This window comes from Artibeus jamaicensis, unplaced genomic scaffold (assembly GCF_021234435.1).
Source record: "Artibeus jamaicensis isolate MK-2021 breed Jamaican fruit bat unplaced genomic scaffold, CSHL_Jam_final scaffold_474, whole genome shotgun sequence".
Classification (NCBI taxonomy): domain Eukaryota; kingdom Metazoa; phylum Chordata; class Mammalia; order Chiroptera; family Phyllostomidae; genus Artibeus; species Artibeus jamaicensis.
Genome location: NW_026522046.1, coordinates 7,354,134 through 7,498,312, shown reverse-complemented (window position 1 = coordinate 7,498,312; position 144,179 = coordinate 7,354,134). Strand labels below are relative to the sequence as shown.

Below are 144,179 nucleotides of genomic sequence, written 5' to 3'. Positions count from 1 at the left end.
AGGTTGACTGATGCTGAGTTAAAATACAATACCCTAAATAACCAATTGTAAGATTTTAATGACTGTTTAGTAAATCATGTTCTCCCAAACAATAAATACCTATATTGGCATGAAAAGTTAGCATTTTATTTCAGAAACATATATTTCTTGTTGGTATATTTCTTGTTGCCTCAGACATTGAGGCAAACAGTCCCTTTTGCTATGCACGTGTGAGAGTGTAGATGAGGATGTAGGCATTGTTTTGGGGGTGGGTATGTATCAGAGGGTCTCATGGCAGAATTCCGTGAGATTTTATGATTAGATTTTTCCAGAACAATGATTCAGCTCACACTTACTCGCTCTTTAAGACAGGCACATTTGATAACACAGTGAATTTTTTGAAGCTTCATTAGTATAAGAAGTAAATATGTCAAATATATCATATAGATTACTTTTTAACAAAAGAATAAGTAACAGTTATCCATAATTAATTGGTGGGATGAATTATATACTATGATCATTTACAGTGGTGCCTCACTCTATAAAAAATTACTAATAGCTAATATTTCCTAAGTACTAAATATGTGTCAGACAGAGTTCTAACATCTGCAGAGTCAGGCAGAGTGCTTTACATCTATTTTTCATGTCATCTTCATTTATTATTACTATCCTCATTTTATGGATGCTCTGGGAGATAAGTGATTTGTTCAGCCTCATGCAGAAATCATGAAGGCAGGATTCCAGACCATGCCGTGCTGTTTCTGAGCCCTGTTATTAACCATCACCTCATGGTGTCGAGATAAACGGTCAGTCAGCTCCTCACTTTCCAAAAAACATTTCCAAAAAGAATTTTGTCAGCATAACATAATACTTTTAAAATGACATAATTCATAAAATTCTGTATCACACACATTTCAGGAGAATATCATTTTCATAAGAGTGTTTATTATTAGTTCACTCTGGAAAAATGGCATATTCTCCTTTTAAAATTATTTTCACCTTTGGGTTATGTAATTAAGTATCTTTAAACAACCTATACATGGATATTTGCTTAATATACCTGAAATGTAAATGTAAAATACACAAACCCCAAAATATGATTATTTATTTATATATATATATATATATATATATATATATATATATATATATATATATATCATAGTTTCCTGTACTCGAGAATACTGCAGGGTACAAAAACAATTTCAAAAACTATGAGCAGTACCTTCAAAGAAGAAAGATAAAATATTGAATCCATAACATGAAAATTATTGATATATAAAATATATACCTCATATGTCAGATATATCATCGATATATAATGTATATCATGTGTATCACATATATAATGATATATGTCATATACATACACAATACATATATAGAGCAGGAAGAATGTTTAATGATATTATAAAGGAAATGCTTTGGAAATATGTTTTCTCTTGGGCACCAAGTAAAGAATATCTTTTTAAAAAATATATATTTTATTGATTATGCTATTACAGTTGTCCCATTTACCCCCCTTCACTCCCCTCCACCCTGCATGGCCCATCCCACCCACATTCCCCTGCTTTAGTTCATGTCCATGGGTCATACATATAAGTTCTTTAGCTTCTACATTTCCTTTACTATGCTTACCCTCCCCTTTTCTATTTTCTACCTACTGTCTATGCTATTTATTCTTTGTACCTTTTCCCCTTCTCCCCCCCTGTTGATATCCCACTTCCCTGTTGATAACCCTCCATGCGATCTCCATTTCTGTGGTTCTGTTTCTGTTCTAGTTGTTTGCTTAGTTTGCTTTTGTTTTTGTTTTAGGTATGGTTGTTAATGATTGTGAGTTTGCTGTCCTTTCATGTTGGAGCCCAAGAGGCCTGTGAGGGGTCGAGGATAGGGTCTAGCACTGCGGGTGTGGTGACTGGGCCTGGTTTCCGGCCTCAGGGCTATCTTGGGTTGTAACAGTTCTCTGACCCCTTGAGAAACTAGCCGCCTCTCCCATCAACTCATATCTTTGGCCTGTGCATCATGTACCAAGAAAGTATCTTAGCTTGGGAACGTCCGGACTCTAAGGGAAGAGATAAACTTTGTAGGTCAAGGAAGTAAGCTACGTGCCAGAAGGCTTCTCCTTTGTTCTCCTTTGTATCCAAGATTGTATATAAGCCAGAAGACTGCGCAATAAACTTGCCTTATGCCAGCAGAGCATTTGGTCCTCTCCTTTATTTCAGTCCCTCGCTCAGCCTCACGACCACCCTTGCCGCAGTGGGCTGCGGCACTTTCACTGTTCATATTTTTTATCTTCTTTTTTTTATATAAATCCCTTTACCATTTCATATAATAAGGGCTTGGTGATAATGAACTCCTTGAACTTGACCTTATCCGAGAAGCAGTTTATCTGCCTTTCCATTCTAAATGAAAGCTTTGCTGGATAGAGCAATCTTGGATGTAAGTATTCATGACTGAATTCTTCTTTCCAGCCCCTTCTTGCCTGCAAGGTTTCTTTTGAGAAATCAGCTGACAGTCTACGTGAACTCCTTTGTAAGTAACTATCTCCTTTTCTCTCTTTTAAGATTCTCTCTTTATCTCTAATCTTGGGTAATGTAATTATGATGTGCCTTGGTGTGTTTCTCCTTGGGTTCAACTTCTTTGGGACTCTCTGAGCTTCCTGGATTTTCTGGAAGTCTATTTCCTTTGCCAGATGGGGGAAGTTCTCCTTTATTATTTGTTCAAATAAGTTTTCCACACGTTGGTCTTCTTCTTCCCCTTCTGGTACCCCTATAATTTGGACATTGGAATGTTTAAAGATGTCCTGGAGGTTCCAAGCCTTTCCTCATTTTTTTGAATTCTTGTTTCTTTATTCTCCTCTGTTTGGTTGTTTCTTTCTTCCTTCTGGTCCATACTGTTGATTTGAATCCCAGTTTCCTTCCCATCACTATTGGTTCCCTGTGCATTTTCCTATATTTCACTTAGCATAGACTTCATTTGTTCATCTGATTTGCGATCAAATTCAACCAATTCTATGAGCATTGCAACCTGATTACCAGTGTTTTGAACTGTGCATCTGATAGGTTGCATAGTTCAAAACACTGCTAATCTCTTCATTGCTAAGTTGTATTTTTTTCTGGAGCTTTGATCTGTTCTTTTGTTTGTTTGTTTGTTTTGATGCACCTGTTAAGCAGTGAGGGGTGGAGCCTTAAGTGTTCACCAGGGCAGGGCAACCCATGTGACTGGGTTGTGATGCTGTATGTGAGGGAGGGGTCCAAGAGGGAACAAGAGTGCTTGCTCTGCTCTCTGGCAGATTTCAGTCACTTCCCCCGCTTCCCCCAAGCAAATTAGACCCTTCTGATACTGATTCCAGATGGGCGGGCTTGTGTACATTCTAGGACCCTGTAGGTCTCTTCAACAAACTCTCCTGTGAGGCTGGGTGTTTTTCCCACTGCCTCAACCCCCTCAGGTGTTTTCAATCAGTGGTTTGAGACTTTATCTCCCCGAGCTGGGACCCTGGGCTGTGGGGTCTGTCCTGATCCCTAGTTGTTTTTCCCAGTTTATCTGTGCAGGAATGTGAGACCACCCACTACACAATCCATTTCCTCACTAGGTGTGCGCGCTGCTGCCTCGCCAGCCAGCTGCAGCCTTGTGCACCCAACTCCACAATTCACCGCCTCACTGGGTTTGCCAGCTGCCCCCTTGCCTACCCCAGTCCTCCAGCCACCGCTTTGCCGCAAATATCTGCCCAGCTGCCTGTCTCCACCTCTCCCATCAGTCTGGATGGATGTTTCTTCCTTAACTCCTTGGTTGTCACTTTCTTTTTTAATATTTTATTTATTTATTTTAGAGAGAGGGGAAGGGAAGGAGAAAGAGTGGGAGAGAAACATCAATGTGTGGTTGCCTCCCACGTGGCCCCCACTGGGGACCTGGCCCGCAACCCAGGCATGTGCCCTGACTGGGAATTGAACCGGCGACCCTTTGCTTCACAGGCCCGCGCTCAATCCACTGCCAGGGCAGTAGTCAGACTTTCATACAGTTCAATTTTCTGTTGGTTCTTGTTGTTTTTTGTTTTTAAATTGCTGTTGACCTTCTTTTGGTTGTGCAAGGAGGCATAGTGTGTCTATCTGCACCTCCATCTTGGTCAAAAGTCTGAATATCTCTTCTTAACATGAAATTTAACACACCTCCATAAGCTGAAGTTAAGAGAGGAAATGCCACAAGGGAACATGGATCAGATCTAAACCTGGGCCTCAAGTTCTTCCCAGTTTCAAGAAATACTGGAAGTTTACATCCGAATCATATACATATTTATCTTTAATGTAGTTCATAGTAAAGAGTATATATAGAACTCTTATTCTAGAGTAGAGTTACTCAAACATAAATGCCTTTATTGTCTTCATGAAATCCCAAAATAAAAACCTCTTTGAGGAACCTGTGTCAGTATATTTTTATAAAACTTTAATTTACCCAATTCTCCCCCTCCAGTCTCAAGCAAAAAGAAAAGTCCTTTGTAATGTCTTACCTTAGGAATTTTTACAGAGTTAAACATATGAATTCAGAGGCACTCTGGTCTTTTGAAAAATCTAGATCTGTAGAAGACATAGCCCTGGGTGTGATGGAGCAGAAAAGACAGAAAAGCATTTTAAATATCAGTAAAGAGGGAGAGCTGAGATTCTGGGAGACTGGACAGCGGGCAGAAGGTGGTGAGTTCTGTGGAGTCCCTGCTGCTCAGCGAGACAGTAGTAGTGTCAGCCTATAGCGCTCTCTAGGAGGACAGACAGACCCCAGGCACAGGTGCCAGAGGCTCCTCCAGGACATTCCTTCCCAAGGAACAGTCTGGAAGAAGCTAAGCCCTCACACCACGCTGATGAGACACAGGCATGTCAGCAGAAACCAGAATGGGCCATTGGTCACTGACCAGAGCAGTCAGTATCTCCCCAAAATCTGAGCACAGACCTGTGGCCAGAGCCAATCCAGACAGTGTGAGATTCTCTGCCTGCTCTGCAGGATGGGGGCTTGGAGTCAGATTTCAGTAGATTTAGGGAAAATGAAGAAATGTGCTACTTCTTGCACAGCAGCTTGTGAACTGAAATTCATTCCCACAACAGCTAAGTGTCTGGAAAGGACGCATACCACGACCTTCCAAAGGCACGGTTTTGGTTCCCTCCCATGTTCATCCCCTCCTGCAGAATGATGTCTTAACAAGTTTAAGCAAATAAGTGGAATGGAGAGCCTCTTAAGTATTACTTACTGGAGGCAGTTATTGGGGAATATTGCCTGATGAATTAAGTTTCGAAGTATGGAAAACTTGTAAATTGGTATAGTTTATTAATTTTGACAGTTTAAATATGGAATGCATCTGTATCCACAGTATATATCATGGGTTCTTCAAAAGACTTAAGAATCTTAAAAAGTTAAAATATTTTCTTCTAAGAAAGATCCTCCCAAAAGATTAAAAATCAGTTCTTGGATCCAGCTTACCTCTTATCACTTAATAATGTTACAAAAGAATATAAAGTATATTCTACATTGGTTAATTATTAGATTTTATTTATTTTGATTTACATGGAATCACTGATATAATTATTTATATCTACTTTGGAAACAAATACTTCGGTTAATGTTTTCATGCCTCTTTTTATTTCAAAAATGATAGGGAGTTTATTAACATAGCAAGAAATTTAAGCCATCGTGATTAGTGCAAAAGACAAGATCTGAGATATAGTCTTGATCTGAGATGGAATGGATTCCTTGCTCAAATCAAGAGAAGCATTACTAATAAAACATAACCTGTGCCCTGCAGATGAACTGAAATTATTATTTTTTGTCTCAGGTCAAGTTTAATAGAAACTGCAGAAGATAAAAGGTGATGCCCCACTACTGAACACCTCCTCTGGCCTGCCCCTCCACAAAAAAGAAAGGCGGGCCTCCCCAAGCTGGGCAGGAAAGGCCCTAAACCTGAGATCTCGTGTTTTAAGCATGACAATAGTAAAATAGAGGATTTGTTCTCATGGCTCTACACTGCCGCCTTGACCCTACAATGGCCTGGTGCTCACTTCTGCTTAGAGAAATATTCTTTGCTCTTCTGGACACCAGGCTTGATGGTGTATCACTGCCAGGTTTCCAGCCAGCTGGGCGCACTTCCCTGTGTTTGTCAGTGAACTGGAAAGCCTGAACTAGTCTCAGAGTCTCGTCCACAGAGTGGCCAACAAGAAGGTGGTTTACAGTGATCTGGCTGGCGAATGATATCTTTATCATCCACGATAAAGAGGCCCCTGAATGAGATGCCTTCATCAGCCTTGAAGACATCATAGTCCTGAGCAACAGTGCACTTAGGGTGTGACACCAAGGGAATGTTCATGGGTCCCAGTCCTCCTTGTGTCCTGGGCGTGTTGATCCATGCGGCGTGACAGAAGTGAGAATCCACAGAAACACCAATCACTTGGCAGTTGGGTTTCTTAAATTCTTCTGTCCTTTCACTGAAAGCAATGATCTCCATGGGGCACAAAAAGGTAAAGTCAAGAGGGTAGAAGAAGAACACCACATATTTTCCTCTGCAGTCTGATAGGCTGTTATCTTTGAACTGACCATCTGGCATAGCGGCCGTGGCTTTTTAAAATTGGACAGGGTGCCCAATTTTAGCATTTCCTGAAGACATCTCGCTATCTGCGGCTCTGAGACACAAATACCAAGACCAGCTGGTCAGGAAGAAGACCCGCCAAACTAAACTTATTAAATAACCCAAAGTTAAATTCATTTCCCTTTCCAGAAACATAAATACTACAGGTATTTTTCACTTTGCCATTAGGAAGTTAGGAAGGATAGAAGGAGGGAGAGGCTGTCTTTTCCTAACAATCTTAGAATCTATAATAGTTGAGAGAAGAAACATACCTGAAAAAAAATTCATGAACAAAGCAATGCGATCACATACTGGGTTCAATGCCACAATAAGCCAGTATATCATTTCACTAAACAGGCTGAAAGCTAAATAACCACTTTGTGTTTGTAGAACATTTTATCATTGTTTATTAGGTGCCAAGATGTATGTCAATATTCAAATAAAGGGCAAGGAACCCGGACAAGAATTGAGGACAGCTGGAATTGGTCAGCAAGGAGGTTGTTCTCAACTGACTTCTTCGAAACTCAAGGTTACCTTTAATGTTTTCATGTCTCACATTTGTTCAGTTTTGTTTTCATTTTCTATATATATTTTTTTCACTTTCATTCTCTCCTCCAGAAATAAAAGGCTGTAAGTCCATAAGGTGTTGAAGGAGTGAAAAGTGTTCAGGGAAAAAGACTTCAATGTAAGTCTCCCCTGTGTCATTCCTACGTGTTCTTGGGCTGGGGAGTTAAATTCCCTTGTCTCTGTTTCTTCACAGGTAAAAGGAGATGATGGGGCCACCCTCACAGAGTGAGGACGAGAGAAGTGGCAGTCGAAACCAGCACTGGTACTTACAGAGCAGTCACTGCTTAGAAAGTACAGCATAGTCAGCCATGTTGCAATGACTGTGTGTGGTGTCAGATGGGTGTGCAATTTATTGGGTCATCACTTACTAAGCTATATAATGCCTAATCACTGGGTTGTACCACTGAAACTAATGTAATTATGTGTGCCAACTACAATTGAAAAGTAAAAAGTTATTTAAAGTAAAAAAAAAGCACCTGGTACAAAGTAGGCAATCGGTGATGTCCATTATTCTTTCCCTTTTGGAAAAAGGGAAAAAAAAGAGAAAGAATCTAAAATTTGTTTAAAAGCGGTGCTTCTTCAATTTTAGCATATATATGAAACATCTGAGGGTGTTGTTTAAATGTAGACTCTGATTCAGTTGGTCCAGGAGAAGAGCCGAGATTTGACATTTCCAAAGCGTCTGGTCCTTAGACCACATTTTGAATAGCAAAAGTTTTAAAGGCAAAAGGAACATGGAAATGGTCAGAGGAGAAAGAGTAATAAACCAGTGTTTATAGAATGCTCACTGTCTGCCTAGAAATGTATTCATAATACATCTTTTTTTAATCCTCAAAATAGCTCTAAGAAGCAGGTTTTATTATCACTTTACAGAGCAGAAAATTGAGGACCAGGTGCACTAGCTCATAGGAATCTTCGTATTTCCAACGCTCACATTTGCTGTTCACCTTGAGGGAGGACCCAGAGTCAGATCAACAGGTGAGGATGGAGTCTAAGCAGAAGGGAGTGATCAAGTAGGGTGGGCGTTAACGACCTCTAGAGGGAAAAGTGAAGGGGCTCAGGGGGTCGAAAAGTACATGCAATGGGAGAGCGAGATAAGAACACAAAGGCGTAACCTCTTCACCCTCTCTCCGTCTCCGATATTCCTTCAGAAGCTAGAACAGCTACTGTTCAAGGTTCAACCCTCCACGTTTGCTGTCAAATCATCATTGACATAGCACTAGGGCAACTGTTGCTTTCCAGCCAATAAAGGAGTGGATCTGGGCCAACTTTATCTCTCCTAATTGTGTCTACAGTTTCCAAATTAAGAAAGAAAATGCAAGGAGAAAGTCAAAAAGAGGACAACCAAGCACTGCACTTTTGAAGGGATTTTATCAACCACTGACTTTGGCAGTGTTCATATCTAATCTAAGTCCAACACTACCTTAGCAAACAAGAGCTGGAGCCAAAGGTACGCGTCTCTGAGTATAATGAATTCTAGCAGGTGACAGTCATATGACAAGAAGAAATGTCTTACCACTGTAAGGCAGGAGTTATTGCAGTGTTAAGGTTCCACAAGCTGTGGGCTTCACTTAGGGCAGACTCAAAAAACAGAACTATTTTTAATACACTCTGACCTTAGCTTTGTCGTCAGGATGACACACTTAACTGTTTTTAAGGCACCATTCAGGACCCAAATTAGTAAGTTTCTTCAAAGATTTTCATAAAAACTGTAATTCTTAAATGCCAGTAATTCATATAATATGTTTTATTACACTACTAACTCCTTTACTTGAAGGTATAGGACCGGAGCAGAATTGCACTGGATGAGTCCCCTTCCTTATCTTCATGGATAAGATCTGGTGAAAATGAATCCCATGGGGTCATCTTGATCAAGGAATCAGAATAACATCAGGAAAATGGTAAAGAAAAAAAGCAGAACAAGCTTTCTAACAATGGGAACCAATGTGTATTTAGTATCTAACTGTATTTCATTTTTCACAAACCTGTGGAGTAGGTAGTGATATGACCATTTTGTAGATGCTAAAACTGAGATTCAGATAAATTCATTAACTTGCTCTTGGTCATTCTACTGGCAAATGGCAGGGACAGGATTAAAAAAGAAAAAGCCAATGCTCTTTTATAGAGGGTGTGAAGATTGTGGTAGAAAGTGGTTATTGCCTTTCTTTACCAATTCTCTTCTTCCTTAACAGAATCCCAGGTTGTATCTGGGAGCACTTTCACTTGGAATAAAAGACTTTCCCGGCCCTTTGCAGTAGCTGTGGCAATGTTGCCTACATTCTGGGAAATGAGATGTAGGCAGAATGTTACATGGGACTTTGGGAAGTAATAATAACCTCTCCTGTCTGTGGTCAGCCCGCCTCCTTGTTCTCCCTTCTGAGTCTCCAGTTCTTCATTCTCAGGCCGCTCCCAGTAGGACTGGATTCCAATTGTGAACTCCATCACAATTGGCTGAAACCTTCACTCTTCCCCTGTCCCAGCTTATTTCCTACCTGCCCTTCCCATGAGTTCCCCATGATGGAAAGTGAATCTCAGATGCCACATGGTCACCAGGGAGCCAGTATTCCTATCTAGGCTCACTAAAACTAACCAGGGTTCACAGCTGGTCTTTGGTGCCTGGTTGCAACTCTCTTGGGAATGTCTACAAGATTGGAGCCCAGCTCTGAACCCCAGCAAGCTGGCTGGGACTGCTGCTGGCCCCATTGCCTAGGCTGGCCCATGGGTGCCTCACCTCATCACAAACATATCTGTCCGCTTCACAGTCTCAGGCCCCAGAACATCCAAAACTAGTCCTGACTTCTCTGACCCTTCAAACCAGATACCTTTTGGCCACTGATGCCTGCGTGAAACAAGCTGAAGTTGGTCACCTACCACTCTTCCATCCTCAAAATAGTGTCAAGAAGTCTGTTATGCCTTTCCAATGAGCAAAATGCCAGCCACATGTACATCTCAGTTAGTATATCCCTGGCCAGTAAATTGCAAGTCTGTCTCAGCTGAAAAGGTTTTCTCCTTTCTTAGTGTTACTGTTCAGAACACCATTCTGTGTGGGAAGGAGAGAGAGCAAGGGGCAGTAACCCTTTTATTATAATGTTATATACCTAACCAAACCTCTCTTGATTTGATATACATGTGTGTGTATGTGTGTATAATTAGACCAGTTTTAAATTATGGAAGTATGCCTAAAATCTGATCATTGTTTCCTACTTTCTTGTTAATAGGTATGAAAAAGTGTTCTAATGCAAAGATTCTAATCAGATCAAGAAAACTACTAAAAGACACAAGTTGGCAAAGAGTCTGACCTGAGAGATTTGTTAAAACCACAGTATGACCAAGTCTGGTTTTGATTGAGCAAATAGACATAAAGGGGCTGCTTGTAAGACATTAGTTTCATTAATGTCAGAGAAAATCAAGCTCTTTGGTATGAGTTCCCAGGGATGGCTCACAAGGAAAACTAATCCAGAAAAGAGAGAGAAGTAGGAGAGCTTATCGTTTACTATTTTAAACAATTTCAAAACCCTTACTTGCCTTTGAGTGTGGAAAACCAAGGCGGAAATGAAGCATTCTTTCTGCAGGTCTGCTACTGGAATCGCAGAGTGCCCCTGTCGATCTGGAGGTGACGGGGAAGGGATCAAGTCCATTTGGGTGTGCGTGATCTCACCCAGCATTGCGCGGCTCTGAAACCCGCCTTCCTGGACTCCCAAAGACAGAGAGAGGAAACAGGGACTTTCACTTGGGAAACGTGAATTCCTTGTGAGTATTAAGGTAGACTTTTTATGAACTGTAGAACTAAGTATAGGAGGCTAATCAGGAAGAAAAAAGTATAATCATGACTTCTTTTGTGTTGATATAATGTGAGGCTTGCCTGAAGTGAAGGTCTGAAAGGAAAAATCAGACCTATATGTGAAGACCTAAAAAACTACATTTGTTTAGTATGAAAATGATTATTCTGAGATGTCTTCCTGATCCTCTTGTAGATTTCCATACCACTCTTTTGTACCCATTGCTGTTGGGGACAATGGCAGCTGGGGACATGCCTCCAATACAACATGTATCATCATTGTATTATAAGGGTTTGGGGCTGACCTGGCTCCTAGCTACGATGATAAGTTATAAGATTATATATACTCGGGGTCAAGTGCTATTTTATCTGTGGATTTTCAGCAGGCTTGGGCCTGCCAATATATATTGAATTAATTAATAATTTTATTTCATAAAATGCCAATATAAGATCAACATTTCTACCAATGGAATGATTTGGAAACAATATTGATGATAAAGCTATAATTGGTTTCTTTTAGTCTTTTCTCTAAGGTGGAATTAAACAAAGCAGTCAGAACATCTTTTCACGATTTTTAGAACATTTTTTCAGGAATACGATTCATTGGAAGAAAAGGCTACTTTCATGTGAAATTACTACATCTGTTGCAAAATTTGGTAGTAATTTAAACACTGCTTCTTTCTATTCTGGTTTCTAAAATGCATTTGTATTAGTCAAGTGCACATTATACATAGGATTATTATATCCATTATTACACTCATGGTATGTAGTCATTGTACCCACATATAATGTGCATCCTTATTTTTCCCTCAAAAATTTGGGCAAAAAAGTATGCATTATACACAGCAAAAAATGCTATATGCATCTCTGGATATATATATATATGTATATATAAATGCACAGACATACATATATATACATACACATGTTCTCTATATATGTATATATTATGTATGTGTATGAGGTATATTAGAGAAAAGGTTTATTATAAGGAATTGGCTCATGTGATTATAGAAACTGGCAGTCTAAATCTGCAGTGTGGGCCAGCAGGTGGAGACCCAGGAGTGTTGACTGTGCAAATGAAGTCCGAAGCCAGTCTCCTGGAGAATTCCTTCTTATAAGGGAGAGAGTCAGTCTTTTTGCTCTATTTAAGTCTCCAACTGATTGGATGAGGCCCACCCATATTATAGAGCTGAATTTGCTTTCTGATTAACATGTTAATCTCACCCCCAAAAACACTCTTACAGAAACTCCCAGAGTAACATTTGACCAAATAGCTGGTCATCCTGTGCCCAGGTCAGGTTGACACATGTGTTGCCATCCTTCAAGGCCAGGCAGGTTCATGGTATGCATGCAGATGGAGAAATATTCACGGAGCTGTTGGGATGTCTGGCATGCTTTTATTCATGGGTGGGGGAGCCACGCACACTGCAAGCTGCGTGTCTATCTGCATGGCACATGTCATGTCCCTTGTTCCCCAGCATGGCACCTGTCGTGGCACCTGTCCTCCTACGTGTCTCTCATCATCATCGCCCCCAACAGGGAGTCCCTACCTGTTTAAGTACCAAAGGAGAACAAAGCCAGAAAATGGCCAGAACGTTATATAACATAACATAATTCTGCCCATGCGAGCTCACTTCATGTAATGGGACCAGTTTATCAGAACCAGCCTCAAGGCTATGAGAACACTAGTTATCAGGCCCCTCCAAGGCTGTGGGAACACTGATCCCCTTAGTTACCCAGATGCGTGGGTGAGGAAGCCAGACTGCCTCCACCTACCCTGCAACATGTAAAATTAACATTTATGTGGCAGGGTTTATATAGGCCCCATTCACTATATATTGGTCTGCATAGTGAAGGTTCAGGTAAATCTCAACTGAATAGACTCCTGTTAATTTCGTACAATTGTGCATAGCATGGGCCTTTGCTTCACAAAGACCTGGGCTCCTGGACCTTCTACACTGATCCTGTCTGTGTGTCACTAAGCCAATGATCTCAAGTTTGCACACTTCAGAATCCTCATTTGTATTTTAGGACTAATAATAATACTATCTATTTTGTGAAGGCATTATGAGGATTAAAATTAAATGCATGTAAAAAGCACTTATCTTGGTACTGGGCACATAGTAAGAGGTCAATAAATGTTAACTATTGTTACAATTATTTCCACATGATTTTCTCCCCTAATTGAATGATCAGTTCCTCAAGGCAGAGAATTTATTTTTAACCTCTCTCAGTCACAACCCATGCTTAACCCATCGTGTGCATCTGATAACTATTTATGGGTTTCATTGACTTCAGATTCTATGACTTTCCTTTCATGATGAGAATGCCAGGGACAGAACTACATTTTAGCAGCAGAATCTGTGCTCATGTTTTTTTTAAGAAACATAAGTGGAAAATAGTTCATGTGCTATTGAAGTAGTAGGAAAAGCTAGACAAAATCCCATGGGAGCAGAAATAAACTCTAAATAGACTCTGGTGAAAAGAAATAATGTCCTTCAAATGAATAAATAAATTTGTAAATGGAAAGGTCTGGAGCACATGTGCAGCATTCTACAGATTTTAGTCGCTTTACAAAATTGATGTGAGTTCTATTCGAAGAAACTCCAGATTATTTTGAAGCAAATCCAAGATGTCATATCACTTCTTACATATATATCTCAATATGCACCGTTTTTATTTAAAAAGAACTTCCCTTTTCCCTTTTTCTTCTTTTATTCATTTATTTTTAGAGAGAGGGGAAGGGAAAGAGAAATAGTGGGAGAGAAACATCAATGTGTGGTTGCCTCTCATGTGTCCCCTACTGGGGACCTACCCCACAACCCAGGCATGTGCCCTGACTCGGAATGGAACCGGTGACCATTTGGTTCACAGGCTGGCACTCAGTCCACTGAGCCACACCAGCCAGGGCAGGACTTCCCTTTTTAATAGACACAATACTATCACTTCCACCTCCAAAAGAAATCAGGAGAAATTCCTTAATATTATTAATACACAGTGCTCATTCCTTATTTTAATTATAAAACCTTCTAAAAGTAGTTTGTTCAAATCTAGATATAAGATCCATATATTATTATTGGTTGATATATATCTTGAGGGCTTTTTTTTTAATCTGTAAGTTTTCAAGCCTATGTATTTTCTATAAACTAAAATCTGAAACCTGATTATTTTTAGCCTTTTCTTTTCTAGAGAACAAAAGTACCTTGTAGGTGTTTATATACTTCCATCAAAAGGCAAATGTCTGGTTATCCTCCTGGGATGTAAGCAGCCATTCCTAAGCAATGCCCATACAGTAATTTTTACTTATTAATTTGAGAGAGAGAGATGTTTGTTGTTCCACTTATTTATGTATTCATCTGTTGCTTATTGTATGTGCCCTGACCAGGGATCAAACCCATGACCTTGGCTTATGGGGATGATGCTCTAACCCAATGAGCTTTCCCAGCCAGGGCCTACAGTGATATTCTAATTCTATTATTTCTTTCTCATTTATGGGCTATAAAAAAAACTTTACCTCATCACTATTAGATTCTTCTCAGGTGAAGGTCATAATAGGATCATCAACAATTGAAACTATGCTTTCATTAAAATTTTAGTAATTAAATTTTATGTTTGACATCATATTATACAATCAATGATTTCTTACCACTGTCAGCTGCTAGATCGTGTCTGTAGTCTCTTTGCTACACATTTACATCATGAAACAGATGCTCATGTTCAATTACAGTCAATGAAGGAATATGACACATAGTTCCAAAGGTGACCAACCAAAATTTTATCTATACCCTTAATATTGATTATTTATTCGATACCAATGTCTTCTTACTGAGAATAAAGAGATAATGAGTGAATTCATGTATGAGTATATTCTTTTTATTTCTTTCGAATTATTTTCTTGGGACGAATTCCTCAAAGTTCAAGAAAATTTCAAGAATAAAACAAAAGACTTATATGTATGTCTAGATTATATTTATGTTCTTTATTGCCATATTTCTTTACAAAAGGATTATATTAATTTACAGTACCATCAAAAATGAGTACATAATTTTATTTCAACATTGATAGCTGTTATATGTTGCTATTTCAGTCAATAGCTATTGACTGGAATAGCATTTAAATAGCATTTAAAAATGCTATTTTAAAGTTGCTTTCACTTGCATTCCTTTTATTACTATCAGGAAAGAACTTTTTTCATGTTTTTGTTTACTAATTATTTTTACTCTTGGAAGGAAGAGACATTTTTCTTGCAGTATGAAAAGTGGGAGGAGGAGAAGGGGGGAGGAGGTACAGAAAATAAGTAGCATAGACAGTAGATAGAAAATAGAAGGGGGGGCAAGAATAGCATGGGAAATATAGAATCTAAAGGACTTGAGACACATGGTCATAAACTAAAGGGGGGGTAATGGTGGGGATGGGGGGTAGGGTGGAGGGGAACGAAAGGGGGAATAGAACAACTGTAACAGCATAATCAATAAAAAATTAAAATAAAAAAAATAACACAGTTCTTAATATATACTAGGTACTTAATAAATGTTTAATGAATAAAAAAAGAAAAAGCATTTCTGGGCAACATAACTATATAATGGGAGCAGGGAATTTTAGGGTCTGGTGACTTCTCAGTTTTCACTAATTCGCTTACTAGGAGTGAGTATGAATATTTCTGGCTTTAATTTCCTTTCTATAAACTTGGGCTGATTGTACTTTAATCACAATAGAAGGCTTTTTGAGTTTACATATTTTAAATTCTTATGAAAAAGAGTATATCCAATTATATTTTAAGTATTTTAGAGTATGACATTAAAATATGACCTTAGTATTACAAAAAATAAAGTTAATTCAAGATCAACCTTTAATTTTTCTCACATTCAATTATAACCCTGAATTTGGGGTCAGGAATTTATTCTGAACAACAAAACTATTTACCTCTGTATGTTTCTATTTAGGAAAAAAATGGAGTAGATACAAGTTAAAAGCTTTTTAAAAAACATTTCTTTTGGAAAAATGTATTTACAAATATTAATTAACACATTGGTTTCTTGAGGATGAGAGCAGGGGGTACTGTTTAGGGAAGGAAACTCCCCGAGGGTTTGATTGTATGATGACATTCTCTCCCATCGCCTCCCTCCACCCCATTAGAAACCCAGCGGATTTAACAACCAATCCTGTGGCCATCCAGATATAAGTTAATGTATTGCCTGCTCCCTTGGGAAGGTGGCTTTCCAAGCCAAACCTTGGCTCTTGCGTAATCCAGAGAAGCAAGCAAGGAGAGAAGAAAGCCAAAGAAAGCAGGCACAGAGTAGCTAGATGGACCTGGCTCTAGGCTGGACTTTGTGTACTCGTCAGGGTTTTCAGTGTCAAGCAACCAAACTGACTTAAACTGATTTACAACTGGCAAGGACTTTTGTGTAACAATTTACTTGGCCTTCGCAATGATTTTGATCTATACAGACATGATCACAGTGAGAGGATGCCAAGTTGACAATGATTTTACAGAATATTTTATATTTTCCATGAATTTTACTTCTAGGAAATTTAGTCAATTGTTTCCCCTAGTATACATAGACTTTTCTTCTTTTCATTGCCAGCTTAGTGCCCAATTAAACAATATGCATGCTAATTAAAATAGCAATAACAACATATAAATAACCTTTGAAAACCAGTACATTTATCAAAGGGTTAGTCACTAGGAAACCCCAATTATAAACTTAGCTGGTTAATGACAAAGTCTATTTCCATGCTCTTCATTTCTTCCATTCTGGAACTAATGTAAAATTGTTAATGATGCCAAAGTGATTTATAGCTAACAATTTAGTAATCACTCTTATAACTGGTGCGTGAGATGAGGAGATACTCTGGAAGAATGGGAAATATGATTGCCCTTTGAGTGTTAAGCCAAAATCAACACTGAGATGCACCTTAAAGAAACAAAATAGCCTGTCACCTAATTGATAAAGTAAAGGTAAGCATGGTAGAGAGACCTGGTCTGCCACAAAAATATAGGAAAAGGAAATTCACAGGGTAGACACTGGCAGAGCCCCAGTTAATTTGTGTCTTGAGAAAATGGATCACAGCCAGCTCCTACTAAGTATCTGGTCTGCCTGGAAGGTATTTCCTTAGAGCAGAAATGTGGTTTCGGGCTATTTTAATACAATGCCATTAAATCTCCCATAAATACCTCCTCCTCTAAACCTATGCTGCTCAGGGTATCTTCTGATGATGGGGTTTCTTATGGGGTTTCTGTTCAAAGAATGACAGGAAGAAACATGAAACAATGGGCTCCCCAATCCCTGAAGGTTTTTATTTCTCCTTGTAAACGAATAAACTGCCTTTCTGGTTCCGTATGTCAGTCCTCTGGGGAGGTTTGCTGAATTGAACATCCCTAGTGTGATCAACTTTAAAATATTCACGAAACGTTTTTCTAATCTGCAGTGTTCTCAGCAGACTCTACGGAACGGTGACTTCGAGTTTTCCCCCAGGCAATCCCCTCTGCATGGATGAGTGTCAAGCACGGCTTTTCCTTTCTGGGATGTTCACACCCTTACTGGAGAGCCCGGAGCCTCAAGGTCACACTTCAGCTCCAGAATGTAAGCATAGTGAGCACAGGGATCGAATTCAAAACAACCTTACTGTCTCAGATGAAACAGACCTCACTTCTCCCACCTCCCTTGAGCTACAGAGGGGCAAATAAGCTCCTAGCATATTGTAGGACCTCAGTAATAATGCATTGAAATGACAGGGGCTCTTGTGCACGTTTGATTGTCAGTCACAAAGGATAGGAGATAGCTCACCATTCTGAGTATTTTCATGACGACATGTGAGTAGACCATGTTTATTAAACACACTGAAGTCAACACTTCCCACAACTTGGATGACTTTTTTTTTTAACAAATAAATACTCCTCAGGTTCCCAAGGGAAAAAACAATGCAAAAAAAAAGGAGTGGAGGGGACTGGGCAAATACAGATTTTCTCTCCCTCTCTCCTTCCCTTCCCCTCTAAAGATAAATAAATAAAATATTTAAAAAAAAAAAAAAAAAAAAGGAGTGTGACACAGCCATCGCCAGCTCAGACCCTCTGCAGGGTACTGGCTAGAGATTCAGCCCTCCCCTTTCAGGTCCCTACTGTCTCCCATCTGTCCCAGAGGAATCCAACACTCTCCTTGCTCCAGTCTTCAGCAACCACAATAGCTTTGATTTTGGCTTCTCTCCACCAAATATGATCTCTGTGGGTAGAAAAGTAAAGAATAACTCCAGCCTAGGTGTGTGCCTACAACCCTCTGGGCTCAGGGACTGCCTGCAGCCACTTGCACCTATGGAAAGGCAATCATGGGGCAAGATGCATCACTTCCTAAATGCTTCAGACAGTCCCAGGATTGACCATCACCAGTGAGCCATGTGGCCACAGCCTTAAGGCCTCAGGTGTGGCTCAGGGCCCAGGAGAGATAACAGGTGGGTACCTCATTCCTGCTGCTGCTTTGATGGGAGGTTGCCCGGTGCTGCTGCAGGCTGACTCCTCCACCTGTCCCAGGGGTTTCAGACACATCCAAAAGCCCCACCTTGAACTGGAATGGGTCAGCAAGAGATAGGAACAGAAACCTTCTTGGCCCTGGCCAGGTACTCAGGTGGTTAGGACATCGTACAAATGTGCCAAGGTTGTGGGCTCAATACTTCATTATGGCACATACAAGAATCAGTCAATGAATGCCTGAGTAAGTGGAACAGCAAACTGATGTTTCTCTCTCTCTCTTTCTTCCTCCTTCCTCTCTTCCCCCCTCTCTAAAATCAATGAATTTTAAAAAACAAAACCAGAAAAATCCTCCTTGGCCCTGCCTCTGATGCCAGACAGATCTTCAAAGATTTTCTGCTCATTCTTTCTCCAAATGCCATAGATGGATAAAATGTTCTTCTTTCACCACATCCAGGGTATTTTGCTTTTCCCCTGGTAAATTTTCCTGCTTTCGTACATGGATGTGTGTGTGTTTAATATTGGGAGACCTACTGTATTTTGTTAAATAAAAGTGAAATTTGTAGCTGGCAGATTTGTTGATTCCTGGGTCAGTGCTAAGTAACTGCCTTTTGAGGGCTAAGTGGTGGCAGACAAAGGCAGGCGGAAATGGGGCCTCCATAATAGTGCCCACCACGAAAAAAAGAAACACAGCCCTGTAGTAACGGCGTTCAGGTTCCCTTTAATAGTAAAGATGGAGTTGTGTGCGCGACCCGGACATTTATGTAGCTGAATTGGAGGTTGCTTTTTTTTATCAGACATGGAAAGACATGATGGATGAGACATGGAAGTAGAGAAACAAAACACGATGCCAAGGGTTTTCAGCCACTGGTATTTACATTTTGGACACTAAAATTATATGAAAGAAAATATAGTTTAAATCTATCTATCTATCTATCTATATGTTACTTCTGTAACTTACAATTCTTGGTTAGGCTTAATATCAATGTTGCTATTTTGGGGACCCAGTGATAAAATAAATATGAATGAATATCTATAGAGAGATTATCCCAAAATACAACATTGGCCAAATCAGTGACTATAGGCTTGCTGGCAGAATAATACAAAGCAGTATCTATCATCTTAGTACTTAAATGCATGTTATTATGTCTAGGAACCAGTTAGAAGAACAATATTCTCACAGTTTTAAGATAAATATTGAAAACATTATGAAATGTAAAATTCACTGTACAAGATAGTCAGACACAGGGTACAGAGTCCAAAGCCATTCATGTTGGGCCTGGGAAGTCCACATCAAAAGTCGGCTGACTCTTTTTTCTCTTTTTTAGTACACTGTAGTAGCTAAGAACAGGCATTTTAACCTGAGAGGAACCTGGGGTTGAATACTGGTTCTGATACTTTGCAGGTGGGTGATCTTGGGCAAGTTGCTTAACCGTTTATGGTCTTATTTGAATTTCCCCACCTGCAAAATGGAAATGATGAAACTATATCCCTGTTAACAGTCAAAATTTTAACACCTGGTACAACTCGGGCGCCAACAATTCTGAAAAAGCTCTGGCCTTGGCCCTGGAGCAAGGTCCTGGAGGGCTGTTCCTGGGACCAGTGCTAACTCTTAGTGTGTCGACTTGAGAACAAGGTCAAGGGGTCTGCTGACTAAGAGCTGGGCAACCAGAGACAGGGAGGGGAGGGAGGGCACTTGGGGAATTTAGGGCAGCAACTCTTCACTGCCCGCTACGGAAGTATTTCAGTGTTTTACCAACCAGTTGGGCTGTGTGCCTTGTTACGCAGAGTTGATGTGACGATGAAATGCAAAAATACCGGTAAAGCATTCGACATATATGAAACTCAATAAATAGCAATTATACTACTACTAATAATAGTTTCATGGTAGGAACAAAATAATACCGACTTCAAGATTATAGTGAGGATTAAATAAGAAATGTGTTATTGTCCTGGCTGGGTGGCTCAGTTGATTGGAGCATTATCTTGTGCACCAACAGGTTGAGGGTTCAGTCTCAACTCAGGTCACATACCTAGGTTGCAGGTTTGATCCCCTGTTGGGGAGTGTATGAGAGGCAACCAATCAATGTTTCTCTCTTTCTCTCTCTCTCTCCCTCTCACCCTCCCTTCCTCTCTCTCTTAAATCAATAAACATGTCCTCAGTGAGGATTATTTTTTAAAAACCCTTTAAGATTTCAATGGTATATTTTTTCGCTTCTGAGAGTTTATGTTAGAGATAAACCATATTTTTGGCTCAATTACCAAACAGGTAATGACTTTTCCTTGATGAAATATCTCAGCTCAAATCGGAGTCTTCTGAAGACTTTCTTAGACTAGGCAATTTAACAGTTCCTCAGACTGTGGTTATTCAAAATGAAAGAACAAGTTTAAATTACCTCCTTATCTTTCTTAAAGTAGACATTCAAAACAGGGTAATTTAATGGATTTGGGGTTTGTGGGTTTTGAGGCTCAATTGTGTCTGGGCACTCAATATTAAATCAATTAATGACTAAATTGCTCTCTCATTTTACAATGAGCTTAAAGTCTCCAGTGTACAGTTAGTGGACTAGTGGTTTGAAAAATGTGGGTGAGACCAAGTAAAACTCCATTGAACTTTCCTACAACTAAAATTGACAGTAGTTTCCTCCTAGAGGTTTTATTTCAGATATGATAGTAAAGGTCAACAGATTCTTTTTTAACTCCACGAAATAACAGTCTTCCCCATTGTTATGAGGGAGGTGTGACTGAGGGCATCACCACCTCACGAAGCCCAGAGTCAGAACTGTGGGTCTCACTTTCAATTTTGATTCAAACAAAAATTTTCCACATTGTGAGGGCAAGCTCAAAGCTAATTTGCATTACCAATTAATCAATATTATACCACCTTAAAAGGGATTTTTCCACTCAAGTAATCCTGAGAGAACAGAAACTGCTGTCACATGAACTCTGTTTAAACAGAAAAAATTTTTAAATGGTTCTCACAGTAATCAGATGCACACCATTATTAAACATACAGTGTGCATGTGTAATTTTCTGGCTTCCATTGATTCACTAGCTTTCAAAAGGCTTACTCTGTCTGAATGATGAAATGAAGACAACTGCTTGCAGAGAAGGGAGCGGAAACCAATGGGGATATGGAAAAGAAAGATAGATAGGAGCAAGACGCTGAAGACCTATTCCCCAAAGAGATGATATTGTTGGAGATATACAAAGACGCACCACAGAGTGTGAGCCCCTCCGGGCACTGTACACTCACAAAAGGTGTCTTTTACTCCACAGTTACTTCCTCCAAGCACTATATTGAGGAGACCTCACCTCTTACTAGTAATAAGATCTGTCAGAGAGAAAATCTCTGGATTAGTTGCAAGAAGGTATAATGTTTAATAGTATCGCGATTGCATCACAGTTAAACTGTATCTTTCTACAAGTAGTCAAATTTAATTAAATTAAGCATGCTGCTTTTACTCTTAGTCTAACATGTAATCAGTAAAAATTTGAGCCAGGTAAACAAAGAGGAATTCAATAGCCAGCTATATTTGCTCACCCCTGATATTATTAATAATATTATATCAAATTTAATATTCAAATCAAGAAAGCATTAAAGTTATATTAAAACAGATTATCAATAGCACTAAATATCCTGCGTTGAAGAATAAAAATATAGTACTTTCTGTCATTCTCCCAGATTAAATGCAGGATGTAACTCCTTGGACTCTGAGCCAAGGACCAAGGAGGGGCTGGGATTGGGGAACTCTGGGAAAGGGCAGGGGGGCAAGAGGAAGGGAAGTACAGGAAGAAGAGACTTCTGGGTTTCAGCTGGAAACGAATTCCAGTTACTGTTCTACGAAGAGCTCCAATGAGACCTGTTAAGACTCTGAGACGCTCACTCCTCTCTAAATGACCTGGTGTCAAATAGGATTAGGTTCTCGCTGGCATCGGACCAGTACGTGATGTACTGGTGCTGTGATGCTGAGAAGCGTATGTGCAGGGGTTAGTAACGGAGTATTCGTTTTATGGAAGCTAATGGAGACGACGTTGAAACCTGTCTAAACTATCAAGAGTTTAAACAGCAACTTGATAAAACATAACCGATGGAGCTAAAATTGACAGATACGACCTAAAAACTGGCCTCTCTCCCAATAATTAACACAGGAGAAAAGATGCATTTTCTTGTCTGACATATCAAAACAATTCAATACAGTAAAAACAAGATGCTACTTAGAATTCTAATGTAACCTTGTAGAACTTGCACATTCACTGAAGTTGTCATTAATTACTAGGTTGGACTAAGGCCTGTTAGACTTCACACACATTATTATATTATTCAAGGTTAAATTCTGTGCACATCTTTCTATATAGGTACATAAATAAAAACAACAGGTAGAAAATAATACGGAGGAAAACATATACAAGGTGTGTGTTTAAAGAGTTGTTTAGCTTTCCCATTGATTGAACAGGTTTTTCCCCTCTTTTTTCCATAGTACAGTGGAAAGTAACAGTAATCTCTTCCCTTCAATTTACAGTGATAATATCAATCCACCATTATGTGATTGAAGTGAATTTCTCATCATGCTTGTGATTCCAGGTACCTGCTCTCTTGTCCTATTCTGGGACTGGAAGTGCAAGCTATGGCATGGCACAGAGTGCCCTTCTGTGTGAAGCTAACAACCATCTCTAAGGATTGAGCCTGCAATTTTACACGCATTGATACCTCTGGATAAAATCAAGTGCGCTAAGGAGTAAAACATGCACGTATCATCTCCCCATATCTTCCACTCTAGGCACACACACACACACATGCATGCATAAATACACACACTGACAACACCATCACCCCTGCTTTGTGAAGACAAAGTGCAGTATCCTTTCTGCACACACAATGTTTCTTCAAGCAAGGTCACTGAAGATCTATATGCTGACTGGCAGGAAATATTGCCCTACCTACAAAGGTTGTCTCAGATGAATCATTGAGAATCTGGTCAGTGAACAAGCAGGTCTTAAGTTGGGGGGTGACAACACTAAGAAATTTCTGTATTTTATCTTCTTATGGACCTTCTTTATTCTATCTACCTTCAATTTCCTACATAGGTACAGTTAGTGCATTTCTGAATACTTTCACAGATAATACTTTTATTATATTCAAGATGACAGACATAAAAGCGTGTTGCTGTTAAGAGCATAATTATAAGACAGTGCCCAGGCCTTGAACTATGAGTGAACCCTTTGGGGGTTGGGTCTATGGGACTATTAGCCCAGGCACCTAGCACAATAACTCGCTTTGCTGAAGAGGAACTAAACAGTGGCAGAAGAGGTGAGGGTGAAGAGAGCGAGCCAGAATCTAGCATCTGGACCGGAATAGGACAACTTTTAGTATGATTTTATGCATGGGTCTTATAAAGCTGTCAAAAATAAATTAATTATAGTGACAGATTTATGATGTATGTGATAAGAATTATGTAGAGGAAATCCATTTATCTCTCCAGAAATAGCAACATTAAATAGGCTATAAATTTTTTGATTAAATCAATATTTTGCAGGAGCATACCTGTTATTTCATTTGTCCCTACCCAGTACATCATCATCTTATTTTATCCCCTATTTATTCATAAAAGTCCAATTTGCCACTCTATAAGATTCTTAACTGATTTCCTAACTGGTTACTTAAAAGCTGTTTACATTTTATAGGGTAGCTGGTAAAGTGAAGAAATATTGTAGCTCTTGAATGTCACAAACTGAGTTCCTGCCCTACAGAAGAATACAGTGTCATGGGGAAGACAGACATTAAACAGTTTACAAGAAACAATTGCTAGATTACCAGTGTGCAAAGTACTTGGAGAGGTGTGAGACACTATGGGAATGCTGAATGCGGAGAGTGCCAAATCACCTGGACAGCTGACTCAGCACTTGCTGGGATACCAGAAGAAGCTAAAGGAGGGAGGGTGGGAGGGAGGGAGGGAGAGAGAGAGAGAGAAAGAATATGTATGTGAGAGAGAGTCAGAGGTAGATAAGTAACTTGAGTCAGAGGAAAATCTATAAAGAAGTTATTCAGGATATGTCTACATTTTGATGCATGTCATTTTTAGAAAGTAAACATTTGTTTCACTTTTATTTTGTGTTTGAATTCATATTTAGGCCAGGGGTTGGGGGACAGCCAATAGAATCTTTTAGGTGCTTAGGGTTTACAAATGTTTTAACCCAGCTCTACAAGGGGACCTAACCTTCTCTGAATGGTAACATTTAAGCTGAGACTTAAAAAATGAAAAGGAATTAGCTGAGTAAGGAGGTAGAGGACATCAGAAGAGACTTCCAGACAGAGGGTATATGCAGCAGGTGAACTGATTCAACGGCGGCTAAGATCACAGTCTCGGTCCCATTCTATTTCCTGTCCTCTGTGGGGAGTCATTCCCAAGGGCAGAGGCATTCAGAGCCTGTCACATATGCACAAGGAAAGGCCTTCTTGCCATGAGAGCCGTGGAGGGACATTAACCACAGGCAAGTAGGCAATCACAAGAACAAGGATACAGAGTTCAATATGGTCCAGCTTTATTTATATGAAAAAAAAGGAACACATACAGTGGGTCAGGCCATAGGTTGAGTGCTGGGGGAACCCCAAAATTTATACTGCTCAGGGTTCTTGTAGGTGCATTGCCAGATCTCAGTTCTCTCCAACTGAGACCTTCCTCTCACCGGACTCCCTGAGAAGTGTGGCTTCTCCTCCTGGTTACATTCTGTTTCTGCTCCAGCATCCTATCTCCCCTACTCCAAACCCAACCCAGCCTCTGTCTTCAGTCAATCCCAGAGCCCTTCTTCTCAGCCAACCTGAGCATGAAGGAAGCCACAGGCTTTTTGCCTGTTATCCAGGAATGCCTAGGATTTTGCCCCACTACACCCTCACCTGCTCTCTGGTGTTCCTTTGCTGCTATTACTGGGACACTCCCATACCCTTCCTTAGTTGTAAGCTATTACTAAAACCAGATGTTCAGGCTAACCCCCTGAACAGGTCACCACTTTCTTCCGGTTTTCTTGACAGAAGTCTCTTTGAACTACTATTTCTCAATACTCACCTTCCAGCCCACTCTACTTCTTGCAGCCTTAATGAAGGCTTAACCTATGGCCTGTCCCACTGTATGTGTTCCTTTTTTTAAATATAGATAAAGCTGGACCATCTTGAACTCTGTATCCACAGTTCTTGATCTCTTTCTTTGACTCAGCTTGTCTTCTTGCTTATGTTTCTTCCTCCTTTCATATTCCACCTCACCTGTCTTCAGCCTTTACTCACCGTTTTGTTTTCTTCTAATCATTCATACAAGTGATTTTATAGTCATTCTAAGGTAGGGAAAATACATATGTGATTGTGGAAGAGGTAAAAGAAATCACATAACCTTCAGATTAGATTACTTGGGGCTCATTGTTATGTCACCTTAAAACTCATCTTTATGACTTGCAGTAATGAATTGTTATGTCTTATTCTTTCTGTTCAAAAAGATTGAAGATGGCTTATAAAATACACACAATAAAAACATATTAAGGAAGTGGAGTAAACAGCTAAAGATAAACTAAGAGTAGACAAAATAAAAAGTCAGGATAAAAGTATTTCACAAAGTATATGCCGGAGTGTTACCTGCTGTAAGTAAGCCTCTGAGTTTTTAAACTACCATATATGATGGAAGAAAGCACATTCAGTTACACAATTAAAAATGCTCAGAGTATTATAAAACATTCTAGTTGCTCAGGAAAGGCAGAGTCATTGTGGCGGTGGATTTCTGCAGGCACTCTTTAGGAAATTGTAAGGCGCTCCTTACTCCTTACAATGAGTAAGCGGTGTTCTCAGCTACACCTCCACAATGAAAACAGTCATGGGGGTTTCTGAGGCTGCTTGTCCTGCTGTTAGATAGGACGAGGGTCTCAAGGTCTGGACTATATACTTCCTAAATAGTATTCTTGCTAAATGTCAAAACTAGCATAGTATTTTGCCCGTCAGCTGTAAACAGGATGAGCTTGACAGAAACTCAACCTAAATATGGCCAACTGAAAAGAAGAAATCAATATGTAATTGACCGAATAGCGTATATCAGCAATGGTGAAGGCTCCCTTTGGGGAGGCAGAGCTTCCAGTATGAATCTCTTCTTCTTTACTTGCTGCAAGTAAATAAAAGTGCCTTGCAACAACCAGGTCTTGTTCCATAGACTATCTCAAGTGCAATTCCCCTGAGCAAGGTAACACTACCATCCCTCAACTTCAGATATTGTTAATGTGATCCTAAATGTGATCCTAAACAGTTCAGTAAAAGTAATCATAGGAAGGCCCAAAGAAGACTATGCAAAGACAGACTTCTCATCAGTTTTCTCTAATCTAAAGATAACATTTAGGTAGCGTGCACAGTCTCCAGGAAGTCCTCCCTTCACATTGCTTTTCCCAACTGTTCCATTGCGTGTTGGCAATTTCTGGCAGACCCATTTCCTTTAGTACTCAGCAGAACCGAGGATAGAATTAATGTTTTATAAAAGTTAAGGAAACAGAGGGGATCTGGGGACATCTGTGTGGGCTAAGCCAAGATTCTCCTCAGAGATCAATTTTGGATCTGTTCTAATACAGATGAAAGGGCAAATGCGAAACGTTGCCATTGAACACGACTGTGATGGTTAAGCCTAGAAAACCTATGAAGTAGCTGTCAGCAAATACCTACCTATGCACTTTTCCCCATTCTTCTACTGTGCTAAAATACAATTAAAATTTATTATATTAACTGTTTTTAATTGTACTGTTCAGTAGTATTAAATATACTAATATAGTCGCCCTGGCTGATGTGGCTCAGTTGGTTGGAGCATTGCCCTGTAAACCAAACGACTGAGGGTTCGATTCCTAATCAGGAATACCTAGGTTGCAGGTTTGCTCCCATCCTGGGTTTGTACAGGAGGCAGCCGATCAATGTTTCTCTCTCTTTCCCCCTTCCCCTCTCTCTAAAAAGCAATGAAAAAAATGTCCTCAGGTGTGGATTAAAACAAACCCCTCCAAAATATATATGTATATATATATTAATATATCCATAACGTTGTTCACCCCTCACCACCATCCATCTCTATTCGTCTTGTAAAACTGAAACCCTACACCCATCAAACAGTGACTCCTGACTCCCCCTCTCTTCAGGCCCCTGTACCGTCATTTTACTTTGTGTCTCTAAGACTAAGACTGTCTCTAAGACCTAATGCAGTTGTTGTTTTTTTTTGATAGGTTTCCTTTTTTTAAAAGATTTTATTTCTTTATCTTTAGAGGGTAAAGGAAGGAGAGAGGGAGAGAAACATCAATGTATGGTTGCCTCTCATGGGTCCCCTGCTGGGAACTGGCCTGCAACCCAGGCATGTGCCCTGACTGGGAATCGAACTGTGATCCTTTGGTTCACAGGCCCGCGCTCAATCCACTAAGCTACACCAGCCAGGGCCTAATGCAATTGTTTTAACCAGGAAAAAAAAGTCATAAAATACAGAGTCAGCAGAAATAACTGCCGACTTTTGAGTGTTGTTGGGAGTGTAATAATATGGGTGTAGTAATTTATAGTTTTAGCTTGAACACTTCACCTAAAATGTCTATGGAGTGTTTGAGTGTGATACTGTTATGTTACAAAATTACATGCTTATGATTTTGTGATGAAATATTTTGTAATAAAAGGGGGCATTATTTGTGCCAAACCCTATATTTAACTTCAAGCAACAAAACTTCCTCATGATGTCCATCAGATAAAGTATTACAAAACTAATGCCTCTAGATGGCTAAATGATTAGACTTATTGTGTAGCAGAAGTAACCCAAAGTTGGTTGTGTTACAGACTATTAAAAGCAGCTTTGGTTTTGCCGTAGCTGCTCTGAGGCCATAGGTCTTTCTGTCAGTAATTCAGTCACAGGCTACTTACTTGTCTGTTTAAGCTCCTCCTCTCTAATGACAAGTAAAACTTAAGTCAAATAAGTATACACGTTCATTTTTCTGTTTTTTACAAGAGAAGTGATAGAATGCTGTATCTAATTCATGTAAAAAGTAGTATCAAGTTATTAAAGGGCAACTTAAAAATAAGGGAACAGGAAAGGAACAGGAAAGTGCAGAACTTATTTATGGTTTACATACATTGCTCGTTAAAGGAGACTTTTTATGAATCCTAACCCTCACTGTGTTTTCGAGTTTCAGTTCTGTATAAGCATAAATAGCCAAAAATTAAAACTGCATTCATGTAACTTAGTTCACAACTAGTAACTGTTTGAGAAACTTTCAAGAAATCTTCAGAAATGTAATGTGATATTGTTCCTAATGAATTTCTTCACAAGATGATAAAATACCTAATCCTGGGCAATACTAGAAAGCTTGCCTGAAGTCTGTTTTTTCTTTGCCTTAAGTCTGTTCTGGAAATTCTGGAAGGATAATTAATCAGAAGGAAACTGCTTTTTAAAGTGGAGTAACTTTTTAAAAATTTTTTGATTTAGTTATTTTTCAAGTACAGTTTTCTGTCTATTTCTCCCATCCCAGCCCACACCTCCTCCATGCACCCCACCTCCCTCCCATTTCCACCCCCCTTAGTTATTGTCCCTGTGTCCTTTATACTTGTTCCTCTAAATCCCTCCTATTTTTTCCCCTTAAATTACCTCCCCTCTCCCCTCTGGTCTCTGTCCCCCTTGTAATCTACTAGATTTATGATTTTGAGAAAGTGGGAATTTGCCCTTTTAAAAAATTAGAGCAGATTCTAGTGCCCTTCTGATGGCTCCATCACTATAGAAATAATTAAGGCAACAAATCGGCAAGGTTCAGTGTCCTGCAATCAGACTAGGCCCTGGAGAGTTGTGCCCTGCGTCTGAAGAATGGTGAGCAGCGGTCTTATTGCACAGCTTAGGATCTATGGAAACCAGTACACTTTGCTTCATATCACTCTGGTATTCCTGAACTAGATATTTCCCCCCTAACTATTCAGTTATCAACATTACATTATTAATTCATTTAACAAGTATTGATTACCTTTTAGACACTATGGGTACCATAATAAATGAGCCAGGAATCTCAACTTTTAACAGTCTCACAGTTTATGCTTTCTATTAATGGTCCAAGTTGTTCTGATTAAGAAATATATCCCTCCTTGTTCTATCTTTGTTATACCAGAGAATCTCTATTACACTAAACCAAGAGATGTTCCCCCCACCCCCACCCTGGGAATGAACACATCTCACAAGTATAACTAGCACAATTTGAGTAGAAAGAGCCATAGTTACCATTAAATCAGTGCTGTTATGTGATACCAGTAAACTTACTCTCTCAAAAGCTCTGTAATCTCTCTCACTTGGAATGCTTTAAATTTCAGTTTCCTGGTTTATCATGAGTACTACTTTTTAGAACATGCTTTACTCCTGGCTCTCTGCCAGTCCAGCGCTTGTGAACTCACTGCTTCACTCTAGCAATAATCTCCTATCTGACTTTTCTTCTCTATCCAACCCAGCACATAGAATGTCTACGGGATAACATTCTCATTTCATCCTGTCATTTCTTTGCTCAGAAAATTCCAGAGATTGCCCATGTTTTGTAAATTCTTGTGACTAGCTAGAAACTCTCCCCATACTACACCTTGCCTTACTTAACCAACCCCACCTCTTATTATTCCAAATTAGTCATTGTACCTCAAACACCCTGAACATTCTTCACTCCGAAGTTCTTGTTCCTGCAGTTCTTCTGCTGGGAAGCACTCCCCTTCCTCCTCCCACTGTAAGTTCAGTTTAAATTCAGCACATTTCTTCAAAACTCTCCCCAATTGCCTCAATTTTCTGAAATCAGTGATTATTATTGAAACAGTTTTTTAGGACATAATCCCATACTGACTTGGATTGTTATTTAACTGATTCCTCTCTGCAACTTCTTTTTCCAACTAGATATTCAACCCGGCTCAGGGTAAAGGGACTCACCTTAAAAGATGCATTTGTGTCTCCTAGTGTTAGGTGTTTGTTATGCGTGCATTTGGTGCTCAGTACATTTAAGGAATGAATGACTGCTGCCTCCAAGTACATTTTTCTCCTTTCTTTTACAGCTGGTGCCTGCCTCAAATCTTGTGTATTCCCAAATCAATGCTTTCAAACATTTCCAACCACAACCAACAGAAAGAAATTCCTTTTATATTGTGACAAAACAATACATAGTACTTACACCGTGCAATATATCCTGATTTTTATCTTATTTTTTAAATACCCATCACGACACACTAAGTTGATTTGCTCATCACTAAAGGGTTATACTTTATAGTATAAAAATAGTTCATGCTCCTTGAATTAATATGAGGTGTATAACATTGTTCTTGAAAAATGCTTTGAACAAAATAGGTCTTTGAATTTTCATTCTGTTCCTGACAGTTTGAGTTACAATTTTTGTTTTTATAACTGTCTTGAGATCACTTCTTACCATATTCCACCATAGCATTTAGAATCAGTTCCTCCTCCCACTTCTCCTTTTTGAGATTTGGGCTACACTTAAATAATAATGCACAATGTGTTCTCCAGGTTTCTATTTCTTATGTTGTCCTGACAAAATGTAGTGGCATATAAACAAACATTTTCAGGCCTAATTTTAATCAGACCACTTGCAGATAAGTAAGAGTGGGTATGGTCATATCTTTATTTCTTTACATGTCTTAGGAACTTGCATGAGGCTTGTTGCCTGATCATCCAGAATCTGAATCCCAGCTTTGCCACATTACTTAACCTGAGCAACTTAACCTAAGCCTGTATTTCCACATCTGTATGAAAGGAATAATAACATCAACTTCAAAGGACTGAGGGGTCTTAAGTTAGATCATGCAAGTACAGCGTTTAGTCCAGGGCCTGGAACACCAAGAATGATTACCACAATAACAAATAAGTAAATGTATCTCAAACTTCTTTTTAGTTTCATAAAGCAAGGTTCAGTCACAAAAACAAAAGTAAGATTATTTTTCTCTTTAAATATTTAGCTCAGGGGTTTTCAACCTTTTTCACCTCATGCTACATATAAGCTAATTACTAAAGTTCTGCAGCACAAAAAAAAAAGAGATATTTTTTGTCAAGCTGACAAAAAAAACTGGAATAGGAATAATTTTGATTCATTTACACCAGATGGCTACTGCTGCGTTGGCTATTATCATTTTCTTATTTGACGATCTAATGGAAGAGAAGTCAGTGCCCCTGACTAAATAGGCATTGCGTGTTTTAGAAATTCCTGTGGCACACTGGTTGAAAATTGCTGATCTAGCTAATTTTTGGGATTGGCTTATTTATAATATAAAATTCCACTGCTAATTTTATAGATCATAAATATCCCAAAGGAAAGGCTCTACTTTTGGTGCAAGACAACCATTGCATAAAAAGAAATGTCTGTTGAAACTAAAAGATTATTCAGGGGTATCCAACCCCCGGCCCATGGGCCACATGTGGCCCATAATGGCTATGAATGCAGCCTAACACAAAATTGTAAATTCACTTAAAACACTATGGGATTTTTTTTCCATTAATATTTGTGTATTTAATGCCTGGTCCAGAGACACCAAAAGGTTGGACACCCCTGATAGTCTGTCCAGAAAGTATCCAGCCATGTAATGTGAAAAATAGAGACATTTATTGAGGGAAATACGAGAAACATTGTACACAGGATGTACAGTCCCCTTCAAAGTAGGCACCTTGTGATGTCACACAGTTCTCCCACTCTCCATCAGCTTCTCCATTGTATTTTTCTGAATCCTATCAATGGTCTGAAATCTTTTTCATTTCAAAGGTGATTTCAGTTATGGGAAAAGCCAGAAGTCACAGGGCTCCAACTCTTCCAAAAAACTGTACATGAGATATGATACATGGGTGGGCACACTGTTGTGATGAAGTTGACAGTCACCAGTTGTCCATAACTGTGGCCTTCTGAATCATCCCAAATTTCCACGGATTCCATACTGATTCATTTCTCTACTTACTCAGCCATTTTGAACGCAATGGCCACACAGTACACATGTTCACTCAATGGAGGCATCTACTGCCCCCACTGACTAGTACGGGGAAGTCATCATTGTTCACAAATGCATATTCCAGTCCACCTTCCTTGGCTGCCAGATTACATCCATGACCTGCAAACCCATCTCATTATATTAACAATGGATAGACTCTTCCAGGATTACCTATATATATGTAATAATTTGCCTATTCATGCTCATCTCATTTAGATTTTATTTCACTTTATAAAGGTTTTTATTTTTAAATTTAAAAACCACAAACTCCTGTGTGTTGAATGAAGTGTGCTTTAATTCAGCAAAATTACTGCACACAATACATAGTGTTACCGAACAACAAGAGGTCTGAGGGAGGGGCAATACAATATTTGGCCCACCTAGGGATGCCCAAAACTGCTATAAACAGGGGCCCCTCCGAAAACCAAAATACTAAAATCTACTGGGCCCTTCTGTCCGCCGCCAATGGGAAAGACATCTCTTAAAGCCAGAGATTTGTGAAAAGGAAACAAAATGTTTATTTAATGCTATTCAGGCCTAATGCCACCACTAAAATATCAAAGTCCTTTAGGTTGTACACCTACACCCACACAGCGCTCCCTTCTCCCACTGTCCCAACTCCGGGTACCGTAAATCAGGAAAAGAGCACACGTCTGTATTGCAGGCCGCTGGCGCCGTCAGCTGTGTCACTGTGCAGGATCTCGAGTTAATCCAAAGTACCGTGGTACCCTCTCATGGTCCACTGGCAAGAGTCCTTTGTACCCAGTTCCAGTCGAAGTCTCTCTTGCTTTTTCAGGCCCTGCGGCCAAAGGGGGCACCCCAAAGCCGCGTGGGCCTCTTCTGCCAAAGCTGCAGGAGTCCACACTCCACCAAAAGCATGTGGCTTTCTTCTTCACCTGGCTGCAGGGATCTCCATTCTGGCAAAGCTGCGTGGTTTTCCCTTTCACCTGGGAAAGAGGGGGTCTGCACCCTGCCAAAACACTGGCTCCCTTTCACCTCACCAAGAGGGGGTCCTCACTCTGCTGAAACCGCGTGGCTCTCCCTTCATCTGGCCAAGTGGGGACCCTTCATGTCCTGGAGCCAGTCTTTTCCAAGCTCCCACACAGCGGCCCTTCCACTCAGGGGCGCAGCCCTTAGTTACATCCTGAGTCCAAGCCCTCCTCACTCAGGACAGCAGCCTCTCAGTTCCCATCTTGAGTCCTAGCTACTCCCTTCTCTCTCCTCCTTGGCTCCAAACTTGGCCACTGCTATTTAACATATCTATGAAACCAGTTAAAGGTTATAGATATGTTAAATAACCATTCCTCCAGAGGTTAGCTCCAAAACTGTTGCTATGCAAAATAGCTCTCAATGGCCTGGCTCCATTCATCCCTTCCCCCTGGCGGGGGGGGGGGGGGGGGGGGCGGTAAGGACATCTTATATGTCTCTCCAATATTTCTATACACTTTGAATTCTGGACACCATTCCAAATCTGTTTTTTGGGGGGCCCCCCTGGCTGCACCCTGTATCAATAGTATGTTACAGTAAAGATGTACATGTGGCTGCTTTTGCACAAAGCCAGACCTGGCACTTCATTTCAGCTTTCCAAATCAAAGCCCTGCTCCAATTGTTTTCACATTCCTCTTACTTCCGTTTATCCACTCTTATCCGATCTATGTCTTGCTGCGTCTGGGTGTTTTTGATTGCAGGAGTTTGGCAGTGGGAAAGTAAACCACTACTTTCCCATAAAGTGTTTTTCACTCTAACCTTTCAATTTAGCACTGCAAAACACAGCATCTCGTCCATTCTCCTGGAAACACTGGACCACAGTGGACTAGGCACCAAGGAGCTGCAGTCCCTCTCAAAATTACTTAAGGGGAGTGATCAAGAGTCCTTCAGCTCCAACTCAGTCGTTTGCTAGAGGGCTGGCGTTGTAACAGCGCTGAGGCTAAAGCTTGAACAAAAGCAGAGACCTTTGGGGATTAACCTAGTACTCTCGAGATTGCTGCGTTAGCCTGTTGAGGGACTGGGGTAGGGGTGGTGGAACCAAAGGAAGCACAGAGGCAGACACAAACCTGCATGCAATAGGAGGTACAGATGGAGCAGTTAGCACAAAGCCCCAGACTCCACAGACTGACCTACGGACAAGACTTAATCCTACCCCTGAAAAGGGCATGGGTTACAGGATGAGAACTTCTTGCGAGAATGCCCCACCTTTCCACGCCCACTCCCGGCACCGCCCACACGGCTGAGCCCAGCACCAGCTGAGACCAACAGCGACAGGTGCCCCGGTCCGCACAGACCCTGTCGTCACGTCCGGGGGCGGGCCAAGGCGCCAGGGGCGGGCCCAGGTTAGGCTGGGCAGGGAGGGGGTGAGGTTGTGGCAGTGATTCGGGTGACAACGGTCAATAATGAAAGTGGCTGCGGCGAGGCGGCAGGTTCAGCTGTGCCGGGCGGGGGCGGCGCCCGGCTCGCGCCAGTAGGACCTCGGGGCAGCGTGCGAGATGGGGACCGGGCGCAGGGAGTGAAGTGGCGGTGGCAGCAGCGGCGAACGGAACTTCAGCCAGAGGGGCTCCCGCGCTTCCCCCTCTGGCTCGTCGGCCTCCACCAGCAGGTCCTCGGTCCCCGCGTCCCGCGGGACCTGGACGGCGACGGCGGGGGCATGTGGCGCTGGGTCCGGCAGCAGTTGGTAGGTACCTCCGTCCTGCTACCTCCCTGTCGCCCCCGCGCGGCCTCTGGAGCCCTGGTGGCGGGGAAGGAGTCGCGAGGCCGGGGCGCGGGCGGCAGGCTAGGCCTCGGCTGAGGCGGGCGCGGGGGCCGGAGCCGGCGAAAACCTGAGCCGCCCCGGCGCGCGTCTCGCCTCCCAGCCCCCGCTTCTCAGTTCCTCGCGCCTCCTCGAAGGTCCTCCGCGGCCTCGGCCAGAGTGTCGTTCCCCCTGAGCGAACAGGGCACGGAAAGGGAAAGAGGCTAGCGTTTCCTGTCTCTAGCAATTCGGGACACGTCTGGGTGAAGGGGAGGGGGAGGGTTTGCGTTTAGGCCCCTTCTCGTCCCTGTTTGCGTTACTGCTGCTGCTCCGTGTGGCGTTGCTTATCGAGAAGGAGGGTTCCCTGTCTAGTCTAACTCCTCGCAACCGAAGAAGTGTTACCCAAGGCCTGGGTTAGGGACAGAAAATATTCCAACGCCCCGTTTGGTTTCGGAAAAGATAAGTAGGGTAGTTAGGTCGAACTGTGTGTCCTCACCCCAGCCCAAGTGAAACTTTTGGAATGTAGGCCTTACTTTCCGCCCCCTTTCTCCTGAAGGCAGTTGGCGTGAGACAGGTTTGGGACCAGTGGGATACTTCTGGGCCGGGGGTGAAGGGAGGGGGGAGAAATCTTAGAAGAAGGTGATTAAGGCATATAAAAACCACCACCTTTCTTAGAATTCAGAGAGGAAAAAGTCTTTCCTACCTCCTGGCTACTTCAACACTAAAGCAACAGTGACAAATTAGGACAAAAATTGCTCCTGGCTGAAGCCTTAACCTTGTCTCGATAATGAGGTCTGTTCCTGGTTGCTGCTTAATTTCTAAATCCTGGTAGTTAAATGCTTCTACAATTAAGTGGTTTCATTTATTCATTCAAAAGGCAGTGAAACGAAAGCGATTTTTATGAGACCAAAGCATTGGTTACTCTCCCTGCGCTAGAACAGCATTTTAACGCTTAGACTGAGAAGTGGGCTGTTGCAGAGCTAGCCTTCTTGTGAAGTCGTTTTGCATGGGCCATTATTCTAAAAAAATTATAAATAAAGCTAGAACTACCCGTCACTCCCTCAAACAAATGTTGGCTTTCTATTTTTAGCTAATTGTGAATTCAGATATTCCAGATATACGCCTTGTTAGGAAACCAAGCTAATGATATCATTATAATACCATACTGTGGTAAGATGGACTTTGTTGCAGGAAGCTGTAGCACAGTAACTTGGAGTTAATTATTACAGGTGTGATCTCACGCTTTTGACCTGCCAGTCTTCGGTATAGAAGGATTATTTACCTGATGGTGTTTTTGTCTGGTAGGCAGATCATTTTAAAGTGGTTCTCTTAAATGCTTTTCCTAGATCAAGACACCACTTCTCAGTGTTAACTGTTTTTGTTAACCTGAATTCAATCTTACTTGTTGTGTAAACCACTCATCTTCAAGACAGGCAGTCTGGCAGTGTTTTTTTTTTTAATGATTTCAAGTGAATGCAACTGAAAGGAAGGGTGGGGAGTTGTATGGTTAATTTATAAGACAACTACCTTACTGTGTGGTTAACAAGTTGAACAAGTTGGTGTGCATAAAAAATGCTATCTCTGGCATTTAGTTGCTCACCTCACTGGTTTTGTTTTTAAGTTATCAGATCTTCTAAGTATGTAATTAGACCTGTGCCAAGGTAGGACTTTGTACCTCTGACTAACTTTGTACAGTCACTTAAATTATACATTAGCGATAATGGATATGCAGAGTAATGAAAGTACATTTTACTATCCCAGTCATAAGCAGCTATTCCAGTTACTCCACCAGGAATTACTCAAAGTCTAGTTCAGATTATACTTCTATTTGCTCAATGGATTGAGCCATCCATGTCTTTTAGTAAGAGGTTCATTAAAAAATTGCGATAAATGGGACAGAATTGGTAAGATTAATATGCAAATCACAAGGATAGGTTTTTGGAATTCTAAAACACACTTTATTCATTATATGAATCCTGCTTTTCAACATTTTACGCTGTCATGCCCTCCAAATTTATAGTCTTTTTATTACAGAAATAATTGATATGCCCTAGTAATTTCTCCCCAATTACAGAAAATGCTTGACTCCTTATCTCCACAAACTGTTTTTACTAATCAGACTCAATGAGGAAAATCAGGGGGTTGTCAGAAGGTTAATTCCCCACCCACCTCTTGGGGAAATGGAGTGGAAAGAGAAGATTGGAATATCCTTTTTTTTCTCTTTAGTTCTTTTTTCTTTTTTGGCTCACAATGCTGAAATTACACTAAGAAAATTTTCTTAATGCCTTTTTGGTGCAATTTGCAAATTATTCACAATGTACTCATTTCTAGCACCGTATTATGTGTGTTAACTCATATGACAGCACCTTCATTATATTAGTGCAAATGTCATTAGCTACTCACTGTATTCTAATATTTAGTTGTGTATGATAGTTATTAACCATATTTACTATTAAAATGAGAATTCTAATTAAATTAAAAATTCATGGGACTATTAGCTATACCATATTGGGCTGCTCAGAGTGGAACATTTTCATTATCACAGGAAACTCTACTGGACAGCACTACTTTAGAGTTTTAAAGGAAAGTCTTTCCCAATGCATATTTTAGTTGATATATAATATTCATAAGGCAGTGTAATGCTGCTTTTAAAGCACTTCCTGTGTGCAAACATTATAATATGCTAAATACTGAGGATATAAATGTGGGTCAGTGAGTACCAAACGTTGGTTGAATAAATGAATGAGTCAGATTTATTTCAGCATCAGTTTGGAAGTACCTGCATTCTTTGCCTTTCTGTTTGCCTTCCTCTCAATGAATGAAGAGTAGGAAAAGGAAGCAGAGGCCTGTGGTGGTGATATTATTTTGCTGTGGCTAAAAAGTTTTACCCAAAGCAGTTAACATTTAAGAACCTAGATCTTAGGATATTTGCTTCTTTTATCTCCATGTTCAGACATGTATTCTTAGACACCTAATTTTTCATTTGATTAGGGAGGGTCAAGCAGTAGAGGAATCCCAAGTGTCCCAGCAGCACTGAAGTACGGAGCTTGACCAGATCTTTAAAGAACCTTATGACTGCCATTATTGTTATTAAATATCCCTTCTATCCCTTTAGCCTGTTTCAGCATAGCCAGAGTGATCTTATTAAATCACAGGTTAGATCATGGAATTCCTGTATTTACAACCTAAGGACTTGTCTTCTTGCTCAGAGTGAAAACCAAAGGCTCTGTTTGATCTGTATACTTTCTTCCCCAAATCACTTCTCATTCCCCATCACTCTTCACTCACTTTGCTTTATCCATACTGGCCCTCCTGTAATTCATTGGAAATGTCAGACCTATAGTACTTAAATCTCAGGATCTTTGCCCTGGCCGTTACTTCTGCCTAGAGTGTTCTTCCTCCAGTTATCTGCTGGCTCCTTTACTCCCCTTCATGTCTTTATTCAGTTGTTATAGGGGAGGCCTTTTATGAACATTCAGTATAAAATCGAACCCTCCCCAAGACTTTCCTATTCTCCTTCCCTGATTTTTATTTATCTTAGCACTTATAACTATTTAATATATTCTATAATTTTCTTATTTATCTCATCCCATGAAGATTGTGATTTTGATCCATTTGTTTTAGTTCTCCATATAACAAAAGCTGTTTCTCAGTTCTGCATCCACTTTTAGGTGACACCATTTCTTTCTCATTTATTTATTCATTCATTTACTCAAACATTTGCTAAGCACTTACTCTGTGATAGCATGTTGCTTAGGCACTGGAATTACCAAAATGAGTTACTATCCTAGCCAGTCTACTAGAAATCTCTTCTCTAATAGATATTTGCATTGTTGTCATTTTTTCCTATTGCAAAAATATTGCAGTGACTGTTCTTATTTATGTTTATGGCTTTTTAAAATTGAAATACTTAGAAGTAAAATTGCTGGGTCATGGTGTATACACATGCTGACTGTTACTAGATGTTGCCAAATTATTTTCCAAAACACAATAGTTCCTCTTTCTCTACATGTTGGTCAAAACTTTGTACTGTCAGACTTGAAAAAATTTACCGATCTGATCAGGGTGTAATTTGTATCTCATTTTTTCTAATTTGCATCTTTCTGATTGCTGCTGAGATTCAGGTGTCCTGTATTTCATTCCTGTGAATAAGAATACCTGTTTTTCTATTGGGTATTTGTCTTTCCCTTTTAGTTCCTTCTGTAGTCAAGATGTTAATTGTTGTATTTGTTATAAATTCATATCTTCTTCCAGTCTGTCCCTCGTATTTAACTTTGTTGATAGTATCTTTTTGATACAGAAGTTTAAAACTTATCTATAAGTAAATTTATTAGGCAAATGATTACCGCTTTTTATTACTTGTTTAGAAATTCCTATGCCAGGATCAGAAGGCTGTTTTCTTAATGTTTTCTGAGAATTGTCTTAAAATTTAATTTTCCAGCATTTAGGTTCTTAATGTATTTGAAATGGATTTTTGTGTATGGGATAAAGTAGGTAATTTATTTTCTTCAAAATGAAAAGTTATTTTTCCTGGTGGTTTTTAAAAAAATATATATTTTTATTTTATTGATTATGCCATTCCATTTGTTCTATTCCCCCCCCCCCCGTCATTCCCCTCCACCCTGCATACCCCTCCCCCACCATTCCCCCCTTTAGTTCATGAACACGTGTCTCAAGTTCTTTAGATTCTATATTTCCCCTACTATTCTTACCCTCCCCCCTATCTATTTTCTTTTTTTTTTTATGTGGTTAGTCCCTTTTATTTATTATTTTTTTATTTACTTATTTTTCAAGTACAGTTTTCTATTTCTCCCATCCCAGCCCAACCTGCCCTGTGCTCCCCACCTCCCTCCCATTTCCACCCCCCTTAGTTCTTGTCCTTGTGTCCTTCATATTTGTTCCTCCAAATACCTCCCCTTTTTTCCCCTTAGATTCCCTCCCCTCTCCCCTTTGGTCACTGTCCCCCTATTCTCTATTTCAGTGTCTTTTGTTTTTATTCTGCTTGCTTGTTTGTTTTGTTGTTTAGCTTCCTGTTAAAGGTGAGATCATATGGTATTTGTCTTTCAACACCTGGCCTATTTCACTCAGCATAATGCTTTCCAGTTCCATCCATGTTGTTGCAAAGGGTAGTAGCTCCTTCTTTCTCTCTGCTGCATAGAATTCCATTGTGTAAATGTACCACAATTTTTTGATCCATTCATTTACTGACGGGCACCTAGGTTGCTTCCAACTCTTGGCTATCGTAAATTGTGCTGCTATGAACATTGTGGTGCATAGGTTCTTTGAAATTGATGTTTTAGGATTCTTAGGATATAATCCCAGCAGTGGAATTGCTGGGTCAAAAGGCAGGTCGATTTTTATTTTTCTGAGAAAATTCCATACTGTTTTCCATAATGGTTGTACCAGTCTGCAATCCCACCAACAGTGAACTAGGGTCCCCTTTTCCCCACACCCTCGCCAACATTTGTTGTTTGTTGCTTTGTTTATGATAGCCATCCTGACCGGTGTAAGTGGTTTTAATTTGCATCTCTCTGATGGCTAGCAATATTGATCATCTTTTCATGTGTCTCTGGATATTCTGTATGTCCTCCTTGGAGAAGTGTGTGTTCAAGTCCTTTTCCCATTTTTTAATTGGGTTAGTTGTCTTCTTAGAGTGCAGTCATGTGAGTTCTTTGTATATTTTGGAGATTAAACCTTTGTCTGAGGTATCATTGGCAAATATATTTTCCCATAGAGTTGGTTGTCTTTTTAATTTAATACTGTTTTCTTTAGTCACACAGAAGCTTTTTATTTTGATGAGATCCCATTTGTTTATTTTTTCCTTTATATTCCTTGCTCTAGGGGACATATCAGTAAATATGCTGCTGCGTGAAATATCTGAGATTTTCCTGCCTATGTTCTCCTCTAGGACTTTAATGGTTTCATGACTTATATTTAAATCTTTTATCCATCTTGAATCTATTTTGGTGTATGGTGTAAGTTTGTGCTCAAGTTTCATTTTTTTGCACGTAGCTGTCCAGTTCTCCCAACACCATTTGTTAGAGAGGCTATCTTTACTCCATTTTATGTTACTGCCCCCCTTTGTTGAATATTAATTGACTGTAGAGGGTTGGGTTGATTTCTTGGCTCTCTGTTCTGTTCCATTGGTCTATGTGCCTGTTTTTATGCCAGTACCAGGCTGTTTTGATTACAGTGGCCTTGTAATACAGTTTGGTATCAGGTATTGTGATCCCTCCTACTTTGTTCTTGTTTCTCAAAAGTGCAGCTGCTATTCGGGGTCATTTATGGTTCCATATAAATTTTTGAAGTGTTTGTTCTATGTCTGTGAGATATGCCATTGATACTTTACTAGGTATTGCATTGAATCTGTAAATTGCTTTGGGTAGTATGGACATTTTAATGATGTTAATTCTTCTGGTACGTGAACACAGTATATGTTTCCATTTGTTTGTTTCTTCCTTGATTTCTTTCTTCAATGTTGTATAGTTTTCTGCATACAGGTCTTTTACCTCCTTGGTTAGGTTTATTCCTAGGTTTTGGGGTTTTTTTTTTTTTTTTTTTTGCTAAATCGAATGGGATTTTTTCCTTGATTTCTGCTTCTGCTGTTTCGTTGTTGGTGTACAAAAATGCCTTTGATTTCTGGATATTGACTTTGTAACCCTCTGTTTTGCCAAATTCATTAATTAGTAAGAGCAGTTTTTTGGTAGAGTCTATAGGGTTTTCCATGTACACTATCATGTCGTCTGCAAACACTGACAATTTTGTTTCCTCCTTTCCAGTTTGGATGCCTTTTATTTCTTTTTCTTGCCTGATCGCTGTGGCTAAAACTTCCAATACTATATTGAATAGAAGTGGTGAGAGTGGACATCCTTGTCTTGTTCCTGATCTTAGTGGAAAAGCTTTTAGTTTTTGCCCATTGAGTATGATGTTGGCTGTAGGTCTTTCATATACGGCCTTTATTATGTTGAGGAATGCTCCCTCTGTTCCCATTTTGCTGAGTGTTTTTATCATAAATTGGTGTTGTACCTTATCAAAAGCTTTTTCCGCGTCTGTTGATATGATCATGTGTTTTTTGCCTTTGCTTTTATGTGATATATTACATTTCCCCCTATTTTCTATCTACTGTCTATGCTACTTATTTTCTGTACCTTCTCTCCCCTTCTCCTTCTCGCACTCCCCTGTTGCTAACCCTCCACGTGATCTTCATTTCTATGGTTCACTCCTGATCTAGCTGTCCTCTTAATTTGCTTTTGTTTTAGGTGTGGTTGTTAATAACTGTGAGTTTGCTGTCCTTTCATTGTTCATCTTTTTTCTCTAGATGCCATCTCTTCTCTCTAGATTTACTTTTTTTTTTTAAAGCAAGGAGTATTAATGGGTGGTAAATGTTCTTAGGTTTTGTGACTTAAAATGTCTTTATTTTACAATTATAATTGGATACTAATTTAGGTGGATGCAGAATTTTAGATTAACAATTACTTTCAGTCAGCATTTGAAGATACTACTTACTACATTGTTTTCTAGAATTTAAGTACCACTGGTGTAAAAATACACTTTAAATCTAATTGTCATTACTTTGTTGATAATCTCTTTGACATTGTTTTTTTAAGATTCTCTGTCCATGTTTTTCAACTTTACTGTGTTGTATCATCATTTTTTAAATATTACTTTTGTTTTTTCTGCTCTGCAATTGTGCTTTTAATCTGAAGGCTCTTATTTCTACAGTTCAGAAGATTTTCAGCCCCTTTTTTCCCTTTACATATTACTTCTCAGCCTTTAATTTTTCTCACCTGGAACACTTCTTCACATTAATTGGTCCTTGATGGCTGTTAATTTCTTTTCCATATTTTCCATCTGTTTTTATTATGTGCTGCTTCCAGTGTGAATTTCTTAGTCCTAACTTCCAGTCTGCTAACTCTCTCACCTCGCCTCCAGTCTAGAGCTTATCCTGTCTTCTGTATTTTTGATATAAGTGACTGTTCTCATTTCCAGGATTTATTATTGGACCTCTTTCATTTCTATCTGTTATTGATGTATATTTGCCTGATTTGTCTCACTATGTTCTTTTAAAAATAACATTTTATTATCTCTTAGATTTTATGTATATTTAAAGGTACACAACTTTTTTCCAGCCTCCTTTCAACTGAACCTAACTCTAAGACCCAGATACAAAGGGGGTGCTACTTATTAATCCTTATAATGCCATGGGACTTGAACTTCAGGCGGCCTGTTTGCAGACCCAGAGTCCCAAAGGGGAAGAGAAGAGCCTTTGGGACTCTGGTCTGGAATGATTATCAGAAATGATTATCTTAAGCTAGCTAAGTCTTCTTATTGAAGGAAAAAAAGAGAGATTTTTATCCATCTCTGCTTTTGTGAAGTAAAGGAAGAGTTCCAAGTATGGACTTTTCTAAGATCAATGACTACTTAATGCCCCAGACAGGGCTTGAATCCAGAGAGTTTTTTTCAGGGAGTTTAGCAGTCGCAGCAGTTTTCCCTGTATGTCTCTCTTTCCCAGTCCTGCCACTGAATGTGCCTGAGAGTGAGGCGAGACTGTAGGAGAGGTCAGGGGAAGACATTTCTAGGCAGCAGTGGTACTCTGGAGATGGGGGTGACAGGTATGTAGAGGAAAAGGAGAAAGGCGATTAAGAGTTCTTTGGCCATTTTCAAGTTGACATAATATTTTAGGTACCATAAGAAGTTAGGTCTTGCTTACACCTTAATGTATATCACATCTGAAAAATGTTACCTAACATAAAATGCAATACATTTGAGTTCATTTTGAGCTGCATGGCAAATTTTTTGGAAGTTTTTGAAAGTTTCCATTTTTTCTTCATCTCGAACCTTAGGAGCCACCAAATTATTTTAGAGTTTGAGAAGTTTGTGATGAAATAGAAATGCTTAAAAGAGATAGGATAGTTGTGTGTGTGTGTGTGTGTGTGTGTGTGTGTATATATATATATATACACATATGTATTTTAGAACATCTGTACAGTAATGAAATTATGCCATTAATTTGATTAACTGTATAAAGAGTACATAACTCTGAATAAAGAGTAGATAACCTCAACTTTTTATTCAGAAGAATGTGTTTGATAATTTGTCGGTAGGAAAATGAGTGAGTTATCTAATGACTTGTTTCAGTCAAAATTTTACTCATTTTACTTGATAGTTTCATTGTGTACTTAGTAAGAGACCGTACTTTTTAAAAATGAGGTTTTAGTCAGAGAAGGCCCCTGAGGTCCCATTTTGGTATTTTCACAGTATCAAGCATATTACCTAGCACATAATCAGTGCCTACTGGCATTTATATACTGAATTAAAAAATTAAATTATAGGATAATGTAACAAATGACATATTAAGTGCCATAATATTTCAGAATAGTCAGATATTTTTACTTAAACTTGGTACAGTGCATAGTATTGAGTCCATTTTTATTAACAGATGCTTGTGTTGCATGTTGATATTCTGAGATTTCACTTTGAAGAGTCCTTTGCGATGAGTGCAACTGGCAGATAAAGCTTGAGTTCAGGATTTAATCATGTTACCTAGGAAATTATTTTTCACTCTTGCTAGGAAGAGAAAGTAGATACGCTTGCTCATCTGAGTTCTCCACTATACTCTTTAATGTAAAAGTTCCCCAAAACTCTAACAAAGATGTGAGGAGGTTCTTGATTCTTTGCTATTAAAAGACAGGGAGGTAGTTCTCTAATTGTGTTTTCCTGTTGAAATTTAAATGTTGTGAAGGAACTTGCCTCTCAACTTACATATGCAGGTGACCCTTAGATTTTGTGGATCCAACTCTGTAGACCCCATTAAAGGGCATTGATGCAGTGCTGACCTGTCAGTGTTGATCTGTCCAACATATATTTGCAGAATTAAAAAAACAAAGAAAGTTAGAAATTCATTAGGAGCTAGTGGAAGTTCAAATTCTTAAATAATCAGAAACCCTTTTAAGAATCTTTACAGTTTGTAGTCTCTTTAGACCAGCAATTTTAACTGGCATGCTGCAAGAAGTTTTAAAACATGCAATACCTGACGACTAGGGGCACTGACCTCCTTTGTCCCTTAGATTATTAAATTAAAAAATGACAACAGCCAACACAACAGTAGCCATTCTGTGTGAATGAATCAAAACTATACCTGTTTTTTTTTTCAGATCGGCAAAAACTATATATAATGTATTTTTTTGGGTGCTGCAGAATTGTGTTAGTTTGTGTGTGCCAGGAGATGAAGGGGTTGAAAATCGCTGTCGTAGACCGTGGGCTTCCTAATGATGATGTTTTCTGTAGATTGAGATTGTTTTTAGTGGCCTACAACAAAATGAGAAAAACTAGGTCAGTGTGTGTAAAACACATATTTGTGTGTGTGTATTTGTTTAAATTTATGACATCCTTGTTTTTGAGGACTGTCTTTATAATTTTTAAAAATAAACTTTTAAAAAATATATTTGATTATGCTATTACAGTTGTCTCATTCCCCCTCTTCACTCCCCTCCACCCTGCACACCCTCTTCCACCCAATTCTCCCCCTTTAGTTCATGTCCATATGTCATAAATTCTTTAGCTTCTACATTTCCCATACTGTTCTTGCCCTCCCCTGTCTATTTTCTACCTACCATCTTTGCTACTTATTCTTTGTACCTTTTCCCCCCTCCTCCCATTCCCCTGTTGCTAACCCTCCATGTGATCTTAATTTCTGTGTCTCTGTTCCTGTTCTAATTGTTTGCTTTTGTTTTTGTTTTAGGTGTGGTCTTAAATGATTCTGAGTTTGCTGTTATTTTACTATTCATATTTCTTATCTTCCTTTTCTTAGATAAGTCCCTTTAACATCTCATATAATAAGGGCTTGGTGATGATGAACTCCTTGAACATGACCTTATCTGAGAAACACTTTATCTGCCCTCTCATTCTAAAGGAAAGCTTTGCTGGATAGAGCAATCTTGGTTGTAGGTCTTTGGTTTTCATGATTTGGAATACTTCTTTCCAGCCCCTTCTTGCCTGCAAGGTCTCTTTTGAGAAATCAGCTGACAGTCTGCTGGGAACTCCTTTGTAGGTGACTGTCCCCTTATCTCTCACTGCTTCTAGGATTCTCTCCTTCATTTTAATCTTGGCTAATGTGATTATGATGTGCCTTGGTGTGTTCCTTCTTGGTTCCAACTTCTTTGGGACTCTCTGAGCTTCCTGGATATCCTGGAAGTCTATTTCCTTTGCCAGATGGGGGAAGTTCTCCTTTATTATTTGTTCAAATAAGTTTTCCACATGTTGCTCTTCCTCTTCCCCTTCTGGTACCCCTATAATTTGGATGTTGGAGTGTTTAAAGATGTCCTGGAGTTTCTTAAGCCTCTCCTCAATATTTTGAATTCTTGTTTCTTCATATTTTTCTGTTTGGTCATTTTTTTCTTCCTTCTGGTACAATCCCTGGATTTGAGTCCCAGTTTCCTTTCCATCACTATTGGTTTCCTGTGCATTTCCCTTCATTTCAATTAGTTTAGCCTTCATTTGTTCCTCTAATTTGTGACTAAAATCAACCAGTTCTGTGAGCATCCTGATCACCAGTGTTTTGAACTGTGCATCTGATAGGTTGGCAATTTCTTGTTTGCTTAGAGTTATCGGGTCTTGGGCTTTGAGTTCTTCTTGAGCCATGTTTTGGTCTGTTCGTGCCTGTTACATGTGAGGAGCGGAGCCTTAGGTGTTCACCAGGGCAGGGCAAGTCAGTAGCTGGTTTGTGACGGTGTATGTGGGGGCGGGGTCAGAGAGGGGCAAAGGTGGTCCCCTCTGCTGCTTCCTGCCGCTGGGGCCTGCTCAGTCTGTGTCACTGCTTGCTACTTTGCTGGTTTATCTGCACATGAATGTGTGACCACAGTCAGCCGGCCACCTTGCGCCTTCACTGGGCCTGACTGATTTTTCCTGTGCAACCCTGCTCTGCAGCTGACTCCGCCCCTGTTACCGGTCTGGCTGAATGGTTCGGCATTGTTGTTGGACTTCCCTATAGTTCAATTCTCTGTGTTTTGGCTGCGTTTTTGTTACTAAAACTTTGTTGTATTTAAACTTGGTTGTGGGAGGAGGTACAGTGTTTCTACCTACGCCTCCATCTTGGCCAGAAGTCTAATTTGTTTAATTAATACATTATTATTAATTAAACTCCATAGTTTATTCAGATGTTAGTTTTTCATTAATGTCTTTTTTCTGGTTTAAAAATCCCATTTGGGATAACATTTAGTTTTCTAGTATTCTTGGGCTCAGACAGTTTTTCAGACTTTCAAGAAGAATTATTTTATATTTTTATCATCAGTGCTCCTTAGCACACTACAAAACGACATAGGAGGTCTTGCAGGAGGGAACACAGCAGAATCCTGAGACTGCGGCTACTGTTGCTGGCCAGTGGCTAGCTCCTGGTTGCCAGGCAACACCTTTTAATACTTAGGTAGCAAGTAGGAATGAGTGGCCAGAGAGGAAATAAAGGCAGGGCCCTCGCCATGACAGTCTAACAAAGAACTTAATACAGGAGGCTAGAAGCAAAAGTTCACGTGTTGATCCAGTAATCCTGAGCCTGGTCTGATAAGGCTGTCAGGCGTCTGGATCAACACAAGTAAATTATGATAGCGTAGGCATAGGCAGGGGAATCCCTTGACAGTGTGTTATGCGTATCATCTCCACTAGCTGAGAAAAGGAAAACCTTGACGCTGTGTATTCATCCCAAGGCCTAGAAGGGAGAAGGGAAGGAGGACTGCAGAGCCCAAAAGAAAACACCCGTAAACAACTTTGGTTAACTGCCTGCCTCCCATCACATTAGAAAAATGAGCAAATAGAGTCTGAAGCAAGATAAAGATTTGGGCTAACAGACCCTCACCCATACCTACATTTAGGCAGTAATCTCTCCATTGAAAACTGGCACTACCTTTACCTGTCAATCAAAATGTAACTCTTTCACCCTCATGCTGACAACCATGTAAGTCCTCAGAACAAAAGGACTTGCTCTCTGCGCATGACTCTCTCTTGCCACACTGTGGGAGGGGGTAAGGCTGGCAATGGGGAGGATGTCAGGGCCTGGCCACCATGCTGCTAGGCCACCCCTTTTGGCCCCCTGGGCCTTTTGCCACTCTTGCTCTAACCAGTCTTGCTTTTGCTCTCCCATTCACTAATAAGCTTTGCTTGCACACTAATAGGCTCACTGACCTGTAATTCTTTTCTGCATCGGCGAGAACAAGCCTGTAACAAAAGTACTCAGTGAATACTCTGGTTGGTTGCTAAAGTAAATTCCTTTCCTTATATACAGAAGGCAAGAATTGCAGATCAGCAGTACAATTTTAGTAGTCACTATACAGGCTAAGTGAACTGCTTGCTGAAAAATCTGAAAATACGCTCAAGTATTCTTTTCTGTTTTTTAAAAAAATACCAGTTTAACCTAATGTTGCCAAATAATCACTTCTGTGCTTAAAATTTAATTTTCAGATTCTCACAGCAGTTTAGGATTTGCTGAGTTCTCTTTTTTAACCTTCTATAAACATGTTTTACGTTCTTCTGAAACATGTTTCTCAGGTTCCCACCTTATAAAATTATTATTAAGACAGTTGTGTTCCTTTCACCCTAGTTTTCTCTACTTTTTGTTTCAGTTCTTGTCTAAACTAAATAGGATTCGTACATCTCTGTTCTTTGAGTTCACTGTATTTTTTATACTTCAGAATCTTTTACCTAATACATTAGCCTATTTAAATTTGTACTTAGAAATATTTATTATAGTTTCCTGGTTTGAATAATGGCTATACTGCTCTTGGTATGAGCAGCAGCTTGTAATGTGAGTAATTCTGTTATAGACCCAAGGTAGTGAATACTTGTAATATAACTTATATTTGGCCGTACAAGCACTTTGTTGATTTTCATCCTATCGGCCCCAGTATCCCCTGTTTCTAACCAAATGACTGCCCCTTTCTTTTTATCCTGAAATAAAATTTAAACATATAACCTGCTGATACAAATAACTTGGTTTATCTTATTTATTTTTAATTTAAATTATATTTTATTGGTTATACTATTACCAATTTTTCGACTTTTCCCTCCTCCACTCACCCTCCTCCCTCAGGCAACCCTCACACAGCAGTTCATGTCCATGGGTCATGCATATATGTTCTTTGGCCAATTCCTTCACTGTCTTTCAACCAGCCTCACCTCCCCACTCTCCTCTTACAAGCATTCATTCTGTTCCATGCTTTTACGCTTCTGATTCTATTTTGCTTGCTAGCTTATTTTGTTCATTAGATGCCACCTATAGGTGAGATCATACGGTATTTGTCTTTTACTGACTGTCTTATTGTACTTAGTATAATAGGTCCACCTGTGCTGTCACAAAAGGTAAGAGTTCCCTTTTTACTGCTGTAGTATATTCCATTGTGTAAATCTACCAGAATTGTTTTTATCCAATGAGGGGACAAATACTGTTTTTTAAAAACAGTCAACATTATTAATGCCCAGAACTACTTGTGAGAGGTTCAGCTAATGACTTTCTCTTCATGTAGTCATTTCTGCTTTTTATATAAGTATATAAGGTCAAATTTTAATAAGTTCCGAGTCACACTCCATTTGTTATTTGATAGTCTCTAGAGTATGTATCCATGCCAGTTTTGCCTCGGTTTTTGAAAAATGAAATTATTCTAAAAAAAGAACAGTGTACTTGATTGGCTTGTTGTTTTTTTTATAGCCTTGTAAAGTTTTCTCTGTGACACTAGAAGTCTGGGGCAGTGGTAAGAAATTGGTCCTTTTATACCCACCCAAGTTTAAGGACACTGACACCATTATGCTCTACGAGATGAAGCTTAATAAATTGAAAATTTTACACGTCAGATATGATTATTGGCAGGATCAAATCATTTGAACTTTATGCCCAAACAAATAGGGCTTGAGGGAAGTACATTTCTTCTTCTTCTCTTTTTAATTTTTTTAATGTTTTACAGTTGTTTCAATTATTTCCCTCGCTCCCCCCACTTCCTCAGTGAGTCCCCACCCCATTGTTCATGTCCAGGGGTCCTTCACATGTTTCTTGACTAGTCCCTTCACCTTCTTTCAAATAGTACCCCTCTCCCTCCCCAAAGTATTTTTCTTAGGAAGATACAGTGCACCATCTACCCCATTCTCTGAGAGAAGCCAAGAAGTATCCCTTTAATGAGCCTCCATTTTCCCTGGCCAGTGTGTAATCTGTTCTTGTCTCAGGGACTCTCACCAGGACTTCTTGAGCCTCCTTGTTTATAGAGCTTCTTGTTCTTTGTAGTAAGAGTAAGATCTAGGTTCTTACTCTTCTCTGTAATAAAGCTTTTCTCAGTCTAAAATAAAGATAACATTATGTGTGAGATTTTTTTTTAAAAAGTCAACATTAAAGCTCTAGTTGTCATGTGAAGGAAAAATAAATACTTTATATTAAATAATACCTGTTTCAGTATGTGAATTCTCACCCTAGACATAATTATCAGTTACTGTAATCATGGGAATGCACAGCTATTAATGCAGACTGCTGAACATGTAGTGTTTTAGTGGCTCAAGTCCAAGTGGCATTTCCATTGGCAATGCAGTTTTCTCAGAGTGAACCACTCTTCATAAAGTTCTGGCAAAACAAAGCATGTCTTCAATTTGCATGGTAGTTGCATTCCTGAAAAATTAATATTTTCATACAAAAGATTTTGTGTTTACATTTAAATAGGAAATTCATATTATTCTAAAGATATTTTTACCAATATGAGTATCAAGCATGACATTTGAAAGTTGTCGGGTTCACAGGACATTTCTTAGTTGTAAGGATTCTACGATGCATTGCTGACTGTCCAGTATCTCTGCCCCCCCCCCACTAACAAAATGCCAGTAGGCACCCCCCTGTCAGTGATTGTGAGATTATTACCAACCTTATTTCTTTTGTTTTAAATATTTTATTGATTATGCTATTACAATTGCCCCATTTCTTTTCCCCCCTTTATTTCTCTCCATCCTGAACCTCCCTCCCACCAGCATCCTTCCCACCACCTTAGTTTGTGTCCATGGGTCATGCATAGAACCTCTTTGGCTTCTCCATTTCCTACACTATTCTTAACCTAACTGTCTATTTTGTACCTACTGTTTGTGCTTCTTATTCCCTGTACAGTTTCCCCCATTCTCCTCACTTTCCCTCCCTGCGGATGACCCTACGTGTGATCTCCATTTCAGTGATTCTGTTCCTGTTCTAGTTGTTTGCTTAGCAGGGTTTTTTTTTTTTAGATTCAGTTGTTGATAGTTGTGTTTGTTGTTATTTTACTGTACATATTTTTAATCTTTTTCTTAGATTATTCCCTTTAACATTTCATACAGTAAGGGCTTGGTGATAGTGAACTCCTTTTACTTGACATTATCTGGGAAGCTTTTTATCTGCCCTTCCATTCTACCTGAAAGCTTTGCTGGGGAGAGTAATCTCAGATGTACGTCCTTGCCTTTCATGACCTGGAATACTTCTTTCCAGCCCCTTCTTGCCTGCAAGGTTCCTTTGAGAAATCATCCGAGTCTTGTGGGAACTCCTTTGTAGGTAACTGTTTCCTTTTACTGCTTTTAAGATTCTTTCCTTATCTTTAATCTTGGGTAATGTTATTATGATATGCCTTGGTATGTGCTTCCTTAAGTCCAACTTCTTTGGGACTCTGAGCTTTTTGAACTTACCGGAAATCTGTTTCCTTTGCCATATTGGGGAAATTCTCCTTCATTACTTGTTCTAATAAGTTTTCAATTTCTTGCTCTTCCTATTTTCCTTCTGGCACCCCTGTGATTTGGGTGTTGGAATGTTATAGTTGTCTCAGAAGTTCCTGAGCCTCTCCTCATTTTTTTGGAATCTTGTTTCTTTGTTCTGGTTGAATGTTTGTATCTTCCATCTCCAAATTGTTGATTTGAGTCCCAGTTTCCTTCCCATCATTTTTGGTTCCCTATACATTTTTCTTTATTTCACTTTGCATAGCCTTTACTGTTTCCTCTATTTTGCGACCATACTCAACCATTTGTATGAGCTTCCTAAATACCAATGTTTCAAGTGCTGCATCTTATAGGTTGGCTGTCTCTTCACTGCTTAGTTCTGTTTTGGGGCTTTGATCTGTTCTTTCATTTGGGCCTACCAGCTTTATTTCCAAAATGGTTTCTGAAGCCAGCCAGCCTGCCTGCCTGCCTGCCTGCCTTCTTTCCTTCCTTTCTTTAAGCTCATTCCCAAAAGGAATTTTGACTTTGAGGCATATAATTCTTAGCTGTAACAGAGAACTGTTAACATATAGTTCTGTCAATGAGAATAGAAAATCACACGTAAGCAACCAATCAGGAAACAGTAGGCGAGTAGGAAAACCTGTAGAGCAAAGTATATGATCATTCAAAAATATTATTTCAGTAACAGCATTATTTGGATTGACTTGCTAAATACAAATGCTTGGTATTACATTGTACCTATCATAACAGGAAAGGCATACACTTTTATTATACATAAAAGCAAGAGTCTTATGGACTAATTATAATGTTTATAATTACGTCAAGATGAAAGGTCAGATGTCTATGTTGTATAAGTAGACCTGATAGGTGAAGATTGTTGGTTTTTGTTATTGCTTCTGCTGTGGTTATTTAATAGCAGTTTCTTGGTTTAAGGATTCTTCAAAACAGGTTTCCTGTTTAAAAAATTGATAGGTCAAAGCATGTGACGTAAATAAAGCTTCAGTCCATTTGTTTTAATGATAATGCTATTGCTTTTTTGATTCTGAATCTTTTTTTTTTAAGATTTTCTTTTATTTTTTATCCTCACCCGAGGACATTATTTTATTGCAGAGAGAGAGAAACACTGACTCGGTTGCCTTCTCCTACAGGCCCTAACTGGGAACTGAACCATGACCCTTTGGTCTATGGGGTGATGCTCCAACTAAGCCACGCCAGCCAGGGCTGAAGCTTTTTTTATTGTTATTTTGAGGGTTTTTCTTTAAAGTTTGAAAACTTTTCTGTTATGGAGGAACTAGATCACATATAAGAATAAGAAGCACAAATTTATATTGATCACTGTGAACTCTAAAGATGATGTTTTTCTTAAAGAAATGTGATAATATTTAATTATACGACTATAATTAAATAGCTTAGCTCTTTTATATGTAATGCTTGTGCTTCTTTTTTAATAAAATATTTGGGATTTTAAGGTAACTCAGAAGCTAGTATAGTTGGTGTAAAAATGTTGTGATTTATTTTCAAATACTGTTTTGCGCCAAAACCAACTTCTAAAAGTTATAAAGCATTTGTTTGTTTTGTTTCCCGAGGTCTCGTCAGTTTGTGTCACCAAAGGAGCCTCTTTCATATGAGTCCTGTGTGTTGTCAGTTCTTCCTCCGAATGCCACATGGCACTTTTTTCCAACTTAAATACCCACTTTGTTTTGTACCTGTAGATGTAACATAAATCCAGACAGAATAGAAAAGAGGTTTTGAATTTCAAACTTTCTTAGGGTATGAGAGTTTTTATTTTTAAATAATTAAAAATTGTGTGCTTCCAAAGCCCACATCAGGTGGCCAGAATAGCATTAACCTGTCTTGATTCCTTTGCCTGAAACAAGATGAGATCTGAGGAGAAAGCAGCAGGCAAGCATCAAAGGGTTGAGGGTGTGAACAGGTAGTCTGGATGACTGCAGAAAATGTACTACGTGCCAAAAGTTTCTGAACCCTGGCATGTATCCTAGTTGTTAGAGAGTTCAGATTGTATTTCGCAGTGCCATAGAATTGCTGACAATGCTTGTTAGAAATAGTTTGAAACTATACTTGAATTTAACAATAACAGTATAGTTATACAATTAATTTGGTAACAGATGTTTTATTTTGACTCTTGTTAAAAAGAGGTGTTGTGGAAACAAAGATTTTCTTGTGTCATTTAAAAATACAGAATATCGAAATGGGGAACTGATTACAAAAGCAAAACTTTTGGGTAAGTGATTTTAAACTTCTTTACATTATGAAAACTATGCTCACTTTTATCAGAAAAAAATCCACATATGCAAATTGGCATACAGAGAATCACAGACCTGAACCCATTTATGGACCCTGCTATAAGTCATTTTATTTATTTATGGACAGTCGTATTCTGTTTTTATTTAGTTTGTGGCTAATGTAATTTGTTGCAGAGAAGATGATACCAATGAACTGAATAGGTTCAATTTCTATAAGGGGCATTTGGCTGTACTTATACTACAGTCACAAATATAAACTTAACTATATTATGTATACAAAAGAATATACACACATAATGTACATGTCATTGATTATAGCATGAGTGGATGAGATAATGTGAATTAATCAGAACTGAGAAAATTCAAAATGTGTAAGTGAATGTTATGGCTTCTTTGGGACTAAGGAAAACTTATTCTCCTGGAATTGTCATCTTATTTTAAATTATGTTATCTTGGAATATGGTGATGCTGAATTCAAGTTCAGTTTAATTGAAAACTGATTTTATTTTTTTGAACATTTCAATGTATCATCTTAATTGAGAAGAATCTCAGGAGTTCCCATGCTTGAGTATGTGATCACTGGTAATTTTAGTCATGAATTAAGTAGTGCAGTAGTATGTATATTACATATGTGTATATATGTATATATATGTATGTTTTGGGAGGGTTTTTGTTTATTATTTTTTATTCTTAAGTTCAGGTGAACATAGTAAATTCCATTCTTGGTGGAATTTCACAAAAAATAAAATTCTATATCACTGGTTCTCGGTCTCAGTTGTCTTGACATCTTGTTAAAGATTTATATATCTTTTAGAGCCTCAAATTTAGTTTGTTTTTTCTTTAATTTATCCCAAAAGCTTACATGCATGGTATGTAACTTAGTGTTATTTAATATGGTTAGAGTAGGTACTGAATGAATATCCTTCATGCAATTTAATGCTCATTACTCGTGTGTTTCTCTTGTATCTTTATGAACTTTATAAGCAAACTTTCTATGAACCCCCTTTGAGAAATAAAACCATAGACTACAGCCTTAGAATTCAAGCTGTTTGTTCTTTTATTGTTTTGAACATGTTATGATGTGTTTGAGTATACAGTATAACAAATCCTATATACCTTTATGGTTTAATATAGTAATGGTTTAAATTAGTATGGTTTAAATATTTGTTGAATTAGTAAGTGTCTTGTACCTTTAAGATAAACAGTGAGTTTCAGCTCTGATTTTAAGACCTGCCTCCCCCACCCCCATAAGTTATTACAAGGCAACACTGGTAAAATCTTTAATAGGAAATAAATACACATGCCACATTTTATCCTTGAAGAAATTGATTTTGAAATTAGACACATAATGGCACATTCACATCCACAGAATATGGTCATCACTATAAATAGCATAAACAAATAAAATTTAACTTCATAGGTGTTTTTTATCAAGCATACATTTAATTCACAGCCCCATACTAGCTGTTTCTAAGATCACAGAATAATGTTTAAAAAGCAGAATAACAGCAGTTGAAAAACCATACATTGTACTGTTAATATTCTGATGTGCTAAATAAAATATCACTCTAGGTAATATGGAAATTTCCACTATTTGTGTGTCTGTGCTTAATGGAAATTTTACAGGCATGCTAAGCATCAAATGGTAGCCACATTACTTAGTAAATTACTAAGTTAGAGTCCTTAATATTTAAAAATGGATTATTCTACTTTGTAAATACCAAGTTTAACTGACCTTTTAATAAATTAATAGTACTAATAAATAACCCTTGACCACCATAAAAAGAAAAAGAAAGAAAGAAAATGTAAGAAATTTCAAGTCATTGCCTGTTAGACCCAAGAAAAGGTCTTGCCATTTGGTGACTACTTTTAGTCTGTCGGGGATTCCAGGACCTACATGTGGAAAGAGTACACTACTGTAGTAATGAAGCATCAGTATTCTTATCAGTGAAAACCTTTCCAGTAGAGATCATCACTAAATGAACTTTGAGAGATGGTTGTTTAAATGCGAGGCCAGAATTATAGTATATCCATATTTCAGGGAGTCTGTTGATAATGGAATTAGCACAAAGAGATGGAATGAACTGGGGCAGGACACAACACATTTTAAATCCTCTGAGAGCAAAATTCTTTGAAAACAAATTGCTGTGGGTGTGGAAGAAATAAAATATAAACTTTTTCATCACATGTGTAGTTGCTATCTAGGTCTTGCTTATTCAGGACTTCCACATTGCTAACTAGTAATTCATCCTAGGAGCAAGACAAAAAACCTCCAGGAATGAAAGGGAAGGAAAGAAGCCTCGTCCTCAAATGCCTCTGTAGATCTCCTACATGACATTTTTTTCTGTTTCTTGTGGTAGCATTTCTGATCGTATGGACTGGTTTTCATGACCAGAGATATTACCTAGTTAATTTTATATCTGAATAAAATGTTTCTGTTTACCTGTGAAAGAAAAAAATGTGGCTTTAACTCTGCTCAAAAGAAATAGTCTGTAGTTCAAGGCCAATAATAATGTGTAATTTGGCAGTTAAATAAAACTAAATGTAAAGAATTGTAACAATTAACTTTGTTGACCACTATTGCTTTTTTTTTTTTTGCATCTTAGGGTTTTGACCCACCACATCAAAGTGACACAAGAACTATTTACATAGCCAACAGGTTTCCTCAGAATGGCCTTTACACACCTCAGAAATTTATAGATAACCGGATCATTTCATCCAAGGTAAGAATGAACACTTTTATTAAAAGTATGGATAAGTATCACTTTGTTTTGAAAAGTCATTTATTTGTGTATTCTAGTACACATTTATAGCCTTAAAAATTCAAGGAAATGGTCAGTTTAGAGTTAACCAAAATTTGTGAACTGTAAAATAAAAGGAGTTTCCAATTGCTAATAGCAGGTAGCCAACATACTAGAAGTTATCCTTAGTTGCAGTTAAAATAATGAGCTAATATTTATGCTATGTGCCCGGCACTGTATTAGATACTATTTCTCATATTATTTAATCCTTACAACAACTCTGAGATAGCTTGACAAATTATACTCATTTTGTATCATTTTTGTCCATTGAGATGCTGGGAAGTAATTTACTGAGGTTTGCACATTAGTAACTGATGAGATTGGAGTTTGAACTCACTTCTGTGCAACTATAAAATAGCCTGACTTCCTCCAGCTTTATCATTCTTCTATAAACTTTTTATAGTACCAGGTACTGCTTTACTCTTACATGTTCTTCTTTGTTTAACTTTTAGGATGTCTTAGTTTATTTTGAAACTTGAAGATGACAGAGTAATGCTGTCCAGTAGACTTTTCTCTCATGATGGAAATGTTTTCTACACTAATATAGCCACTAGCCACATGGGGCTATTTAGGTTTTGAAATGTGGCTAATGCAACTGAAGAATTGAATTTTTATTTATTTTCAGTTATATGTCAATAACCGCATACAACTAGTGGTTACCTTATTGCATAGTGCCAGTATAGAGCTTGTGAGTCAAAGAAATTAAGGGTAAAGTTTTGTTTTTGTTTTTTTTTTCTTTTTAAAATATTTTATTTATTTATCTTTAGAGAGGAAGGGAAGGAGAGAAGGAGAGAAATATCAATGTATGGTTGCCTCTCATGAGTCCCCTGCTGGGAACTGGCCTGCAACCTAGGCATGTGCCCTGACTGGGAATTGAACGGCAATACTCTGGTTCGCAGGCCCGTGCTCAATCCATGAGCTACACCAGCCAGGGCCAAGTTTTGTTTTTAGACCATAACTATTGCTTGATAGACCACCTTAAGAAGCATTTTTGTATTGCTCTTTTCTTCCCTTCTACAGTGACTAATAATTTTCTTTCTAATCCTGATCTCATTTTTCCCAAGGATGTTGTCTTTGACCAGTGGTTCCTTTGCTCTACCCTTCTTTTTTTCAGTCTTCACATTATTTACTTGTACAGCACACCCATTAGTGACATCTCTCGGTGTTCTAAAGCAGCGAACAGAAAGGAAGTAATAGAGAAGCTTTAGATTAATGACATAGTTTATAATAAAAGTCCTTCTCGAGAATTTTAAGATTTCAAAAAAAAAAACCTTTCAGTATAATTTATGTACATTAAATTCCCCAATTGTAAGTGTACAATTTGATGAATTTTGACAGATGTGTAACATCATATGACCACCACCACAGTCAAGATGTGGAATATGTTCACCACTCCGAAAACTAGGAGCCAGTCCCTTTCTCCTTTCTTCTAGCAGTAGGAGCCACTGGTCCACTTTCTGTAGCTAGTTTTGTCTTTTCTGAATTTGAAGTAAATGAAGTCACACAGTATGAATCTTTTGTGTCTGACTTGTTTTCACTTAATACTCTAGAGATTCAACTTTGTCATTGGCAAGTTGAGTTGATATTGTCAATATCAGTAGTTCATTCCTTTCTAGTGCATAGTTTAGCCTTCAGTCTGCATTTTGGATATTGTATGTTCTGAATTTTGGGGTGTGTGTGTGTATGTGTGTATGTGTAGTTCTTTCACTACCAGTATTTTCTTGTTACATTTTTATCTACTTTTCCAGTCCTGAGCTCTGATCTCTGTCGTATTTTGTTCAGGGCGTAGTTTTCCCCTCGGTGTGCTGCCTTTGTTCTGAGAGTGTGGATAGTGTCTCCAGGCTAAGAATCCATGGTATACAATTCATACTCCTTCCATTTGCAATTAAAAAAAAAAATTTAAATCCTCTTTCAGCTTCTGATATTTTGGATATTTTCCAGATCTTTAAATAATTTTTCTAAGTCTAGTTTTTGTAATTCTTATCTGCTAGAACTCCTCTTGCATGTCCTGGAAAACTTTTGGGATTAATTATCTTTGTATGACTGTTTTCATATGCAGTAGTGTCAGGTTTAATGTTTTTGACTGCTGCTTCAAAAATACAGATGTTGAAATAAACATTTCCTTGAGAACTCTTTCATTATTCCTTTATTGTTATTACTTCCTTCTTTAAAAAAAATTTTTTTATTTTAATTGTTGTTCAAGTAGTTTTCTTTTACTCTTATCCAAGCCCACCCACCCACCCAGCCTATTATTACTTGCTTCTTATTCCACTACTGCTTTCTTAAACTACTTGCAAGCTGTATTACCTGCTGTTCCATAAACTTATGCTGAATTTCCCCACCACTGTATTTTTGCTATGATTTTGTGTTGATAACCACAATTTTAAAAAATGTAGTTTATGTTCTTGTAGAAAAGTAGAATTCATGTTTTTTTACCACAATTTCAAGGATGTAGACATTTATACAGTGTAAATTGTTTTTCTGACCATAAATGAAGCTCGCTTCTGTCAGTCCCTTTTCACTACCCTTTACTCTACCGTTATTCAGACCGTATTACCCTTTAGCCCACAAAGCCATAGTGAACTTTCCTCTTCTTTACCTTTGTTCATACTGTCCTTCCTTCCTGAAGTGTTCTTCCTGTATTTGCTCTCTATTTTCAGCCTGTGAATGTTCCTCTCTCAAAGCCCATGTCAAGTATGACCTTCTTTACTAAAGTTTTCTTTCTCAGTGACTGCTTTTCCTTTTAATTCTTTGTGTTCAGCTGTTGCTTCATTTATTTTATTTTTGAATTGCAGCTGTTACTATTTGTTTTTCATCTCCTATATTTAATATTGAGTTTATCACTGTTCCTCCTATAAAGTGTGTCTCCCACATTGTAGTGCATGCAAGATATCTGTTGGTTTAATTTAATTTATCATGGTAACTTCTTATTTTAAATTTAAATTTCTTTGCAAAAGATTTAATTTTATATCTGTGTTTTGCTTTTCTTACTAATGTTAGACCATATGAGGAAAAAAGGTCAGTTATGCATCACATACATAACTGCAGAGAAGTTATACTTCTAATTCACTTTTCTTGACTATTATTACATAATTTAAAATCTTAAAACCATAATGATTTTCTTAGAGTATTTTCATATTGTTTACTATTATTTTACCAGCTTCCTTCCCTAGATGACAGGGCAAGCACAGAATTTAGACTCATTCAGTCTATTAATATGTTTGTATTTTAGAAAACCTGCAGACAACTATTCCTAACATTTATAAGTGAGTTTTCATAAGCAATTTTTATTTATTCTGAGTTTTTTCATTGCATAATTGAGCTATCCAAAGACCATGTTCTGAACCCAACTACTTTACTGCCAATTTATATAGTTTCTCTTTTTAGGATTCTGGAAGACAAAATATATTGTCACTGTTACTATTTGAATAGACTGATGCCCTGGATAGTAGTTAATACTTAAAAACACTTAAGTATTGTCAACCTAATTCTTACAACATTTACACGTTTGATTTGATGATTGGGAAGGTACATGGAATACTCTGACCCCTACAGGGACAACTGTATTTTTACTCTGTTTAAGATCAGCTGAAGGTGATTTGAGCCAGTTACCATTTCATATGTAGGTATTGAACAGTAACTTCTTTTGGTTCCAGGAAGGGTCTACCTCTCTTCTCTCTAGAGCTTAATTCCCAATCCCAGAATCTGGAGCCACTGGTTCTACTATACAAAAATAGGTTTTAGGTATCCAAGGTTAGGACTGAAAAATATAATTTCACCTAAGGAAGAAGGCTTGTTAGGTATTGTACAAGTCTTTGTATACCCTTGAGTCAAATAGGCTTTTGTGAGCTCTTCTGGAAACCCAGCCATATTTATAAAATTGTTCATATAGGGGAGAAAGTTTTAAGTCTTAAACCAACTGATTAAGGAAGCGAATTTTTCACATACAAAATTTTATAAATTAGAACCATCTTACATCACACCACAGAAAATTAGGTAAAACATTTCTTTAAATGTCTTGAATAGTCAGCCTAATAATCATTTAGGCTTCATTGTCTGACATCAGTATACTTTGCTGAAAGAGAAAAATGATTTCTACTATATTTATCTTCTATCCTATTCAAGTTTTGATCTCTAGCTATGTGTCAAGTAGTAGTATAAGTGCTGGATAGATCCATAAATAAAACAGTGCTCCTACCCTCAGATTATATACTCTACTGGGAGAATGTATGCAGGGTAAGGTAACAGTGCTATAAACTGTTACTCTGTTTATAAATGAAGTTTTGTTGTGAGTAGTGAGTGACACAAGTGAAATTTGTACCATATATGTACCCTCCTCCTATGAGTTAGTTAATAATATACCAGATACATAGTAATTAATATGAGCCAGGTTTTGTCTTAAGTGCTTTATAAATTTATTAGTTCATTTAATCTTTACAATAATACAATTATAAAATACAACATGATGATTACTGCCCTCCTTTTATAGAGGTAAAAAAGTGGGGCACAGAGAGATTAAGTCCAGGATCATTTAGTGACCTTGAATTAGGATGTAGGCCCCAGCAGTTTAACCTACTACCATCTATATTCTTTTTTTAAATATATTTTATTGATTATGCCTTTACAGTTGTTCTATTCCCCCCTTCACTCCCCTCCACCCTGCACACCCCTTCCCCACCATTCCCCCCCTTTATTTTATGACCATGTGTCTCAAGTTCTTTAGATTCTATATTTCCCCTGCTATTCTTGCCCTCGCCCTATCTATTTTCTACCTACCATCTATGCTACTTATTTTCTGTACCTTCTTTCCCCTTCTCCTCCTCCCACTCCCCTGTTGCTAACCCTCCATGTGATCTTCATTTCTGTGGTTCCCTTCCTGATCTAGCTGTCCTCTTAGTTTGCTTTTGTTTTAGGTGTGGTTGTTAATAACTGAGTTTGCTGTGCTTTCACTGTTCATCTTTTTCATCTTCTTTTTCTTAGATAAGTCCCTTTAATATTTCATATAATAAGGGCTTGGTGATGATGAACTCCTTGAACTTGACCTTATCTGAGAAACACTTTATCTGCCCTTCCATTCTAAACGAAAGCTTTGCTGGATAGAGCAATCTTGGTTGTAGGTCTTTGGATTTCATGACTTGGAATACTTCTTTCCAGCCCCTTCTTGCCTGCAAGGTCTCTTCTGAGATATCAGCTGACAGTTTGATGGGAACTCCTTTGTAGGTGACTGTCCCCTTATCTCTTGCTGCTTCTAGGAGTCTTTCCTTCAGTTTAATCTTGGCTAATGTAATATGATATACCTTGGTGTATTCCTTCTTGGTTCCACTTTCTTTGGGACTCTCTGAGCTTCCTGGACTTCCTAGAAGTGTATTTTCTTTGCCAGATTGGGGAAGTTCTCCTTTATTATTTGTTTGAGTAAGGTTTCCACTCGTGACTGTTCCTCTCCCCCTTCTGGTACCCCTATAATTCGGATGTTGGAGCATTTAAAGATGACCTGGAGGTTCCTAAGCCTCTCCTCATTTTTTTGAATTCTTGTTTCTTCATATTTTTCTGTTTGGTCATTTTTTTCTTCCTTCTGGTACACTCCCTGGATTTGAGTCCCAGTTTTCTTTCCATCACTATTGGTTTCCTGTGCGTTTCCCTTCATTTCAATTAGTTTAGCCTTCATTTGTTCCTCTAATTTGTGACTAAAATCAACCAGTTCTGTGAGCATCCTGATCACCAGTGTTTTGAACTGTGCATCTGATAGGTTGGCAATTTCTTGTTTGTTTAGAGTTATCGGGTCTTGGGCTTTGAGTTCTTCTTGAGCCATGTTTTGGTCTGTTCGCACCTGTTACATATGAGAAGCGGAGCCCTAGGTGTTCACCAGGGTGGAGCCACCCAGGTTGCTGGTTTGTGACGCTGTATGTGGGGGCGGGGTCAAAGAGGGGCAAAGGTGGTCCCCTCTGCTGCTTCCTGCCGCTGGGGCCTGCTCAGTCTGTGTCACTGCTTGCTACTTTGCTGGTTTATCTGCATGTGAATGTGTGACTGCGGTCAGCCTGCCACCTTGCGCCCTCACTGGGTCTGCCCATGGCTGCCTGTATGCCTGGGTCGGGGGATCTTTCCTGCCCAACCCTGCTCCGCTGCTGGCTCCGCCCCTCTTACTGGTCTAGCTGAAAGGTTCAGAGTTGTCTGAGTTCGGACTTCCCTATAGTTCAATTTTCTGTGTTTTGGCTGCGTTTTTTGTTACTAAAACTTTGTTATCTTTAAACTTGGTTGTGCGAGAAGGGATAGTGTTTCCACCTATGCCTCCATCTTGGTGGAAGTCCTCCTACTATCTATATTCTTAACCATCATACTTTATACTGTTTTAATTTAAAACTGACATTGTGACAGATTTTCATGTTCTGTATGAGATTTTCCTGGTGAGTAAGTATTCCAGTGATACTTATCTAAAGTATTTTTTAAATCTTTTTCACATTATGGGTTATTTTTCCATATTCAATATTTACCAACAAGTAATCGAATAATTGTACCATTTCTTCTATTTCTGACAATGAGCTATGTAAAAATATAAAACAGATTGTACCTAGTGTAAGCATTTCTATCAGTTCATATTTATCTTTACCATTAGGTTTAGTTTTGTGCATTAATCAAAGTGCAAAATAAATGATTAAAGTATGAATGCGATTTGACTTTGGATGGTGGGCACACAATCTAATCATGCATCATAGAAACGTATACTTAAACCTACATAATCTTATTAACCAATATTGCCATAAATTTTTTTTACAAAAATGTTATTTCAGATCTGCTGTCTCTAGCTTCTAAAAAATCAAGAATTTAGTAGCAAAATTTCTGGGTTCTAATTTATCTCATTTTAAAAATTATATCAATTGCTAGTAAATAGTAAAGGAAAGAAAAAGGAGTAAAATAAAAGTCTTGACTCTAAAACCCGACAGTTTCAGTAGCATCAAGAGTTTCATGAGTACTCACTTCAACAAATGCTAAAATTGGATCGATACAGACACGATTCCTATGCCCCTGTGCGTGGATGAAATGCATATGCATGAAGCCTTCTGTGTTTTTTACAAACTTGAGAAAGAAATATGTGCAATACATTTTAATCATTAAAAAAAGAGTTATATGAATTTGTCTAAGAGCTTAATAAATCTGATTTTACTTTTCTTCTATCCATATAGTATATATTCTTTTTAAATATTGATTTGTTTCTCCTCTCTTTTTTTAGTATACTGTGTGGAATTTTGTTCCAAAGAACTTATTTGAACAGTTCAGAAGAGTGGCAAACTTTTATTTTCTTATTATATTTTTGGTTCAGGTAAGCTTTGTCCCTCAGTACATTGTTAAAATTTATAGATAAGGTTTCTAAAAATATATCTCCAGGGGAAAGTTACATTATATTCTAAAAAATTGATTTTGGAACTGTATTTTTTTTCCTGTAGAGCTTCCCCATTGTACTCAGTGAATTATAGTGATTTAACCACATCCTGATTGCTAAAAGCTAGCCAATGAATTTTAAGATTAATTCTATTTTGTTTTATTATTGATGTGCTATGATGCTGATAACCATAACCAAAGCCAAGAAAATGACATCATCTCTCAGATGTTCCAGAACATAAATAGTTTGTCTTTTAATATACAGCATATGTTTTTGGCACATTTCTGCCTGTGGAACCATCTTGGTACAAAGTAAATTTTTCTTTTTTTATGTCAAAAAATTTTTGAGAATCCCCATGAAAATAGATTTTTATCCAGGAGACCATTTTCTTAACTTGAATTTGTATTCATTATAGGCTGTTTAACAGTTTCTTAATCTCACATTTGCTTTTTTCTAATATCAGAATATCAAGAAAAAGGCTTATGAAACATGAGTATTAGTCAAGATTTAAAAATAGTTGTCGTTTTTTTTAAGATTATTTTTTTCTTATAATGCTTGAGCAATCTCAGTGTGGCATTGAATTTTTGTATGAACTCTGAACTTTTCTCTCAGTAGACTCTGGGATTTCAAAAGAAAAAAAAACACTTGGCAAGTTATTACTTTAAAGCTTGAAGAAACATTTACTTTTTCAAAAAAAAATTGTTTTTCTTCATGAACAGAGAAAGAAACTTCTGATTTTTTTAATCATTAGAACACCAGCTTGATTTTCTCAGAAAATTGAGAAATTCATACTAACCATGTCCACATGGCAGACATTTGTGAAATTACCAACTAAAATCAGGAATTCAGCTTGTCTCTGCAATAGAACAAATGTAATTGGCCTCTGTGGTATAAAGGAGCATTAATAAATCATAGATCCATGTTCTAACTAGCCAAACATAATCACTGCAAAAGTTTGTTTATTTCTCCAACAGTTTATTGAAACCTCAGTTATATGATTTAGATAATCACTTCAGCATTGTTTTCTACACTGTACCTCTGGCTCTGCTAGATTTAATAAAATCTCTCATAGAATAAAGACCCTTTCCTTAGTCCCATTCTTTGTTCTGTCTCCCTAAGTGGTGAGTTTATTCTGAATCCCAGAGTAAAAATTGCTGACAGACTTTCCAGCATTTATCAGAATGGGCAAAGAAATGTGAAATAAGAGTCTGAGCAGCTGTAGCTCCACTTCTAGGCAATATTGTGGGAGACCTGAAGCACTCTGTGTGAAGAAGGCGGAGTTGTGACTGAGTCCACTCTAACAGTATTTGTGGGTATGCATGTAATGGCCAACAAAGTGAGCTTGTCAAACTGGACTAAACTATTCTATAGTCACTACTTGATATGTCCCTCCTATTATTTTTTTACTGTGGACTGTGGTGCACATTTTGTATAGTGTTTGTTCTCAGAATTCCCAGTATGTCTAAGATCTAAGATGTTAACAGTGTGATGTGTACAATATAAAATTATAATACTCTGCGTTCTTTTTTTTTAAATCTAGCTTATGATTGATACACCTACCAGCCCAATTACCAGCGGACTTCCATTATTCTTCGTAATAACAGTAACTGCCATAAAACAGGTACGACATGCCTTCTGTTTCTGTCTCCCCCTGGCCATTCATAAGTTGCCAAGTATGTCCACTCCAAAGGAACATTTATTGATGTGAAAAAAATTTTCCATAAAAAGCAGCAAATTTTTTTGGTTTCATGTACAGTAGTAAAATTAAACTAAATTAAGCCACGCTATTATATTTCTGGTGACCCTTAGTATGATTACCATTGTTAAAATATGTTGTTCTCTTGACACACGTAGGAAGCATCTAAAAATAAGCATTTTAGATGTACAAATCAAATTATACATGAAACATTAATATTATAATCATCTTTGTAGAATTTGGCAATAGTTGAAAGAAATACAGTTCAGAAGGAAAATGTTTATGGGGAATAGAGCATGTACTTCTGGTATGAACATTTTGAATAAAAATTGTATAGTGCTTTCCTACTTTTTACCACTTTTCTAAAGTTGATTTTTATATAAAGTTGTACCCTAGGGGAAATAGCTTCAACCAAGTCTTGAATTGGTGTTAAAATCTAGGTGTGGAAAAACAGTATTATTGGGTGAACATGCCAAGTAAGAAATTAAGAAATATGTAGAAATGTTTTATCTTTATAGCTACCACTTCTCAAAACAGCTTAGCAGAGAATCAATTATACAGAGATGGTTCCTTCCACTGGAAAGAGATTTCATTGAATTTTTTTATGTAAATATGATAGATTCTCATTTTTATAAGGTTTAGGGATAAGGTTTAAATTGCATTGGAAATAAAATTGACAGACATCATATAATTCTGTGATGTAGTATATTTTAATAATTATGTTATGTGTATAGTGCGTCAGAATAGCACTTTACTGCTCTCAGTGTTTGATTTCCCTTTCTTCACTGTTCTTTTGGAGACTATGTATGTCAGTAAGCATCCAAATCACTTCATACAGTTACATGCTTACTTGGTTTTTCAGATGCCAAGTAAGTTGGTTTATTTCATTGCAGTGACACATATTTGTCTCTTGGACCTATTTTCCGTACATAGTTTCCTCTTAGGTGATTTCATCCAGTGCAGTGGCTTAAAATGCCATTTACATGTTGATGGTTCTCAAATGTGTATGTATCCTGAAACTATTCCCCGAACTCTGACACAAATATACAACTGTTTGTGCAGCATTTCCACTTGGATAGCTGAGCCTTTTTTCCGACTACCTTGCCTTCATTTGAATGTTTAGCTCTATATGAATTTATTTTTTTAAGATTTTATTTATTTATTTATTTTTAGACAGAGGGGAAGGGAGGGAGAAAGACAGGGAAAGAAACATCAATGTGTGGTTGCCTCTCATGTATCCCCCCACTGGGGACCTGGCCTGCAACCCAGGCGTTTGATCTGACTGGGAATCGAACCAGTGACCCTTTGGTTAGCAGGGCAGCACTCAACACTGAGCCAAACCAGCCAGGGCTACTGAGTATTTTTTTTAAGCAATGTAAAATGTTGCAATACTTCTTTCCCTGGTTCCCCAATATATATTTAGCCAAGTGTAGACTGGGTTTATGTGGAATGTGATGCCATTAACCAGGTTGAAACAAATGCTGGTGAATTTAATATCTGCAAAATAGGAGTGTTTAAAATAATAATAATACCTATTATTATTATTGTTGACATCCTGTTTCCTTCCAACATGAGTTAAGTAAAAACACATAATATCTAAAAGTAAGACACAGAAAGATTATACCTCAAACCTTTATTAGCATGGTTATTAAAGTTAAGTACTAAATTTATGTAGACTTTTTTGACAACTAAAGCAAAAGGAAATATGAAAGGTCATATGAGTTTTAAAAAATTTTATTGATTTGAGAAAGAGAGTGAGAGAGAAAGATTGATTTGTGGTACCACTTATTTATGCATTTGTTGGTTGATTCTTGTATGTGCCCTCAAATGCCCAATCTTGGTGTATTGGTACAACATTCTAACCAACTGAACTACCTGGCCAGGGCCACATAATTTAAATATTTTAAGAATGCTTTGCCAAAAGTTTTCTCCCTGAGAAAAAAATGGCCTTCAAGCAATTTTTAATATTTGCTTTATATTTTATAATGTTATAATATTTTAGGTAGTAGATACACATATTTTAAAAAATAGAAACAGTACAAAATAGCATACAGTAAAAGTAATTTGTACTTCTAACTCCCAGTCTCCTGGTTCTTCTCCCCTGAAAGAACCATTATTTGTACATTATACAGAGTGTTTTCAGAGAAAAGTGTATTTTTCCACAAATAATGGCATAGAACACAACACATTTTGTACCTTACTTTTATCACCTAATGCTATCTGGTATTTTGTTATCTTGTGCTATACTTCGGACTTCTTGGATTTTCACTAAAATATAACACAAGAAGTTTTTCCACTTAAAAAATGCTACTTCTTAACATTTAATCAAAGTGTTCTTTATGAAGTATATTTCTAATTTCCTTTTTAATGATGATCCACATAAACCTCCCATATTTTTAGAAGTATAAATAATAATGGTACTGATCTAGTGTTTAAGAAAGTGGAATAATTCAACCTCAGTTTTAAAATCTTCATTTTTTTCTATTTATTGTCTGTAATAATGCTTACGAATTTATATTTGGATGTTTAAAATATCACTTGTATGTAGAAGCAGTAGAACTTACTGATTGAATAGGTGTCAGGAAAAGGTAAGAGTCAAGGAAAAGGTAGGAGTCAAAAATGACTCCCCCGATTTCTAGTATGAGTAACTCAGTAGATGGTGATGTCATTTGTCAAGATGGGAAACACTGAACATGCAGCAGATTTAGACAATAACATCATCAATTTAGTTTTGAAATGTTTAATGTAATATATTTGTATGCGACATCAAAATGGAGAGGTTAAGAATGTATTTGGATACTCAAGTTTAGAGTCTAAAAGGAAGATATGAACTGGAGGTATAAATTTCATAAATTTTTGAAGACACAGATATAGAAGAATCTTGTAGTGAGAAAGTGATGGGTCAAAAAAAGGCCCATCAAGATGACCTAGAAGGAAGCTCCCGTAAGGAAATTGAGAAGTAACTAAGAGGTAGTATAAAAACCAGGAACGTGAGTGTGATGAAAGCCAAGAGAAGAGAATGTTTCTAGTATGATTGAATGTCAAATTCCTACAAGTACATGCTTCAAAATAGCTTAGTATAATTCTGGTGAGTGAACTGTTTGGGGGCAATTTTTATGTTTCTTTTTGTTGTTTTATAAAAGTATCTTCTAAAACACTCATACTGGTAGGAGGGGTGGAGATAGGCAGCTGGGGCTGAGAGGACTCTCAGCTATGCGCTGGCTGGAGGACTGGACACTCCTACATTTGCATGTGTATCAACTTGGGAGTGAGATTGACCACACAACCCAGGGTTCCAGTGGAGAAAAATAAAGCCTCAAAAACCTGTGGGGGTTGCAGCAGTGGGGGAAACTCCCAAACTCACAAGAGAGTTCATTGGAAATACCCACAGGGTCCTAGAACATACACAAACCCATCTACCCAGGAACCAGAAGGGCCAAATTTGCTTGTGGAAAGCGAGGGAAGTGAATGAAAGCCAGCCAAGAGCTGAGCAAGTGGCATTGTTCCCTCTCTAACTCCTCCCCCACATACAGCGCCACAAGCCAGGATGTGGCTTGCCCCACCCTGGTGAATACCTAAGGCCCCACTCCTAACAACGTAAGAGGTGTGCCAGGACGAAGAAATATGGCCTAGATGAAAGAACAGATGGAAGCTCCAAAAACAGAACTAAGTGATGAAGAGATAGCCACCCTATCAGGTGCAGAGTCCAAAACATTGGTAATCAGGGTGCCTTCCCTTTTTCCTCTATTTTGGGCCATACTCAACCACAAATGATTGAGTATGGTCACAAAGTAGAGGAAAAAGGGAAGGCTACGCCAAGAAAATAAAGAAAAATATACAGGGAACCAACAGTGACAGGAAGGAAAACTGAGATTCGAATCAACTATTTGTAACAGAAGGAAGAAATAAACATTCAACCAGAACAGAATGAAGAAACCAGAATTCAAAAAAATAGGAGAGGCTTGGGAACCTCCAGGACAACTTTAAACATTCCAACATCCTAATCATAGAGGTGCCAAAAGGAGAAGAGGAAGACCAAGACATTTAAAACTTACTTGAAAAAATAATGAAGGATTCTGCCCAAGATGGAGGTGTAGGTAGAAATACTGTGCCTCCTCACACAACCAAAATTAAGGACAACAAAGATTTAGAAACAAAACACAGCCAGAACAGACAGAAAATTGAACTGTACGGAAGTCCGGCAACCATTCATCCAGACCGAAAAGAGGGGCAGAGTCCACCGGTGGAGAGGGGTTGCCCCAGGAAGAGGTGGTGGTTGGCAGACCTGGGAGCGCAGGCAGCACGAACGAGCAGACCCAGTGAAACACGCAAGGTGATTGGCTGACTGTGGACACACATTTGCACTCAGATAAACCAGGCAAAAACGGGCAGCAAGACAGACCACGCAACCCAGGGTCCCAGTGACGGGAAATAAAGCCTAAAAGCACCGATTGAAAACACTTGGTAGGGGTTGCGGTGCTGGGACAGGCTCCCAGCCTCACAGGAGAGTTCACTGGAGAGACCCACAGGGTCCTGGAACGTGCACAAGCCCACCCACCCGGGAACCAGCACCAGAAGGGCCCAGTTTGCTTGTGTGAAGCAGCAGAGGGGACTGGGATCCAAGGGAGAGTGGAACAAGCGCCATTGTTCCCTCTCTGACCCATCCCCCACATACAGCATCACAACCCAGTGACTGGGTTGCTCTGCCCTAGTGAACATCTAAGGCTCCACCCCTCATACCTAACAGGCACAACCAGACCAAAAAATTATGGCTCAAACAGAAGAACAAATCAAAGCCCCAGAGCCAGTACTTCTAAGCAACCAAGAGATAGCCAACCTATCAGATGCACAGTTCAAAACACTGGTGATCAGGATGCTCACAGAACTGGTTGATTTTAGTCACAAATTAGAGGAACATATGAAGGCTAAACTAATTGAAATGAAGGGAAATGCACAGGAAACCAATAGTGATGGAAAGAAAACTGGGACTCAAATCCAGGGAGTGTACCAGAAGGAAGAAAAAAATGACCAAACAGAAAAATATGAAGAAACAAGAATTCCAAATAATGAGGCCAGGCTTAGGAACCTCCAGGTCATCTTTAAATGCTCCAACATCTGAATTATAGGGGTACCAGAAGGGGGAGAGGAACAGTCACGAGTGGAAACCTTATTCGAACAAATAATAAAGGAGAACTTCCCCAATCTGGCAAAGAAAATACACTTCTAGGAAGTCCAGGAAGCTCAGAGAGTCCCAAAGAAGGTAGACGCAAGATGGAACGCAGCAAGGCACGTCATCATTACATTAGCCAAGATTAAAATGAAGGAGAGAATCCTACAAGCAGCAAGAGATAAGGGGACAGTCACCTACAAAGGAGTTCCCATCAAACTGTCAGCTCATTTCTCAGAAGAGACCTTGCAGACAAGAAAGGGCTGGAAAGAAGTATTCCAAGTCATGAAAGGAAAGGACCTACATCCATGATTGCTCTATCCAGCAAAGCTTTCATTTAGAATGGAAGAGCAGATAAAGTGTTTCTCAGATAAGATCAAGTTCAAGGAGTTCATCATCACCAAGTCCTTATTATATGAAATGGTAAAGGAACTTAGAAAAAGATAAAAAAGATGAACAGTGAAAGGACAGCAGACTCACAGTTATTAACAACCACACCTAAAACAAAATCAAACTAAGCAGACAGCTAGAACAGGAGCAGAGCCACAGAAATGGAGATCACATGGAAGGTTAACAGCAGAAGAGTGGGAAGAGGAGAGAGGGGGAAAAGGTACAGAGAATAAGTAGCATAGAAGGTGGGAAGAAAATAGGGGACGGGCAAGAGTGGTATGGGAAACATAGAATCTAAAGAACTTATGACACATGGATATGAACTAAAGAGGAATGTGGGTGGGAGAGGGTGTGCAGGGTGGAGGGGAATGAAGGAAGGAAAATGGGACAAGTGTAGTAGCATAATCAATAAAGTATATTATTAAGGTTTTTTTTTTAATTAAAAAAATAGTGAAGGAGAACTTCCCCAATTTGGCAAAGGAAACAGACTTCCACAAAGTCCAGGGAGCCCAGAGAGTCCCAAAGAAGTTGGATCCAAGGAAGCACACACTAAGGCACATCATAATTACATTAACCAAGATTCAAGATAGGGAAGAGAATCTTAAAAGCAGCAAGAGAAAGGGAGACAGTTACCTAAGGAGTTCCCTTAAGACTATTAGCTGGTTTCTCAAAAGAAACCTTGCAGGCAAGAAGGGGTGGAAAGAAATATTTGAAGTCATGAAAAATAAGGACCTTCATCCAAGATTGCTGTATCCAGCAAAGCTATCATTCAGAATGGAAGGGTAGATGAAATGCTTCCCAGATGAGGTCAAGTTAAAAGAGTTCATCACCAAGCAATTATTATTACATGAAATGTTAAAAGGATTATCTAAGAAGAAGATGATAAAAAATATGAACAGTAAAATGATAAACTCACAACTATTAACAACTGAACCTAAATAAAAGCAAACTAAGCAACAACTAGAACAGAAACAGAAACACAGAAATGGAGATCTCATAGAGGATTATCAGCAGGAAGTGGGAAGGAGAAAATGGGGGGAAACGGAACAGGGAGTAAGAAGCGTAAATGGTAGGTAGGAAATAGACATGGGGATGCTAAGAATAGTGCAGGAAATGGAGAAGCCGAATAACTTACATGTATGACCCATGGGCATGAACTAAGGGGCAGGGAATGCTGGTGGGAGGGGGTGCAGGGCAGAGGGGAATAAAGGGGAGAAGAAAATGGGACAACCGAAATTCCATAATCAACAAAATATACTTTAAGAAATTGAAAGAATTTTTTTAAGTATCTTCTAATTCTTCTAAAGAGAGCACTTATTTTGTGTGTATTGACAGGGATATGAAGATTGGTTACGACATAACTCAGATAATGAAGTAAATGGAGCTCCTGTTTATGTTGTTCGAAGTGGTGGCCTTGTAAAAACTAGATCAAAAAACATTCGGGTATGTACTTAGTAAATAATGGATATCAAATATATTTTGGTGTCACAAAATATAATCTGATTGTATTTTAATTAAAAACCTACTTTCTTGCATTAAAATATTGGGCTAGACCACTTGGTTAGAACCCAGTAAAGTAAGCCCGTGCCTTTTAAAATCAGTATATTCACTCTCCCCAAAATTCTTCTTAGGTGGGTGATATTGTTCGAATAGCCAAAGATGAAATTTTCCCTGCAGATTTGGTGCTTCTGTCCTCAGATCGACTTGATGGTTCTTGCCACATTACAACTGCTAGTTTGGATGGAGAAACTAACCTGAAGGTTTGTACATGTGTACGCATCAGTGTTCTTGGTGAACAGAATGTCTTTGTGTTATAGTGATAGGTAATTTTCTTTGCTTAAGGTAATGAAGTTTGACCAGGTAAATTCATTCAATTCACTAAAATTTTTAAGCATTTTTAAGTTTTTTTTAAAAAAATGTTATATATTTATTTCAAGTGTAACTTTACATGGTTTAGTCAAGTTAAAGAAAACTGGGAAGTGTTTTTAGGAAAAATAAAATATATTAATATTTTGGTGCCTTTTTAGATGAGGGGACTTTGAAATAGATGGAGATGTAAAGTACAGCATAGGGAATGTAGTCAACGCTATTGTAATAATTATATTGGGTGTTGGATTGGTTCTAGATTTATTGGGGTGATCACTTCATAAGTTAAATAAATGTCTAATCATGCAGTTGTACATGTGAAACTAGTATAATACTGTATATCAACTATAATAGAGTCTAAAAAATTATTTTTTTTAAAAAGATAATATATAGGGTCCCATTTGGGTCTTGAAACTTCAGTTTAATCCTCTTTTTAGACACATGTGGCAGTCCCGGAAACAGCACTATTACAGACAGTTGCCAGTTTGGACACTCTTGTAGCTGTGGTAGAGTGTCAGCAGCCAGAGGCCGACTTGTACAGGTATGGTGTGACACTCAGCATAGTCATTTTAAGTCCCGTTACAGATCTCACTTTTACAGTTATAAACATACAGTGGAATCTTTAGCTAATTGAAGACATTATTGAGGGGAAGGAGATGGAAAGGTCAGTTCAGGGGGAAAAGGTTAAAAGCAGAATTTGCTAGAATTCTAATCCAAAGTGTTAATTCAGAAGCAGTGCTTACATTCAAATGTTCTGTTTTATTACCTTTTACTTCTATATGAACTGGCTTTATAACTATAATGCTAAACTTTATAACTATAAAAGTAGTTGTAGGAAAAGTAAAATTATTTCTTTAAAAGAAAGTAATCGTGTGTGTGTACTCCATGAAGGTAAGGGCTCTATAATATGTCTTTGTGTTCCCTGGGAACTAACTCCTTTTAACATTATAATTTACTAAATGCAGTGTAAGTCACCTTTCAGTAATATGCTAATTATTGTGGGCTATGGGATAGAAACAACTTTTTATTATTAAAGTGAAATATTCAACTCATTTTTACTTAGTAACTGGTGATAGAATATAAATTAACCACCAGATTGTAAAATTCACCTTCAGCTTATCAAATGATTTGTCTCCCTCTATTGGTTGAAGTGTTCACATTTTATCATTAGTCATTGGCTTTTCCATAATCTCTTAACATAATTTGTTTGGGATCTATATACTATTTATAATGGAATCTTTCTCTATGTGATGTTATACAAATTTACAGTTTCATCACAGTCAAAGGCATAGAGTTTTCCAATTAACTATGAAAATTCAGGGTTCTATTCTTGAAGAGCAGTAAAACTATAAGATTTATCTGTAAAGAATTTAGTAGTTTAACATTTCTATATTCCTATTATTTTCTTGTCTCAAACAGTGGTGTTATAAAAAGTTGTTAAAAATTTGAAAATGGAGCATTAAGTAGGCATAAGATTTATGTGAGCTCAAATATGACTAATGTGTTGATGGATGGTTTTCATATTATCTTGGAAAATGTGGAAAAAGTTAAAACTTTTTTTAATAGTAAGTAATTCACTGCTAAATACAAGGTGTTCCTCTTTATTTTCTCTTTTCCTCTTCCTTACTGAAAGTATATATTTTGTTTTAAATATAAAGGTAACTACTACAGAACACTTACGTAATGGAAAGATAACTCATAATTAAATGTATTACTATTTTTGTTCATTCATTCAACAAGTTACTGTTGAGCACTGATGTACTCATTATGGTAGGTAAGAAATAAGATGATTCGGCATGGATTCTGTCTTTGAGAAACTCAGCTGTAAAGATGATATATACATAAAATTACATTTTTCCACTTTTCTATGTGCTGCTTATAAGGGCAATACTGAAAGCACTTTATGTATCTACCTAGGAGAGTGCTTAAGTGGATATATGTGGTACAGATATAACAGGGGCATATATAAATTATAAAAAATGTTTTCAGAGAACTTGATGACACAGAAATATACTGAAATATAATCTTATATTAGATACAGAATTGTAGCTTTAATACAATCCCCATTATATTTTTTAAATATGTATTTTATGTATTTGATAGATAGTTTAGGATAAATAATAGGTAGGTACAGAGAGAAAGAAAAACCTAGAGGAATTACAGTCAGCTGTTTTTTATTTGCTTTTTTTCTCCATATTTTCTAGTATTTCTTCCAAGAATATGGATTGCTTTTCTAATTTAAAAAAAAGTGTTTTCCATTTTACTGTACAATATTCTTAATCTTTTTTTAAAAATTTTATTTATTTTCAGAGAGAGGGGAAGGGAGGGAGAGAGGGCAAGAAACATTGATGTGTGAGAGAAATACCAATCAGTTGCTTCTTGCACACCCCCAACCAGGGACCTGGCGGGCAACCCAGGCAGGTGGCCTGACTGGGAATAGAACCAGTGACCTTTAAGTTTCCAGGCAGGCCGAATCCAGTGAGCCATACCAGCCAGGGCCTTAATAATAATTTCTAATGGCTGCATAATCGTGTAAGTGTACTAGAACCTAGCCATTATCTAATCTTTCAATATCTAACTCTTAAACTGTTTTGCTATTATGAATATTGTGTGGTACTTTATTACAAATAACTTCATCAATGCAAAATTCAGTGGTTGGATAGTTCATCGTTTCTCTTCTCTGATACAATTAATTCACTTGCCTCCCAGGATACTTCTCCTCTTGGTTTTTCTCCTTTCAGTCTCTTTTGCTGATTTCTCCTCTTCTCTCTGACTTCTGTGTTAGAGTGCACTAGGACAGGACTGTCCTTGGTCCTCTTCCCTTCCCTGCCTATACTTTTTACTATCTACACTCACACCGTTGATGATTTCATCCAAGGTGATGGCTTTAAAGACCATCTACATGCTAACTCCCAGATTCATATCTTGATTCCACACTTTCCCAAATTTCAGACTCTCATATCCAACTTCATGTTCTATAGCTCTGCTTACATTTAGAAGAACTCTAAATTAGTCATGTTGAGAACAGAGCTTCTGACCTTCCCTATGAATCTTTTTATCTGAACAGTCTTTCCTGTCTCAGTTGAAGATAGTCTGTCCATCCAAATTCTTCAGGCCCAAACCCCTGGAGCCAGCCATGACTCCCCACATCCCCTCTCTGCTAACGCCTTCTAACTCCCTCTCTCACATCTCATCCAACCCATCAGGACATTATTGGTTTACCTGTAAAATATAACCAGAATTTGATCCTCTTTCACTAATTTCACTGCTACGAATTTGGTGTGAGCCAGCATCATCTCCTACCTGGCTTACTGCTATCAGGGGCATTCTTACCAGATTTTCTGTTTCAACTCTCCTTTCTCTTGCAGTCTGTTCTCACAAAACCAGGCGGACTTATCCTTTTAAAATGTGAGTGCGATCATGTCATTCCTCTGCTAAAACCCTGCAGTGGCTTTTTCATCTCACTGAGTCAAAAACCCATGTCTTTATAATGACCTGTAAGACCTCACTGAATGATTGCCCCTATCCCCAGCCTTTCCTCCCTGACCTAATTTCTGACCACTCTCCCTCTTGTTCACACATCAGCTATACTGGCCTCCTTATTTTCCTTTGAACATACAGATTCACTGCCACCTTTTCACTGGCAATTCCTTGTCTTAACTCCTTTACCACCTTCTAGTCTATGTTTAAATCACCTATGAGGCCAACTTTGAATATTTAATACTGCACCCTAATTCTTTTTACCCTGTTCTGCTTTTCCTTTTTATAACACATAGTAATACCTCTTTGTATATTATGCAATTTATTTGTTTATTGTTTATTATCTCCAACTACAGTGTAAACTGAAGGGCAGGCATTTCTGTGTGCTTTATTCACTAATGCATCCCAAGCACCTAGAACAGATCTAGCATAGGAGGCCTTACTATGTATTTGTTGACAAGGGAAAAAACAGATATCTTGATGTACTTATATTTATGCAGTTAAATTTTTCCTTTTATTGAATTGCTTGTGATATAGGCAAGCAAATTTGTGTGTGTAGTTCCCTTTACTATTTAATTGATGTACTTGAACAATACTAGGCACATTGTAGACACTCAATAAATATCTATTCAATGAGTGATGAATGATAGAGTTCCAAAATATTACTCAGAGGGTGTGTGAACATTTCTGTTGCCCATTCATTCCTCCATCAGATATTGAGTGCCTCCAATAATTGAGTCATAGTACTGGACACTGAGAATACTGTGCTCACTCAGCAGCACGTACACTCAAATTGAGAATACAGTGGTAACAAAACAGTGATCGTTCTTGCCTCCTACAGTTTGTAATCTAATAGTAGATTCCCGAAGGACATCAGTAATCCAGTAGAATTCCTGGATTCTACTGGAAGAACCCAGTAATTCCTGAAGAAAAGGAATTACTGGATTAAAGTACTAATAGAGTTTGGCCTTTCATAAACATACTGACACTTTATCAAAAGCATTGGACTAATTTTTATTGCCATGAGCAAAGTATAAGTTTATGGGTTTTTTATTGTTTCAGAATTATACTAGTATTAAATATTACAGTTTTAAATTTTTTGTTAATTTTGTAGATAATAGTTTCATAGTTTTAAAACTCTGGTTTTAACTTACTTTTTATTAGAAAGGCTAAACATTTTTGTTTATTTTCTCCCTTGAGCATTGTTAAATCCTCCCTAATTACCTGTTGATTAACTGGGTTACATTATATGTTTTAAAGAACTTTAATAGCTTATTGCGAGAGGCTAGAATAGGATGGGAAATGAACTTTGCCGTACAACTGGAAGAGGTGAAGACCAGGAGAGCCTTTTGTTTAGGAGCAGCCTCTCCATTTTCTTTTCCTCGGCTCCTTTACTCCTTTAGTTTTTTATTCTTTCCACCTCTTAATTGTTTAGGCTCTGACTTAGCACTTCCACTTCTACGAATTTTTGCATAACAAAATAATGAAATTCTACTATTCCTAGGGACTTACCTTAATTAAAATGTGAAAAGTTATGTACACAGGTTTTTCAGGGCTGCATGGTTTAGACCAGAGATTTTCAGCTGGTGTGCCACAAGAATTTTTAAAACATGCAATACCCGACTACTTACTTAGGGGCACTGACCTCTTTTCCCTTAGATTGCCAAATAAAAAATGACTACAGCCAGTACAACAATAGCTGTCAGTGTGAATAAATCAAAATTAAACCTATTTTTTGTTAGACCAGCAAAAAAGTATTTTTTGGTGTTCTGCAGAATTTTAGTAGTTTATGCAATGGAAATGTTGAAAATCACTGGTTTAGACTATCTGTAAGTTGGAGAAAACATAAGCTCCCATCAGTAGTGAATTGTTGAAATGTTATATATACCCAACCCCAAAATGCAATATTATGTGCAGCCATGAAAAATAATGGTGTGGTTCAGTGGGTTGGGTGTCATCTCCAAACCAGAGGGCTATGGGTCAGGGCACATGCCTGGGCTGCCCGCCAGGTCCCTGGTTGGGGGCGTGGGAGAGGCAGCCGATCAGTGTTTCTCTTACACATCGATGTTTCTCTCCCTCTCTTTTTCTCTTCCCCTCTCTCTAAGAATAAATAAATAAAATATTTTTTAAAATAATGATGTAGATCTGTGTTTTTGACAGGACAAATTAAGGGGGGGTAGAATGTTACCAACACTATTTATGGTATGACTTTGTTTTTTAAAAGATACATGTTTATCTGTATGTGCGTGGAAAATGTATTCCAAAATAACAGCAGTGTTTGTGTTTGAGTAATGGGATTACCTGTGGTAGTATTTATTTCCCTGTTAATATCTTCTTTATTTGAATCATTTTATATCAAAAAGAGAATAATAAAACAATTTTTTCTTGGAAACAAATTAAAGTGTGACTTTGGAGAAAGGGCTAAGGAAAGTGCAGGATGAGTTCATCCAGCATGGAACTGACATGAGCCAACAGGGAGTGCCTTAGAATCAGGGAGAACAGGACAGAGAAATGAAGGGAAACAGTAATTCTCTTACTGGAATCATGCTCAGGAAAATCGAAAGAGTGGTCTGCATCATCTCCGAAGGTTGTCCAGAGAGACTGCAGATGAACTGGTGCTTTACATCGAAATCCAAGGTTGACGCTGGAAACAAGATTACATAAAATCCATGAAATGGAAATTTAAAAATAAATAAATAAATTAATTAATTAATTAATGCTCTTCTGTGATACAGGCAGTCGAAGCAAGCAGAACTAAGAGATTTGCAAGAAACAATGAAGCCAAAGGGACAAAGCATCTGTGACCTGGAAATAGAAGGAATAATAGGGGACATTTGATAGGGAATGCTTAATACTGCTTTGCCTAGTTAAGTGATTAACATGACACTCTGACAGAATCTGCTTCAACTCAAAATTTACTTCTCACTGTAGTAGAAAGTAATTGTCCATTTGAATTAACTCTGTGCTATGGAGCTGTTTTGGTAGAAGTTGGGAGTGAGGCCAGGTAATGAATATTTCATGGATAACCTTAGAAGCTCTGGAGTTCACTGATAGGTTTTTGCTTACTACTCTGTTGCCACCACTTGACTTACACATAGTAGTTGTTCAGTGAGTATTTGTTGGATGAATGAATATAAGAATAAGTAAATGAATGATTCCAATCACAGGAAGGAGTCTTATTTAGTAAACTGATGAAATATGTGAGTATTCATTAATGGCTTAATAATGTATACATCATTGTGTAGCAATTACAAATTCTCATGATGGAGAAGCTAATAATAGTAATATAACATTTAAAGATTTTATTTACTTACTTTTAGACAAAGGGATAGAGAGGGAAAAAGAGTGGGAAAGAAACATGTAAGTGTGAGAGAGAATCGTTCTTAAGTTGCCTCCTGCCTGTACTGCAACTGGGAACCAGCCTTCAGCTCAAGCATGCGCCCTGACTGGAAATCGAACCAGCAGCCTTTCACTTTGCAGGACAGCCAGCCACGCTCAACTAAATGAGCCATGCTGGCTGAGGCAATAATATAATTTAAATCACCACTCTGAAAACACTTTTTCATTGATTACCTCATTCACAGCTGTAGTGAGGTGGCAAGAATATTACAATTTTGAAAGCTTAATGACTATAAGTTCTAACATGATTGTTGAACCATATATATATATATGTATATGTGTGTGTGTGTGTGTGTGTGTGTATATATATATATATATAAAGGTTGGTTTGGCGTCACATATAAGAATAGTGCCAAAAGTATCTAAAGTTTTCCGCCTGTTGATGGCATAAGTAATTTATCATTGTTTTTTGTTTGTTTTGTAACATGCTGAATTCTTTGATAGATTCATGGGACGAATGATAATAACTCATCAAATGGAAGAAATTGTAAGGTAAGAATAAATTTACATTGTGGGAGAGACTAAAACCAAGTTAAAGGTGTATTAGGTGAACAAGCTGCACATAATGGAAAAGGTTCATTTAAAAGCACTTAGCACTTTATCTTCTAGTAATTTGTAGCGTCAGCAAGTGAGGATGAAGCAAATTTCATGAAATATCAAAATAATTTAGGAAGATTATTCGTATACTTGTATTTCTTTTTCTTAACATTTTTTTATTTTTTAAAGAATTTATTTTTATTTTTAGAAAGGGGAAGGGAAGGAGAAAGAGGGGGAGAGAAATATCAGTGTGTGCTTGCCTCTCACGTGCTCTGCACTGGAGGCCTGCCCTGAGATCCAGGCATGTGCCCTGACCGGAAACTGAACCGGAGACCCTTTGGCTCGCAGTTTACGCTCAATCCACTGAGCTATGCCAGCCAGGGCATTTGTATTTCTTTTTCTAATAATATCAGGTAGTAACGTAAAAGGAAGGAGACATTCTTAATCAAATTCTTGCCTACCACATTTAAAATCTAGAATACAAAAAATGTTTTATATAATGTTTAACAAGCATAAATGTTTCGGGCTTACTCATTTCAAAATCATTTAGTATAAACTAGAGTATTTAGTGGTCAGTTCAGCACCTCTTAGTTACTCTTCTAATTAGTTATTTTGTTTGGCTGGTTGTTTTGGTTTGTTTTTCCTCAATATTCAGGTTAATTTCTGGCTACTACATGACAGGCCTTGGGGTCATTTCCAAGATTTGCTTACAGGGTGAGATTACATTGTTATGACCACGAAGCCAAATTTAAAATAAATCTTGGAATCATCCCTTAAACTTCTAAACCAAATTAGCATTTTACCTTTTTATTAGAAATATGTTTAATTAAATTGGCTGCTTGAAATAAATCACTGACATGAAAAGTTGAGTATTTTTTAAATGAATTCCTCTAGACAAGCTACCAAAAATATCATGTATCAGCACTGATTCACATTTCCTATAAACATTAACACAGGAGCATGTTTAATGAACTCTGTCATAAAGTCTTTTGAGGTGTAGGGCCCCTGCTTTAAATAACTATGACTAGGTTTTTATTTTGATTTCTGTAGTGACTTAATAAGATAGATGTGTGGCTCTATAGTCTGAATTTCATTAGATATTGTGGCTAATAAAAGGAAAGACCAATTATGTTCCCTCGGCCCCTAGCATAGTTAAAAAAAGAGCCATGTTCTTTGTTGAAGCAACCAGAGTATGCTGATGAATTACCTTTTAATTTGAAGCTTTCTGTCAGTATATCCCAGTTGTATATGCCGCTCACCACTGTGAGCTCAGTTTTTCTATTCATTGTTAAGAGTCAACACCAAGTGAAAAAGAGCTATTTTGTGGCTCCCGGTTAATTGATTTTGGAATATCCATGTAGTGTGTTCCAAATATGACTAGCTATTAAAACCGTACTTGTTAATCATGTCCCAAATATCTGGTCCTCCTTGGTTCATTGGATTTTTTTTTTAGAGTGTCTGGGTTTGCAGACATCTTCAGAATTGGTCCCAATCCTGTTTGATTTGGATGACTTTATAGGTGTGTTTCAGAAAAGTATAAGGGACGTCAACAAAATATAAGGCTTTTTAACTTATCCATAACAGAGTCTTATCATTTTGCTCTCACTAAAAAAGTACAATTTCCTTTCTAGTTATTTCTTCTAATTTCATATCTCCTTTATGGAGAGAAATTTAAACAGCAAGAAGACCCGTGCTCCAAGAAGTATGCAATGCAAGTAGTCAAGTTGTAGTGTCAGTTGTGCCTAGAAAAGAACTAACTCACTTACTACCTGTTTTATAATCCAGAGTAATCTTAATTGTGCAGAACTCATGCATTGGTATACAAATCACACTACAATTTATGTCAATAATGCATTTAATTCTCTATTTCCTTCAAAAACTATTTATTAGCTTTGTTCAAAATTTCTCTGTTCTGTTAAATGTTTTAAAATCATTGCTTAACCTTTTATTTTGTTGTGTTCTTTGTTTAAAATTTTTGGAACTGGTCTGGTGGCTTTGTGAGTTTATTTACCAGCATAATTTATTTCTGAGCCACTGATCTTAAAGTGACTGAAATGCTAAAGCAGGTGGTTTTGTTTTGATGACTAATATTGTGATCAACCTAGATAATAGCTGAGATTTTGCATTTGTATAAAAGTAGTGTTGTAACCATAACTCAACTACTTTTCTGTGGAAAATGACGTTTTAGAATTTAATTAAAATTTTAATATAGTTAATGCTTTTTTTTCCCCCTTAGACCTCTGGGACCAGAGAGTCTCTTGCTTCGTGGAGCCAGATTAAAAAACACAAAAGAGATTTTTGGTTTGTATATTTTGAACACATTTCATTATAGATTCATGCTGATGCTTTATATGAAGTATTTTCAAAAGCACAGCATTTGTGGTCTTTTGGCTGGATAACTTACTACTTAGTTAAATGTTGCCTGTGATAATTTTCTTATAAAGATTGTGTTCATATAATTTTGGTTGTATTTTTTGCTAATAATCCTGTTTTTTGAGTAATAAACTAGAATCTTGCTCTTATATTTTCTTTGTCGATGCTTGTGAAACTGAGTGCTAAGAAGATAATTCTGGCATTCATGGTAGATGAGAATCAGTATAATCCAGCGTCGTGAGGTAGTAAACCACCTGTATAATTAATTCCATTGTGATTATTCTTAGACTGGATGGATAAAAGTGCTGACTAATTCATTCATTCAACAAATTTTCATTGATATGACTATATCAGGTGGATCAAAAGGATGCATAGTGCTCTTGCAGTGGAGATCTGTTAATTAATTAAAAATTAATTACACTAACCAGCTTGTTATTTACTAAATGTTTACAGTTTTGGGGATGCATCCTCATTCTGTTCTTTCATCTGTCTTATCTCTCGCTATGAAGTTTTCTGATTAAAAAATTCATATATTTTTTAAAAAATGGAAAATAGTGTTGGTGAGGATGTGGAGAAATTGGAATCCTCATACATTGCTGATGGGAGTGTAAATGTTACAGCTGCTATACAAAACAGTTCAGCAGTTCCTCAATAAGTGAAATGTAGAATTACTAGGTGACCAAGTGGTTCTACTCCTAGATATATACCCAAAAGAATTGAAAAGATGTTGAAGCAAAGACTTGTACATGAATGCTCAGAACAGCACTATTTACAATAGTCAAAGGGTAGAAGCTACCCAAATGTTCATGAGTAATGAATATATAAACAAAATGTAGGATATCCACATAGTGGAAAATGATTTACTTTAGAAAAGTGGATTACCGATGCACGCTACAACATGGGTAAACATTGACAGCATTGTGCTGAGTGAAAGAAGCCTGACACGAAAAGCCACATATTGTGTGATCCCGTTTATTTGAAGACCCAGAATAGGCAAACTCATTGGAGACAGAAAGTAGATTAACGGGCTGGGTAGTGTAGGGCATGGGGAACACTTCTCGGTGAGTGCGGGTTTTTCTTTGGGGATGATGGCAGTGTTGTCAAGTTGGGTAGTGAGGATGGTCGCACAACACTGGGAATATACTAACTGCCACTGAATTGTACATTTTTAAATGATTAAAATGGTAAATTGTACGTTATAGATGTTTTACCACAATCTAAAAAGAGGAAACCATAATAAATGGCAGAAGCCAGAGAAAAACCTCCAGTGCCAATGCTTTTAAACCCTGTCATGTAGTGCTGTATTTCAGCACATTTCTTTAGCAGTAACAACTTTTCTTGCTCTTAAAAGTTTTGTATTTGAATGTCTTTAGTTGGGTCTGCTCTTGTTGGCCTCAGTACCACCTCTCTCTATTATATCATTCAGGCTGATTTCTATAACTTTGGTTCCCTTTGTATTTGAGTTATAATTCTGCCTTTAAGGAATAATTCTAATGATGAAAATTCCAGGACAAATCTTAAGGAAGAGAGCATGATGAATCCTACACTGTTGCTCAAATCTTACTACTTATGAATGAGCATAAACATTTATTGATTATCTGTTTCTATGCATTTTGCTAATTTGTCATACAAACCTCACAATAAATCTGAGGGGTTTTTTGTTGTTGTTGTTGTTTTCATTTAAAGGTGGGGGAATTGAGACTAGAGAGATTAAATAACTTGCCCAAGGGTACTGAACTAGTAAGTGACAGAGCTAATGTTCACACCAAGGTCTAACTCCAGCAATGTTTTTTATAAGGCTGGGCTTACCTGATTTCATTCACTCCCCAGTTTTAGTCCCACTGTTACTGTCCTTATTCATCTTAAGAGTCATTCACGTGTGCATAAATTTTTCAAATGACCCTTTCCTTGTGTTTATTTACTCTGATAGATTTCCATAGTATCTTTCAGTGCTCATGAAATTATGCCTAGACTCCAATTCTGGCATTCAGGGTTTTTCACACCCCAATCTCAGTCTATTGTCCCAGCTTAACAGAACGTACTTTTCCATGTCTGTCTTTATTGACACTGTTTGCTCTAGCTATAATGGCCTTCCCTGCCATTTTCCCCCCAAATCTTGTTCCTCCATCGATTCCAACTCAGATAGTATTCCTTTTGTTCAAGGATCTCAGTTATAACTATAACTCAGGAACAGAAACTCCAGGAGGCCTTCCTCATCCAGCAGTTTGAGCAACTGGAGTTCCTTCAAATGGAATTGGAAAGCCTTTTTAAATTCCAAAAAAAGGAAAGCCTAATTGTAACAGCTGTCAGAAAATGCATTTTCTTAGATGCTTTCATGTTGGTGAACACATTTCTCTTGTGAAACATTCTAGGGGATTATTTTAAAGAAGTATTTTGTTTTGTTTGCAGGTGTTGCTGTATACACTGGAATGGAAACAAAGATGGCATTAAATTACAAGAGCAAGTCACAGAAACGATCTGCAGTAGAAAAGTAAGAAAACTGTTTTCATTTATTTGCACATAAATATAGCTATGGATGTGCATATTATCTATAAAATATTCTGTGTATAAAAATATTTGATAGGCCCTGGCTGGTGTAGCTCAGTGGATTGAGCGCAGCCTGTGAACCAGACAATCGCGGTTTGATTCCCAGTCAGGGCACATGCCTGGGTTGCAGGCCAGTTCCCTGCAGGCCAGTTCCCAGCAGGGAACGCATGAGAGGCAATCATACATTGATGTTTCTCTCCCTCTCTCCTTCCCCTCTAAAGATGAATAAATTAAAAATTTGATACATATATGTCAAGTCAACACAAGATGGTATCCTTGAGGATAAGGGTAGTTTCTTATATCTTTGTATACATGTAGCATTTTTTTTAAAGATTTTATTTATTTATCTTTAGAGGGGAAGGGAAGGAGAGAGGGAGAGAAACATCAATGTATGGTTGCCTTTCATGCGTCCCCTGCTGGGAACTGGCCTGCAGGGAACTGGCCTGCAACCCTGGTATGTGCCCTGACTAGGAATCGAACCGCGATTGTCTGGTTCGCAGGCCCGCGCTCAATCCACTGAGCTACACCAGCCAGGGCTTACATGTAGCATTTTACACAATGTTTACTTAACATACAGTAGATGCTAAATTATGGCTTTAAAATAAATATTATCCAGTAATAATGGAATCAGTTGATCAGATTAATCCTGCAGATAACAATGATAAAACCCGGACAAAATATTTTTAAAAATAACTATTTGAAAGCTCTGGAGAGTAACAGCAACAACAACAAAAGACAGAAACTGTCAAAGAATCTACTCTTGAAAGATGGCATCAACAAGGGGAAAAATTTAAGAATATAGCTTTTTGCCTGAGGGCACTCTCCAATTCATGTACTGCATGCATAGGGCATCAGAGAGCCAGATTTTTTACAGGCATTTGGAGAAAACTATGTGCGGAGGGGGCCACAGAAGGAAGTGAACTCTAAAGCCTACACATAAGTTATGTCTAAAACCTTGCCTGGCCATTAGACCTGCACATGTGTAGGAGAGGCTCCAGCGGCCTGGGCAATGCAACAGTATGTATTAGCAAGCTGAAAGATCTGAACGGAGTATTCTGTTGCTTCCTGTTGAAGTGCAGACCGTGTGTGGTGTTTGAGCTTAGATAAGTACGTATTTTGGATATTAACCCCTTGTTGGAGCAGATACCTTTTGCTCCAAATGTGGTTGGTTGTCTTTTTGTTTTGTTGGCAGCTCTTTTGCTGCACAGAAGCTTTTTAGTTTGATGTAGTCCCATTCGTTTCTTTTTGCCTTTACTTCCCTTCCCTTTGGGGTCAGATTCATAAAATCTTCTTTAAGGCCAAGGCCTCCAAGTTTAGTTACTATTTATTCTTCCGTGTAACTCATTGTTTCAGATATTATATTTTGGCCTTGGACCCATTTTGAATTAATTTTTGTATATGGGGATGTACTATAGTCTTGTTTCATTCTTTTGCATGTGGCTTTCCAGTTTCCCCAGCACCATCTGTCGGAGAGGCTTTCTTTTCTCCATTGTATGTTTTTGGCTCTTCTTATCAAAAATTATTTGCCTATATACATGTTTATTTCTGGATTTTCAATTTTGTTCCATTGGTTGTGTGTATAGAATAGTATTAGCAAAAAGGATAGCGCAATGGAATGAAATAACAAGTTGAGAAATAAACCTATTCATATATGGTCAACCAAATTTTCATAATTTTCAACCAAAACATCAAGTAAATTCAATGAGGAAAATGGTGGTCTTTTCAACAAATGATATAGCAACAATCAGATATCCATGGGGGGGAATAATACACTTCAACTTCTACCTCCCACCCATATACCAATATGAATCATCTAAACATAATTTTAGGTGTTTCATTTTAGATATGTAGATGAAAAGATAAACATCTTTTTCAAGATGAACATCTAAACATAAAAGCTATCTCTATAGAAAGTTAGAAGAAAACTTAGGAAGATGCATTTATAATCTGGAGATAAGTCAGTGTTTCTTAAGGTACAGAAAGCAATAACCATTAAAATTATAAATGTCCATGAAATTAAAACTTTTGCTCATCAGACTGTTCATTTAAGGAAAGGAACAAACAAGCTATCATCTGGGAGACAATATCCACAAAACATCTGATAAAGGACTTTTGTAAAAACTCCTATAAATCCACTAAAAAGAAAAACAGCCCAATGAAGAAAATGTGTAAAAGATGAAGCAGGTACTTCATGAAGAAAATATACAAATGGCCAATAAGCACATAAAAAATGTTCAACATCATTAATCATGAGAGAAATACAATCTAAAACTACAAACAGGTACCACTTACTGGAAATGCTGAAAGTTAAAAAGATTAAAAGTTCGAAGTATTGGCAAGGATATGGAGTAACTGGATCGCTTCTAAATCTATGGGTCAAAGAGGAAATCTCAAAGAAAACTGTTAAAAATATGTGTGTTAAACAGTGAAAATACAGGGTGTTAAATTTTCAAGGATGTAGCTAAAGTGAAACAGAACCAATAGGTTATATCTGTGAGGAAATTAATGTAGGAATTGGCTCAGAGGGTTACGCGGGCTATGAGGCCCAACCACCTGCCATGTGCAAGCTAGAGAACCAAGGAAAGCTGATGATATAATTCAGTGTGAGTCAAAGGCCAGAGAACCATGGGGCCAGGTATAACCTGGAATCCATAGCCCTGAGAACCAGGAACTCTGACGGCCCAGCTGAGAGAGAGAGAGAATTTGCTCTACCTCCCCCATTTTTGTTCCATTTGGTCCCTCAGTGGATTGGATGATGCCTGCCTACCATGGTGAGGACGTATCACTTTGTTAAGTCTACTGAATCAAAGGCGTATCTGTTCTAGAAACACCCTCACAGACACACTCATAAATAGTGTTTTACTAGCTCTATGGGCTTCCCTTAGCTCAGTCAAGTTGACGCATAAAATTAATTGTAACTGCCCTGGCCGGTGTGGCTCAGTTGGAGTGTCATCCCTCAAAAGGTTGCAGGTTCAGTTCCTGGTCAAGGCACCTGGGTGGATTGTGTGTCCCTGGTTGGGGCGCATATGAGTACAAAAGGCAACCTTTGATTGTTTCTCTCTTTCTCCCTCCCTTCCCTTCTCTCTAAAGTCAATAGGTGTGTCCTCAGGTGAGGATTTAAAAAAAATTCTCACAGCGCTAAATGTGCGTATATTAGAAAAGAAATACCAAGACAGGAACCGAAATTAAAAACAATACTATTTGCAGTCGTTCGCCCAAAAAGAAATACCTAGATGTACATCCAACAAAATAGAGGATCTGAATGCTGAAAATTATAAATAAAGTGTTGGTGAAAGAAACAAAGACCTAATATTAATCTTGTCTAGTGAAGTATTATAATGTTAAGCTACCCCAGTGAAAAGAAGAGGGATTCTGTAGTCAGTTCCTGACCTGTGTGATTTGGGGGAAATTTACAGAATGATTTTTGGGCTTTGGTCTTCACTGAGAAGGATGTAATCTCTTCCTCACAGAGTTTTTGTAAAGATTAGACAAATTAGTAGATGTGATAAAAGTTGTATAAATCTTAATGCTATCTAAATGTTAGTTATTTTTATACTTAAAATTATTATGTCTTGAAAATATAAAAAATCTTAGAATAATTACACACACAAAAAAAAAGTCAGTTACTATTAGTGTTTTGAACAGTAATATAGCTATAATGAATAGGCTTATAATCTTATGTATTGGTTATTTTATTGCTAGTAATTAGATTCTATTGAATGGTCATTTCTGAAAAACAAAGACTCTGTCCTTTAAATAGCTGCTATAATATTGCATATTTTAATATCTTGTTTAATATCAGTATTACTTTCCAGGCCATGTATAGTAACACATAATTGGTATGTTTTATATTCTCTTGTTCTCATTTCAGGTCAATGAATACATTTTTGATAATTTATTTAATAATCCTTATTTCTGAAGCCATCATCAGTACTATCTTGAAATATACTTGGCAAGCTGAAGAAAAATGGGATGAACCTTGGTATAACCAAAAAACAGAACATCAAAGAAATAGTAGTAAGGTATTTTATGGTGCTCTTCACTCTGCTGTAAAGGAAACTATTGTCTAGCAAGTTCTTTGGTAGTGACTTCTGATAGGAGTGACCACTATGGCCTTCCTAAAACCATTACCATGGAAGGGTGACAGGGACATTGCACACCTGAAATCAACACAAAATGTTGAAAGTAAACTGTAAATGAAAATAAAAAAGAACAAAGTAAGTGAAAAGAAGGACATAACAAAAGAAGAGTACTGACCTGTTTGTTCTAGCATGCTTTTTGCATTTTAGGATGTAAGCAATTATATTTTCTGTGGTGTGAGTTGAATAATTATAAGAAATTATAAAAATTTAAATCGTCTGTATTAGTATTCCACTTGAATATTACAAATTTAGTTCTTATTCTTGTGTACTATAAGTGAAATAAAGAGTAAGTTGATTTATTTTCAATTCTGTCAGAATTATTCAAGGAATCTTACTGTTAGTCAATTACTGTTATGAACTAATAACACAAATCACGTCATGCAGAGGATTTTTTTTTGTTATTTTTAAATATATTTTATTGATTATGCTATTACAGTTGTCCCATTTCCCCCCTTCATTTCATTCCCCCACTCACATTCCCCCGCTTTAGTTCATGTCCATGTGTCATAAGTTCCTTAGCTTCTACATTTCCCATACTATTCTTGACCTCCCCTTGTCTATTTTCTACCTACTGTCTATGCTACTTATTCTCTGTACCTTCTCTCCCTCTCTCCTCCTCCCACTCCCCTGCTGCTAACCCTCCATGTGATCTCCATTTCTGTAGCTCTGCTCCTGTTCCAGCTATCTGCTTGGTTTGCTTTTGTTTTAGGTGTGGTTGTTAATAACTGTGAGTCTGCTGTCCTTTCACTGTTCATCTTTTTTATCTTCTTTTTCTTAGATAAGTCCCTTTAACATTTCATATAATAAGGGCTTGATGATGATGAACTCCTTTAACTTGACCTTATCCGAGAAGCACTTTATCTGCCCTTCCATTCTAAATGAAAGCTTTGCTGGATAGAGCAATCTTGGATATAGGTCCTTTCCTTTCATGACTTGGAATACTTCTTTCCAGCCCCTTCTTGCCTGTAAGGTCTCTTTTGAGAAATCCACTGACAGTCTGATGGGGACAGTCTTGTAGGTGACTGTCCCCTTATCTCTTGCTGCTTCTAGGATTCTCTCCTTCATTTTAATCTTGGCTAATGTAATGATGATGTGCCTTGGTGTGTTCCTTCTTGGGTCCAACTTCTTTGGGACTCTCTGAGCTTCCTGGATTTTCTGGAAGTCTATTGCCTTTGCCAGATTGGGGAAGTTCTCCTTTATTATTTGTTCAAATAAGTTTTCCACTGGTGACTCTTCCTCTCCCCTTCTGGTACCCCTATAATTTGGATGTTGGAGCGTTTAAAGATGTCCTGGAGTTTCCTAAGCTTCTCCTCATTTTTTGAATTCTTGTTTCTTTATTCTTTTTTATTTGGTTGTTTCTTACTTCCTTCTGGTCCACTCAATTGATCTGAGTCCCAGTTTCCTTCCCATCACTATTGGTTCCTTGTGTACTTTGCTTCATTTCACTTAGTGTAGCCTTCATTTTTTCATCTAATTTGTGACCAAAATCAACCAGTTCTGTGGGCATCCTGATCACCAGTGTTTTGAACTGTGCATCTGATAGGTTGGCTATCTCTTGGTCACTTAGTTGTATTTGCTCTGGATCTTTGATATAATCTTTTCTTTGGGCCATTTTTTTTTTTTTGTCTTGTCACACCTGTTAGGTGTGAGGAGCAGAGCCTTAGGTGTTCACCAGGGTGGGGCAACCCAGTCACTGGGTTGTGACGCTGTATGTGAGGAAGAGTTTGAGAGGGAACAGTGGCGCTTGCTCCTCTCTTCATGGGATCTCAGACCCCTCTGCCCCTTCCCCCAAGCAAATTGGGCCCTTCTGGTGCTGGTTCCCATGTGGATGGGCTTGTGTTCATTCAAGGACCCTGTGGTTCTCACCAACGAACCCTCCTATGAGGCTGGGAGTCTCTCCTGGCACCTCAACCCCCAAAGGTATTTTCAGTTGGTGTTTTGACGCTTTATTTCCCTGAGCTGGGACCCTGGGTTGTGTGGTCTTTCTGGCTCTCCAGTTTCACCTGGTTTATCTGCACATGAATGTGGAACCACCTGGTCAGCCAGTCACCTTGTGTACCATGCCCTGCTTCACAATCGCCGTCTCTCAGGGTCAGCCTGTTGCCAGCCTGTGCCCGGGTTCTGCCAGCCACCACCTGCGTGCCCAGGATCCACCTGCTGCTGTCTTGTGTGCCTTGGGTTTGTCAGCTGCTGCCTTCTGCACCCAGTAGCACTGCTTTTTTTTCCCCAAGGCCCCTCTCTTCCCAGCTGCCTGACTTTACCCCTCCTACTGGTCTGGATGAATATGTCTATTTTAACTCCTTGGTTGTCAGACTTACATACAGTTCAATTTTCTGTCAGTTCTGGTTGTTTTTTTATTTCTAAATTGTTGTTGTCCTTATTTTGGTTGTACGAGGAGGCACAATGTATCTACCTACACCTCCATCTTGGCCAGAAGTCTGTTGTGCAGAGTTTTAAAATGATTAAATACAGACTACCAACAGAATTTAACCTAAAGTTTTCATAACTACTTGTTCTCCAAATTTCACTTCAGATCAGAATACAAATATTGAAATACAGATTTGAATCGTAGGAGACCACACAGCAGATACTCAGTGGAACACATTTGCAGTTCCTTTCCCAGAATGCATGTTAATGTTTGGTTTTGCTGTGCCATTGAAATAGGCCGTTCCTGTATGACCTGGAATTCTAAGAATTTTAAATTCTAGCAGTTCTAGCCTGGCAACTATTTTTTGATTTTTAAGAATTACAGTCAATTTTTAGTTTAAGTAATTTGAGTTTAACTTTTTTCCCCTTTTGCTTTAAGAGTCTAATGAACAATAAAACTACCAAGGAAATATGTTAAAAAGAATTCAATAAATGAATTTTAATTCATGAGACTGTTCTGCTTCAAAATATAGTTAATGGTTTGTTTAGTCATGCAACTGTCTGATAGTTTTCTACAATAATGCTGAAAATACTCTCATATTTTCACTTATCAAACTATCATGTTTTTCCTCTAGATTCTGAGATTTATTTCAGACTTCCTTGCCTTTTTGGTACTCTACAATTTCATCATTCCAATTTCATTATATGTGACAGTAGAAATGCAGAAATTTCTTGGGTCATTTTTTATTGGTTGGGATCTTGATCTCTATCATGAAGAATCAGATCAGAAAGCTCAAGTCAATACTTCAGATCTGAATGAAGAGCTTGGACAGGTAAATGATCCTTTTAATTTATTTTTCTGATTTGTTATTTTTACCAAAACAATACATGTACAAAAAAAAAAACAGTAAAAAAGAATACTACAAGGCTTATACCAAAAAACAGCCCTCCTGCCCTGGCTGGTGTGGCTCAGTGGATTGAGCGCGGGCCTGCGAACCAAAGAATTGCGGTTCGATTCCTAGTCAGGGCACATGCCTGTGTTGCAGGCCAGTTCCCAGCAGGGGACTCACGAGAGGCAACCATACATTGATGTTTCTCTCCTTCTCTCCTTCCCTTCCTCTCTTAAATAAATAAATAAAATCTTTAAAAACAAAAAGAAAAAACCAGCCCTCCTTTGCTCCATACCTAATTTTATTTACCTTTTTTAAAATCTAAAGCTGTTTCTTCTATTATCTGGTACCCTATTTTTATATAGTATTCGTTCTGGATTTTTACATTTTAGAAATTATTTACTATGCAACATAAAGACAAAACTCTCACACTGCTTCTTTCACACATATACCCTGACACATACCCATTTTGCCTCCCAACAGACTCACCCCGATATTGTTATAACACAATTTGGGATTTAATAAATATTTATTTATTGGCATTATCTTGACAGTTTTAGTATTACTAATTTCGGAAATAGACAAGGAAACAGAGACCTGTTTTTGTTTAACTTAGGACTATGAACACAAAGGTTTGGGGTTTTTTTTTTTTGTTTTCTATCTCTAGGTGGAGTATGTGTTTACAGATAAAACTGGCACACTGACAGAAAATGAGATGCAGTTTCGGGAATGTTCAATTAATGGCATAAAATACCAAGAAATCAATGGCAGACTTGTATCTGAAGGACCAACACCAGACTCTGCAGAAGGAAGCTTAAGTTATCTTGGTAGTTTGTCCCATCTGAACAACTTACCCCATATTACATCCAGTTCTTCTTTTAGAGCCAGTCCGGAAAGTGACGCTGAACTGGTAAGCCAGTTTAAAGTAATAAATAGGAATGTCATTGGAAACGGTTGTCTTTGTGTTAGTGGGCCAAGAAATAGATGTTTTAAATGTACATCCTTTGATTTAATACTAAGAATTTATAGTCAGAACCCATTTTAACTTGTCACTTCGTATGTGTTTACATCCGTATTTGGTATTTAAATGGAACTAAGTTAAGGAAAGTTCTTACTGCCTTGAAGTGAAGAAGACTTTGCTGAAAAATAGAGTTTAAATTTATTTAATACTTTGAGACCTCACTTCTTCGTCAAAAGAGGTTTCACTTTAACTTACAACTTGGTTATGCCTCCTAAAAACATGGGAGCCGGAAGGAAATGTGCCGCTTCACACTTGAAAGTCAAAAGCAGCCAGCTGTTACTTAGGCGATTCAAGAGTGTAGCATTGCTATTTTAGATCTTAGGTCACAAATTATTAACTATGTTTACTTGCATTTTTTTAGATTTCTGTTTCTGGTTTTCTAAATGTTAGTTGGGAATAGTATTTATGGTGTGAATATTAATTATGTTTCTACAGATTAAAGAACATGATCTCTTCTTTAAAGCAGTCAGTCTCTGTCACACTGTACAGATTAGTAATGTTCAAACTGATGGCATTGGCGACGGTCCCTGGCAGTCCAGCCTTGCACCCTCTCAGGTGGAATACTATGCATCTTCACCAGACGAAAAGGCTCTGGTGGAAGCTGCTGCAAGGTAGGTTACTCTGATTTCCAAATCAGCAGAAAAATACCTTTTAAGTGAAAATGTGAAAATACTAAAATATTAAATTGTCGGACAAAATTCATAAACACATAAAAGTAGAATTATAATTTAAATTTTTAAGGAGAATTTGAAATGTGTCACTAATTTCGTTAAGCTTGCAATAGAGTCATGTTTTGAAGTGATCTCTAAAAAATCTGGTTATTATCAAATATGAATAATACAAGTTGTGAGAATATATGTGTGTATATTGTTTTGGACCCACTCTGATCCTTCAAATTCTTAAAAATAATGCCATATTGAAAGGAACTATTTCAAAATACATCTTAAACTTATGTTTTAAATATTTTTACTCAAGCTAAGTTAGAATAATGTATTATGAAATATAATCATTCATTAAATTTTTATATATTTTTTCTCCTTTTAATCTCTAGAATGGGCATTGTATTTATTGGCAGTTCTGAAGAAACCATGGAAGTTAAAACACTTGGAAAACTGGAACGGTAATTTTTTTCTATATTCTAATTTTCTATGTATCAAGCATTTAGTATATAACAGATACAGGTAAACTGAGGCCTACAGGCCAAATCTGCCCTACAGTCTATTTTTGTACAGTCCACAAATTACTACATTTTTAAAGGGTTGTTCAAAAAAGAATATGCAACAGCAGCTACATATGTCATACAGAACCTAAAATATTTATTGTCTGGCCTTTTACAGAAACAGTTTACTGACCTAGCACTAAAATGATGTTATTACATTGTGTCTCATCACAGTGATAAACAGTATCTGTCCTGAATCTTTCATCTGTATTTTAGCTTAATGGTTCTTGAATTTATATGTTTACTTTTACACACTCCTGCGTAATGAGTTTCCTGAGTTTCTTGCTAATAAAGAGAACTTTCTTACATTTTCTATTATTTTATGTTTAAACATTAAGGAAAAGCTATCTGTATGATAGCTTTCCACTGTATGATAAATTAGACTGTTCTTACTACATTCAGATCTTTCTTTCATGGTTTTATCAATTTCAATCATCTCAACTACAGCTGTGCATTTTCAAAGTTTTTTACAAACTAAGGCTTACTCTTTGACTACTTTCGTGTGGGAGCCTATCTGGCTCATTCTGTCAGCTTATAAACCATCATTCCAATCAGTGTTTTTCAGCATCGTGTATGTACATCATTGTATAAATTCATCCAGAATACTTTTCAATCCACACCTGACCCATCCACACAGATTCTTTTATAGCTCCTTAGAAAGGCACTTGTTCCCTACCCATATAAATATATTCCGTCCCAGGTTCAGAATCACTGCTGTAATGAGCCTCCGTTACTCATGTGAGTGTGATGTATTTCTCAGGTGGGACTGAGCAGAAGAAAGAATTGAGAATCAGTTACCTTTTTTAGTGAGAGAGACATGGAACTGGGCATATCTGGATTTCAGTCCTTGCTCTGCCACTCACAAGTTTATTTGACTTCAGGCAAATTACTTGATCTGTCTGAGTTTAATAGTCCTCATTTGTAAAAAGAGGTAAGACCTACCTCCTCTGGTTCTCATGGGTATAAAGAGCATAAGAAAGTCAAGTACAGGGCATTTGGTGAGTACTCAATAAATATTATGTAGTTGAGGTTAATTTCATGTTCTAAATTAACTATATTATCTTTTATAGGGATTCTTTCTAAATATTAATGTTATTCAAAAAAAGTAAAGTTTCGTTGTATCTTTTTCTCATTAGGTACAAACTGCTTCATATTCTGGAATTTGATTCAGATCGTAGGAGAATGAGTGTAATTGTTCAGGCACCTTCAGGTAACCATCCTAAACTTTTATGAATTTTTATTTATCTAATACTAAGAGCTTGATAACTCGTTTTTCTTTTTAGGTGAGAAGTTTTTATTTGCTAAAGGAGCTGAATCATCAATTCTCCCTAACTGTATAGGTGGAGAAATAGAAAAAACCAGAATTCATGTAGATGAATTTGCTTTGGTGAGTGCAAATTTCTATGATTTAAAAACTCTGAAAGACACATAAATAATATATATGTATATGTGTGTATGTGTGTGTGTATATACATATATATATTTGAGAGGTTTGGGGTTCTGATTTTGCATTAATTTATCAAAAATTATAGAATCGTGTGGTGGCTCCATATTTGGGTTAAAATAAACTTTAACCTGCTAAAATGTGTCTTATCTTTGAACCTGTTATACTCAGGGCGCTTATAGCTGCAGACCACTCAAATTACTATATAAAAAAGTGGAGAGAGTTACTAAAAGAATACAGAGGAATTCAAGGATGTGGAGACACTGGAACCCTCATACATTGGTGGTGGGAATTTAAATGATACAGCTACCTTAGAAAATGGTTTGGCAGTTTCTCACACAACATGGAGTATAATACGTGACCCAGAAATTCCGCTCCTAGGTATACCCCTGAGAGAATTGACAACATATGGCTACACAAAAACTTGTACACAACTGTTCTCAGCAGCATTACCACTAATGGCTGAAAAATGGAAGCACCCAGGGGTCCATCATCTGATGAATGGATTAAACAGTGTGTCATATCCATATAATGTACTTTTATTTGGCTATTGAAAGAAATCAAGTCCCGATATGGCCTACAACATGGATGAACCTTGAAAAGATTACACTGGGTGAAAGAAGCTAGTCACCAAAGGCCACAGAGTCCATTTGTATAGAAATTAGCAAACTCATAGTGGTAGCCAGAGTCAGGAGGAAGGGGACAGGGGTAATGTCTGTCAATGGATATGGGGTTCCTTTGGGTGTGATGAAAATGTCCTGGAACTAATTACTAAAGATAATTATACAACTCTCTGAATTCACTGAAAACTACTGAAGTACTCTTTTTAAAGGAATGAATTTTATGGTACATGGATTATGTCTCTCAATGAAAGAATGTAGGAGAATCTTTCAGAAACAAAGTATGCAAGTTATGTAGAACAGGAAAATTATTAAGCAGCCCTCAGTCTTAGGACCTCATGCTCTCTCACTGCTGCGTCTCTGTAGATGTGTGCCTCCTTCACCTGTGGTTTCTTTCTCCCACATTCCCCAGTGTGGTTCCTTAGTTGTTGATGACCTGATTCATCTACCGCACGGTAACGTGCGTGGGACAAAGACGTGTTCCACCTAACTGTCATACCAGTGTTCAGAACAGTGCCGGCACATACTTGGCACCCAGTAAATGGTGTAGAACAAACTAAGTTCATATGTTAATAAACCTCATAGTCCCTTAACTGTTATTTAAGAGAAACAGTTATATAATTTACAGGTGCGTGTCATTTGTAAGTCAAGGAATGCCACTTTTTAGAAATCTGCTAAATAACATTACATAATACTTTAAAATCTCCCTTTCCAAGTTCTGTTACTAGAACGTTTAATTTGGGTTTTTCTAAGGTAAATATATAGCAAGAGAAAGGAACTTTTAAAATAGACTTCTGTTTTAAATACTAACTTTCAAATATCAACACCATTAAAATTTGAGCCCAGTAGGATCAGAAAACCCAATATATAGTTTTAAATTTTGTGTAATTCCAGTTCACCAGTGAAGATGTAATGGTGCCACTTAAAATCATTCAGTGGCTCTTTTTAGAAAGGACTGTTTGATAACAGCCACCTTGCAGACTTCTGTATTTGAATGGCAAACATGACCATAAACCCTCAGGAAATTATGGTTCCCTCTGCTTAAAAAATTCTTTTGAAGTAGGTGGAGGGAATTTGTAATGGTTAAAACAGGAAAGTAGAACCTGGGGTTGGACAGTTGGGAAGGTACCATTGGGGAACTCCCTGGCTTTCCAGGTTCAGTAACCACAGAAAAGATAATCTTGTGGTCCTATCTGTTCTCTAATATTCTACAGTTCATTGACCTTCATTGTCTTGAGAACATTTTAAGAAATTGTTCAGAAATTGAAAGACTTAACGATAATATATGTTTCATAACTCATATCACTAGGACTTTGTGACACTTATTTTCTATCACTAGATGATAGTACTTTTTAAATTATTTGTAATCGACTTTTGGTAATACAGTCTTCTGTTTTATTTCCATAAATAAAAAACTTCCATTTTATTTCCATGACTTCTTGATTCCATATTAGTTGTTTTCATGTAATTTTTGTCTTTAATTTTTCAGAAAGGGCTAAGAACTCTCTGCATGGCCTATAGACAGTTGACATCCAAGGAGTATGAGGTAATGGACAGACGCCTGTTTGAAGCCAGGACTGCCTTGCAGCAACGGGAAGAGAAGTTGGCAAATGTCTTCCACTTCATAGAGAAAGACCTGATATTACTTGGAGCTACAGCAGTAGAAGACAGGCGAGTATCAGATAAATGGGCAATGTCATTTTTCTCTCATGAGAATTGTTTTAGCTGTTTCTGATTTATGACATAAATTTCACTTTTTAACATGCTATCACTTAATATATTTAAAATCAAAATAGAGTTAAGCCTTTTCTTCCAGTTTAGTATGTATAATTTTTCTTCAAGCCAAGTCTCTGAAATAGATGAAAGATGTATAATTTTGCCTGTAGATGAAATTTTAGGATACTCCTCAGTGTGTACACTGAGACTTTAAGCACCTGCTTAATTCTCAAGCCTCACTGTCCCCCACTGCATCCTTCCACTTTATACTCCAGTAGCACCACACTGGCTGTCGTCCTCTGAACAACAGCTAAGTGAAAACTGTTCTGTTTTATGGCTTTGTTCCTTGGCAAGGCTACCCATTTTTTAAATACCTAGTTATAAAGTGTATTTCAAATATTATTCCACTCCAGTAAGACCTTTCCTTACTTCTAACAGGATTTATAAGGCTCTTTCTGTGAAGTCTCGCTACTTGGTAGATCTGTGTTGTCCTTGTATATTAAAATGATTTGTTTAAAGATTTTCTTCTCTATTAGCCCGTGAATTTCTTGAGGTCCATTTATTCCCTGTCTTTTCTCCGAGTATCATTCTCAATGTATGTTTTAAATTCTTGAGTTAAATTATGTGAATTAAATTGAATTCTATAAATTCATTCTATTATATTTTTCTCTGCCTCTTAGATCTGTGGGTATTCACAGTCTAATTTTTGAACTGCTGATCTGAGAGATGTCCTTATCAAAAAGAAAAATCTTATAATTTGAAATGTAAGACTTTCTTATAAAATAGTTTGTGTAAATCATATACTTGGTCTGTAAAAATCATCTTTGAAAATATACTCTTAAAATATGAGATTGGAAATTTTTTTATGTTACATAGATGATCACTGATTTGGTTATTTCTGTTTCTTCCTTAATGGGGAAAAATTTCAGTTATAGTACTGAACTGAATGTTATTACAACAATTCCTAGGTCAAGAAGTCTAGAATTTACCTTACTTACACTATTTGATTTATACTTAAAATATAATCAGAAAAGTATTTCTTACTGCTAATTTTGTTTCTTTTATTTTCAGACTACAAGATAAAGTTCGAGAAACTATTGAAGGATTGAGAATGGCTGGTATAAAAGTATGGGTACTTACTGGAGATAAACATGAAACAGCCGTTAGTGTGAGTTTATCATGTGGACATTTCCATAGAACCATGAATATCCTTGAACTTATAAACCAGAAATCAGACAGCGAGTGTGCTGAGCAGTTGAGACAGCTTGCAAGAAGGTAAGAATATAATTATATGGATCATTGAGTTTTGAGGAGTAAGCAAACTATGGCCCACTGCCTGTTTTTTATTGCCTATGAGCTCAAAATAATTTTTACATTATTTCATGGGTGAAAAATAATATTTCGTGTTGTGAAAATTACCATATTTTATTCATTGGGGATGTTGGCCTATAGTTTTTTTTCTTTGTAGCTATCTATGAATAAAGTTTGCGTGTGGAGAAACTTTTGCTAGAACACAGCCACATTCATTTATTTACGTGTCATCAATGAGGGCCTCTGCTCTGTAGCAGGACAGGTGAGCAGTTGCAGCAGAGACCTTATGAGGCACTTTTTTCATTTCTCACTGTTGCTGGATACACTGCAAGTCACAGTGACACAATTAAAACTCTGTAGTGTCTTGAGCACCATGTATATTGCCATAGGACAATTTACTGTATTTTAGTTATTGGTATTTACTGATCAGCTCCAAACAAGAATATATGGACTTTTCATATACTTTTAAAGCACAGCGGAGTATTTATTATTTTATCAAATTAATGCGGAGCATTCTATTATTCAGTTACACTTTAATATACTCCCTGTTTAAAAAGACATTCAAAGTGAAATATAAGGTTTCATTATAGATTGTTCTGTTGTATTAAAATGTAAAATTTCATTACAGAATCAGCATTAAAAAATGGACATTTTTGATTGATTTTGATGGGGAGCATTAAACCCCAGTTAAGCAAAATATTATTTCCCACCCCACCCCCAAAATGATTTTCATTCTTCTCATTAGTAGACTTGTACTGCTTTGAAATTATACTCTGTTATTTTTACATTTTTTACTTAATAAAAAAATTTTTTAGTCTTTCTTGTTATAAGTACATATATAATATCCTCAGTTTAGCCTCTTGGCCCACAAAAGCTAAAACTGAAATATTTACTTGGGGCCTTTTACACAAAACATGTGCAACTCCTGATCCAGTTCACATGACCAAATTGGGAAATCACTCTGCACTCTATTATTCGAAGATAATTTCATAAGTACTCCCTAAATTAATTCTCTTTTTTTCTAAATCTTTTAAATATGCATTCAGAGCCCCTGTCTAATGCAGTCTAATTTTTCCACACTAAATTTGGTAATGCTGCCACGTAAGACTCAGGGTTGCTTATATGCAGATATTTAGGTCTCTTCCCTTTCCTGCCGTTTGCAGTCTTGAGATACTAGCGCAAAAATACGATCCAAAACGACAGTGCCATGGCTTCAGTGTACACTCAGTGCTTTATTTGCATTTGTTAATACACACATTGATGTGGTGATAACTTTGGATTTTCTTAATGAAAAAAGTATGGGATGTTTTAAATAATACTATTTTCAGAGGATTATTTGAGTTCAAAAAGGTGATTGATCTGGGTAATTATACTACAGTTGGGGAGCATTTTGAACACCACTGTGACTGCCTAAACATTTAAGTCCCATATGTCAAAGGGAACTTTTTAAAAAATGTTTTATTGATTATGCCATTACAGTTGTCCCATTTCCCCCCTTCATTCCCCTCCCCCCTACAAAGCCCCTACCCCATTCCCCCCCTTTAGTTCATGTTTATGTGTCACAAGTTCTTTAGATTCTATATTTCCCATACTATTCTTGCCCTCACCCTATTTTCTGCCTACTGTCTATGCTATTTATTTTCTGTACCTTCTCCCCCCTTCTCCTCATCCCACTCCCCTGTTGCTAACCCTCCATGTGATCTCCATTTCTATGGTTCTGCTCCTGATCTAGCTGCCCTCTTAGTTTGCTTTTGTTTCAGGTGTAGTTGTTAATAACTCTGAGTTTGCTGACCTTTCACTGTTCATCTTTTTTATCTTCTTTTTCCTAGATAAGTCCCTTTAACATTTCAGATAATAAGGGCTTGGTGATGATGAACTCCTTGAATTTGACCTTATCTGAGAAGCACTTTATCTGCCCTTCCATTCTAAATGAAAACTTTGCTGGATAGAGCAATCTTGGATATAGGTCCTTTCCTTTCATGACTTGGAATACTTCTTTCCAGCCCCTTCTTGCCTGTAAGGTCTCTTTTGAGAAATCAGCTGACAGTCTGATGGGAACTCCTTTGTAGGTGATTGTCCCCTTATCTCTTGCTGCTTCTAGGATTCTCTCCTTCATTTTAATCTTGGCTAATGTAATGATGATGTGCCTTGGTGTGTTCCTTCTTGGATCCAACTTCTTTGGGACTCTCTGAGCTTCCTGGATTTCCTGGAAGTCTATTTCCTTTGCCAGATTGGGGAAGCTCTCCTTTATTATTTGTTCAAATAAGTTTTCCACATGTTGCTCTTCCTCTTCCCCTTCTGGTACCCCTATAATTTGGATGTTGGAGTGTTTAAAGATGTCCTGGAGTTTCCTTAGCCTCTCATTATTTTGAATTCTTGTTTCTTCATTCTTTTCTGTTTAGTCATTCTTTTCTTCCTTCTGGTCCACTCAACTGATTTGCGTCCCAGTTTTCTTCCCATCACTATTGCTTCCTTGTGCATTTCCCTTCATTTTACTTAGTGTAGCCTTCATATTTTCATCTAATTTGTGACCAAAATCAACCAGTTCTGTGAGCATCCTGATCACCAGTGTTTTGAACTGTGCATCTGATAGGTTGGCTATCTCTTGGTTGCTTAGAAATAGTGGCTCTGAGGCTTTGAGCTGTTCTTCTTCTTGAGCCATAATATTTTGATCTGTTTGCACTTGTTACATCTCAGGTGCAGAGCGTTAGGTGTTCATCAGGGCGGGGCAACCCAGGTCGCTGGGTTATGACGAGTATGTGGGGGCGGGGTCAGATAGGGGCAGTGCTATTTTTTCTGCTCTCCTTCAGATTATAGTCCCCTCTGCCACTTCCCGCAAGCAAATTGGGCCCTTCTGGTGCTGTTCCCGGGTGAGTGGGCTTGTGCACCCTCCAGACCCTGTGAGTCTCTCCAACGAACTCTCTGAGCCTGGGAGCCTCTCCCAGCACCTCGACCCCTGTAAGTTTTTCCAGTTGGTGCTTTTAGTCTTTAGTTCCTGTCGCTGGGGTCCTAGCCTGCATGGTTAGGCCTGCACGGTCTCACTGCTCGCTCCTTCGCCTGGTTTATCTGAGTGTGAATGTGTGACTGCAGTCAGCCAGACCCGCCTGTATGCCTGGGTCAGTCTGGCCATTTTTCCCTACCGTGACCCCTCTCCGACAGCTGCCGACTCTGCCCCTCTTACCGGTCTGGCTGAATGGTTCGTTGTTGTCAGACTTCAGTACAGTTCAGTTTTTCTCTCTGTTTTGGTTGCGTTCTGATTTCCAAATCTTTCTTGTTCATAAACTTGGTTGTGCAAGGAGGTACAGTATTTCCACCTATGCCTCAATCTTAGCCGGAAGTCTGTGTCAAAGAGAGCTTAAAACAAAATCTTCAGAATCATTGACTTAGTATACAAGGGTGGGCAAAAGTAGGTTTACAGTTTGCATGGAAAATGATGTAATAGTAAATAATACTAGAATAAACTGTTTTGTGTACTCACAATTGTAAATCTATGTTTGCGCACCCCTGTATTCCTACTGAAATATTCCTGACTACAAAAGTCATGTCCATTTAAAAAAATGCTGGAAATGATAAAGAAAATTTTGCTGGTTAGTAAGATGGTACAGTTATCTAAAGATAATTGTTCTTTGTAGTTTTGAATATATTCTTTAAGTCATATTTTACTTTCAGTGAACCTTTTAAGATCATAGATATTATTCATTTCCTTTTTCGTACAGAAGCTATGATAAAAAGTGAAGATTATACTTTAAAATGAATCCTAGTCTTGGTATATGAGATTTTTATTCTATTTTAAAGATACCATCTTTTCAGTTGTGTGTATTTCCCGAGATAATCATATAAGTCAATGTGATTTTGATTTCAGATTTTCAGGAAGAATGTATTCTAAAAATCTTGAGTAGAACAAAAGAATTCCATACCTTTGAAAGCTTTAGTTTATACATTCATTTTTTTCACAAGAGTTTTGATCTCTCCTATCTAGACATTGGGAGAAACAGTCATATAAGGTATTTATTTATATATTGCTGACTCTCAGAGTACTTACATTATAGGAAAAACTCAAGTAAGTATATGGTGATAGACCTATTACAACTGAATTAAAACTGAGGCAAGAACAAAGTTATGGGTGGACAGGAGAGGAAAGAACTAGACACAGTTCTGTGGAAGCACCTGTGACTGTGTTGCCTCCTAAGAAATACACTGTTAATTGGTCAGAGAGCAACACCAAGAATAAAATTGTATGCAAATTCCCAGAGCTGAGAGGCACAAAGAACTGGTGGCAGTTATGCCCAGATAATGGAATAGATGGGAGAGGATATGGGAAGTACTGAAACATAAGACTACGGAGATGAGCAGATGCTACCTACTATGTGCCAGACCTGTGAAGAGCTTTTCCACATTTCATAAATGTTATCCCATAGATTGTGAGATAATATGCTGATTTATGAAGCCTTTTCAGAGGAAACCCCAATTTCATGTGCCTTAGGAAGGTTCTCTAGAAAAACTGGTCTGCTCTGCCCCACCCTCAGCTGCTCCCTCTTCTGCTCAGAGAGTGCTTAGGCCGAACATACTGGAAAAAGAACCAGTTGCTAAGTTTGCTCGGTAGGGAGTCACTGCAGGTGCTGATTTCAGATATTGGAGAATAAAGGAAAATACATTTTTTTAGACATTTACGTTGTAAAAGTGAATTGTTTACTAACTAGTTGCAGTGCAACACAATGGTGATTAGGCATACTGTGAAACACATTTTAACTGACAAAAGTTTTGTTAATATTACAAGTCTCAAATTGAGCAATATAGTGTAGTTTTTATAGGTTATTGCTCATTTAATACTTTTCTCACTTCTCATTTAAAAATGGAAATACAGCCACTATGGAAAAATAAGTATGGAGGTTTCTCAAAAAATTAAAAACAGAACTACCATATGATTCAGCAATACCTTTCCTTTCCCTTCCCTTCCCTCCCCCTCCCCCTCCCCTTTCCCTCTTCTTTCCTCTTCAACCTAGGACATACCCATTGATTTCAGAGATGGGGGAAGGGAGGGTGAGAAAAAATGATAGGTTGCCTCTCAGGTGGGGACTGAACCCACAACTTACACATGTGCTCCGACCAGGAATGAAACCCCTGAGCTTTCTGTCTACAGCAGGGTGCTTTAATCAACTGAGCCGCACCAGGCAGGGCCAGCAATCCCACTTCTGGGCATATATCCAGAGGAAATGAAATCACTGTCTTGAAGACACCTGTACCTCCATGTTTTATTGCAGCGTTATTCACAATAGGCAAGAATAGAAATAACCTAAGTGTTCGTTGATGTATGAATGGGTAAAGAAAGTGAGATATATGTATATACAAGGGTGGACAAGAGTAGGTTAATAATAAAAAAACATACAAAAATAAACTTTTCATATTCTCACAAGGTAAACCTACTTTAGATCACCCCTGTACACACACACAAAAAAAACCATTCAGCCATAAAAAGGAAGTCTTGCCTTTTGTGACAAAATGGTTGGTTCTTGAGGGCATTATTTTAGTAAGTCAGAGAAAGATACATACTTTTATGTGGGATCTTAAAAGCCAAACTTACAGAAATAGAGAATAGAATGGTAGTTGTCAGGGCCTGGGATGTGGGGAAATGGGGAAATGATGGTCAAAGGATACAGACTTCCAGCTTATACATGAGATGAATAAGTTCTGGGGATCTAATGTACAGCTGGTGGCTGTAATTAAGAGATTAAGCTATTAAGAGAGTAAGGACATCATAAACGTTATCACCACACACAGAAAAAGGTAATTGCATGATGGGATGGAGGTGTTAACTAATCTTATGGTAATTATTTTGTAATAATATGAATTAAACTTGTATGTGCTGTATGTCCCATCTCAGTAAAGTTGGGGAAAAATAAAAGTGAAATGGAGGGGTATCTCCTGGTAGCAGTGTGTGCTGCATTGTAAACCCAGTGGTGAGCTGCAGTGCATTGCGCTTGTGGTGGGTGTAGCGCGGTGCTACTTTGACTGCTGGCCTTCAACAACATAAAGGAGCTTGCACCAGAATGTGAATTTGTGCATTGCTTCTTTCATCAAGAAATCTTACTGTGAAAGGAGAAACAGTAGAACAAAATAGTGCGCTCAGTAATGAAACTGATGTACATAGTGATTCAAGCTTCTTACCTTTTCCTAGCAACAAATAGTTTTGCCCAGCTGCCAGTAATCAGCCCATGCTTTGAGTAGTACTCATTAGCATGTGCCCACAAGGCAAATGTTACCCATGTTTCACCATAGAGTAATCTCTCAGGTCCCAGTCCATTGTAGGAATTAATATCAAGAGCAATTATGATTCTTTTATTTCTTTCCTACTTACACATAATTTAGCTCATGAATTTTCCTGAATATTTTATATTTAATTTTTTTAAATCAGGATTTACTAAATGAAGCTAATAATGTTTCTATTTTTGTAAGACTTTATATTCACAATTTGGGAGAATATACTCAGATTATACGTTATAATTCATATTTAGAAAATATAGTTACTTAACTATCAGTTCATTGTAAAATTGAATATCTGTTTTATTCATAATATTAGTCACTCTCACTTCTACTTTTAATTTCAAGGTAATACAACTCAGTTTGTTCCTGACGTATAAGTTTTATAATAATAAAGTGTGTAGATGAATGGTCCATCTTTCAGTAAGAATCTTTTGTTTGCTGAGTATAAATAATATGACTTCAAAGTGTCTTACAGAGGATATAATTATTTTCTGTTTCAGAATTACAGAGGATCATGTGATTCAGCATGGGCTGGTGGTGGATGGGACCAGTCTATCTCTTGCACTCAGGGAGCATGAAAAACTATTTATGGATGTTTGCAGAAATTGTTCGGCTGTATTGTGCTGTCGTATGGCACCACTGCAGAAAGCCAAGGTATGTTTGTGTTATTAAAAGTTCCATCATAAGGATGTATAGATCTAAAAGTATTCTTTAAGGTTAATGCCTTATCCAGTTCCATTTGGTGGCATGCAGTATATGAATTCTATTAGGAGTTAGTCATTTCTCATGTTATGAATTTTAACCACGTACATTAGACCATATGAACTGTGAGAGTGAATATAAAAGTTGCAGCTGTTCATAATGACCTAGAATGACTGTGACGGATAGCAGTTTGTCATTTTCCTGAGACACACATTTGACCTGCGATAATTAGTTTCACAAGTTAATTACTTACCTATTGAGGGAGCCTGTGAGACTTCAGTTCACATGCATCTTCAGGTGATTCTATTGATCTCTGCTCATTCTTGCATTCTCGTGAAGTGATAATTCTCTTTGTTAAAAATAACTATTAAGTGCCCAGCCGGTGTGGCTTGGTTGGTTGGAATGTCTTTCCATGCACTGAAAGGTTGCAGGTTCAAAGGTTCTGGGCGGTCAGAGCACATATATCTAGGTTGCAGGTTCGGTCCCCAGTTGGGGTTTGTGCAGGAGGCAACCAGTCAATGTTTCTCACATACTGATTTTTCTCTCTCTGTCTCTGCCTCTCTCCCCCCTTCTTTCTTCTCTCTCTGGAATCAATAAATACAGCTTTGTATAAAAAATAGGGGGAAATGGCTGTTAAGTAATAAATAGAACTGTAGTAGGAAGTTGAAAAGCCAATTAATTTGTGTTATAAAGCTATATACATAAAATACTTAAATTTCAACTATGATTCCAGGGAAAGCCTATGCATCTATTTTTTTGTAACTCCAAATTTATAATTTGAGGTCTTAGGCTGTACCCTCACAAACAGTATCCTTACAATATTCTTTGACATGCACATCTAAACACATCTTTTTCACATGTAAGTCTAATAAATTAGACATTCAATTTTTCTTGGCTCCATGGAATTTTGTTACAATGCCTATATTATTATAATGAAACTTTTTACAAATTTAAGCTGTATTTAAAGATTCTTTCTTCCCATAATAAAATCCAAAATGACGCTATTTTCCAATGTCATTTCTTAAAGATATTTCTGGCATCTTAGTGGAGACATCCCTCCAAAATTGAACCCCAGAACATACTATTGTCTAATATAAAATTTTTTTCTATTTTAGAAGAATCATTGTGGATAAATGACTTTATATAAATCTAAGAAAGCTGAAATTTTATCATACTTAACTAATTAGCTGTATGTCTTTCAGGTAATAAGACTGATAAAAATCTCACCTGAGAAACCTATAACATTGGCTGTTGGTGATGGTGCTAATGATGTGAGCATGATACAAGAAGCTCATGTTGGCATAGGTGATTGATTTTCTTTTTTCCCTGAGCTTTAATATTGGTATAATTATTTGGGGTCTTGAATTTTTCTTTTGTAGACTAGAGTGCAATATCAAATACATGAATAAAAAATGAATGCAACGTGGTGATATATCTTAGTGTATCTCCATCAGAAGCCTGTTACAATTAGTTCAATATTTAGAATATTTAATTCCAGATTTTCAAAGACATGAACACCACATTAGTGAATTCACTTTTTTCTAATTCTTAATAATAAAGTAACTTTATTTTAACTTTAAATTTGTTGAATTACATAGAGTTGCCCTCATGGTCTTAAATTTTTGTTTTTGAATGTTATTGATATTTTTCAGTCTAAAGATTGTGCAGCTCATTTTAAAGACAATTTTAGAGACAGGAAATTATACCAGACTATAATAAAATATAAAATTTCAAATAGATTTCTAATTTATAAATTTTATCCTGGTTTTCTAGTCTAGAATTCTTATTGGATTCAGAATGCTAGTATTTTATTTACATTTAAGTTATTGATCATTTCCTATTTAAACCATATTCTGATCTGTCTTCCTCAATAATTTTATTTTACAAATACAGAAGTAAAGAGAAAAGTATGGGTTTTCTTTTTCCCTTTATTTTTATTGTTGACATTATTACAAATTTCCCAATTTTCCTCCCCTTTACCCACCTCTACCCCTACAACCATCCCCCCTCTGGCCATCACTACACTGTTGTCTGTGGGTGTTAGGTATGCATGTATGTTCGTATTTGTCAAATAAAATTATGTACTTATTTCAGATGATATTATACTTTTAAAAGCATATTTTGTTTGAGTTACGCATGAAATTGTAAAGCAGTCAATTTCAAACATGCTCATTTGTGCTAGACTCAAATGAACTCAATTTCAGTAATTTTCGTGTTCAGTGAAGTTTAAGCTCTTTCGTAGCACCCTCTCCATTAGAAATCTGTTAGCTTGGACTTCGAGCTTTGTAGTGTAATTGATGTTCTTACTACATTCTGGACTTTCAATATTATTTTTTATATTTTATTTTATATTCTGAATCTTTGAAAATTTATGTTACATGCTTAGTATATTGCAGCTTTGTATTAGATTATTAGATTACATATTTGATTTAGAACAAACTTTTGGGAACCTTCTATGTGCTATTTATTAGTATATGTTGATCCTAAGTCCAGGTTCAACTGCTATAATTAACATTCACAGATATATTATGATTATACTAATCAGTTATCAATGAATTTGCCTTTTTGCCCCCTTTATTACAGGAATCATGGGTAAAGAAGGAAGACAAGCTGCAAGAAACAGTGACTATGCAATAGCTAGATTTAAATTTCTCTCCAAGTTGCTTTTTGTTCATGGTCATTTTTATTATATTAGAATAGCTACCCTTGTACAGTATTTTTTTTATAAGGTGAGTTGAGTTTCATGGAGCTATTTTAGAGTTAATTATTGACAATAATGTGAGGCTTCAATTTAAAGAATGTTATTACCATACAGGTTATTCTGAAAAATTGCTTCTGTAAGTGAAAATAACAGTTTATGGAATATACTTTGATTACTAGTCATGCATTTAATTTGTACTGACAGAAAGCAGATCAGTGGTTGCCTGATGCCAAGGGTGCAGGTTATAGAATTGACTGGAAAGGATATATTGAGAACTTTGTGTAACAGAAAATTTACCTAGTTTGATTTGGGTAGTTGTTACACAGGTGTATAAATTTGTCAAAACAAAAAACATTATGGACACATTTTATTGTATGCAAATTAGAACTTGAACAATTTTATTTCTTTGATGTTACTTTTGTTTTAAACCAGTAATACTCATGTTTTGTTTTGTTTTATAATTTTTCTATCCTCACCTGAGGACATGCCCATTGATTTTAGGGAGAGAGGAAGGGAGGGAAAGAGAGAGGGAGAGAAGCATCAGTATAGGAAGAAGAGAGAAACATTGATGTATTGACTCTCATATGCCCTCTGACGTGGGACCAAACCCGCAACCTAGGCATGTGCCCCGACTGGGAATTGAACCCACAACCTTTCAGTTTATGGACGTTGCTCCCATAAACTGAGCCACATTGGCCCCGGGGTGAATCACTAACATGTTCTAATTTAACTTCAATACAATGTTTTCAAGCAGAGGTTCTAAATTTTTTTGTGCTATGAATGAATGTTTGGTAGTTTAGTGAGATGGAGAAATTACTCAGTATAGGGCTTTTAAATACATAAAATAAAATACATAGGATTATAAGGGAACTAATTATGTTGAAGTACTAGTGTTCTGTATCTTGACCCTTTTGGGAAAGGTGGGATTCTGTGGAACTCATGTTAGGAGCTGCTGAGTATCAAGACATTTAATACACCAGTGCATCCTTTATTGTATATATACACCTATAATTAATACCCGCCAGCCAATGAAAGAACACAGGCAGATTGCATATTGCTAATAAATGATGGTGGCAGGTTTTTTTCCTAGCTTATTATTACAGTTTTGCTGTGACATAAGTGTATTGAAATCAAAAGGTGTTTTGATGGTTTCATTTATCCTGTTTTAAATTTTTTTAGCATTTTACAGCTATTTTAGTCCTAAAGTTGAAGTAAAACTTACTTACTGTGCTGTATGTGAAAAGTATTGAATGGTAATTAGAAAGCATAAATTCAAAATTATGGTATTGCTTGGCAATGATACAAGTCAGTGATATTTTCTTCTGACATTTGCAGTGCTACTTAGGATACTTTTAGACTTTTTAATAAAATGGGATTTCTGTTTTATCATTTTATATAGACAAGTTCTTATGGACAGATCTTCTGTTTTCCGTATCAACTGAGAATGTGTTTCTGGATCATTAGCCATTTTTAAATTTTTTTCTTTTAGACCTAAATATTTTAACTATTTTCATCTAATCTTGCTTTTCAGAATGTATGCTTTATCACACCCCAATTTTTATATCAGTTCTACTGTTTGTTTTCTCAACAAGTAAGTAAATAGAAGCTTTTGTTTTATACTTTTAGAACAAAGTATGTGTGTTCAGTCTTTGATAGATACTTGGAGGGAATTTTTCATAGTCCTGCTGATAAGTAGATAAAACTTCTCTAGTGTTTTAATTAGTATAGCATTCATAATATTTATTTGTTCTCATTTTTAGTTTGAAGTGAGTGTTAATATCAAAATATATTTTAATTCTTGATACTTTAAAAAAATGGATATTAACTCTTAGAGCTTAATAGAGAATTTTGATAACTTTTTTCAACTTATGTGTAATATTTCTATAAAATCCATAAGAAGCCAGGCCAGAAAATAATTCGGAGAGTACCTCATTGTTTTTTGGGGTTTTGTTTTTTGACTCATAAAATAGTTTCAGATTTGGAAGGAACTTTAGCAGCAGAGTCCAGGGATGACACGGTGTGGTCTCAGACACCAACTCTGCTTTATAGGGAGCACCAGGAGTGCTGTATTGAAAGGGGTTCTGAAGCTCTAGGCCCAGGTCTTGACTAGCAGCACCTGTAATAAGCACGTGTTGGTGGGTCTTCGGCAGTACACGTGTCACACATTTCTCATCCCTGAGCTCTTCTGTCTTACTTTATAAGAAAGAAAATTGAAATACACAGAGATTTGGTAACTTGCCCAAACTCTCATAGCTAAATTAATGACTAGACCATACTTTGACCTATTGCTTCTGTCTAGAGCACCCTCTGAATATACCACACTGTACATTTCTAATTGATCAAGGTGTTTGTTCACATTTATTGAAATAACAAGAGCTTAGTTGTTTTAGGTTTTTTCCTTGAGTTTTGTCTGACCTTACTGTTTTCTCCAGTTTACAATCTGTAACTCCACATTCTAAGTGTCTGCTTAGGCATTGATTGCCAGTCACAATGTTTTCTTTATCAGATGAGAAATAAAGGATGCTATAAGAACATATGACAAGAAGAACTACCTATTTTTATTAAATTTCCAAGGAGTTTACAGTATCATTAAAGATAAAAGTATTAATAACAATAAAAGCCATATGTGAAGCAAAGGCAAAGTGCTAAGCAAATTAGTACTAATAGTAGCACATGTGACTGTTAGAGGAAGCTGTCATAAATGTTAAAGTTTTCATGGATCATGCTTTACAGGAAGTGTAGCAGTTAGATGCAAAGACAAAACCATGAAAGCAAAACTAAATATGTACATATCAAAGGAACAGTAATAAAAACCCTAGAAATGTGTAAAATTGTGTAAAATTACATCACAGTGACCAAATTGTGGAGAATCTTGAAATGTAGGTCCAATTTACTATAACTCCAGAATTATTTGACATAACAAGATATTCCAGTTCCCACAAAGAATAAAAATCTATGAGCTTTAAATGTTTATGTTTATGTCAGAAACAGATAGAAATTATTAAAAAAGATTTTGGTATAAATTGAAAAACTACATAATTTTTATGGTTTTTTTATATGCTTCTTTGTTTTTATATGCCTAAGTGTAATAATACTACATGGTTTCAAATCTAAAAATTCCTACTAATTTCTCTTTCTAGACATTGTATGACAGCGTGTACCTGACTTTATACAACATTTGTTTTACTTCCCTACCTATTCTGATATATAGTCTACTGGAACAGCATATAGACCCTCATGTATTACAGAACAAGCCCACCCTCTATCGGTAAGGGTTTTCCAGTATTAGACGTCCTTAACATTTCTGAATGCAAGTAGTATATATAGTTATCAATTTGTTAAAGTACCTTAAAAATATATTAGGTACCATCTTGGTGATTAATATTGTATGGTTTATACTGTATTTTTTGGACCATAAGATGCACCTAGGTTTTACAGGAGGAAAATAGGAAAAAATATTTGAAGCAAAAAATGTGGTAAAATATTTAATAACATAAATATAACATAATACTTCACCAATTTAAATGTAAACAAAACTGAACGGCAGCATTAACAACCATTATTCCTCCCAAGTTAAGGAGGGGGAGGCGAGGGGGTGCATCTTATATTCTGAAAAAAAAAGTGGTAAATTATTCCACGATTGGTCGTCTCTAGAGCTCCTAAAAAATTAGTTCATGTTCTAGCATTGCCAAATTTATGGGTAGTAATCAGTGTAAAAGGTAGGGCTGGGAACATTAATTCTCATCCTTATTCCCTGAGTTAGTCCTGGTTCCACAGAACCAAGTAATCAGAGGGATGTGGAGCTATTCCTTGGGACCAGCTTATGATTTCCACATCCATGTAACCTCCATTCTTATACAGGTATTCAGTTATCCAGAAATGGTAATAACTTAACCTTGCTTTCTCAGTATGTCTAGGCCTGGGCTTGACCCAAGATTGGCAAAGACTATTCTTCTCACAATAGCTATTGGTGACAGGAAGTTGATTGGGAACCTCAGGGCTGAACCTAACTCAAATGACTCCACTAAAAAGAACAGTCATGGCAGTGACTGAATGTTTAACAACAGAATAACAATACAGATAATTCAACGTTTTTACAATTAAAACTGAAGTATTATGCTTATATCAAATTTCTTTATCAAATGAGAAAATGAATTTGAAGGTATTATGTGAACTCTAAGCTGTTACACAGGTGTATGATTAATTACAAGTATTATTGGGTTGGCCAAAAAGTCTGTTTAGTTTTTTTCCATAAAATAATAGATACATGTTTTATTTTCACCAGTAACTTTATTGATTTGGATATTTTGAGCATGTTGGCTACCTCCTGTGTGGAGTAAAGATTGTTCTCAATTAATGTCATGATTTGATCGTTACCAACTCAATGGGTCCACCCAACTGCAAAGCATTGTCCAGTGGGAAATCTCCAGCAAGAAACTTTGCAAACACCTTTTGACATCTTCAATCAATCACAGTACCTTCTCCACACACTGTACAAATCTTTTTTTGCATTTCAGTTGTGTTTTTACCTTTTTTGAAATAAAAAAAAACATACTACACCGAAAAAGTTGCATATTTTCTTCCAACTTCAATATTAAAATGGCCATACAAATATTCACCAATTTTGATATTTTTTTCTTTAATGCACACTGACATGACAGCTGTTACAATACAATTCAACAAAATTATTTTGATGAAGTTAAAGACAGCTAAGCTAGTAGAGAGCCATCTTATGGGAAAAAACCAAAGGAACTTTTTGGCCAACCAGTAGTTGATAAATTTGGGTTTATTCTTTCTGCCAGTATTTTCAAATTTTTTAAACCAAATCTTGTTTTCAACTACAAAATGTAATAATTATTAAGTAGGTAAATAATAAATATTAATTGTACTATGTTCCTTTTTCTTTTTTTAAATTTTTATTTTACAGAGACATTAGTAAAAACCGTCAACTAAGCATTAAAACTTTTCTTTATTGGACCATCCTGGGTTTCAGTCATGCCTTTATTTTCTTTTTTGGATCCTATTTTCTAATGGGGAATGATATATCTCTGCTTGGAAATGGCCAGGTAAAATATATACATTTTTTAATTGTTTGTTAATACTTTAATTTGCTTTTTGATAACTTTCCATTATTTAAAAAAAGTGAAACTCAATTTAAATTATAAAGTTGGAGATATTAAAATGCAATTATAGTAAAATTTTAAGGCTTTTACTTAATAAAATTTTATGCAAATCAAAATTAAAACAAAAGGGCAATATAGTTTAACATTGAAATGGAACTCAAGGTACTAGACAGTTTTGCTTTTCAAAAATGAATTAATACAAAGGAATGTTCATGCCCCTGTGTGCTGCTTGCTCACTTCAGGATTGTGTTTTAATAATAGCTGCTGTTTGTTTACTGCTTACTTTTGTGATGACTGCTTTACATGCCCCATAGTCTAATCCTCACAATAATCCTATTGGAGAGATACTGTGATTCACCTTTTTAAAATGAGAAATGAGTATTTAATGTTTTATTTTTTGTTCTTTAATTGCATGAATTATTTTTTGGTATGCTTAGGAAGTGCTATGTGCACAAAAGCAATTTTGAGGATGTTGTAAGTTACCATTTGAAATGGCCACTTTCTGAAATATGAAATTGGGAAGAAAGAGTGTGACATAGTACATTGTTACCGTGTCGTAATTGGAGTTCTCCTATTGAGAGACTCTTGGCAGAACTGGCCTCTTTTTCTAAACTTATCTGGATAGAAGGACAGGAAGTGACAGCAGTAGTCCTGTTGTGGACTGGAAATGCTTGTCACCTTTAGTTCCCTTTTCCGTTGACAGTACTTACTTAAGTTTTGCAAAATATATTTGGAGACACAGACATACAGGATTTACAAAGAGGTGGATATTAAGTTTTATCTGTTCTGTAAACATTCATTGAGGATCAACCATTCCCTTGAAATACCATACTAGGTTTTGGATATTTGAGAGTAACGAGCTTAAGAGTCTTGTGAAGGGTACAGAAAATAAGCAAATAAAATAATAAAATCTTCAAGTGCAGTGAAGGAAATAGGTTTCAGTTATAAAGAAGCTTGAATCATTTACAGTTCAAGCCCTTTAGGACAGGGGTGTCAAACTCATTTTCACCAGGGGACACATCAGCCTTGTGGTTGCCTTCAAAGGGCCAAATGTCATTGTAGGACTGTATAAATATAACTACTCCTTAACAATTAAGCAGGAGCTTGGCACTGCCGCTGAGAAGAAACAAGGTACCAAGCTGGATAAAACAAGGTGGAGGGCTGGATTTGTCCTGTGGGCCTTGTGTTTGTCATCTGTGCTTTGGGCTGTAGTGTAGGAACATATATTACTACCACTTCACTTCTGAGGACATATTTAGCCTGATTTGGACAAAAAGATTGGTGAATCTAGTTTGTGTTGCATTAAAGTTACAGCACTTCCCAAATAATAACTGCCTTTTATTGATTTTTTTCTCTGTGCCAGGTGTATTATATGTATTAGCTTATTAAATTGTAATAACCATGTATGTGGAAAATGTCATCTGTTATTTTTGCATGTTTGACAATTAACCTCAAAGAGGTTGAGAAACTTGCCTCAAGAGACAAAATCACCTACTTTGAGAACCTCTGCTCCAAGTGGAGCAGTGGCCTAGGGTCTCAGTGCTATGTCATCTTTTCTTTAGCTGTACACAGGGTGAACTCACTCTTCTTATGGTTTAAATACTGCTTATATGCTGAAAACTCCCAAATTTACATCTCTGCCTGTGTCCTCAGATTTAAATAAGTAACTGCCTTTTCCAGTTCTCCTTATTCTAATAAATGCTACCACCTTTTACCCAGCTGCTCAGGCAGAAGGTCTTGGTGGTTATCCTTGACTTCCCTTCTGTCACAGCCCATGTGTAGTTGCGTTGGTTCTGGTGTCACACATATGCTAAGTGTTTATACTTCTGTCCTTCACACAGTTCAGATCATTGTCTTCATTTTTTTTCTGGATCATGACAACTACCTCCTTGTTGCTCCTGCTCCTGCTCTTCCCCTTCCTGCTGTCTGTTCTCCATACAGCAGCCCACATGATCATTTAAAAATGAAAATATGATCACATATCCAAGGATCTCCTCAAAATCGTTAGTAACATATCCACTCAGATCTGCTGAAACATCACCGGCCTAAGAAGGTCTTTCTACTCGCTCCTGTGTAATGCCACCTCTCTCATCTTTTATCACTTCCTGGACATTTACTCTGTATAATTTTTCTTTATAGCACTAACCACTACTTCAAGGTATATATTTCTAGCTTTATGTGATTATCTATCCCCACTAGGTATAAGCTCCATGAGGAGGGAGGGTAGCAACTTTATCTTATTTATCTTACTTATCCCAAGTCCTGGAATGGCAATTGGGCTGTCAAAAAGTTCACTTAGTTTTTTCCATGCAATGGCTCTCATCATGCTTAGTTTTTAACATCATTCAAAACAATTTTGTTATATTGTGTGTGACAGTTGTCTTATCAGCATGCATTTATGAAGACACATCAAAATCCATGAATTTTTGTGCAGCCATTTTAATATTGAATATGGAAGAAAATATGAAACATTTTCAGTGTATTCTTTATTATTTCAAAAAAGGTAAAAAAACAAAACCGAAACACAAAAATGATCTGTACAGATTTATGGTCAAGATGGAAGCATAGGTAAACATGCTTGACCTCCTCATGCAACCACAGAAAGAATTACAACTATACCTCAAAACAAATAACACCCAGAACTGTCAGATAATCAAGCTGTATGGAAGTCTGACAGCCAAGGATTTAAAGAAGCCACATTGATCCAGAGGGGTAGGAGGGGCAGAGACGCAGAGACGCAGTGTGGTATGGCAAGGCAGCGGTGGCAGAATGAATTGTCTCACATTGATCGGTGGTGGATAAAATCAGAAGGGATACCTTGGGAGCCAGCAATCCAGCCCCAGGCTGTACTGCACAGCTGCATATACCAGTACCAAGAAGATAATCCCCATAACTTCTGGCTATAAAAAGCAGTGGTGGATGGGCAGAGGAAGAAACTGCTGGATTTTCAGAAGACTCTGTTTAAAGGGCCTACAAGGACTTAGAACATGCAACCCCCCCCCCCCCCCCAGGCAACAGCTGGAAGAGTGCCAGTCATACAGGAGGAGTAAGTGAAGTAACTGGAAACAGGGTGAGTGCCAGGCAAACCTCCGGAAGCCAGGCTGCTGCATTGTACCCTCTCTGAGCCCTTCCCCCACAAAGAACCATGAAGTGGCAAAGAGGGTTCCCCCCATCCTGGTGATTACCTAAGGCTCTGACCCATACAATTTACAGGTTCCTTTTCTACTAAGACAGGAGCCAAAGCAGCTCTACCAAACACACAGAAACAAACACAGGGAGGCTGCAAAATGGAGGAGACAAAGAAATTATGGCCCAAATGAAAGAACAGAACAAAACCCCAGAAAAAGAACTGAATGAAATAGATAACCAACCTATCAGATGCAGAGTTCAAAACATTTGTGATCAGGATGCTCAAAGAACTCATTTAGTACAGCAACAACATAAAAAAGACCCAGGAAGGAGTAAAGGTTACACTAAGTAAAATAAAGGAAATCTGGGGACTAACAGTGGAGTGGATGAAGCCTGGATTCAAATCAACAATTTGGAACATAAGGGAGAAATAAGCATTTGTCCAGAAGACCAAGAAGAAAAAGGAATTCAAAAAAATGAGGATAGTATGAAGCATTTGTCCAGAAGACCAAGAAGAAAAAGGAATTCAAAAAAATGAGGATAGTATGAGGACCTCTGGGAAGTCTCCAAACATACCAACATCCAAATCATAGGGATAACAGAAAGAGAAGTGGAAGACCAATAGACTGAAAACTTCTCTGAAAAAGTAGTGAAAGAAAAATTCTGCAATTTGTCAAAGGAAATAGACATACAAGTCCAGGAAGCACAGAGAGTCCCAAACAAGTTGTACCCAAATTGGACTACACCAAAACATATTATCTTTAACCTTTGGCATTTTAAAGAATCTTAGAAGCAGCAAGAGAAAAGAAAAGGGTTCCCTACAAAGGAGTTCTCAGAAGACTCTCAGCTGATTTCTCAAAAGAAACTTTGCAGGCAGGACCAGGCCATCTTCTACACTGGAAGATGTTTAGCAGCACCCTGGCCTCTACCCACTCAAAGCCAATAGCAGGAGATAGCCGACATACTCAAAACAATTCAAATCAGTATGTTATTGATGAAAATGAAAAGTGCCTTATTTTATGTAGAAAAACTAAAATTACTGTTTGGCCAACCCAGTAGATACTCAGTTACTATTTATTGAGTGTACCAATGAATGTTTTTAATTTTGGATACAAGTTTGGCTTTATTAAATAATTAAGTAACAAATTAAGTTAAAAGAAGTTATACATACAGAAAACAGCAGATAGTGATAGAAAGTGTTTTGAGCATCTGTCTCTTTTGAGGAAGGGCAGAGCTGGGTTTAGTATAGTCTAAACCTTGCACATTTTGGCAGGCCCTCCATTAAGGAAAAAAACAACAACTATAAGTACAAGCTTACATATACATGGAAATAATTGAGTTACATAAATAGGTCCCACTTAACCCAAGCCAATGTAGTAAGCCCAACTCAACTTCTCTTTAGCCAGATCTCCAAAATGCCCTCTGCCACTCCCATCACTAGCTCAAGGGGAAGTCAGAGTGGAAAGAGACCGCAGTACTGATTAATTGCTGTTGAAATACATTACTCTTGCTAAATTAATAAAAAAAAAAGATGTGTTATCTACAGCTCCCTCTAGGGCTTTGAATGCAAAAGGGAGCCCTAACTAAACTCTCCTTCTGAGAAAGATTCCACGTAGCTAACCCCAGTCTCAGTCCATTAAAACCAGATACTGAGGGATGATACGTGCAGTTGTTACCACATCCAGGTGCAGGTTCCCAGCTGCATCTCAGAGCTGCCCACATGGCCCTGAAGGGAGAGACTGGCACTCCTCCGAGAGCTCAGCTGAGTGAGACCCACCGATTCTCAGTATTTCTAGTTCATTTCTAGAAATGACTAAAGTAGGAAAAGGTAGGTTCCGTATGACTTTTTCATTCTTTTGACAAACTCCTCAGATACCCTTAAATAAAAGAATATTAATTGGTATTTCATTATTGATGATAACTATTATTGATTGTTATTAGGCACACTCTCCCTTTTATATACCCTAATTCTTATAAAAACCTATAAGGTTTTCCTCTATTTTACAAATTAAAAAAGTGAGATACAGAGAGGTTAAGTACAAAGTACTTTGTACTTTGTTAAGTGTCAAGGGCCACCCCCAAAACCAGAATTATCTTCTGGAGGGCAGGCACCCTGTAGTACAGACTTCCCCCACTAGGTGAATATTCTAGAAGTCCATCTGTATCTATGTACCAGCTGGTGGTGTGAGGCTACATTCAGCTTGTGTGAATTTTTTTTGAAGACTCATTTGCCTGTGAAGGGTGATTTATGAGCATTCCTGCTCACTCCATGCCGAGTGGTTTTTGACAAAAAAAAAAAAAGTCACGATCTACATGCTGCACCCTTTCTGCTCACCCAGTCTCGCCCCGAGTGACTTTTTTATGATTCCCTGGGTGAAAAAGTCACCAAAGGGAAATGTTTTGCCAATGTGGAAGAGGTGAAACAAAAAACAGCAGAAGCATTAAAAGACATCAAAATAAATGAGTTCAAAAACTGTTTTGAGCAGTGGGGGGAAAGTCTTGGTAGATGTATTATATCAAATGGAGAGTACTTTGAAGGTGACTGAAGTTTAAACATGTAAGTACACAATATTTTATAAATGAATTCTGAGGTTTTTTTGGGTCCCCCCTCAAAAATGCTAATTGTTAGAAATTTGTGGTAATAAAACAGCCTTTTAAATAATTTTCAAACCAGTGGTTAAGAGTATGACTACTTTAAAACTAAATTAACATAAACTTCTGGTTGTGTTCTTATTTGTGGAACTTGAATCCTGACATTCTTTGGGGATTATGTATTTTTAATAAACTATAAGTTTTTGCCGCAAAGTTTAGAGAAATACTTTCTAACGTGCGGAGCATTTTTACATGGAATCTTTTAAGGAGTATTTGTCAGCCGTTCTCTCTCCTTCAGGTATTGGTTTTGTGTGTTCATTTTTTTCCTGCCCTGCCTGTGCTATGTCCAGAAGTACAGTGGCAAGTTATCCACTCGAAGTTCTGGTTGGAATATTTTAGAAAATACTGGATTGACCAAAGAGTCTGTTTAGCTTCTTCTGTAAAATAAAAGACATTTTCACCAGTAACTTTATTGATTTGGGTATTTGAGTATGTCGGCTCTCTCCCACTATTGGCTTCTAGTGGGTGGAGGCCAGCAGTGCTGCTAAACATACTGCAATGTACACGACAGCCCCACGGCAAAGAATTATTTGGCCAAAACGTCATTAGTACCAAAAACTTTGCACAACACTTTGGATACGTTTGATCAGTCATAGCACCTGCTTCATACACTGCACAAATCCTTTTTGTGTTTGTGTTTCAATTGTGTTTTTACCTTTCTTGAAATAATAAAGCAAAATATGCTGAAAATGTTGTGTATTTTCTTCCATTGTCAGAAATTCACCAGTTTCGATAATTTTTTAAAAATGCACACTGATAACAGCTGTCACAATACAGTCTAACAAATTGTTTTAAATGATGTTAAAGGCAGCTGAGCGCTCTGAGAGCCATATATGGAAAAAATAAATAACTTTTTGGCTATTTCAGTGATTGTGATCAAACAGGGTTTTGTAATAATTTTTACTGTGTGACAGGAATAAAGCAGTTACTCTATCATTCTAAGTAAAAACAGTCAGTGCCACACAATTCCAAACTGACCTTGGGTTTTCAGTCTGATGATACACGATGGATGACAGTAATACTCATGATAATGCTTACGTTGTCTCTTCTTACGCCCCCCTACCTTTACTAATCTAGTCACAGATTTGAAATGCAACTGGCTTAAATAGTGCAAGTGGTGTTGAGTCAAGAGTAAAATTACGTTTGCCTTATATTTTACTTAGCATCGTGGTGACACATAATGCAATAATGGTTTGTTCTTTCTGTCTAGATGTTTGGAAACTGGACATTTGGCACCTTGGTCTTCACAGTCATGGTTATTACAGTTACAGTAAAGGTATGATACAGAAATTAGACACATGCACAAATTTTGTGTCTATATAATTCATAGTTAAATTTCTTTAGCCATAGATAACATCCTTTCCCTTTTCCTTTTTTAGTCATAATTTCACTGATTGTTCTTGAATAGTTTATTTTTATTTTTGTCAAAAATCTTACTTAAGTTTATTATTTGGAAAGCCTCTGTGATTTTTATGGTTAAATAAAAGTTAATCCCACAGTAATCATTTCTGAAATTTTACTTCTCTTTATATAATGCAAAACAACACAAGTTGTTTCAGACAATAGAGGAGAATAAAGTAGTCATGAAATTTCAATGCTGTTTCATCACAGAAGAAAAATATTATAAACTTTCATTGTTCAGTTTTCTACTATGATCCTTGCATTAATATTCATCTTCTTAAAGACTTTGCCATAGGAACTTTAGTCACTTATAATTAATTCATTTGTGATTTTCATCTTAAAGGTTAAAGACATTCTATTATAAGAATTTTTTTTAAATTTTTTTAGATGGCTTTGGAAACTCATTTTTGGACCTGGATCAATCATTTTGTTACCTGGGGATCTATTATATTCTATTTTGTATTTTCTTTGTTTTACGGAGGGATTCTCTGGTGAGTGACTACATTGTAATTTTTTTAATTGGTTTTAGGAGGAAGGGAGGCAGGGAGTGAGGTGAGGGGGAGGAACAGAGAATCATGGATTTGTTGTTCCCTTACGTGCGTGCGCATTCGTTGGTGAACTCTGGCATGTGCCCTGATGGGGATGGAACCTGCGACCTTGGCGTGCTGTGGTGACACTCCAGCCAGCTGAGTTACCCAGCCAGGGCAATTGAAGTCTAACTTGTTTTATTAACTATTCAACTAATTACTGATTTCAAATTTTGAGCATTATCCCAAACTTGTATTCCAGATTAAAATTGTAACTTTCAAATATCGTGGGTTTACATGATGTCTTGATTTAAGAAACTGTATGGTCAGTTTCTACTTTTATTAAGCCCACTTTCTTTCTTTGCAGGCCATTTTCAGGCTCCCAGAATATGTATTTTGTATTTTTTCAGCTCCTAGCAAGTGGTTCTGTTTGGTTTGCCATAATCCTCATGGTTGTAACATGTCTGTTTGTTGACATTGTGAAGAAAGTATTTGACAGACAGCTCCATCCTACAAATACTGAAAAGGCACAGGTATCCATTTTTATATACAAAATCTTTTACTTAGGACTTTAACTGTGAATAGCTGTCAGTATAATTTTTTAATACTAGAAAATAGGAAATTTGATGTTTTTGTATTAAGCATTTTGCAGTCTAAATATTGTTATATCTGATATTTTTGTTTTTATTTAACTGTATGACTCCTGAGAAATTATAATTTTTATATATTACATTGTTATTATACCACTTCACATTTTTAAGGATAAAACTGTCATGTCCAGATAATAATAGTAAACATGTTTTAAATAATATTGTCACAGCATTCTATCAGACATATGTAATTGGGATATATATTCATGTCTTTAGAAACGTTAGAATTTGAGTAATACTCTTTCAGGTTATATTGTTTTATAAAAAAGTATAACGTAAGTTCTTTAACAATAATTTTTAAATAATGTTGATTTTTATAAAATACATTCTCACCAAAAATTTATTAATAAGTATTAAACTACAATAAATAATAACAGTGTGTTGCATAGTGTTTAAGAATATGGTCTTTAAGGCCTGATACGACAGTTCCGGAGCTTGATGCCTGCCACTTGGTAGTTAGTTCTGTGACAAAGTCTCCCTCAATACCTACCTGGGTAAAATTATGATAGAAATGTCTGTTTCATTATCTTTGTAATGAGGATTGAATAAAATAAGTCCAAACACTTATTTGCTCAAGAAATGGTAGCTGTGTAGTTGAATGTGCCTTGTTTGTATATTTGACTTGTACATGAGCTAGAAGTATTATCTTAATTTGTCTTTAATTATAGTTTAGCATTAGATACATATCCTCAAGAATACATTCTAATTAACTTTTATGCCCTAGTAAACAGTGAGTTTATTATCATTTAGCTATGCCGAGTTTGAGGATTTTCCCCACATGTTTGCTACCTTACCTGCCAAGCAAATTTTGTTTAAATTTTGGAAAACTAGTTACCTATTCTACAAATAGAATTGTGGTCCCTAAGTAGTAATTTGAGTTAGGCTTCCAAAATGATGCATTGATTTTAATTTCAGATGAACATGTCAACATTTCTTTAGCCTGTATTTGCTTTGGTAACTCAGTTTTGACCAATACACATTTTAACCCCACTGAATCATCATAGGCCTCTGAAGTCTGACAAACTCAATTCAGATACTGTGTTAACCATTTATAAAATATATGTCTTTAATCAAGTAATTTTCCTAAGGCTCAATTTCCTCCTCTGTAAAATCAGAATAATTACTATCCTACACGATTCTTAGACATAATGAATATAAAACACCTAACCCTGGCCCTGTATGTAATAAGTCCTCAGTGAAAACGTAATTATGAGCATGATGAGGATGTTGATCTGATTCTGATCTTCAAAAGTGTGGCTAAAAATGTGCATAATCTGATTACTCTGTCTTTGCATATATGGAATATCAGTGTGGGAAAACTTCTATTCTGCAATACATAATTCTTAAATATATATCAGAAATGTGTACTTATCTTTTTTAATCTTAAGAGATCAATATTTTCAGTGACAGAATACTATTTTAATACATTTTTTATACCTTTATAAAGAACACATGTTCATTTCCCTCTTTTGGCTGATATAAAGTTACATTTCACCAAAATATGTTAATCATACCACTTTGATAGCTTTGGTCTTCATAAAAGTAAATGATTGGATTTATTTACACGTACCCTTAGAAATTCTATAACAGGCAGTGCATTTGCCAATTACGATGTGTTTTTATAGAGACTTCTTGAGAGCCTTTTTGATAGCCTCCTTCTAAAGAATCCATAGGAAGTATTTTGCACCTTAAGGGAACCCTTAGACAAGAAAAGGTTGAAAGTATTTATATGTATTGTAGTTCTATTACCATAGGTTAAAGTTGGTTAAAAATGGAATGTGCAATAAAATCAATCATTTTGTTTGCATGCCAAAGCTAATATAATCTCCCTTTTTGCCCCATTTTACTTTAAATGACTTGACAGGTGTTCTGTTGTAGTCTGATCCAAAGAGGAAGTCTGTATTTCCACTCAGGAATCTTGTTCTGGTTTTTTTTCCCCCCTTAACAGTGTATGGTCATTCAGATCCCATGTATGACATCATTCCTTCACTGCCTTATACTTTCACCTCTAAGTTCAAATGATGAAGAAATGATTAGAAAATTGTTAGGTACTTCATTTTTTTTTTACCAAAAGTAGCAAGAAAAATTATATCAAAAGAAGAGTTATCAGCATTTATTTTGAACCTTGTTTTTCTCCAGAATAACAATGTGGTGTTAAGAGTGAAGAAAGCCAGCAGCCCTTCAAATGTCGGTCGTGTATATGTACCATGTATGAGATTTCCTACTCTTGTAGGAACAGATGTGTCTTTACAAAGCTTGTCCTGTGTCTGTCTCGTAGGTGATGAATGCAGCTCACTGACTTGTTGTGTGTCCCATCCCTTTTCTGTCCACTTATAGATGTACTCCAACACAGTTGCTTTAAGTGACGAGTTCATCGCACTGCAGCCATTGTCGAGGGCAAGGAATCAGCTGAGCAAACTTAGGTAGAGTAGGAGTAGAACCTTGTTAACTTCTGCATGCTAAAGGCCGATTCAACTATTTAAAAGATGGGCAGAGGCATGAATTAAGAGTGGAGCATTTTTTGTTAGCACAGCTCTGTCTCTAATTTGACTTTTATTAATATGTATGTTTAAACCTAAAGATAAAAAATCCATTTCTTCATTGAGATGAAACTTCAGCATAAAAACAGGACCAGAGATCTATACCTTGTTATATATTTTCCACCTTAACTACCTTTTGTAGCACAATTCTAATGCTTCTGCTTGTCATATTCGTATTTAAGAATGTTCCTGCATGTTGAGTAATTTAAGCTACCAAAATTCATCATAAAATCTAAAGTTTTAAGTTTCCGTTACTTGAAAATGAGAGTTGCCCATTTTTTATCTTGCCTTAATCTGTGTTGTAAATTTATGTGCATATTTGTTTTTGTACATTGTAATGACTGCTGAAGCATTTCATATCCTTGCTACTGTTTAGTGCATCTATAAATTGAACATAAATTTTATATCTCTTATATATCCCTTTATCTCCACAGACAGATCCATTCTTTCATTTACCACAAAAAATCCCAGTAGTGTAGAGATGTCTTTTGATAGAAGACAATGAGAGCTTAAATCCTAAAACTGTTGATAATTAAGATATCAAAACTATATAGTATTAATTTTGATTCCAGTTTGGTTTGAAGGAAAAAAGTAATATAACTAAAATATTTCTTTAGTTTCTTATTCTATCAGTATTTTGTGGATTCTTAAGTGTGTGTGTGTGTATACACACACACACACACACATATAATTATTTTTTATCTGCAAGGTTTTTAATCTCTACATTTACTTGACCAAATAAATGGCTTTGACATAGCACCACTTAAATAACTTCTTATTAAATAACTCTGTGAGTTCATAATTCTGAGCTGTTCTGAAGTTTTATCAGACCTTTTGATTCTATTATTACCTTCAAGGTTTTGAAATATTTTACTTTGAATTACAAAGGTGTAATAATTGTAGATGAATATACAAATGAGTGGTTAAGTGGTAGCCAACTAAAATTTATGTTTAAAATAAGAATTAAAATCAAAACAAACTTCACCTTGGTTGAGCCGAATATATATATCATATTTTATCTGTATGTGCCTTTCTGAAAAGAGTGGGTGGTATTCATCAAATTTTTGAGCATGTAATTATTTAACTCAGGTAGTAGGAGAGCTCATTATTTAAAGAACACTCTGGGAAACTCTTTTGTCAAGTGAAGATAACTTTTGTATTGAGAGTAATTGTAATTTTTATGAAATCATATTTTTATAAATCATACTGGCTTAAATCAAGCCCCAAAAAGAATGAGGTAGGATCATAAACTAGCAATCTGAGGCTCCATAATGATGTAACAAAAGTAGTAAGCTTGACATTCGCCTGTGAAAGAACACAGTGATAGCAGAATAGCTCAAGTGGACTTTGCTGCAAGCCAGTCTCCAGTCAGGTGTTCTAAGAAAGGACAAAGAGCCCTCCTGGGGAAACAACGGGCCTGAATGCCACCCTTGGCAGTGCTCCCTGTGTGTTCTAATCAAATTAGTTCACCTGTCTGAGCCTCCAGGTTATTCACCTATCAAATGGGCATTTTATGTACTGTGATTTATTTACTTACTATCAGCATCAGAGAAAAACAAAAAGAAGAAATACTGTGCTCAGCCAAAGGCCAGGTAGAAATAACAATTGCTTAAATGAGCAGTGAGCGGCCTCTGGGTGGGCACGAAGAACAAGAGCCCGCGTACATCTGCCTGCTGGTGCATCCTGTGAATTTCGAATGCATCTTGGTTTTGAACTGCACTGAACAGTATTCCTGGGTGTTATCCACAGTAGCTTAATTGTTTCCAGAGAGGAAAATTATGCAGATATCAAGTACTTTTAAGAGCTTTTCAGATCTTCAATCAGGGTAGTACCTCATAAGAACCATTAACACAAAACTATCAGCAATTTTCTTTTGAATAAAATATTTTCCTCTCTCCAGTGTTATAGGCAAAGCTATTGTAAAAAAAAAAAACAAACTATCTTTACATAAACTTATTGTACTCTTAAAACCAAAGAATTCAGCTACTTTATTTTTATATATATAAGAAATTCACCATAGCATTTTTATAGAAATAGTAATTAGTCCTAAGACTGAGAAAATACAGAGGAATAAGGAAATTTTTGTTCATTGAGGACTTTTTTTAAAAAGTAACTCAAGAACAGTTAAAACTAGCTTGTCTGTGGGCACATACTCCTCACATGGGTGTCCAACCCACAGCCCGCAGGCCCACAAGTGGCCCAGGATGGCTATGAATGTGGCCCAACACAAAGTTATGAATTTACTTCAAAAAACTTTTTTGGCTCATCAGTTTTCATTAGTGTATGTGTATTTAACGTGTGGCCCAAGCCAACCTTTCTTCCAGTGTGGCCCAGAGACACCAAAAGGTTGGACACCCCTGCAAGATCTGTAATACAAATACAGAAAAAGTAAAGAATAGAAATTTGTTTAAATTAGTTAACACTAAAATGTGTATTTCAAATTAAGGATTTAGTTAATTTTGTTAAGTCAAGCCCCCTTCACCGACATGTTAACATTTGAAAGGCCATGTGACCTGTCTACTCTGCTGAAGTCCAGTCAGAGTAGAGAAGTTTTCTGAGAAGGGAGCATGAGAAGTGCAAAATGCAATAAACCTCTGCAATGAGAACCCTAAAGGGTGGTGGCAAGGAATTTGTTTACTAGAAGAAATTTAATTTTATTGAAGGAAACCTGTTTTCAACATGACTTTGTGCACTGGGAAACCATGGCTTTGTTTCGTGTGCTTTTCTGTATGCCCCTTAAGAAGCTGCTGTTAGCTCTCTTTTGTGACAATCAATGAATGTAGTGGTGTGCGAACATTCATTTGTGCCTCACGGATTGCGGACCCCAACTTACTGTTTTGATTCTAACCCTATATACAGTGAGAGTATTGTCTGTAATATGAGACTTGTTGCTTTTCTGTCCTTCCAGATGGAAGAAGATAAGGGTTCAGTCAGCTCAGCATATGAATTTGCTGAAAGCAAGCACAGAGGGGAGGACAGTAGGCACCTGCTAGCTGAGGCTTGCAGCCAGCAGGACAGTTCTTACGTGCACTAGGTAGTACTGCGCTGGACCTTCCTGGGGACATATCCGCTAAGTTCTCATGTTTGGGGCATGCTGTGGGAAAACTGGCCTGACGTCCTGGTTTTTACTTTACTGATTCCTTCATTTCTCACATGTTGTTTTTCTTTCCTTGTTTCCCTTTTTGTGATCTTTACTTTTTATATGTCCATTCTGTATATTTCATTAATCTTCCTTTGGAGTTACAGTGTTGAATCATACTTCATCTCAAAATCTTAGTAAGGTACTCCCACAACCTGTTGTCTTATATTCAAGAAGTTATTCCTTGTCACTTCTCCCTTTGAAAATATCAGGGTAATTCTGTTGTTTGTGAAGTCAGTTTCCCCACTTGAAGTTGTGGTTTGTGTATCATTTTATACATCTTTATGTAGTTAGACAGTGAGTTACGTGGCTAAGTCTGCCTCTTACTGTGAATGATCAAATGATGAGTATTGAAGCTTGGTACTGAGTAGTTTCCTTTGACTGATACTGTACTGCCAGTTCTTTTCATAAATTTTCATAGTTACACATTTATAATAAATAAGTGCGAATTTATGAGGACTTGATTCATTCTCTTCTCGAGAAATAAACTCTGACAACCACTTCTAGATCTAATTGGAAGATGCAAAATATTTTGATTAGTAGTAATTATGGAGGATAAAAATTCTGAACCACTAATGTATTTTTTACTTATCCTGTTTGCCATTTTATACTTGTACAACACGTCCTCAGACAACATCGTGTTGCTCAGTGTCATTCTGTTGTAACATCGAGATGCTACAGAAACTTAACTGTTGTTTATGTCAATTACCCTACAGTGAAATTTGTTTTATCACTTAAAGTCAATAACCAACTTGTCGGTGTCTTTACATGAGGCCGTAACTATGATTACTCGTCAAGAAGCTGTTACTGCTTCATCTAGGATAAACCCTAGCAAATGGTGGAACTTGAAATCACAGCTACTTGTAGATTTCAAACCTTCACTCCTATAAATCAGACCATGGAACAGGTGTAATTATATGAAAAATCTGAATTATTCTGGAAGATTTTTTAATTACATTTAGTGAATTGCTTTAAATGGAAAATGTTGAAGATAATTAATCAACTCTCAGTTATTGTTATTAGTTGAAAAGAAATTCCAAAGAATTCTAAATTTTTATTTTGTTTTGGATACAAGTTCAAGTGGATGTTTTATAAGACGTGGATTTAGTATTCCTGTGCTTTAATGTGCCCATTAAAATAGGCAGTACAGTTGAGAACTGGGTTCTTAGAATGCTTCTATTAGGTAATAGGGGCCTTCTTAATGGTCACTTTCATAAAGTGAATTTTCTCATCCTCTGACATTTGGTTTCCCTTTCTGTAAACAAGAAGTCAGAAGAATTTTCAAACCATGAATATGATCCTAGTGAAATTGTTTTGGGGGTATTACCCTGATTTGTAAGGTGTTTTTTTTTTGTTTTGTTTTGTTTTGTTTTGTTTTGCTTATCACTGAATTTTAATTGGTTGGACGAAATACTCCTTGAATATTTTTCTCCTCCTGTATTTTGCTTTTGGCATCTATTTTGAGATAAAAATCTCTTTTTAAAAATAAGTGTTATATAATAAATATCCCTCTTCTTTTTTTTCTGTCTTGAAATTCCATTTGTGTCTGCACTTAAACCTTGGTCAGCCTTGCCAAATAAGGCAGAAGGCCATGCCAAGCCCTAAATGTTGCCATGGGCTGGGATCTTCTAGTCATATCCCTCTACTCTCACCCCTTAGACTTCTATGGTTTTGTCATCTTTTTTGTTTTGGATTCCCGCTCTGACTGCCCTCTTTCAAGCTGTACCTAACAACCATAGGGATAGCAATAGGATGCTAAGGATGTAGGGCCTTTTCTCACTGTGGACCAAGGAGCTTAAGCCTCAGACCTGAAACCTCCCGCTACCAAAAATAGAATACATTTTAAACAGTTTTAGTCAACTACAAATCACCTTCCTCCTCTGTGATAAAGGTACAGATACTGCTTCATTTAACAAAGTAGTGACAAAAAACCTTAATGGCCTGTATTAAGCAAATAGAATCAAACATTTAAAAGACTAATATTAATAAAAATGCCACCCATGGCAAGAACTAGATGCATACCTCATAAATATGACACTTTATAAAACGAGTGTTATTTTCAAATATGTGCTGACATATTGAGCAGCTTTTTCATCTGGAGGTTGAAATGAAAAGAAAATTAATGTTGACATTATTTCTTCCAAATATTTATCCTATGACATGCTGTAAATGGTTGATACTTAAAAAGCTAAATTCTTAATATCAGCTACACCATGACTTCGTGTGTAAATTAGTGCTATTCTGCTTTTCCTTCTCCGTTAATATAGGGGGTTTTATCATTAAGATTTCTGGTCATATAGCCCTGACAGGTGTGACTCAGGCATCGTCCCTTGAAGTGAGGAGTCTCTGGTTCAGTTCCCAGTCAGGGCACATGCCTGGGTTGTGGGTTTGGTCCCTGGTCAGGGTGCACACAGAGGCAGCTGATCAGTGTTTCTCTCTCAGTCAGTGTTTCCCTCTCTCTCACCCTCCCTCTCAAAAAAAATCCCTTGTCATACATTGTTATTTATGCAACCACTTTATTCAAATAAAGGAGCCTGTCATTTTGAAACCAGGAATAAACTGAATTATTAAAATAAGTTTACCTAAAGCATATAATTATTGCACATTTACTTTCATAGTTAGATTTAGGTCACAGAAACAGGGTGAAGGTATTTAGCTACATTTTAACTACCTTTCAAAGTTATTTTACTTGGAGAGAAAGAAAGAGGGAAGTAAATTTAGAGGAGTGAATGTGAGCTTGAGGCAAGCTTTGGAGAAATAGGTCTTGAGGAAGTTTGGGCAGTTACCTCACTGCCGTTGTTTAATGGCTGCCTGTTGCAATTCTGCATAGTGAGATGAAGCTATTGCTTGTTTTGGGGGTTTTATTATTCTTAATTAACTTTGCAAATTGGTAGTATTTTTATAACTTTTGATTTCACGTTTAAAATAAAAATATTTTTTAAACATTCTTTTTTTTCATGATTATAGTTTAAGGCTTCTTTCCATATATCTTCTTTAAGTCTATACCAGGTGCTCACTTTGAATATCAAGTATATAAAACAATTGTAAGGGCAAAAGAACAAATATTATAAATAGTTTAATAGTTATTATCCAAACTTAAAAACATTTTTGATTTGATAGGTAAGATTTGGTAGGAATGGTTGAAAGATTTAGAAATGTGTGACCGTTTTTTAACATTTAGAAGATTTAAGGAAGATATTTTGTAGAAGCCTCTAATAGGAGAAACATAAATGTTTATCATCATTGATATAAAAAAATGGAACTAAGAGCGGTGAGCCAGAATTGATTTCAAAAGGCAGGTTCTGTAAAGAGGAACATTTTTTTAGTCGTACACAGTCATGTTGAACCTCCACAGTTGTTTTGCTTGGCAGCCCTTCTAGCTCTAAGTGACGTCATGCTTCCCAGGAAGCAAGTGTGGTAGAGCATGAGTCACACAAATTAATCAAATATTTTTTATAAATTAAAAGTTATTTTTTGTGGTGTCACATAAGATGTCACTTCTATTACCATAGTTTACTTTCTTCTTTTTTAATATTTACAACTTGAAAAAAACCTTTTTTAAAGACACAAACGCTGATTCTCTCTCCTTACTTTGCCTTGCTTTGCCTTAAATGAGATCTGAATGTTCCACCCCATCCCCATCCCCATCCCCAGCTGTACTGGCAACTGTGGCTACACGTACTCTGGCTGGGCTCCCAGTTCCCAAATACAAGATCGAAGATGTGCATGGGAAAGTGGCAGGGCTTGGTTTGCTGGAGAACAGTATGGTGTGTTCTGTAGATAGCTATGCAAAAACACAATTCAGCATTTTCAAAAAAGCAGGGCCATTTATTTATTTATTTATTTATTTATTTATTTATTTAGCTCTTTAGGAAAAAAAGAAACATTTGCTTAGTTCAGAAGGTGAACTACAGAAGTAATTTCTTTTTATTATTTTTGATATTTCAAGATGTTTACTCTGTTGGGTTGCCTATGTATTAACACCTGTCCTTAGGTTTTAAAGTGAAAGTGATGAATACAAAGCAAGATCACTACCTAAGCAGTGTTCTGCACATTGGTGGACACCACAAAAGCTACTGACCTTTGGATGGCACCTTCAGGGAATTCCTGTCAGTTGGCAAAGCACTAGCTATGTAGGCAAAGCACGTGTTGTTAAACTACCAAGAGCCAGTAAGCTCCTTGCTCTCTCTGCTTTCTGGTCTAGCTCAGTGTCCCCCAGGTAAATGTGGTGTAGGGCCAGTGAGCCGTGTTCTTGTTTTGTTGGTTTTAATTTCTAGTCCAACACAGACCAATGCTTATATAAAATACAATAAAAATTAATGAGTAGGAAATGAAATTTAAAAGATTTATAAAACAAGCCCCAATTTAAAAATTACTTTTAAATTCAGTAGTTGCAAAAGTATACAAGTCAAAAGTCAAATTGCCTTCAAATTTTCTAATCTTCCATTTTGAGATGGGAAACACTTATGTCCTCTCGCGTCAGTAACTGTTTTTAGATGAACACTGATCCGTGGATCATGCTTGTCGCACTGGTCCTTTTGCAAGAGGGAAGGAGTAACAGCCACCCTCTCTTATCTCAGGCTGAATGTTCTGAATGTACACCATATTTTTGTGCCCACGTGCAATTATTACTCACTCTTTTCATTTAGCCTGAGTGTTCTTTCTTTGCCATTTTCAGCTATTGAAATCTCATCCAGTCTTCAAAATGTATTTCAAATGCCATCTTTTCCTCAAATCTTTTATGCCCTCCCACTGTGATCAACAACAGCTGGGTTTGACCTTTCTCTCCTCTTTTTTCATATTTGTAGTCTGTCTCCCTCATCCCATAATTATAAGAAGGCAGTATAATGGCATGGGTAAGATGTTTGGGCCCTGGAACCAAACAAACCAAGCTCCAGTTGAGTAACCTTGAACAAGTTCTTAACCTCTCTGGTGGCTCATCCATATAAGATGCATACAAGTATGGGGCCTATCCCAAAAGGGTGTTAGAATTTTTAAATTAGATAATCCATGAGAAGCATCTTACATAGGAACTGGCGCATACATAGGAAGCATTTCATTAGTATAACTGCCATTATTATTTGTTCTCGGTTTAGCTCCCATCCATTATTAAGCACAGTGCCTTGCTTAATAAGTATAGGTTGAATTTTTAAGTGTTCGTGTCATTTAAGTGATGCAAGCAAGCCATGGAATAGAATCCTGTACTGGTAGTAGGAGAGGTGATGATGGATTTTAAACTGAACTGGGTGTAGGGTCAGCATTCTGACCCTCACCGGTACAGGCCCTGACACCTGCCGCGGGCAGCAGTGCCTGGTGGACTGTGGAGACTGTAGGGGGAGCGCTGGGACGTAGAGCACAGAGGGCAGCCTCGGGTCAGCTAATGTGGGGCCAGAAAGGCCTCCCCGAGGTGGCGTACTCTCTCCTGTATTATGTGGGATCTATAAAGTCCTGCTTCCTACAGAGGGTGATAAAGTTTGGAGATGGAGGAAACCAGAGCCCAGGGACCCAAGGAGGAAACTGGGAGACTGATGAAATCCTGTTAACCTAAACCAGTATTTCTTGAACTATTATTCCTCTGCATATTTCCTCCTGATGTTGATTAATGTTCCCTGGGGACTTGGGGTTCTGTTACTGTTTGAGAATTGCACCATGTCTAACTCCCCCTTGGAGACTGACCATGCTTACTGACTTACTGACAATCCTGTACTGAAAAAGTCTATTTAGACTTTTGTTGAATTAGTGTTTCTTAGACTTAATTGGCTACAGAACTTTTTTTATGAAACATGCCTATAAACATTTCACAAAATACAATTTAAGAAACCATACCAAAAACATTTCTAAACCAAAGGTATTGTAAAGAAAGAAGTAAAATTTGGCTAGTTCTCAGTGCTGACCAGATCCTAGGACATCAGTGCGGACGGGCAGTTGCCAAACAGGAACTCCGTTGACCTGCACTGCTTGGTAGTAGGTAGAGTTACTCTGAGCAGGCGTTTAGCGGGACCTCCCAGTTAATTAGGTTCGGAATGCCAGTTCGTTCACATGCCATCACATCCATCTCTTCTGTCCATCGTGTCTCCACAAATGTCTCATGTTGCCACACCTGCTCTGCACACCTAGTGATTCCCAAGCTTGATTAATTGCAACCATCTAATGAGTCTACTTTTTGTCATTCTTCCTTTATACTTTTGAAAGATTTATTATGCCATATGTTATGTATGTAAAGGAAAGTGAATGAGAATTAGTTGCTTAAATGACAAACCTTGAAAAATTCAGTACACTCGACTACCAGAACCAGGGTTGGGATTCACTGAGATGTGTGTCATCCCATTTTTTCCTCCACTGAACAATATTAAAATTATTAGTAGTATGGTTTAAAGTTCTCTTGCTGACTTATCTATCCCTGGATCAATATAAATCTTGCATACTTTGAGAAGTTAATGTATTTTTAAATCTTAATATTACTACTTAGTCACTTATTTAATTGATTTTAATGCTTGTACCATCAGTTAATTTTTTTAAAGTAAGATGAATTGATTGTGGGCATAGTTGGCACTTAATAGTTGCTCAGCAATTTAAGGTAAATTATGTACTTTTTTCCCAAGGATAATTATGAAGGGAATTTATGTAGAGTGCTTAGAACCTGGTATGTAGTAACACTATATAAAGTATGTGCTACTATTACTGTTGTTATTATTATAGTTGTCAAGGACTGAAGTTGTTACTTCCCAGTCTTCAAAATATTGGGTTGGCCAAAAAGTCCATGTGGGTTGTTTTTTTTTTTTTTTTTTTTTCCATAAAACAAAAGACACATTTTTCATTTTCACCAATACCTTTGTTGATTTGGATATTTTGAGTATCTCCCATATGGTATAAAGATTGTTCTCAATTAATGTCTTGATTTGATCTCTACCCACTTCAGGGCTCTACCCAGCCGTGGAGCGTTGTCCAGAGAGAGGTCTGTAGCATGAAACTTTGCAAACCACTTTCAACACATTTGATCAGTCACAGCATCTTCGCCATACACTGTACAAATCTTTTTCTTCTTGTGTTTTCACCTTTCTTGAAATAATAAAGCATAATATGCTGAAAGTGTTACATTTTTTCTTCCAACTTCAATATTAAAATGCCTACACAAATATGCACTAATTTTGATAATTTTTATTTTTAAATACACACTGATATGAAAGCTGCCACAATACAATCTAACAAAAATTGTTTTGAATGATGTTAAAGACAGCTAAGCACTACTAGAGCCATCTTACGGGGAAAAAAAAACAAATGTATTTTTTGGCCAGCCCAGTAGTTCACACTTGATAGGTAGACATTTTTCATTGAAATTGCAGGAGCATTTCACCTACACAAAAACTCAAGAATTAGAATTCATTAGGTTTCTGAGTAGTTGATGTAAATCATTTTGACCATAATAAATTATTGACATTAAATCCAAAATCTTTGCAGATTTAAATAATATCTAGCTACTTGTTATTGTATAATTATTTTACTTAACATCATACTTAGGACACAGTGCTGTTTAAATATTTCTTATAAGATTACTCTTAAATTAAGCCTTCCATACCATACATATCCATATTATAGCAAACAGGTTTATATATATATTACTTTTCATTTTAAAGTGCTTGTTGTAATTTTGTAATGCTTTTTTGGAAGTCCAAATCTATAAATAACTCATTTTTTCTGCTTCAATTTCTCCAGCTTACTGAAACAAATTCAAGTATCAAGTGCTTGGACTCCATGTGCTGTTTCTCAGAAGGAGAAACAGCGTGCGCATCTGTTGGAAGAATGCTGGAACGAGTAATGGGAAGATGTAGTCCCACCCATGTCAGCAGGTGTGAAATTTCTCTAAGTAGCCTTTGCTGCAGATGATGAGTGTCCTGTAAACTGGAACGGATGAACATGCATCTCTAGATACCTAATAAGTCAGCAGCTGGTTTTAGCCACTAAAGCAGGATGTGTGCTGTTGGTTAGCACTCTCTGATGATAGATTTCACTTTGTGGCTTTGGGTAGGGGTTTCTCACTAACTGAGGAAGAGAAAGCACCTTTGAAGAGACCTGTCATCTAATGAACAAAAAATTTTTCTTCAAAATCTTTCTCAAATGTGGTGAATAGGAGGAGTATGTATATGGTACTCTTACTTGGTTTTTATATAACTTTTATTATACCTATACTACTGTTTTATTTTCTATATATTTTTTGTATTTACAAAATAATCTACATATAATAGTAAAATCAAAGGAGTTTGCTTTTCTTCCTCTTTGTCTGTATTTTCTAGTCAGTCATTTGAGACTTTGAAGTATTTCTAAACATAAAAGGCTGCTCTCCTACCCTTTTTATCTCTGTAATGAGGTTTTAAAATGAGTTGTGCTTTTTAAGTTTTTACTAGGTATTTATGGTCTAATTAAAAATTGGTAAGTTGCAACAGGCTTTTTAAATATGATTTATTAGAATCTTTGCATTTTTGTCCCCTTTCAGATCTGTTTCTTAAAAGATTTACCAGAGCTTGCTTTTGTGGTTTTTAACAAACAATACAATTTGGAGGTATATTCCACTTCAGTTTCTTCATACATTTCCCCATTATTTAGGGTATATTATTATTATTTAGGAGATATTGAGGAGTAGAAATACCTTCACACTTTGATGTTCTTTATGTTAATGATACATCCGTAACGATCAGAGCAGCAGTGCGCTGATGTGCAAGCAGGGTCACAGGCACGGGTCCACAGCGGGTTCCGTTGTCCACAGCTACCGTGTGAACAGTACCAGCCTCTGTGTGTGCCGTGCCTTGCAGTAGGTCGGAATGTACGCCAAGAGTGGGAAATAAAGGGTGGAGGAAGAAGTACTCTTATCCGTTGATAAAGGAATCTTTAGTATTTGGTTAGCTTTGTGAGTGTGATATCACTCAAAACTCACAATAAAATTCAGATAACTTTTACTGGTGAACTTGTTAGTTCCCACTTTGCCTTGAGTTATGGCCATGTCTCTCTGGTGTGGTTGCCTTTGTAAATAGCATTTTTATGTTAATATAATGTCTGTGGGTTTAGTACCATTTATTGATCATAACATAATCAGAAATATCTTTGTAATGCTGTGATACCATTTTGTAGTTATTTTATTCCACATACAAGAATTACTATGAGCAGTTAAATTTATTGGGACTTATATGACTTACACAATTATATTATACAATGCATTATCAGAAAGCAGCTCTGTCATGTACCCGGCCAACAAGTTTTTCGAAAGAAGTACCAGAAGGACCTAATTTAACCATGATAGCTTCATTACACAAAACTAACATGGGAGTTAGAATTAAGAAAGTATTGTAGAAATTTCACAGACTTTTTGAAATTTCTGCTTCAACAGGAAGTTCTCTGTAGTGACAGTGTACATCTTCTCTATTATACACAACTCAAATTTATTTTAAATGACCGAAGTACTTTCCTGCTTTCTGTGTCCTCCTGTTTTCTCGGTGTCAGGAAGTCAGGTGGTCCGTCTCCATTAGCGGGACACAGCCGTGCTTTTACTCCATTGCCCTCCGTTACCTTTACTTCATTACCCAGACATCAGCCAGCCTGTCTGCTTACAGGGGCCTGTTATCGTCTGTGCTCATTTTCGCTTAGAGTTATGCCATGTTTTTTGTAGGACTTTATTTTTTATTTTCCTAATAAAATCTTTAACCAATTAGTATCTTATTTGACAGACTGTAAATAACCTTCCAATTTAGGTCCAACATCTAAGGTTATAATTATCAGTTACTACTTTCATTATCTTTTTTTCTTCAAGTGAATAATCTAAAAAGTATTTTGAGATCTGCTTTATTTTTTTCTATTGAATAAAATCATACAATATGCAAAACCACGTGGTGCTTTTCAGCGGGCGATATGAAAGTTGCCATAGATCCATTAACATCATATTTAAACTCTGAAGGTTATTTCGATGCAGAATTTTGTTTGTGTTTTTGTATGTAATTTTATTCGTGAAATACATTTGGCATTCCTGTGGGGTTTGGTGCAGCCTGTATTCTGCATTTCTCTTTCGGCAAAGTAGGGCAAGGCTGGCCCCCTGCCACCAGATGTAGAAGCCCTTGGCTTGTTCCATTAACATGTTAAACCTAAGAGAACATCACTAGTGCTTTCATATGATAGATTTCTCTGCTGATTAAACTGTTTCTGTCCAGGCATAAAAATTATACTTACATTTTATCAGTTGATACTGTCAAAGGAATATGCCATACTGCAAGCTTGGTTTCAAAGGTAGCATTGTGGTGCTGTATCAAGGACATGCCATGTTGTACCATAAAGGGCTGTACTTTAGTAACAAGTGATTTCCTGTGTTTATCAACAGCTACTTTATCCTAATCAAAACCATTTTCTAAATAGAAAGGAGTTGATAGTATGTAATTCAGGTATTTAATGTTCTGTCAAATGGGATATGTAACATGTGAATGCACATGTGTGCTTTGAAAAGATAAAGAATGAAGGGAGCCTTGCCTAAGGAGATTTTTCTGTGTAAGCAGTGGTTGGAAAGAGAAAAATTTGTATAACATGTGGGCAGTTTGGGAGTAGAAACTTGACTCCTGATAATTGGGGTGTTTGTACTTATATTTTATCATACATTTCTGAATAGACTTTTTTGCACAGATACTTACTTACTCTAAGAAATGTTCATAGTTCCATTTTATTCACATTTTACAAATAGTGAGTGCCTGTTATGTACCAGAACTCTGAGTGCTAGAGAGATGGTAGTGAAGCCCTTCCTTAAACTAAGGTAGATACCATTTAACGTTTTCTGGAAGCTAGTAAGTTCTGTTAACCACTGGTATGGTTGTTGCCTGTAAGTTTTCGTCTGCCAGCTTTGTAAAATGTCTAGGTCCAAACCTCATTATGACTGTTCATGTAACCAATTTAAATATGAACTATATACAGAGTCTCTTAGAAAACAGCAGGTGTTTGATAGAAGTGAACTTGGACCATTTTAAGTGCTAGTGTCTAATAACGTCTTTGTTTAAGGAAAGTGGGAACCCTAGAAATTTATATAAAATGTATTTATTGTTAAGTTCTTTTAGTCTTCTAAGAAAAGCCACCTTTGACTTGGTAATACTAATATTGTCCGTAAAGAAGTTTAGGCTGTTTTAAGCACGGCAGGCTATTTATGATCTTGAGTTACTTAAGCTTAAATTAATACAGCTTCGAATAATGTGGTATGTAGTAAGTTGCTTATGGGCTTTACCATTCAGACAGTAGTCAATATTTCCAGACCAGTAGAGGATCATTTGCTCATAATTAAATGAAAACCCTAGTGACTTACAGGTGTCTTTGATGCCTACTGAATAAAGCATTCTCTACATCCAAGCTAATTATGCTAAAATCTTTAGAGTAGAATTTCTAGCTGAAAAGAAATAAATTATGAATATATTGCTATTCCATTCCAAAGCTTTTGGTAAGTGCGGTTTTTGTTTGTTTGCTTCTGTAATACAGCCTAGTTGCTTTTCAGGAAAACTGAATATGCATAACTCTTAATAAAGTACTTATTTTTATATTGAATTAAGATTTTAAGAGCATCTTATGCTCTACTATCTATAGAAAATGTTTTAATGCTAACAAACATCTAAATTTTGGCTTTTATTTTTATATGATGACTAGAGCATTATTTTCCCCAAGTTTTGTGTAATATAAATGGAATGTTTGGTGAGTCAGTGCTAGCATGAAGAACTTCTTTTCAGCATTTAAAAATGAATTGATTATCCTAGTACTCAAATTGCATTTTGGTCCTAAGTTTTAGAGTAAATTTTTTTCTCAATTAAAACATAGGTCCTGGTGAGCCAAACTTTTCTCTTATTGTTACTTTAGATCATGGAGTGCATCGGATCCTTTCTATACCAACGACAGGAGCATCTTGACTCTCTCCACAATGGACTCATCTACTTGTTAAAAGAGCAGTCAGTGCTTTGTGGGAGCCATTTCAACTCCTTGCCTAAAATGCAGTGTGCGCATCCTGGTAACGGCCACACTAGCTCTGCAGCGTCCCTTTCTGAAACCTCTGTGGCAGTTCCTACCCGCTCAGAGTTATAATGGCAAACAAACAAAAAGCATTAGCATGAACCACTCTCAGCCCCTTTCATTTAAATCTGACCACGTTGAAAATTTGTGAATAAAGAGACATTTTCTGACTTTCTCTGGGATTCCCTTGTGCTTATGGGACTCCTAAAGGCATTTCAGCCTCTTGCTAAGGCCACCCTATTTTAATACCAAGGTAGAAAAGAGAAGTAATTTCTAGTTAACAGTATTTTTGAGTATTAGCTTAGTTACTGAGTCTCTATTTAAATCTGCTTCTGTAAATTATGCTGAAAAGTTTGCCTTGAAAACTCTATTTTTTTATTAGAGTTATATTTGAAGCTTTTCATGGGAAAAGTAAATGTGAATAGTAAGGAATTTTGGTTCCTAAGTGACCCATGTTGTTAATTCATTAGTGCTTTCTAAGTTCATAGAGAAAATTAGGAGACTGTGTTTCTGTTCTTTACTGCACTATGGGTAGTAAATATATACCAATACCAAACTTAATGTACTGGAACACAACCAGTAAAATTAACCATATACATCAAAGGGTGTATCTTTTCTCATCCATACATCAAAAATCCAGTCCACCAAATTTCAATTGATGTTTACTAATATTTTTATGACAATATAAAGTGGGTAAATTAGTACCATTAGCATATTATTATTTATTGCGTTTATCTTTGGATCTTTTGCATGCCTTAATCTGGTAAATATATTTAAATTTGCTTCCTCTCTATCTGAAGGCTCTGTTTATAGTATTTTTATGACATTGTTGTAAAGTTCAACTATATCAATAAAAAAACAAGTTTGGACAGTATTTAAATATTGCAAATACTTTTAATTATACAAATCAAAATGTTAGAGTAATTAATAAAAAAGAGAAGAGCCTCTTTCTGTGGCTTAGAGTTGCTTTTGCCCTTCAGTTAGCTAGAATCTAGAATAAAGGGTCTTGGGCGAGGATCTTGTTATTCTTATGTCAGTGTGTGTCACCAGAGTTACAGCAGAGACCACCGCAGTAAAGTAAAGTCTGTATTTTCAGATATGTGCAGAGAGTGTCAATGAAACAAAGTCTGAAATGCTAAATTGTATGGGGTAATGGCAGCACTAAATTAAAATGCTTAAGAATGACTAATCAGAATATATTTGGTATTAACTCACTGCACTTCAATACTTAACTTTCATCCTGAATTTATCATGTAGATCCACTGTTTGGTGTTTGTTTTGATTAAAAGTAATATTGTTTCAAAATTTGGAAATGATTATCAGCTTGAGAATTATTAGCCAGCCCTGTACGTACACATTTTAAACTGTGTGGAAATAGTTCAATAAGGCTTTGCCTGAGTTCTCCATGCAATTGAGATCATTCCTTTTTGTAAATTTTTGTGTAACCCTTTCTTCCTTTCTCATTTCATGAATATGAGACTTCACCTTTTTTCACCGGTAAACTATTTTCTTGCTAATATAATATTTGTCTTTTTTAATAATGCAAAGATATTGGGTTATGAATTTCTGCCTAAATATTAATTTTCATAAATAGCCCATCTTTAACTTAGATATTCCAAAATTACTTTAGAAAGATCCTGTTATTCTGGAAATATGTTAAAGAGATAATAAAGTATACACTATGTGGTACACTCACCAATTCATGTTCCAGAAGAGGAAATATTGCAAAAAATATTCAGTAGAGTAGGTTAATGGAGGATATTATGGAATTTGCTTTTCTTAGAATGTCTTACAAAGTGTTCACATGACAAAATGACACTCAGCCTGCACCACGTCTACCTTACAGTGTGTCCTTGGTGTCAGCTAGCCTGACTGCTGCCACCAGGGTGGGGCTGCAGAGCCGCCTGCAGCAAGGCGGGGGCAGCTAACGCGTATGGTGCTTAGGGTGTGGGTGATGTGATTTCTGCACTCCCATTTGAAACTGTTTAAGAACTTTTTTTTAAAAAGGTAAATGCTTCCACAGACAATGCTCATCCTGCTCTGTTCAAAACCTACTCCATTTAGAGGAAGATTATTTTGTAGTTGTAACGAAAGGGTTTTCTTCTACTTAAGAAAGTACCAGTGTTGTCTGTAAGCTTCCAGTTGTTTTCTAGTGCTAATAATACTGTAAAACAAAATTTGCCCTTCGCGTGTTTAAAGTTCTTTGGAAATATGATGTTGGTAATTAACTTACTCTCGTCTGCCAAAACCAGAGTAAAATGCTACCTGTGTGGTTGCTAATTAATTAAAGGTCCCTAATCTATTTTTCTCATTTGCTTGCCATTGCCTGGTCTAAGGCTGTAGCCCTGAAGGTAGCAGCAGGCACCGAGTCAGCTTCCAGAACGCCCATTCGCTGCATTATGTGGCTCAGCACCACCTCGGCACGGGGCTCACCCTAGTGGGTGGTAGAGTGTGGGCCAGGAGAACGACAGCATCCAGGTTTACTGTGGGGGAGAATTTACAGTTTGAATTTCTTTTAAATACCCTCCTCCTTAGATCTTCATTTCCATGCTGTTCAAAGGCTTCCCCGCCCTGACCCAGATTCCGGCCCTGTCCTTGTTAGAAGATGGAATAGGCATATCACTCTGTTAGGAAATAGCTCTCCCCAGACCAGGGTCATTTCTGTGTGAGATTGTGAAATTGGGCTGTTGGGCATGTGTCACAAACTTGAGACCCCTATCCGATAGACAGCAGTCAAGGCCAGTGAAAAATTTTTAAGACTGAAAGTTTTTGAAATATGCTAGTCTGAAAGTTATTGGGGTCTAGAGGAAGAGGGTAAATTATTCATGTTTGTATCTTTCATGTAAAGATCAATTTGGGGTATTATATAAGCAGGTATTGATGAAACTAAGACACCAAAGAGATATGTAAAGTATGTTGTATTAAT

General features: G+C 37.1%; 1 protein-coding gene and 1 pseudogene across 4 annotated transcripts; one reads left to right on the top strand and one right to left on the bottom strand.

The window, feature by feature from the left end:
- Window positions 1–6,013: 6,013 nt before the first annotated feature.
- On the bottom strand, window positions 6,014–6,619 carry LOC119056462 (peroxiredoxin-1-like; annotated as a pseudogene).
- Window positions 6,620–34,710: 28,091 nt separating this feature from the next.
- Window positions 34,711–141,428, top strand: ATP11B (ATPase phospholipid transporting 11B (putative)). 4 transcript variants are annotated; one of them, XM_053657595.1, is made up of 31 exons: window positions 34,711–35,042; window positions 56,659–56,775; window positions 64,079–64,168; window positions 65,769–65,849; window positions 72,817–72,924; window positions 73,113–73,241; window positions 73,785–73,888; window positions 80,671–80,718; window positions 83,000–83,064; window positions 85,546–85,627; window positions 89,555–89,705; window positions 92,828–93,025; window positions 93,750–93,992; window positions 94,539–94,714; window positions 95,155–95,223; window positions 96,459–96,532; window positions 96,606–96,709; window positions 98,876–99,057; window positions 100,174–100,377; window positions 107,175–107,328; window positions 108,579–108,681; window positions 109,960–110,105; window positions 111,609–111,668; window positions 113,218–113,345; window positions 115,005–115,143; window positions 122,192–122,257; window positions 122,770–122,873; window positions 123,277–123,442; window positions 125,897–125,982; window positions 136,952–137,085; window positions 141,104–141,192. In XM_053657595.1, the coding sequence occupies exons 1-30, from the start codon at window positions 35,016–35,018 to the stop codon at window positions 137,052–137,054; spliced, it is 3,507 nt and encodes a 1,168-aa protein (XP_053513570.1). In that variant the 5' UTR covers window positions 34,711–35,015; the 3' UTR covers window positions 137,055–137,085; window positions 141,104–141,192. The 4 variants fall into 4 exon arrangements, with proteins under 4 accessions (XP_053513570.1, XP_053513569.1, XP_053513571.1 ...); XM_053657594.1 differs by lacking the exon at window positions 125,897–125,982 and having other exon boundaries at window positions 141,104–141,428; XM_053657596.1 differs by lacking the exons at window positions 136,952–137,085; window positions 141,104–141,192 and adding an exon at window positions 136,158–136,221.
- Window positions 141,429–144,179: the final 2,751 nt, after the last annotated feature.

Coding starts and splice junctions, on each gene's coding strand:
- ATP11B (XM_053657594.1), top strand. CDS start 35,016: ATGTGGCGCTGGGTCCGGCAGCAGTTG. Junction 110,106..111,608: donor TACAGTATTTTTTTTATAAG/GTGAGTTGAGTT, acceptor CTTGCTTTTCAG/AATGTATGCTTTATCACACC. Junction 137,086..141,103: donor AGTCCCACCCATGTCAGCAG/GTGTGAAATTTC, acceptor TTGTTACTTTAG/ATCATGGAGTGCATCGGATC.